The sequence below is a fragment of the Carettochelys insculpta genome, chromosome 3, assembly GCF_033958435.1.
Source record: "Carettochelys insculpta isolate YL-2023 chromosome 3, ASM3395843v1, whole genome shotgun sequence".
Classification (NCBI taxonomy): Eukaryota; Metazoa; Chordata; order Testudines; family Carettochelyidae; genus Carettochelys; species Carettochelys insculpta.
In genome coordinates, this window is record NC_134139.1 from 149612413 (window position 1) to 149748192 (window position 135780).

The following is a 135780-nucleotide window of genomic DNA, read 5'->3' on the forward strand; positions in this document are numbered from 1 at the left end:
GGTATATAGGATTCTAATGAAAGCAGCGATGCCAGTCCGCTCAATGTGCTACCTTGCCAGGGATACTCATAGCAGCCTGGTGGGTCTGACAGACTGTGCCTTCTCATGCTCCAGCCGTGACCAAGGTCAGTTGCCCAGCTGGCAGGACATCCATGCATATTTCTGCTTTTCATGCTACTGGTAGGAGGTGTTCCCTGAGATGCCTTTCTGAAGCAAATGCAAATACGGTCTGAGATGCATTTTCAGTCTCTTACCTCATACACTGACAGGATGAGTTAAAAGGTGCTAGTTGAGGTTATAAATTGTATTTGTCTCCTCTGACCCGTTTCAGTGTTTTCCACTCTCCATTCCCTTTTTCTTGCAGATCTTTTTACATTGTCATTCATGAAAACATGATCAATAAATTAGAGAGGAGCTCAGCTGAAAAAAACCTCCTCCACTGTTTGATGCTCACTACAGCACAGGAGCACAGAACAAGTGATGCAGAATGAAAGGGTTGTTTTGAGAGACTTGTACGGTCTGTAAGCAGCTCATTAAGCTATTCAGTCTTGGTTACTGCACAGTATAGTGAATATTTTCTTGCATCCCCTAGCAGCATTGTTTCCTTTGGCTAACATAATACTGCATGATTGTAAAGTCTTATTGCTAGGTCTCAGTTGTGAACTTGTGTTCTTTCAAACTATGTAAATGATTTAAATAATTAGAAACATCAGCTGTCACTTTCATATAAGGCTAGGCACACCCTGATCTTCACAAATTTGAATGATATGATATATTTAAAAGATTTTTTTTTGAAAAAAGAGCATGTTTGAAGTTAAACTAATATCACAATGCTGCAGGAAAGTGTTTACAAAATACAAGCTAAAAATTATAACCCTTTTACAATCCAGATATTTCATACTGCTTCTAACTCATAATAATGTGAGTGTAAGTGTGACCACAAAAAGTCATTGGCTATGTCTATACTAGAAGTATCTGTCTACAGAAGCTACTGTCAGAAGAGGTGTTCTGACAAAACTTCTGTCTACAGATCTCGTCTACATATAAAAGTGAATTGATCATTTGATCTGCTCTTTTGACAAAACCCCTCTCCCTCCTATCCCGCTGGAGCCTCTACATAGCTTTTTTGTTGACAATTTCTGTCGATGAAACACGTTTTGTGTGTGGACACTGCACAAGTTTCATCTACAAACCCCCAGTTTTGTCTACAAAACTCTCTAGTGTAGTCTTAGCCATCTAGCCCAGCCTCCCACTCTGAGGCAGGACCGAGTATATCTCAATCCGTCTATGATAAGTGTTTGTCTAACTTGTTCTTACAAATCTCCAATTATGATAATTACTCAACTTCCTTTGGAAGCCTTTTCCAGTGCTAAACTATATGTATAGTTAGAATGTTTTTCTATTATTTCATGTCAATAAACTTTGCTGAAGATTAAGCCTGTTACTTCTTGTCTGCCCTTCAGAGGACATGGAGAACAATTGAGAACTGTCTTACTTACAACTTTCCTTCACATTTTTGAAGACTGTTTTAAGGCCCCTCCTTCAGTCTTTCTTTATTCACAGCTGAACATACCCTATATTTTAAGCTGTCGCCTCATATCAGGTTCTAAAATTTTTATCTTCCTCCCCCCCTCCTTCTCTAGACTCTCTCCAATTGGCCCACAACTTTCTTAAAATGTGGTGATCAGAACTGGGCACAGTAGTCCCAGCTGAGGCCTCAGAAGTACTGAGTAGAGTGGGTTAATTACTTCCTGTGTTTTACATACAACACTCTTGTTAATACCCCAGAATTATATTAGTCTTCTTCACAATGGCATAACATCGCTGGTTCAGATTCAGCTTGTGATCCATTATAACCCCCAGAGCCCTTTTAGTAGTTCTACTACCTAGCCAGTTAGTCTCAATTTGTATTTGTCCTTATTGAATTTTATTCTGTTGCTTGCAGACCACTTCCCAATTTATCAAGGTAATTTTGAATTCAAAATGAAGCCATGTAGTTCAATTGGCATGTTTCTCTTATTAATTATAATAATGCCTTTGGCAATGACAAAGGGTAAGGGGATTATGACAATATTTTAATAAATACTCATTCTCTTTTTATCTGGACTACATGGGCTAATTTTGGCACACATCTATGGCCATGGTGTGTCTAGTAAATTGAATCAAGAAGGCTAAAAATAAAGGCCCTATTTAGCCCAAAGAGTGCGAAAGACACCTGATAAAGATGAAATGTAACTGAGGGCTAAGCTAAGTATTTCAATGAGCCTGTGGTGTTTTAAATGGAAACTCAACATTCAGGACCATGGAGAGCAGTCTGTGTTAATCTGATTTTAAAAAGGAAAGGTCTTAGGATGAATGGGAGCACAAGGAAGTGTATATAAACATTTTAGCTGGCAGTTCTGTTGTCTGACAAAACTTCCTCCTGTATTCTATAGTGAAACACCCCATCCAGATTCTTGTAGGAACAGATAAAAGAATAGGTTCTGATGGTCTGTGCAATGGTCTGATCCTGAAGTAATGCAAATGTCTGAATCTCCGCCATCTTGTTTGAATGAAAATTTCTAAGTGAGCTACCCCCTTTACCTCCATGGTGTGTGTGACATCATCTGATTAAAATACAACCATACAGAGTATTATTGCTACCATTGCTACATAATGTCCTAAGCAAGTCATGTAGGGTGTCTATGGAAAAGTTAAAGTTTACTAAATGTGATTATCCTATTTGTATTCATGTGTGTATTAGGATGCATGGCCCCCCCCTCAGTGGTGGATGCAGAAGGAATGCTGCATGACCTCTGTGGGTGGAGCCAAGAGGACCCAAGACACTCGAGAAGCAAAAGGATGGGAGAGGAAGAGGGAATATCAAAGGCCAGGCAGCACCTTAGTTGAGAAGGATCTGCCAAGTGAGACAGACACATAGTCCCTGCTGTTGAAGCAGGATGTGGAGGAAAAAACCATTATTTCCCCAAGGGTCTGCATGAGCTTCCCAAGACCCCTGCCATTCCCAAAACTGAGACGTTGTTGCTGCTACCACTAATCTTGGTGATATATCCTAGGAGGATTCAGGATGATCCCTGGGAGCAGGCACACCTGATGGAGAAAGTAGGAAAATCCCAGAGAAATTAGAGAACAGTGTGTTTCAGAGCTGGCCTGATACAAGGACTTGAGGTTCCTTCCAGTTCTATTATTCTAAGATCAGCAAGTTGCAGGTGGATCCCCATTGATCAAGTGGCAGACCACTTCCCCACTGTTAGTACCCTGGAGTGGGATGTAGTGGAGGTGGATGGCCTGTGTCCCCCCTGCCACCCTCCTCCAGGGTGACAGTACTCCCCCTCCTTAGGCCAGGTGGCCTGTATCAGCCTACAGTCCATTGACCTAGGACTCTAGACTGTGTTCAGGTTGTTAGCCATTGCCAGAGTTCTAATGACTTGCTGTACTATCCTGACCTACAGCTTAGGCTCATGAACTGCTGATGCGCCACCCTACATGGCAGGTCAGAACACTGAATGTTTGCTGTGCACCCCATTTAAAGGCTGACTGCAAAACTGTTGCAGCTCTGCCTGAAGGCCAGAGACCTGACCGTGTACTGCCCCACTCCGTTTGTGGGCTGGGCTTCCACTTGCTACAGCTCTCCCTGACTGCAGAAGAGAACCCCAACTTTTTGCTGCCCTGCCCTACATGAGCATCTGTTTGCTGGGGAAAGGAATGGGATGCAATGGGCTTCTTATTTCATCAATTCATGTTCTGTCCTGACTACTAGCGTCAGCTCAACTCAATCCTTTGGTTGAGGAAACTGGCTGTAAATAACTGCTCATCATTACATCTAGTGTCTGGCTGTTCAATCCAGTAGCAGAATACAAAAGGAGGTTGTATTACTGACTTCTATTCAGCCAGTGTGGTGAGAAAGAAGTTTACTTTTTATTGCTGGTTTAGCGTATCTGTTGGGAGAATAACTGTCAGTTTTGGGATGTGTCTTCCCTATTTCCGTCCGTGATCCTCTGAGGTACATTGACAGGATGTTCTAACTACTGCTCAGCCTGGAAAAGCAGGACAGCCTGCCCCAGTAGAGACCATGGATAGCAAAAAAGGAAAAGTGGAGTTGCACTGGTCCACCAATCCAGGCAGATAACTCCCAGATACTGGGGTAAGTAATAGGAGTCCTTCTTTTATCTGATGAAGCAGGAGGTATAGGGATTAATTGCGGAAGAACTTTGAACACAAGCTTTTAAGGGTGTTTAGGCAACTCACTGCTCCATATCTGATGAACCAGGGACATGCCTTAGGAATATCCACCAGTAGAGATAAGCGTTGGCATTGTCACAGAATGTATGTAGATAAGGATAAGAGGAAGGGAACATGTGATCTAGTGTAATCAGATGTAACAATCACACGTAGGCAAACAAGGGAATACCTTAAATGGTAATGAGTGACCTAACAGAACTGCATAGCAAGGCAGGAAAAAAACTGTGTATAAGCAGCACAGAAATCAATGCAATATGCACTCCACCGATGGACCTGCTACTAGTGCCTTAGAACTGTGAGAAGAACTCCCACTTATCCACAGTTGCCCTGGGTCCCCAGCTGCTGAAGGGTCATAAAAAGCTGCTTTCCTGCTATGCTTGAGAAACTGTTAGTTAAGGAGGTTGTTTAAACTTGTCAGGAAATAAACTGCCTGTGTTAACAAATATTTGGTCAGCTTTTTTGTACTCAGAGAACCCAGCGTTGAACCTAGATTACACTTGCCTATAATCGGAGAGCAGCAAGGAAGAGGGGGCTCTGATTTTGCTTTGCTGAAGGGGGAAAAGGAGGGGTTCTCCTGCTCTAATTTTTGCTGCTCCCAAAAGGAGTCGGGGCTTACTGCTGCCACAGCTAAGGGACTCTAGAGACCTTTTGATGCTTCTCTTTGAGGGGTGAGCCCTTCAAGTACTGTATGGCCCCAGATTGTCATAACCCAGTCCCGAGTATTTGGAATGTGTTTCTGGTGGACCAAAAATTAGAACAAAGCCAGGACTGGAAGGCTCTTTTCAATTTTCTAATGGGATAAAAGAGTTCAGCAACAGTCAAAAAATCAGCTGCTGCAGCTGACCACTTAGTAATGCCTCTGAATCTTCAGTCCTCTCTGACCAAGGACAGGTACTATGAGCAGGACATGGTGAGGGAATGGAGCCGGGCTCAGAAATGGAACTTTTGGTTGTAGAACTCGGAAAATGAGGCAGATGGCACTGGCCCATGCATGCTGGGATATTTATCCTGCTTGCTGTTCTATGACCATGAACCCTACTTGTGACATTTTCATTAATGTCAGGTGATGGCCCTCCTTTCATTAAAAGTTTTTCTCCTACCCTCAGACTCTGTGCTTACGAGTGGGGAAGCATTGCCTCTCCGAGGTGCCCAGAGTGGAGCATAAATTTCCCAAGATACTGGGTGGGGGCTCGAGTCCGTTCTGTTTTGTCAATGGGAATGAACCCCTCGATGTTGAAGATGGTCCTGGTGGCACATGACTCCACCTGGCAGAGGGGTTACATTTGTCTTTATTGTATTCCATTAACTTCCATAAAAGTTACTGTAAAGCATTTCTTCCCCTCCAGCAGGAGAGAATGAGAGAAAATCAGTGAAGGCAGCTTTGCATCCATTCATTTGCAAAAGCAAAATTCAAAGCTAAGATTGGTCTTGAGAAATGCGCCTTAGGGAGCAGCAAATAAACGGACTGCAGCCCTGCTTCTCTCATAGAGCGAACACAATAGGGCCATTCACAGGCTGCTCCCTGCTGAGCTGGGCTCTCTCTTTTAGGCCCTAGCTCCAGAACTGACACTGATTGCAGGCTTAGCCAGAGTGGGGACAACTCAGCCCACAGTCGTTCACTAACCCTCTCCTGGCCAGCATCAGGAGTTGGAGGTTTGAGATCCCATCACATGAAGACAAAACTTTTATAATCCCATGCTGAACACGTGTGTATGTAGCAGCTCTCTGTTATTTAACAGAAATAGATTTTGTGATAGCCTCTTGAAGCTGAGTTCTCCTACTAAAAAATAACCAATCTAATAATGATCTTTTCTACTATATGGAACCTGAGCTTCCATGATTCAGAGCCAAAACCATCAGTTCTTATTTCAGTCAGAGTTTTATCTTGGGGAAAGGCTCATACACATTGAGTTTGGAAGGTTTATGTGGTGGTGGTGGTGGTGGGCAGGGGGCGGAGATTATTATTTTTTCTGGCCCAACTTCAATTCATGCAAAAATGGAGTATTTCAGAACTTTGAGACTCAAGGTATTCAGTGTTTACAATGTTTTAAATGAACACAAGCTAATCAAATATTAATTTTTTTTTTCCATTGAGTTCCCTTGGTGATGTTAGTTGGTGTGAGGGTAGCTAACAAGTTTGATTTCACATTCATTTTACACACTGTAGTTAAACTTGTTTGAACATTCACTAACCAGAGACATTGTTCCCTCAGACCTGTTCGTCTATAGTGATTCATAGTTCAGCAGAGACTAGTGTTTTGCTGGTTTTACATCATGGCTTTAAGTCCTTATTTGTCAGTCTTTGCAGAGCACATAGATTTTCAGTGCCACAGAGATAGGCAAATGCTGCTTAAAATAACCCACAGCCTGCAGCTTGTCTCTCCGGAGTTTATACACGAACATCTTCTGTGTGAAGACTAATTAGGCTGGGCTCTTCCTGCCTATTCATCTGACTGAAATATTTAAGAGGTACTAGAAAACAGTGAGTAAAACGTCTCTTCTCTCAGTCTATTATTAGTCATGAAAGAAAAAATTTATAGAAAAGTTCAATATATCAGAAGTCAGGCAGTGCCTCAATAAGAAATTCTTTTCTCTAGTAAAAGAAAAATTTCATTGTACAATATAAAAGAGTCAGCATCTTCACTAGAAGAAAATATTACTAACAAATGTGCAAAACAGGCAGCAAAGTAATTTCTTGTGGTAATTTAAGGCAGCATCTGGTATAATCATCTTATTTTCCATAATTTTTGTATGTGCATCTACCAAAATACTTATACTTGAATATTACCATTCTTCCGGCATTCAGAAAAGTCAAGCAATTTGTCCGTCTGTCAATGTAGATTTCTTTTTGATGTCCTTCCAGTTCAGCCCCTGTCCCTCCCACAGCAAAGACTCAGTCAACTTAATCCTAAAATTAGGATAAAATCCATATTTGCAAGTAATGAGCTAGACCCAAAATCACCTTCTCTAGGCTAATATTTAACAGAGAAAAATGTTTGCTGTACTGTGTTCATTTAAGAAACTTTAGTTTCCTATTTGTGGTTTTGAGCAATGACAGTAATTGCGGATGCTGGGGCTCAATGGGAATACTTGAGCACCAAAGCACTACTAAGCACAAGTATGAGGCACGCCTAGTGAATTGGTAGCAGACTCAGCTTCTGTGTGTCCAAGTCATGAGTATGGAATGTAAGTTTAAGTATTAGAAGTAGCAGGATTTTTGTCATAGGCTCTGCTCCCCCAAATATGTGTGCAGGTGCTTTAAGTTAGCTTTAACCATGTGTATCATCTGTCTGTATCTGAGCATCTCACAACCTTTCATGTGTTTATCCTCACAGCACCTCTGTGAGGCAGGGAAGAACTGCTATCTCCATTTTACAGAGGGGCAATGGAGGCACAGCACGGCTAAGTGACCCACTGAAGGTCATGTAGGAGGTCTGTGGCAGAGCAAGGAACTGAACCCAGACCTACTGAGGCACAGTTCATTGAAGATTTGGGGCAGGTCTCAAGGAAGTTTTCCCCTGAGGACATAAACATTAATAATGCAGAGAGGATCTCTGGAATCCCCAGCTAGACCACCAGCTTTCCACCCCTTTCTCTTTCCTGCTTGCCAGGAGGTGATGTTCTCCATGCCCTGGAGCCAGGAACCAGGTCACTCACCTGACAGGCTCAGCAGCTTGCTCTGCCTCCAATGCCCGAAGTGAGCAACTGACCAAATGTAACAGTGACTCCCTCCCTCCTTCTCACTGTGGGTCAAGTCTCAAATCAGGGCCTCTTGTGGATACAAGATGTGCCACCTGCCAGGACCAGACCTGGACTTAGCTTTAGACTGTCCCTTCATAACAGAGCTGAAGTGTACTGGTGAAGCATTATGGGTAACCTGACACTGCTGCTAGATATAGTGTTAGACAGAACTGCTATCTCCAAAGCTTGCTATCTGCACAGCTGTTAATCTGGCAACTTTAAGGAAACACTACATTCACTTAAAGGGACAGAGGCAGGGCACACAACCCTCAGTTTAGGTTATATAAAGGGAAAAGCTACATGTTTTAGATAGGTATGAATATTATTTTCATTACAATGGGAAAAGTTTTGTAAACAGCCCTGTGCAGTGTTTGCATACCAAACTTTGCAGCATTATACTAGTGCATGAAAGCTTTTGAGAGAAATTGAGTGGGCAGTATTAGCTTAGTTTTGGGTCAATTTTCCTTGACCAAGTTAAAAGAAATACAGCATGTAAAAGAAGCAGTACAAATAATGCAATATGAACTACATTTAAAAAAATATAGCAATAGGTATTGCTAGTAAATGAAGCACGAAAATTTGAGAAGGAAGATTTTTAACCTGAGAGTCTTCCTCTGAATTATTTAGAGAGAGAGAGCGAGAGAGAGAGAGAGGGAGAATCTGATAAGGGTGAGGTGTTTCAGAGCAGTTGTTCTGCTGGCAGCAAGAAGTAGGATACAGTTACTCAATCAGAGCCCAGTCACTTAATTTCTCTATGAAGAGAAAAGCAGTGATTAGACTATTGATTTAGTAGGGGAAAGGTTGAATCCCTAGCAGAATAACCTGAGTAAACATGAGGCAAACAATGTTTCCCAGGAAAAAGGAATCCCAGCGGACCACCTTATGTCAGACAGCAACACACACCATCCTGGGCTTTACATGCTCACCTGTGATTTGGGTTAAATAGTGTCCTGCATCCTACTGAGATTTTCTCACCAGACAGGAGACCACAGGTTTTTAAGGACTCTACAGGGCTGGAAAGGGCAATTAGTGGTCTTACCTGCCCAGTCAAACTCCCACTTCTGCATATGTCAGAAGATTCCTAAACCAACTCAGAGCCGTCTGCTCTTTCTAAGAACGGGGACGAGGCTTCAGTGTGGGATGAACGCCCCTCTGCAACCTGACCTGGCAGGCACCATGTAACCTATTGAATTCAGTGGGATTATGCAGGTGACTAAGGCTGCTCATTCATGAGCGCTTTGCGGGGATTTGCTTTTAGACTGTAAGCTAGTGTGGGCACTTGTTGAGCACAGTCAGTGCTTCCCAAACAATAGTAGTGTAGAAGGTATTTGGGGCATACGTGAAACAAGCCGAAAACGGTGTTATGTAAAATCTTTCTTTCGCTAGAAGCAAATATTTTACTACAGAGCAAAATGATAGTTCTGGCTCAATCCGGGAGGGGAAAGCTAACGTCAGATGATGCCTTACTGTGCTGCAGGCCACTTTGCAGAAGCAGGGCAATAACAGTCTGAGCTACAGAATTTGCAACCTCCTTGGGGGGGCAGTCGCACCATCAGCTTGGAACAGTGCAATGGGTCCAGGTTATGTATCCTGTTTCACAGGCACGCAGCAAGTTGTATCCACACAGCACACCCTATAACCATGGATCAATTTGCAGACTGGGATACTGCTGCAAACAGCGCGCTATGGAAAAGGGAGTGGGGATGGGGATGGTGTGAGAACAGGACTGCCGATGCAGCAGGGGGATGAAGGGGGCCATAGTCTGGGGCTGCTGCTACACTACAATTGTCCTGTCGGAGGGGGCCTGGTAATGGGGCGGTTTGAATCAGGCTAATGAGGCATTGACATGCATATTCAGCACCTTATTAGCATAATGGCGGCCGCAAGAAAAAACTTGGCATTTCAGATTGCCAGTGAAGATGGGGGCAGCTTTGAAAGAAGCGCCCCACGTCGACATTCCCTTACTCCGATCTAGTTCTGTGGAAGTAAGGGAATGTCGAAGCAGGGCGCTTATTTCGAAGCTGTCCCCATCTTCCCTGGCAATCTGCAATTCGAAGTTTGTGCACATGACCACCATTATGCTAATGAGGCACTGAATAAGCATGTCAGCGCCTCATTAGCCTGCTTCAAATTGCCTCTTTACCCTGGCACCTCCGACAGGACAATGGTAGCGTAGCAGCAGCCTGGAGGCCCAGCATTTCAAAGGGACCCAGAGCTCTAGTTGCTGCTGCTACTTTGGCAGATGTGGTGGCTGGAGCTCCAGGCCCCTTTGAAGAGCCACAGCTGAGCTGCTCTATGGCTGGTGGGGGGGCAGCACTGCATTCCAGGGCGGTGCTGAGGGCTGACTGCCCTGGGCCCTGCTGCTTCTGCCCTTGGCCATGCTCCTTCCAAGGCATGGAGTGGAGGCCCGCCTCCATTGCCTTAGGGCCCACAGCAGCTGTTGGGTACAAGGCTAAAAGGGAAGGGGAGATGGAAGACAGAGAAAAGAAACATCAGAAAAGACTTGAGGTGGGAACAGAAGGCAGGGTTGGGTGAGAGTAAGGGCATGGCTGGCAAGAGTAAGGAATCAGCTTACTGAAGAGTGAGTGAGTGGAACAATCAGTGAAACTAAACAGACAAGGGCCATCAGTCTGTACTTGTGAAATACCCCCGACATGGGGTTCCAACACATCATTATTAATTGGCCCTCCAGGTTCAGAAAAGACAGCTCTGATTAACGGCTCTACCAGCACGAAGTACGCGCAAAAGAAATTTCTCCTTCATTTGTTAGTAAGACAAACAATTTCTGACAACAAATAATAGTAAAGTCTTTGATTTTTACAGAAAAATACCACTCATTAATCAAAGAAATGGGATTCTCAGCATGTCTTGCTGTGCCAGGGACCAAAATGGTGTTCGCAAGCAAAGCAGAAATTGATTGCTGGGGTTCTCTATTCCCTTTACATCTCGTTCAACCGTTCACAACAGACATACAGTAATACTGAGCTTTATTATTCTTTGGCCATTTAAATTAGTATTGAAATGCAATTAAATAATATTTGATAGGGCCATGCATTTTAATTAACCATTCACATTTCTGAGATGTTGAAAAACAAAAGGAGTGCTGCCCATTTGTAATGAGTAAATCCAGACCTGTGTGTTCCCAGAGTTAATTTGTCAGTACAATGACATAATCTGGCAAACTAAGAAAAACAGGGCCAGAATTGTTCCTTCAGAAATGCCCTGGAAGTCATCCATTTGCCTTGTTATACTTAACCCTAGAGGTGAATTAAATCATTTGAATCACGGGGGACAGTGGTGCAGTCTTCAAATGTTAAAAATGGAACCAAAATGTATCAGAAAGGACACCCAATGCTCCTGTCATGTTCCACGGCCACAACTCTGTCCTCACTGTTGAGAGATGGGGGGAATCTATCTCAAGTAATAGCACTAGTCCACCAAATCCATTCTCTTCATGCTACTACTTCCTCCCTTGATTTAATTCTGACAGTAACATTGCCCTAGTGCTCTCCCCTAAAACACTGCTGTTAGAGCTGTCCAAAACGTGTGTGATGAGGCCCCCAAACAATGCCAAGCTCACTTTAAAAAAATAACCCAACTCTGCCCAGCTCCACTGATGCGTTTGCTAAGGTTTAGCATCCCAGGCCCAGCTTTGGTTCAAACTGGAGAGACATCTGTATTTGCAAGAAGATTTCATTATGTTCTAATCTGAGTTTGTTTAAACTTGAAATATATGTACATGAACCCTGCAAAGTGCAACCAGTGCATCTCCCATGTCTTGCTAGTTGCATGTTCCAAAATGCAACCGCACTGGCCTTTTTTGTTCATTCATCTGTACTACATTTAAACCATGTTAGCACTACAAAGCCTACCTAGTTCTGGGAGAGGACTGGATATTTTCCTGGATCATCGTGTGCATGCTCATCCCTTCCCTTAGCCTTCTCTTTAACTTCTCATGCTCTTCTGGCTCTTTCCCCTCACAATGCAAACACACCGTAGGCACTCCCATCGTAGTAAATAATACACTTGTCTTTACTTGCCTCTTCAGTTATCACTTCATTTCCTTTTTACCCCTCCTCTCTAAACTCACTGAATGTGCTCTTAACAAGCACTGGCTGTAGTTCTTCTCTTCCAGTTCCATCCTAGTCCCTCTCCAGTCCAGTTTCTGTCGCTTGTACTCAACCAAAGTCTCTAATGACCTCGTCTTAGCTAGAACTTAGACTCAGTATTCCATCCTCAGAGCCCTTGGCTGGTCAGCTGCCTTTGATGTCATTGACCATACTGTTTTTGAAATCTTGTCTTCCCTGGGCTTTTGTGACATTGTTCCCTCACAAACAACAAGAAGTCTTGTGGCACCTTATAGACTAACAGATATTTTGGAGCATAAGCTTTTGTGGGCAAAGACCCACTTCATCAGATGCATGACCGGGTGATGCATGCATCTGATGAAGTGGGTCTTTGCCCACAAAAGCTTATGCTCCAAAATATCTGTTAGTCTATAAGGTGCCACGAGACTTCTTGTTGTTCTTGAAGCTACAGACTAACACAGCTACCTCTCTGATACTTGTTCCCTCATGGTTCTCCTTGTACTTCATAGTCCTGTCTTTATCATGTCCTTTAGAAGATCCTCCTCATCTACCCTCCAACTTTCTGTGGGGATTTCAGGGAACTCTGTCCTTGGTCTTTTCTTCTTCTCCTTCACCCTGTCTTTGGGTGATCCCATCTGCAAACACAAATTCAGCTTTAGTCTCTATGCCAATGACTCACAGATCTGTCACCTTCTGCCCAAATGAAAATCTCAGCTTGTTTTTCTGACATCCCAGCTCAAGGTCAACATAGCTAAAACAGAATTCCCAATCTTCTCTGCCAAACCCTACTCACTACATCCCTTCCTGAGCACTGTGGACAACACTATGTTTCTAACTGTCACTCAGACCTGTAAGGTATCATCTTTGACTTGGACTCTCTCCAGGTCCTTACCTCCAGGCTGGGTCTAAATCTCACTGATGCTTTCTGCATAACATCTCTAAGATACGGCTTTACTTAACCATGCAGATAACTAAAACTCTCATCATCTTACTTCTTGATTACTGCAACATCATTCTTTCTTTCTGGCCCTGACAAATGCTCCCCTCACATCCATTCAAAAGGCAGCTACAAAGATCATTTTCCTAACTCATTACTTTGATCATGTCACCTGCTGTCCTGCGTCTCTCCACTAGCACTCTCTTGGCTATCACAAGTTATTTCTCCTCGCTTTCAGGGCCCTTGGTGGCCTATTGAGCTCTCATTCATTGTTGAGGTGTTGATTCTCTCCATCGCCCACCCATTAAGTTTTCAAACAGGCACCTCCATGCTTTCTTTGATGCTGCCCTGTATGATTGTGAGGCACTCCCCATAAATAGCCACAAAACCTACTTATTATCTGCCTTCAAAATGCACGATCCCATGTTTTTACTTGACATTTAAGCTGCTGGGGTTTGGCAATAACTGCCATTATGCTGACTAGTATTGTCTCCTTGTTTCCTTCCACTTCTCCATTTGTCTGCCTGTAACCATCTGTCATCTCTTGTATTGTAGTTAGATTTTGTTCTACTTTCGTACATCTCCTAGCACAATAGACTCCTGGTCCATGGTTGGGCCTCCTACATATTATTGCAATACAAATAATAATAATAATAAATCCCATCGGCAGAATCTTTATTATGGATGGTGCCTTAGTCCTGTATTTGCTTAATAGTTCTACCAGAGCAGTTTTCAACCTTTTTTTTGTTTGAGGGCCCTTAACATTTTCAAATAGATGCGTGCACCCCTTTAGAAATCTTAGCTATACACTGTGTACCCTGAGTTAAAAAACACTGTTCTACTGCTGCCATTTAGAGCACCTCCCTTCTCTATCAGGACAACTAGTATGGCCTCCCAAACCAAAAATTCTTTGTCTGCTCAGCTCTGTAACTGTATACAGCAGAGCAAAAAGATAGGGCCAGATTATAACAATTTGTGGTGTAAGATTCCCAGTTCATAAATGTATCTCTTGTACGTGTTTAACTTTAAGACCAGATGGGGCAATTCTACCCTGTAAGTTAGGCATGTGCATAAGTGCACACATTCTAATTCTTGAAAAGGAAACGCTCACACACAGGGCTAGACAAGAAAATGCACCTATTAATTTCCCCAGACTTCTTTCCTCCCCTCCATAGATCATAGAACACTAGAACTGGAAGGGACCTTGAGAGGTCATCAAGTCCAGCCCCCTGCCCTCATGGCAAGATGAAGCACCGTCTAGACCATCCCTGATAGATGTCTATCTAACCTGCTCTTAAATAGCTCCACTGATGGAGATTCCACTAACTCCCTAGGCAATTTATCCCAGTGTTTAACCACTCTGACAGCTAGCAACCGATTCCTTCCTCGCTGTTTGATAGTCCCTTGAGTATGTAACATAATTAGCTATTAATGAACATTAACTAGCACTTGCTAAAGAAATAACAGGAAAAGGAAGGAAGTAAAACAACTTCGCTCAGAAAAGGAGTAGGCCACAGATGATTTGAGGCCCAACCATAGGCCCTGGTGGATGTGGTAAATGGGAGGCCCTGCTCTAGTTTGCACGGCATATGATTTTGACCATCTAGTGAGTGAAAACTCTGCTGATGTCTTGGACAAAAGTAAATGCTTCATTCGTGCCAGCCCTGTTTGCAGCAGGATCAGAACCACCATTTGTAAAATGCAGTCCATTGCTCTTATGGCCCAACTGATATCTGCAGTTGTCAGAGGAGGACAACTAGATTTGTTGAATGTTTTCAAAAATCCATCAGATATTTTCCTCTGGACAAAGTTTACTAATGTATACAGTCAAAGTGGGAATGCTAGATCACTTTATAGAACGTCATGTGGCTTTTTCCAATGTGCTCTCAGAAACTCTGCTTTATTATCACCACAAGCGAAGCAAATCATAAAATCACAGATTAGGGTTGGAAGAAACTTCAGAAGGCCATCTCGTCCAAGCCCCTTCTCCAAGCTCATAGTTTTAAGATAGCTGTCAATATCATAGTTCCATTGTGAATGGGATCCAAGGGAGCACTGTGGCTTCACAATATCCCATTTACATCAGGGTTTGTCAAGCTATCCATTACTGAATAAGGATTAGCCTGAAAACACCAAGGATCATAATCTAAGAAAGCCAATGCTCACATAGTGAGTCAGCCTACAGATCTGCTATCTGATTGGTTCATACAAGAAAAAATATCCAGGGTTTTTTGACACTTTTTGCTGATCTAGCAGAGTGTGTGTAGGAGGGTGGAGTAGAGAAGGGATTATACATTACACGGTTAGAAAGAGAAACAATGACACATTGCTACGTGCATTTCCCTGCCTCAGCATTCCCATAGTTCTAAGACACAACATATCCCTGGTTATTTCAGCTGCCTTAGTGGGCCCAGGTAGGAGAATTGGCCTGAGAGATCACAGGATACGGTACTAGTCAGGGCTTTTTAACTAGTACCAGCACCATAAAGCATGTCTGGTAAATAAAGAGGGAGCTAGTGCAGATTGTGTGATACAAAATATTTTGAGCTGCATTATTGTTTCCAAGCAAAGCACTAATAAACACTGTTTTGCCACCATTACCTGAAATGAGGGGAAAAACTGAAATAAAATTAATTTAATTAAAAATTAATAAAATGGGGGGCATGGGTAGACCATACTATTGAGGTGCATAAGTTAACAATTAAGCCTATATTAAAGAAATAAGGTGGGTTTTTATGGTTTAAAAGTCTGGTAATTGAAGTATACAATTCATGTTGACACACAGCCAAGGATAATCAGTTTTTCAAGCAGTTCAGCTGATGACTGGTGAGTAGTTAGCCAGGATGCGAACTAATAAGATCAGGTAAAGGTCATTCTAAAAAGGCAGAGAGGGATCAGTCAGATGTATGGAGTCCGTGTGAGGTTACTATATATTCACCAAGTTTGAGTGATTGATGGTGTAAATTGTTGTGGGATGTTGCAAAGCCACTCAGTTTGGTCTGACCATCTGATGGGGGGATCAACAGGCTACACCTGAATGGCACTGGATCAGGTTGCAACTCCCAAGACATTGGGGCTGGACAGGAAGGGAAAAGGGAATCTGCAGGCTGGACAGGAGCTACTGCTGTTGGGTAAGTGAAGAGCAGGCTCGTTCTCTTGCACCTTGTCTGCCCCCAGGGACAGGGAAATTTTTGGAAGGGTGGTGGAGACTCAGCTTTAGACTTTGCCCTCTGCCCTCAAGAGCCTCTGGGTGGGCCTGCTGAATCCCTGCCATGACCTCATGCATAAACAAGGATTTGTGATATATTGCAGTAATTATTTGCTGTATGAAAAGGTCCATTTACAATGCTGATGAATAATGACTTTAGTTTTAATTCACAAAAATGAAACAAGAATGTGAGCACTGGCTGGTGAACCAGGTGACTTGGTGCCCCAAAGCTCCTCTCTATTTTTGCTGAAACAGCCTAACACGGCTGCTCCTCTGACAGATGTGACTCGTAATCAGTATTTCCTCAGGTGAAATTAGTGCAGCAGCTAAAGCTCCTGACATCCCTTGTTCTTACTACTACTAAGGCCTTGTCACCAACATTGCCTTATAAAGATAGTGCTATTGTAGCCTTGTCTTAGATTACGTACGAATCTACAGTTACTACCTTTAGGGTTGATAGGTTCTTTACCCCAGCGTCCAGCCCAGTATTTAAGTTATTCTGTAACTGGGAACCCTGAGGTGCACAGTTGCAACAGTCACACTATAGGAACTCTTGTATATTTACAAGTATAGTTTATTAATATGTTTAGCACCAACACTCCAATTTCATAAGATAGGTAGGGAATGTGCCTCTATATTTTCATACCATATACTTACACCATTCCTTCTAGGACAAAATAGGGTTTTCGCCATCATTTCCCGCATCACCATCTCCATCATTAACCAGTGGCCATCATTCTGACACCTCCCATGGACTACATCTTCTCCGACTGTCCCTAGGCTGGGATGTCACTTTTATAATATTTTATGCTGATGTGGTTATATTTTATACATATTCTGTAGGGGATGTTTCCTTTCTCATTGTTTGTATTTCTTCACCTTATTAACGCTGAACTATTTTTCCCCTGTAAGTCAGTATGTCATTGACCTCAACTTAATATCACATATAGTACTTCATTGCTATGTTCCTTTTGTGGCTGTCTATCCATTTGTTGTTTCTGTTCTACCCGATTATTTAGTGTGGTCTTAACCAGTTGTTTTGAGTTTTTCTAAGTAATGATGCACCTGCTAAGTTTGAGGTATTCTTGGAAGCTCCTGTACCATTGAAGGTTGCTTCATCTAGGTGAAAGGTCCTGAATACATGAGCAGTGACTTTGATATCTGGGTGAAAGGTCCAAGTTCTTAGCTCAACTACAGGATGTGGCCTGTAAGTCCTTTGCGTTACAACCAGATTGGCAAACTACTTTAATACAAACCTGCAACTAATTATAAGGAACATATAATCAAAACCATAAAGAAATAATAAATCTGTGTATCTATAGGCAAGCAAATTGGGTTTGCCTTATAGGCTACAAAATAAAGAGCACAGTACTCTGTCATTCATCATCTTCATCAATAACAGTGGGCTCAGCGCCCGTTGGTGTCTGATGCCTCTCTCACTATTTCCTTCCATCTTTCCCTATCCGGTGCAGAGTGGCTTAGTTTCTGTAGACTAGCTCCGCACCAATCTACTACATCGTCTATCCATTCTCTGTGGGGTCTGCCTCTCCTATTCGAACCATCCATTATGCCAAATACTAGAGAAAGTAGCACCAAAGTTTAATTACCTGGGACACCTGTTTGGACTTCTCTCTTTCTTTTGAACCATACAACCTCTGACTGAATCTCTACTCCTAGCAACTATGTAGGGAAATATTTACTGCTACTTCTTTAGAAAGATTTTGATAGCTTGTTTTTTATCCTTTTAAAAGATATTCATTTATCTGACATTCACAGGGAGCTCTTTAATATCCAGTTTCTTCAGTTCAGTGTGCACAAAAGGAGTACTGGACAATTCCTGAGGTTTTTTTTTTCTTCCTTAATCCCAAATGCTGAAAGTAATAGGACCAGAATCCTGCTGTGTTGTCCATTTCCATGATTCTTTGGATTAGGCCTCATTTTAGCAATGCATAAGTATCAGCTATGGTCCTTCATTAATAAAGTAGGGGCTTTTTCTCCATAGCTGACACAAAATTGCTGTCAAAGAGGAAATTTCTGGTTTTGTTGATTTTTTTCTTCTGTTTTTTTGACAACAACAAACAGAGAGTTTTCTGAAAAATTTTGGAAAACGTTTTCAAGAAATACGAATACCTTTTTCATATTTGTCCAAAAGGTCAATTGAAGGAAATCGTTTCCCATTCAATTGTACTTATTCACACTTGCACACAGATGAACTACAAATGTTCAGAAAGTGTGAGGCCTCTGAACATGAAGTTGGCTGGGACCTGTGAAAACACTTTTCCAAAATCTGTGCATACGGCAGGAGGGGAGCCTGGGATTCCGTTCTTATTTGATACTCTGACATGAAACAACATCTTTCTCCAGAATGGCACTTCTGCTTTTACTAGTTACTCACTTTCAGCTGAGGAAGGTTTGGACTAATCTACCAGAGGAGATTAGTCACATTCAGACCACCTTTAGGAAACACTGAAAAAAATCTTCCACATCAAAAATTCTTTCCACCGTAAGAATGACTTTCAGCACTGAGTTCCCTCTTTTACCCAACAAACCCTTACCAATAACAGTAAAAACTAAACAAAACTTTAAAACCTAACGATCCTACTCCAAGCAGCATTTTCACTCCCAAAACGGCAAAATGCCAGGGTCTGCAGGAAGTCCACTTATGAACTTCATTATTGACATTGATTCTAAATGTAAGACATGTAGATAATATGGGGATGGGTGGCAGCATAAAACAGACAGATACCTGCAGTTTATTCAATGTGGCTGTGTCTACTCGTGAATTCCTCTTTCGAAAGAGGAATGCAAATGAGGGAAATCAAAATGCAAATTGGGCACTGATTTACAAGTTGTGTGCTTCATTTGAATATTCTCCTTTGAAAGAGCTTCTTTCGAAAGAAAAAAAAGCAGTGTAGAATGGGCTGTTTCGAAAATAAGCCCCATCTTCAAAAGAACACTTCTTCCTGTTTTATTTCAGGAAGAAGGGTTCTTTCAAAGATGGGGTTACTTTCGAAAGAGCCCCACCTACACATTTTTTTTTCCTTTTGAAAGAAGCTCTTTTGAAAGATGAATAACCAAATGAGGCACCAGATATGTAAATCAGTGCCCTATTTGCATTTACAATTCTCTTCATTTGCATGCCTTTTTCAAAAGAGGAATGCAAGTGTAGACATAGCTTGTGAGTTAAGATGACAGAATGGGACCCTTTGAAAACCAACATATCACTTCCTTCTTCTTCATGTAAAGACTAGCCATTTTCTCAAGGAGCAAAATGAATCAGGCAATCGTTAATGAGATACAAGCTCTTTCACCCCGAGGTTACTGGATCTAATCCAGCACAGGCTGGTCATAACTGAAACTCAGCACCAGTCTCCCACCTAATTTTTTCCATCAATGGGCAGAATAAATTTTGTTACATGCACCAAGGCATGTGCAGAGGTGCACCACCAATAGAAACAGATGCTGCCTGCTGTGGGCATGCTGCTAAGCAGCTGGGTGGCACCTGAAGCTCTCCAGGCAGTCAGCCTGCAGAAAACAGAGCTCAGCACCATGAGCTGTCCTGTGGCTTGAGACTAAAGCGTGCCAGCCCACTTTCTGATGGTTATTATATATATCACTACCGCAGCCCACCAGGCTGGTAGCAGTCCTAAGGGAAGGCCATAACCTCCCACTGACAAAGACAGAAAGGCAATCGTGCTCTCTCTTACACCATTGTCAATTTGGACTAGTTTGTTCAGCCTCCGTGAAGTTACACCAGGTTAACAGCACTAGTGAATGCCAACAAACTCAACTTTAATCCCTGCTGGTCCTTGAGGAACCACTGTGGTGACAGCAGGGATCCTGGATTTTCTCCCTCAGGGCCAGTTAGGGGGAGGCAGTCTCAACCCAAAAGGATCATTCTCCTGACTCTCAAATGTCATAGAGGAAACAAACAGAGCACCTCAAACCCTGTGATATTTCAAAGAAATTGTGCCCCCTGCTGACTTCATTAGAGTTTTGTCTTCATTTCTGCATCTGCTGAGAACGTTCTAACATACTGATCAGTGTTCAAGGTTAATAACTCAGATGCCCTGCTGGATAGTAAAATCTTCTCTTTCTGCTCTGAAATGAGATGCTTAATATTGATTTTTAGAGAAAGGAAACAAAAGATGAATGGTGTATCTCTGTAGGGGCATTCATTGTGAGAATATTCACAGCATTTTATATGCTCTTCGTGAATTTATGGGGACATAAAAGTCAGGAATAATTATGAATAGAGTTTCTACTAGGGGTGTATATGGGTTTACAACACATTTATGAAGACTCTGGATTTATCTGAATGCAAAACCAATCTGATTTCCCAACCTGTCTACAAAGACACTGATTTGCTTCCCATCTAGACTGATTGCAGCTATTCAGTATAATAAAATAAGGTCGTCATTGAACAGCAATCGCTGTTGTTTTATAGGCTGGTCATTTATACACTAACATTCCAGCAGCAACATAACCTGACTGAATGGTCAAAGTTTGAAACACTGTTGGGTATGCCACACTATGTAACTACCATGTCATGCAGCCAGGTTGCCCTCTTTATACCTGTAGTGCATGTCCAGGAAAAAAGGTCATGGTACAGTGCTTGACATTCGCAGTTTACAATCTACCTATTTCAACTTCAAGGTGGTAATTCCAAGGATGTCCAAACATGGCAGTTTTAGCTTTTGAGAGCGCCTGGTGGTTAGCAAGCTCCATCACCTACCTAAAGGCCTCCACCATAGATACTTCCCTTTTTGTTCAGGATTTGCCATTGTTCATAGAAAAAAGACAAAAAGTCATGTAAAAAACAGAAAAGTCCAATATTCTTCGTTAGCCTCTGTATCTGCAAGGACACCAAATCACAGGATGACCTGGAAAAAGTTATGATTAATTAAGAAACAATAGACACTGCCATGTTGCTAACCTCTCTTCTAATATTGTAGCATTCACCTTGAAGAACATGGAACATGAGCTAATCCAGGCATGGAAACTGACTGACCACTTCCCCCACAATTCTTTGTTTGCACTAGCCAACCTGAATGACCAGAGAGCCTCCAAAACCATAATTAATACACTGCAGCGTTCATTGAATCTGCAAACCCTGCAGGGTAGAATCTCAGTGACAGGCTGCCGACCTGAGGTGCCCACCAGGCTCTAAAGAGGAGATTAGTGTTTCACCATTCAGTTCTGTGCCATACCTGTTTTACATCTTGCTTGTGCAGCACCCTGCCAGAGAGCTTCTGGCCATGGCCAGAGGTGCTGGGAAAGAGGGTAAGAAAGTTGTCCTGCTAAGCGCGTGACATGTCCATGGTCGTCTGAGTCCTGAGGCTTGGTGTGTGGTTCTCTACTGGTTCCTGCACAAGGCACTCACATCTGCATCATTTGTGCCATCTCTAGATATTTCATCATAGAATCCTACAGCTGGAAGGGACCTGAGGAGGTCATCTAGTCCAGCCCCCTGCCTAAAGCAGGATCAACCCCAAGTAGATGATCTCAGCCAGGACTATGTCGAGCAGGGACTTAAGAAACCTCTAGGGATGGAGAATCCACCAGCTCTTTAGGTAACACATTCCAGTGTTTCACCACCCTTTTGGTGAAATGGTTTTTCCTGGTATCCAACCTACACTTCTGCCTCTGTAACTTCTGACCATTGCCCCTTGTTCTGCCATCTGGCACCACTGAGAACAGTCTCTCTTCTTCCTCTTCAGAGCCCCCTTTCGGTAAGTTGAAGGCTGATATTAAATCACCCCTCAGTCTTCTCTTCTGCAAAGTAAGCATCTAACCAGGCATTTAATTGGAAAGTGGAATTTTCCACTTTGAGCATGTCATTACCACAGACTCTCCAGGTATCTTCTGAAATCAGGAAACTGCAGTTTATCCAAGTAACTAGTTAAGCCTGAGTGTGTGGCCTATACGTCTCTTCAATGTGCTCATCCTCATATCCCGTGTTCCACTTCTCATGTCCTTCCCTTCTAGTACAGGGTGCCTTATCTTGTGAGATTTTGTTTTTAATGCCTTTAATTTGTCTGCTAGTTCTCACTCACATTCAAAATATAAACCAATACTAAACCTTCCACTGTGTGTATCTCATCTCATACTACAGAGGGGCTATTTTTAAATAAGCTATTCGTAGTATTTCAGATTAGAGCCCCTGGAAGCAGTTATATTTTGGAATAAGTTTTGCTTATTTTGGGAATTCCCTGCAGTTTGGCCACGTTATTCCAGAATAAACTATTCTGGAATAACTCTGTGGTGTAGACATATCCTTAGAGGGGTAGCAGGTGTATAAATTCTTTTCTCATGATTCATTGCTACTTAAAACTGCTGCAGAGAGGACTGAAGGGCAGCAGGCTGGTGTTGCATTTGTTTGTGCTCATTCTATTTCAGAAAAATTTCAGACTGAATGCCTCCTGCCAGACCCTGGGAGATACTGTCTGATTGCATGTGAATATGTGTGTCTTCATTTTTCAGGAAGATTTTATATAAATTACACCTGATTGTTGTTTAGAATGCTTTTGCTAAAATACATTCTCCTGTGGGATTTTATACTGCTGCCTTGCACACATTTTAAAGGGACCTTTAGGGAAGGGCTTGTTTAATATGGCATGCTCTGCGCTTCATTCTCAGCCCTGGCTCCACATTCTTTGAATTCCCCTACCAGAAGGGACTCATCACCTGGCACAGGGCTTAGATAGGTAAGTTGTTACTATTGCCATATAGAGAGAATGATGGGGCATGTCATAGGGGTGGGATGGAAGTAGGTAGAATATCTGAACTCGACCTGATTCCTGCTCAGTTCATGTGGCCTAATTGAAAGAGGTCTCCAGAGTGGCTGTAAGTGAGCACAGGATCTGAAAAGGAGAAAAGATAGTGCAGCATCATAGTCCACACTCTCATACTCTCCGTCCTCAATCCATCCTGAGAGTGTGTCTTCTGGGGTTCCGTTTCATGCACCTAGTAGGTACCTGCAAAATCAAACTAGCAGGGGTCAATGATCAATCCCTGTACTCCTCAGTACGGCAAGGACGAAGGGAGGCTGACAGGAGAAACTCCCACTGTGAGGTAAGTGGACAGTAGATAAGTCTATTCTAGCTCTGCAGTTGCTGTAGCTAGAATTGCATGTCTACAATGGATTTTAAGGCCTAGTGTAGACACGGCCTGAGTGTTTCCCCTTGTGCGCATTTTTGTTGTCTAAAGAGTAAACACACCTTGGCAATAGCAATATCCATTTATATCCCTGCGAACTGTTATCACAGGTTTGTCCTAGCCAGAGCATGTTGTGATTCAAATTTCAGGCCAATTAATTGGTCAAATGTTGATGCTTACACTTCAACACCTAAGTGAAAGCAGCCCAGGATGCAGTGCTACTGAACATCTGCAGCTCTGGGAGACATCAGTTGGTGATAAGGGTGTTCAGTACTACTAAAAGTATGGCCATTTTTATGAAGGCATCTCTATATATATTTAAGGGCCGAAATTCAAAACTTTCAAAAACATGATGCCTGTTTCACCTTTTTCTTTTGTAAAGGGGCTTAAACAGTCCAACATTACGGCCTGTTTTTCTCTACAAAATCAACGAAGGAGGTTTTCACCACCATTAGCCTGCATCCTGCAAACACTTACTCGTGTGCCTACTTTTACTGGTTTGAGTAGTCCTATTGCAATGAAAGGTGATGCTTGATGGTTCAGGACCACAGACTTTGGCACGACTGAAATTGCAATAAGCAGATGTTTAAATTGGATTCAAGACAATTTAATGTTTCTTTCTAGAAAAATCCATTTTACTCTATTTTCTTTTCCTGGTTTATTGCACAAAAGCTAAACCAAACCTTAATGATTGGTGACAGTTTCTTGTTTCCTCTTATTTTTAACCATTAATCTCTGTGCTGTAGGCCTCTTCACCTAGAGGTCGACTAGTTATCATTGTTCATTCAGCCACTGATCACCCTCTAGTGGCTATTCTGGGAATATAATTATCAGCCTATTACCGGCCTCCAGAGAGCGAGCCCTAAAAAGTCTGATATTTACATTCAAGATAGAATCATAGAACACTGAGAACTGGAAGGGACCTTGAGATGTCATTGATTCCAGTCCCCTGACCTTATGGCAGGACCAAGCAACAGATACAGAAAGACTGGAACAAGGTAAATACCCACACTTAAAATTTCACCCTTTCACTTTGTAAAAGCAAGAATGAAGTAAACAAATTGAAAAACATCATCACCATTAAAAATCATTATTTCTTTGAATGAGTAAAACACAGCTGTGTCACACATGACAATCGTAAGAAGCAGAAATACTCGCAATCACAAAAACGCCACATAACAATAATGCTCATCTGTGCTTTGTGGGGAAAGCAAGGTTCTCTCCCAGGTCTCTGCACGTAAGCCATATCAGCATTTTAAAATCGTAATAAGGAGTCCATCTGGGGCTGTAGAGAAGAGGTCCAGAGATGTGGGTGGGAAGAGGGGATAATTTTACTGGTGCCTGAAGCTCAGCAGTGTACAAAACTGCCTATCTGTAGGAATGTGCATTAGGCGATCATGATCTATCCTTCTTTCAAATTTATCCCAAACAAAAAAGACATGCAGAAAAAGCAGAGATTTAAATGTAACAATTTAAATAATGCATATTGCTTGCATGTATTGTAAGCGCAAACATTCACTTTTGCTTCTTCAGCAATTAGCTTTGACTTCTTAAAGGCTGCACTGCAATGCAGTAGAATGAGCTGCCTGCTAAAGCAGAATGAGCTTAACCACATAGAGTTCGTAAGATGGACAAATCTTTACTATTCTTTATTGATAGAACACCAATTTTGTGCCTGTCACAGTAAGCTGTCGATATCTTACAGATGACCAACACTTTCTACCAATTCTGATAACAAAGATTGGCATATGGGACTTTTTGTAGACGGAGCAGAAACAAAACCTTGATGAGTTAATACTCATCACTAAGTGAAGTATCAAGTAAAGCAGCAATGCAATCACTACTCCAGAATAGAATATGCCTTCTTGTTGCTGAGCACTGACAATTGCAAGTGCTATAATGATTCAGATGGCTTAGGGCTCATTGTGAGATAGCCAACTGTCCAGAGGAAGAAGCAAGCATGCTGGTGCAAGCAGGATGGAAAGTGTGACTCAGCCTCCTCATGCTCCAGACAGGGAGTATATTGCATCATTTAACAAAATACGCTGCTTACTCATGGGAATAGCTATGCCATTGGATGCATTGTGAAGGGAAGCTAGCAGGAGAAGAGACCCGCTGCACTGTTTATTTCCTGCTGTCCCCTCCTGCTCACCTACATTAGGCGGAAGCAGTGACTCTTTGGAGTCTGTTTTCATTCTCTTCTTGCCTCCTGTGATGCAGGTAGCTGGAGCAGGAGAGTGATGAGTTACAAAGAGTCCCCGCCTCCGCTGTACTGGCAGGCTAGCCCTACCGCAATTTGGACCTAAGTGTGAAACTTTCATGTGTCCGCTTTTTTCTTAGGAGGCACAAAAACATTAAATGAAGAGTACATTCGTCATCAGTCAAGTTCTTGTAAACAATTTCTTTAATGTAGGATTTGTGCAGTATTTCAGACACCTCATAAACTCTCTTTTATTATGAGCAACATTTGTGCAGCAATGGCGAGAACAGGCTACATCACTTTTCATTGCGTTGACAATGTACCTCTAATGTAATACTGCACAGAAAAGCACTATTACACTCCTGGGATTTCAGAAAATTTGCAGGTTCTTTCCATTTGACATATTTTACAATTCCTTCCTAACAATTACATTGTTTAAGTCTTAAAGTGGTCTCACAATACTCATAAGTTGCTATGAGCACCAGTGAAGTATTAGTTTTCAGGGATCTTGTGGGACATGAAAAATCTATTTCCACGTATTATCCACTGGTGGAAACTTTTGACACAAAGACGAGATTGGCGAAGCAGGCCACTTACCGTTGCCAGCATGTTACCCAACTAGCCTTATCAGAATTTTAGGATTCAAGTAAGCCTGGAGTCTGTCTTGAAAACACGTCAGAGCCAGAAGTGCCTTCACTACTAATAACATGTACCCTTTAATAAAGTATTTAATTGAATGGAAGAAAGCTAATGGTGTGCCAATACTACAGAATGACTAAGCAGAATGACCTGGGTAATTATAGGCCTTTCTGTCTGATCCTGAGCAAGTTAATGGAGCAGTAAACGCAGGACTTGATTATCGGAGAGTTATAAGAGGGTTATATAATTAATGCAAATAAATGTAGCATGACATTATTGGATTGTAAAGTGAACATGCAGATTTCTGTTGCAACCACTCTTACATATGTATCACATCTTGCACAAAGTGGGCCAAGTGAGGTCTCTATAGCAAGCTTATGATTCACAGATTCTATTTTTAATATTCATATGTATGTATCATGTTTGTATTTGATGTTACGAGTATTGGCTATGTACTGATATTTGTATTGCAAATGTTTGCTTCTAGGAGACATCAACAGTAGGCTTGGCCATGCTGCTGTGGAAGGACGATTAGTCAAGCGAATAGACGTGCTCATTTAACGATGGGTGTTGGCCAGTGTCAGTCCAGAGCTGATGAGCTCCTCTGTGAACATTCACACCACCATGTAAGCCATGGCTGCTGCCTAAAAAGGACGGAGTCATGCACAAACAGGTGACTTGCTCATTTGACAAACTCCATTTTGTAGTTGTATTTTTCCACAGGAGAACAATGGGAGTCACTCCACCTGGCTGAGTATACGAAAAGTTTATTCCATCTCTCCTACAATCCTGCACTAAGAAACTTTGCAACTGGTGTATGGATTTGATGCCTTCCTTGATTTTAAATGATGAAATGATTCTCTCTCTTTTTCTCTTTTTTCTAAATGAATAAACCTTTAGATTTCAGATGCTAAAGGATTGGCTAACAGTGTGCTTCTTGTGTAAGGTCTACGTTATAAATTGACCTGAGAAGGTGGTTGGTCTGTTGGCATCAGAAAAATCTTTCTTCTTTAAATTTGATGAAATTGGCTTTCATAACCTCTCATCTATACGAGGAATGGTATTGGTGGTGGCACAAGAGAAAAGGAATGTCTAAGGAAATTGCATTTGACTTTTCGTTAGCCAGTGTGATACACAAAAGTTCTCTTTAGCCGTTTCTACACAGGCCACTTCCTTCAGAAGTGACATGCTAATACATGGAACGAAAGATGCTAATGAGGCATGGATGCAAATTCCCCGCACCTCATTAGCATAACGTCATGTGATTTGGAGTCCAGAAGACCGTTCTTCCGGACTCCAAAATGCCGTGTAGAAGCGCGGCCCCTGGGGGCGCTTCCAGAAGGAAGTCTGGAGGCCCCGTCTTCCTAAATAATTTTGGGAAGTAGGGGCCTCCAGAAGGAGGACTTCCTTCGGAAGCTCCCCTGGGGCCACGTTGCTACACGTTGTTTTAGAGTCCAGAAGAACGGTCTTCTGGAGTCCAAATCACATGACATTATGCTAATGAGGTGTGGGGAATTTGCATCTGTGCCTCATTAACATCTTTCGCTCCGTGTATTAGCTTGCCACTTCTGAAGGAAGTGGCCTTTGTAGAAACGGCCTTTTTGACTGGTTTTGGGTGACTTAAGGTATGCCTTGGTGTCTAAGCAATTTGCTCTGAATAGATACTCTCAGCTAAGTCTCCAGAAACTTTCTGCACTACACAGGGGTTTACAGAAAATAGATATCAAACTAACAGGTTTTGTTTGTTTGTTTGCTTGTTTTGACTCAGAGGGGTAGCTGTTAGCCTGTAGCGTCACAGCCAACAAGCAGTCTTGTAGTACTTCAAAGGCTAACAAATTTGTTAGGTAAGACCCACTTCTCAAGAAAACTCATTACCTAATAAATTTGTTCGGGTATGTATACACAGCAGCCTTTTTTTCAAAATAAGCTATTCCAGAATACCTTATTTCATAATAATGCTGCTACACAAAAAAATGCATTTCAAAATAGCGCTTAGCTATTTTGAAACCCAGCATCTACGCACACAGAGCCTATTTCAAAATAGAGCCACTGAATGCGCTGTGGCTTACTTCGAAATAGGCTCTATTGCCTGTTTTAACAGCATCAGTTTTGAAATAGGCGTTATTCCTCGTGCAATGAGGTCTATCAATTTCAAAATAAGGCAACTGCTATTTGGAAATTATTCTGAAATAGTGGTTGCATAGTGTAGATGCTAGGATAGTTATTGCAAAATAATGGTTGGTATTTCGAAATAACTTTGCTGTATAGACCTACTCTTAGTCTTTAAAAAGCTACAGGACTACAAGTTTTTTGAGTTTACAGATTTGGTTGATAAAGATAACAATGCGTATATAAATTTATCTAGATTTTTCTAAGGTGCTTGATTTGGTACCACGTAACATTTTCATTTAAAAAAAGAATAGAATAGAATAAAGTTAACATGGCATATATTAAAAGGATGAAAAACTGGCTAACTGATAGGTCCAACCAATAGGTTTCAAAATATAACTATAGACAGGGAATCATCATCAAATAAGTACGTTCCTAGTACGTGCCACAGAGGCTGGTTCTTGGTCAATGCTATATAACATTTTTATCAATGACTGGGAAGAAAACAAAATCATCACGGTAATAGTTTGAAGATAACACAAAAATTGGGGGGTTGTACATAATGAAAGTGACAGATAACTGATACTGAGCAATCTGGACCAGTTTATGGAACTGGCACTTGCAAACCATTATACCAAGGCTAAATATAAATGTAAATATCTAGGAAAAAAGAGTGTAGGTCATACTTACAGGATGGTGGGATCTCTCCTAGGTAGCAGTGATGCTGAAAAGAGATGTAGGGGAGCCGCTGGCTAATCATGTGAGCATGAACTCCCAGGGCAATGCTATGAACAAAGGTTAATGCAATCCTTGAATGCACAGAGAACTTTCAAGCCACAGGAGTGACTGCTGCAGTGTCCAGTTCCACATCCAGGAAGTATAATGAACTCACACAGTTGAGGCTTCTGACGAATGTTAAATGCTACAGTTCTGAGATGCAAACCTGGGGGGCCTGCAGAAATTGGCTGGAGTGTCCCTATTTATGGTTCATGAGTGATTGGGAGATCATTCATATAACACAGTTGGGTGTGTCTCTGTGGATGTCTATGTAAGTGCAATACCTGCAAGAGATTTGTAACTTGACATGAGCATCACACGGGGAGGGCCAGCCTGAATGGAGGATACAAGGGTGGGGGGGGGGCTCAACCATCTCACAGTCCATATTGCACTCCTAGAACCCCATTACACATGAGCTTATAGTTATGTTAACTGAAGGGAGACTCCACACCTATCAACGTCAATAGGGCTTTAACCCAACTTACCATGATTTTATCTGGGTCATGAGAGGTTTGTGTTACATGGAAGACTGCAGAGTTGCAGTTGTGTTGGGCTGAAGCTATTAGACAGACAAGCTGGGTGAAATTATATCTTCTTTTGGACGAACTTCTATTGGTGAATGAAACAAGCTTTGTAGCAACGTGATCACCTGAAGAGCTCTGTATAGCTCAAAAGCCTGGATCATTAAAAGATACTACCTCATCCACATTGTCTCTCATATATACAGGAGGTCAGGCTAAATAATCAGAAAGGTCCCTTCTGACCTTGGAATCTATTAATTTTGATTGTTTTACATAGCATGTCTAATACCTCAAACAATTTCATAAATGTTGCTTGACAGTAGATGCATTTAATCATTATTTTCCAGAATGATGTTTCCACTCACCACTATATTTCCTTGGACTCTTACCACTGGGTCAAGAACAAAAGTCAGTAATAAACTGTCAGAAGAAACAAGACATGGGTAAATGGGAGTGACCAGTGATTGGAGTTGCAGGCTGCTTGTATAAAATGGCGCTGGTCAATTACTAATTCTTTCAATCCATGTTTTTAAACAAGTATTTTTATTTCCGTGCATACCTTTCCACTTTCTGAGGGCCTACTGATTTCTTCTATGCTTCAAATGCAGCTTGAAATAGTCTTGCATTCCCTCCCATTCCACTGGCACAGTCAGTGCTGTCAGCACACACTGAAAATATGGCTGCCAGATTTAGACTCAGCAGAAGCAGCAGCAACTCTGTTGTAACTGTGGTTCTAGATGCAAGTCGCACCTTGATTACAGAAGGCTGATTCTGGTTCGGTATTGCCAATCCTGAGTCAGGCCCCAGAAACCCTAACATCACGTTAAACATCATGAGAGATTTTTTAAAATAACAATTTTTAAGTTTTTATTTGCCTTTTTGTTTTTGGATCCTTTAAAATTCTTCTCCACAACCAGGAGGGCTAAAAACTTACGTTAACAAAAGATAAGATTCCCACATGACTCCAGGAGTTGGCGCTTTGAAATAAAACATATCTCGAGACGCCTGGTAAGATTGTGAGAATTAGCTGTCCTGCCTGTGTTCCTTAACTATGGTTACTTTTGCTACTAGGATAGCAGAGAGATAAAAAAGACTGGGAAATGGACTGTGTAAACACCATCTATTCATTTTAATTCATATTTTTCTTTGTGTAGGTCCCTTGTTACAATAAAAATAGGACTCTGTTGTAGGAAATAGAACTATGATTCTTTGTGGAAGATATAGTTAAAAACAGGTGCCTGTATCACTTTCCGGAACAGTAACTCCCGGATTGAACAAAGCCTATCCTACTTTTATATCATTAGAAAGGGTCTCCCTTTGTCCTGTTCTGGACTTTGCAGACATTGGAAAAGGCAGCAGAGTATGTCAAATTTTCCAGCTGATGGGCTATTGAAAAAATATTTAAATTTCAAAGCACTGCCTGCCAAATTATAACATTGTTAAGGTAAGCAATGTTTGTGCCAAAATGGTGTCACAATATTCCTGTAATGCAAATGTAGACAGAGGAAGAACCAACCATGGCACACAACACAAGACTTACTTTGACTTAAACCCTTGTACTCTGGGTGGCACATAGGTCATCTGCAAGTCTCCTCCACATCACTCTATCTCAGGAGAAAACTTCTAGTTGATCCCAGGAGTACCCCAGTTGTTGTCTTTCAGTCTCAGTAGATCTTCTCCACATTATCTAAGGTCTTTCTCTTCTGAGTTTTCCTTGTGGGTTCCATTTGAGAGTTTGACAGCCTATGCTGGATGATGGTTTTCTGAAGCTACAGCTACACTTCTAGGAAGATCACCCCAGTCAGGGTCGATTTTCCAGAGTTCAATTTCACACATCTGGTGGAGATGTGCAAAATCAATCTGTCTGGGGTCGGCAGTCAACCCCTGTACTCCTCACTATTGAGAGGGGTAAGGGGAGGTTGACAGGAGAAACACTCCTGTCGATATCCTCAATGAGCATAATCAGGTAAGTCAATTTCAGATACGTCAGCTCTGGCTACGCAATTGCCAGAGTTAGAACTGAGTATCTGAAATCAACTTACCAGCTTAGTGTAGACTAAACATGAGAGTGTGGCCTACCCATCCCCACTTTTATCTCTTGATTTGAATGTCGAGGGGTTCTTATCCTGCTCTGTTTCTAAAGCTCCTCATTTGTGACCAAGTCTTGCCATTTGATGTGAAGGATGTACCTCAGCATCTGTTTATGAATATCTGTAGCTTGTGATTTGAAGATGTTTTAGCATGCCAGGTCTCACATGCATAGAAGAGCTAATCTCTCCTTCCCACTGAACAGCTTGACTGACTTTTGTGCTTTCTTTCTCCATTCTCTGATAAGAAATTTCTTCATCAGCTTTGCCCAAAAATGTGTGTTCTGGGTCAGTCTGCGCTCCACATTGATGTTTCCTTCTCTCTGTCCAACACAAATGGATAGGGCTGCCAAGGAAAATGAAGGAGCACATTGTTGTCAGTGAAAATAGAAGAAGTTTCCATGGATTTCTTAGGGCTGTCTCATCTCAAGGTCAAAAGAAGATTTTTTTTTAATATTTTGGATTTATTTTATTCACTGAAAATTGATTGGCCTGGAAAGAAGTTCCTGAAAATCATGTTTCAAGCCAACACATACATCATGGTAACATAATGCCAACAGACCCAGGCCACCAGCACTAGGGAGTGAACTTGCAATTAGAGGGGCTAAGGCCCTGTGCTCTACCACATGAGCTAAAGGCTAGCTAGCTCTCAACCAAGCCTGTAGAGCAGAGATTTCACTCATCCCAGTATGAGGTCTCAGTGCCTCTGGGTACTACAGTAAGATACAAATGCCAAAAATAAATTGAAATCATTTATAAATCCTCCCTTTTTTTCTTGGGAATTGTGGGAATCATTTCCATCAAACTGAATCTAAAGTACCCTGTTACTAGCTATAGTTTCATAACTCTTCCAGGCAGGAGAAGCTCTGGAGGACACTATGGTGTTTGAGGTGTCTGAATACAAACACGAGTTTTAATTTGAGGCTAGTTTTGCAGAGCCATCTATCTACGCTTGTATTGTTCAACTTCTTTATCAATGACTTGGAGGAGGGGATGGATTGCACACTCAACAAATTTGCAGATGACACTAAGCTAGAGGGCTAGCTAGCTACGTTGGATGGTAGAGATAGGGTCCAGAGTGACCTAGATAAACTGGAGGATTGGGCCAAAAGTAATCTGGTGAGGTTCAGCAAGGATAAGTGCAGAGTCCTGCACTTGGGATGGAAGAAACCCAAGCATCGTTACAGGCTGGGGACTGAATGGCTAAGTAGCAGTGCAGAAGAAAAGGATGCGTGGATTACAGTGGATGAGAGGCTGGATGTGAACCAACTGTGTGCCAAGAAGGCTAATGGCATATTGGGGTGGATTAGGAGGAACATTTCCAGCAGATCTAGAGAAGTTATTATTCCCCTCTATTCAGCACTGTTCAGGCCACATCTGGAGTACTTCGTCCAGTTCTGGGTCCCCCAGTGCAGAAGGAATGTGGCTGCATTGGAGTGGGTTCAGTGGAGAGCGATGAAAATGATTAGGAGGCTGGAGCACATGACCTATGAGGGATTTGGGCTTATATAGAAGAGAAGAGTGAGGGGCGATTTGATAGCAGCTTTCAACTTCTTGAAGAGGGATTCTAAAGAAGATGGAGAGAGACTGTTCTCAGTAGCGATGGATGGCAGAACAAGAAGCAATGGTCTCAAGTTACAGAGGAGGAGGTGTAGGTTGGATATCAGGGAAAGCTATTTCACCAGGAGGGTGGTGAAGCACTGGAATGTGTTACCTAGAGAACTGATGGAATCACTATCCATTGAGGTTTTTAAGTCCTGGCTGGGATGATTTAGCTTTGGTCAGTCCTGCTTTAGGCAGGGGGCTGGAGTCTATGACCTCCTGAGGTCCCTTCCAGCCCTAGGAGTCTATGATTCATGGAGATATACATATCTCAGAGAGCTGGAAGAGACCTTGATGGGTCATTGAATCCAGTTCCCTGCACTCACACCAGGACCAATCACCATCCCTCACAGATTTTTTCTTTTTAAATCTAACCTGCCCCAGAACCTTGAAAGGCCCTCTCAAGGACTGAGCTCACAAACCTAGGTTTACAAGGCAAATGGTCTAGCCACTGAATGATCCCTCTACCCCCAAATGCTCACATTTTTTTTGGTATGTAGTGACTGACCAGTATATCTATGACTGAACCGGGCTCATAAGCTAGAACAGGCAGCCCTAGAGCCCAGGGATGTAACTGACCGTTCGGAAGTTTCACTTTGAGAGAAGTTTGCGTGCTTCACTCTGAATACCGTACAGACTCAATGAGCAGCCTAAGACTAAATATATCCTCCGCTACCATGTAGACCAGGGCATCCCAAACTTTTGGCATCACACGCCTCTTTTGACTTTTGAGAAACCCTCATGCCCCCCCACACCTCTTCTTTACCATCATCCAACCCCCATTTTAACCAAAAATTCAATTTGTAATTTAAAATGAACACAAAAACTTGATATAAAAGTTATTTAAAATTAAAAATAAGCACAAACAGTTTTCTTGGCCCTTGTGGGTGCCTGGTGCAGCCCCAGCTAGCCAGCTGCCTGAGCCCCGTGTTAGCCACCAGAGATGCCTGTGCTAGCCGCCTGCCTGCCTGAGACCTGTACTGCCAGAGCCACCTCCCCGAGCTCCGCATCGCCAGGGCCAGCCACTCATGTGCCTTCCAGCTGCTGGGGCCAGCCACCCAAGCCCCATGATGCCGGAACCAGCCACCCACCTACCAACCCACCCATCCCAGGCACAGGCCAGCTGCCCGAGCTGCCTGTCCAAGCTCCATGCTGCCAGGGCCAGCTGCCTCCTTGCCAGCCCAAGTCACACGCTGCCGGGGCCAACTGCCTGAGCCCTGCACTGCTGCGGCCAGCCACCCACCCACCAGCCTGAGCCACCTGAGACCCACGATTCTGGAGCCAGATGCTTGCCTGAGCTACCTGAGCCCTGCAATGCGAGGCCCACCTGCCCAAGCCCTGCAAGCTGGCCGACCACCCAAGCCCCACGAGCCCCTCCCCTCCCACAAAGCCAGGCAGCACCAGCCCCCCACTCTTACATCCCCCTCTCCAAACCCGGCACCCTCAGCCCCTCATCTAACCCCATCCTCCTCCTCCCCAACCCACACTCACTCACCTTTGCATGAGGGTCTTCACTGGCTGCCTGCTTTTTATAGTGGCTGCGCCAGGTCACCCATGTAAAATGGCAGGGGCTGAGAGCGATAAGCAAACGCTGGCTCTTTCTTCAGGTGGGGGGAATGATGTGGGGGAACTGGGTCACCTCATGCCCCCCTGGAACTTGGCATGCCCCCTGGTTTGGGAAACCACGATGTAGACTCACAATACAGGCACTGTGGGCTAAAACCCATTTGGACTCATAATACTAAATGCATACCCTGTAACCATTTGCGCTGGCAATACAGGGATTTCTGGAACACTTCAGCTATGCTGGGAGGATGGTCCAGCACAGCCAATTTCTAAGCTGCACTGTACTCACTGGAAAGGGGAGGTAAGTTGCCTATGTCCAATAACCCAAACCCACATTTCTTGCTATAAATTTGCACCGAATAGAATTTCATGCGACCTTCTTGTTGAACTCCCTCTCCCCTTTCCCAGTCTCCATTTTGAATCCCACATAGTGCTTGTGGGGAGGCCGGGGTTCACCAGAGAAATAGTATAGCTTCTGCCCTCTATGGGAGCACATTACAACCCACAGACTGTATTGATATTTTAATTCCACATCAGCCAGAAATCCCTCCCATTGTTAGTTTTCATAACAAAATATAGGGCAGCCAACACACACTGGGATCCAGATTCAGTGCAGTTTCTTCTGCTGCTTCTGCAGGCTACTTTCCCCAGGCCATCTCCAAACAGATTCTCTGAACATGGACCCAGGATGTGCTGTAGCAGCTCTGGCTAATTGCCTGGCTATTGATTAGCATGAGGACCAGGTTACTTCAGCTTCTTGATTCTGAGACTGCAGACTCTCCTTTGCCAGTGCTTCTGACTGAGGGCTTGTGTGTTTCCTCTGCTCAGTAGATTGTCATGCAGCACCATTGGCTCTGTGCTTGCTGCAGTTCCAACCCTCAGTCAAATTCCTCATAGAAGAGACACAGAGAGAGTTGTCTTAGGCACAGTTGTCATCTCTCGCTTCACAGTACTTGCTCTTCAGCAGCTTGAGACACTTCCAGCATTGACAGGTGGTCCACTGGATCCCTAATGCTGCCAGTCTTGTCAAAATAGCTGTATACATGTTTTTTTCTAGTGCTCTTGCCGAAGCTCTTCTCTAAGCATGCCACATTTTCACCAGAATTTGGCTGTGTTCCTCTGACCAACTAGTAAGGTCTTAGGTGTTGGACTTCTTGCTAGTGCTCGCCATAGCTAGCATACAATAGGATTAACAGTGTTTCCAACTGAGCATTCCAGCTGGAAATGAAGGGTTAAATGTGAGCAGCTGCATAGGAATCAGGCGGTTGCTTCCTGTCCTGGGAATCAAGTGAGAACTAGGGGGCTGGAAAGGCTGGGGCACACAGGCCTAAGGGTTTGTAGGATAGCATTGGCAGAATATTGATGGGAGTCTAGTGATCTGAGCTTCAGCTACCTTCACCCAGCAAACTGAATGGATTTGGACTCATGCCCTGATGGGACTTAAGCTTGGATGCATAACCCTGTGTAAATCCTCAGCCCTGAGCCATGAGAAGTTTCTGGCGTAAGTCAGAAGACCGTGTGTGACTGGAAAAGGTGCTGGGCTTAAACTCAGGCTTACTTAACACAGACGTACCTTTAGGATTTTGCCTACATTCCATTTGGGAGTAAGCCTCCTGCCCTGGGTCCACACACTTGTGTAGGTGGCGCTCATCTGCTCAGATCTGAGCTTAGTATATGATTTGTGGGAATTTCTAAGGGGAAAGAATGTGTCTGTAAAAAAGTGCTAACAAATTACATTGGAACAAATGGAGTGATACAATCAGAGTTGCTAAGTTTCACAAAGCCAAGTGGGATACGGGAAAAACTGTCTCTGTGTAAATCATAACCAGTGAACTCCTGGGCAGCATGAAAAATAAATTTTATTTTAATGTTTACAAAGCAAAGCATCCTATGCACAAGAAACCTCCCATTACCTCTATTTACATGCATTAATAGCAAATAAAAGAAACACACAGAAAGCAAGAATTTTTTCATTCTTTGGAAACGGAAGTAATTGGACCAAATTCTCTGCTGATATAAATGGGCACAACTGATTTTAGTGGAATTTCAATGGCTTATGCTATCAGAAAATTTGTCCCATTAATTCTGACACTACACTGAAGGGTGATTAAAGTCGCAGGTGACTTGCTACATGTCACCCCGTCTAGATTTTCATTGCCTGTGTTCGCAACTGATTCAATTTAATGTATCATCTAGACATCAAGTAATAAATTTCCCTTCCATCCAAACTGCAATATGCCAAATCACAAGCATTTATTTACAAATTATGCTCTCAATATTGCACCAGATCAATGCCCTTTACACAACTTGGGCAGTCCCACTGAAGTCAAATTTGTGAAGAGGCATAAAGCTCATCATGTCCATGCATTTTTATGGAATCGGAGCTTGTAAATATGTATCCATTCTCATCCTTGAGAACATGGCTGCTGAACATACTAGAAGCTCACTCTGAGGAAGAGACTTTTCCCTTATTCCATTAACTGCAGTTTTCCTAAAATAAGCTTTCTCTCCCACTGAATAGAGTAATTGGTCACCTACCAGTAGGGTGACCAACCATACCACATTTGGAGGGATGGTCCTGTATTTGGGACACCAAAAAAGGTGTCCCTATGTATTTTTTAAAACAGACAAATTGTCCCATATTTAGGCCGTGGGGGGCTGGAGTGCCTGAGGCTGCCACTTTCCCAGGGCTCCGGGCAGGGAGCACCCACGGTCGCCACTTCCCCAGGGATGTGGAGGAGGGGGGCTCCCTGGGGCTTGGTGCAGCCAAGAGGAACCGCCCCTTCCCCCACATACCTCCCTGTCCTGTATTTGGGACAGAGAGGCTGTGTCTACACGACCTCCCTACATCGAAGGGAGGATGGTAAGTGGGGTGTCAGGAGATTATTAAAGAAGTGCTGTGCTGCATATGCAGCTCTTCATTAAGTGAATTCTCCCCTGCAGCAACTATGAAGTGTTAAAATTTTGATGAGTAAAGGGCCTTCGAAGTTACCCGGGTACTTCGAAGCACTGGTGGATGAGCTGTGGCTACACAAGAGCCGGCACTTCAAAGTTTAACACTTCAGAGTTGCCGCAGGGGAGAATTAGCTTAATGAAGTGCTGCATACGCAGCGCAGCATTTCATGAATCATCTCCTGACACCCTACTTACCAGCCACCCTTCGAAGTAGGGACGTAGTGTAGACAAGCCCAGAGATATGGTTGCCTTAGCTATCAGAGAATGCATGATGTGTTATGCTTATAGATCTGGATGACAGCGATTCCCCAATTACTGTGCCGTGGGGACATTTTACATTGCAACAAGTGGAATTGTGAGGTTCCCAAAATGTTATGCTTAAAATGACCAACAAATGCCATTTATGTTTGAAACTCCTGAGCAGTAATCAGTGGAAGCACTTGGTTTTGGTGGTTAATCCCTAGGAGCCAGAAGCATCCAAACTTCACATTTAAAACTTGTAAATTACTTCTCGAACTGAGAGTACCCGTTAAGAACATACATAAGTCCTACTTTGCTTTTAGAAAAAAATGAAGTAAGTTGTCAAAGAGACGAAATTTCACTGTTGGAAATGGGGTTGAGGGACTGAGGGACAAGTAAATGGTGCAGAAGGTGATTGGTCCAAAGGTTTCAAAAAAATTTAGGAAAGACATCCCTTTCAACGGAAAAGTCCTAGGAGCCAAATGGCTAAATAAAGGTAGGATTATATTAACAGTGCATAGCAAAAAGAAAAAAAAAACACTATACAAATCTTCAGCACTTTTGTTTTAATTTTGTGTATTTGTACACATATTTACACATGCACTCTATTTTGTCTACATCTCAAGCCAAATTCTGAGGTGCCATGGATAATCAGGCAAGGCACAGAACAGGCAAGACAGTGCATTTCTAGTAGTGCATAAATGTGCATCGTCGCCTCAACCTGAGGAAAGGAGGACCTGCAAGCTGTCAACTTTGGCTGTGTTCTGCAATTCTGGCTTCTCAGACACAGCAGGAAACAGAGAGAAAGCAGCCATCCTATGCCATTCCTCAAACTGCAGTATGCTCTGCCAGTAAGAGACAATATACAGTAAACCCCCAACTTACGCATAGATTGTATTCCCCGCCAACTACGTGTAAGTTGAATTTCATGCATGATGGGGGAAGCTGGAAAACTGACCAGTGCTACTGCGCTGTTCAGTTTCCTGCCTCCTGAGATTGGCAAGGAGCAGCAAACCAGGCAGCAGTCTGGCTCCCGGCTCCCCTCCTGGGTCAGTTTCCCAGTTCCCTCAAGCGGAGGGGAGCCGGGAGCTGCCTGGTTTCCAGCTCGCCGCCACTCATGATTTTGACTCACATTAATCCAAGTAACGTGCAAGCTGAAATCACGAAAATAGGAGTTTAACTGTACAGTAAACTCTTTCATATCTGGCAGCCCTGGGACTGGGAGGTTCCCAAATATTCAGACATTCTGGATAACAGAGAGGTATACCTAGCAATGCATAACACCAAAGAAAAATAAGATTAGATATTAAGAAACAAACAAAAATGTATATAGACTACTTCATTTACCAACAACAGTAGTATTGTTCACTGTAAACTTGTTCTGTATTTCCTGTATTTATTTGTATTTTCTTTTACCACACTGTGTTTACGGAAAACGCAACTGAAATTTACTTACAGTTAAAATGCTTGTTATTTGAGAGTTCTAGGTGACAGAATGCTGGATATGAAAGAGTCTACTGTATTCAGGTTAAAGCAAGACTGAATCACACAGACATTGAGAGAGAAGAATTGGATCAAAGAAAGCCCCTGTAGAAGAGGATGGATGTTGTGAGTACAATGCCACCTCAGTGATACCGATGACTTCTTCATGTAGCAGCGTGCCAGGAAAGATCTCTGTAACTGGTTCTGCCTGTGAGGTGATGTATGGGCTCTGCCAGCACCTGGATTCACAATGAATGTAGTTCTACCATCAGCAAACTGACCCAAAATTCCAACGTAAGAGTCTCCTAACTTCCTGCTATAGGCTTTGGCTGTTTTCATCTTTATGTGCATTTTTGATGCATTCAGTAAGCAGGAATTTGGCTCCCATTAAATACTCGTCAGCATGCAAGATGATCTTTTTATTTCAAAGGTGTGATAGAGGGATCACTGAACACTTCTCAAGAGGCTCTTTTGGAGCCAGAAGATATTAATGTATGTGCCCCTTATCTCATTTGGCTTAAAAAGAAAGGAAAAAAAACCCCACCAAGCCAAAAAGCTAGTTTACTAGAAATAAGGAGGATATATGCAAATTGGTTTGAGAGACACCTTGACACTTGCTCCTTCCACATGCATTATGATAATCGTTACACAGGAATACGTATTTGTACAAATTCAGAGAGGGTTTCTGGAAAGCATATAAACTAAGCCAATAGGATAATTAAGTGTCATAGACCAGTTCCAGGGCATTAGAGCCTCTACTTGCTAGCAATTCAGTACCTTGTCATGTATTCTGCTTATGGGCAGGTAGAGGGCTTACTATGGAAGAACTGACTTCCAATTTAACCTCTATTTCCAGTACTACAGACAACATTGTATACCTGTCTTAGATACAAAGTTCAGTCAAATGGGGAAGGACAGAAACATAGTAACAGAGCAGCTGTTGGTTTTGTTTGCCTATCATTTATTATAAGGAAGATGAATAACAGTTAAGATTTTTAAATTGTGCTGAATATTTTAACTTCTACATACAGAGTTTCTTATCAATTCTATACTTTAGCAATTGTGACATTTCCCCAATGTAAGAGAGCTGACTACTGATAAACCTGTTTTTAACCACACACATCAGAAATTTACCTGGGAACCAGCAGGCGAGCTCTCATGGGCTCAGCAGGGAAACAGGAGTTCAGAGACATACGCTGTAGGCCCAGCTCTGCCTCATGTTCATTGTGAGCTGGCATAAGAGACAATTCTCTATGCTTCAGTATCCACAGCTTAACAGAAAAGGAATAATAATTACTGCCATGATTTCCTCATGGAAGGAGAGCATAATCTTTGTGAAGCTTTCTTTGCCTTCTTATAACTGTTTTGACTAAAGAATGATGGGAAGAGCAACCCTGTAACCTAGATCGGCATGAGCCAGCAATATAGAAGGAATTCCAACAACCTACCTCTATCATTTACATTAGACAGTGGCCTGCAAACAGTACCATTTGTGTACATACAGTGTATGCTTGAACGATATGTAGTCTACAACCATTACAGTACTAAGATGCAAGACCAACTTATTGGTAGACATTTCCAGAATATACCTACAGTGTATTTAGTGTAACGAAGTACTTTAACTGCAAATTCTCTCTCCTGAAGTAGAGCACCTGTTTTCTATTTAACATGACTGGCATTGAATACACGTAGCTTTTTCAAAAGAAGGATTAAGTTCTACAGTATGTTCCTCTTCACCATAACAACATACAATCATTTTGAGTGTTACAAGAGTTAGCACCATGGACATAATGGAGGTTGGGGAAAAGCTAGAATAGCCTTACTTCTGATGGAAAAAATTAAGCCATCATTGTTTCATATAAATATATTTAAAAAAATTTTTTTTCCTGCTTAATCAGATCCGGAATACCATTCTGAGTTTGCATTAAAAGAGGCATGATAATTGTACAAAAAAGGTGAAAATATATTTTTTCAAGAAAATGATATTTTTCCAATTAGCATTAACTGACATTGATATTACAAGAATCCATATCTTAGAAATTAAAGTTATTTAATGTTAAATGTTCCTTTCAGCAGATGAAGAGGTAGGTATATTTCCATAATATAAGAAAAATTGTAGCAGACACTAAATCAAAACAAGGAGAGTCTGGTAACTCAATAAACTGTTCCAACAGCATATAAACATAATTGTGTCTTGAGATATTCTAGATTAATAATAAGAGAAGTTGTATTTTCTGATCAGAACACACAACATCATAATTCAGATAATATATTTCTGTCAAAAACAGAAATACTCTAAAGCTACCTATTTCCACAAATAAATGTGGTCTTCAACAAATCAGTGGCATCAATGTTGATACTAACCTTTGGACTGCTAATACATGTTATTTACTGCAATTCTTCATTGCATTTACCAACGCCAGTGGTCTAAAAGTTCACACAGAGATAATCAAATGCTTGATTATTACATAATTATAATAGAAATTTAACTTGAAGGGTTTTTTTGTTAAAACAATCTTCATAAATAATGAAAATATCTGTGCTCTAGCTCTTCGTTAACCTATGGATTAATTAGTACAGAATGGTTTTTTTTTTCCTTTTTCTTTTTAAACCAAATTGGAGGTTTCCCACTGCCAGCAATGGTTAAGGCCTGGATAAGTTATTCTCCTTTTGCTTTTTCCTTTTTCTGCTTTCTTCCATTTTCCACCACTAGATCATTTTCTGGTTTGGTTGCACCGTTTGCAACAGCACCATTTGCTATTTTGCCATTCTTAATTGGTTGCTTGGGTATTTTATATGTCCGATAGTAGAAGTTACCAAACAAGATAATAAAGGTGATAGCATAGATTATTACACCCCAGTGCATCCATTTAGGGAAGGGACAGTCGATATAAATAGACATGGTTGTGTGGCCCAGAGTCACGTGGAACTGAATCTGAAAAAAGAAAGTAGTGCATAATAAAATATTAGATGTTATATTAGGTTTGACTGTACCAACTTTTACTGAAAGTACAATAAAGTGTTTATTATAAAGAAAAACACACAATTTGTGTTTTACATAAGTGCAAGACTTGCACTGAATTAACCAAAGGTGCACATTAAAACTGATTTACTGAGTACCATGCAAGTTTGTACAAAGATAAGGTCTACAAAATCTGCAAGAAAAAGCCTTTTCAATTTTACCTCTGCCAGTTAACTTACGTGTACATATTGAAGCTTAATAGAACAACAACAATTACAAATAATTAACGCTTGGCTGCTCTCTGGTATCTTATGTGGGAAAATAAATAGACTCAGTTTAAACTGGGGTCAGGGGTGTACAAAGTGGGGGCGTGCCCCCAGAGGGGGGCAAAACATTTTGTAAGGGGGCACAATGCAATTGGCTTCTTCGTCTCCATGGCTTTGCCGCCTCCCCAGCCTTCTACTTTTGCCCCTGCAGTCTCCACCTATGCTATCACCAAGGAAATGCCCCCCACTCTTAATGCAGGGCCAATCAGAATATTCAGAGGCCCTGAATCAAGCGGCAGGGCCAAGTCAGTAAGTCCCATGCTTGGTAAAGTGGCCGCCTTTGTCCCCGCAGCCCGTGTCACGCTGGCCCTCAGGAGTTCCCCAAGATGCCAGCGTGGAGTGAGTGCTGCCTGTGGGGGTGCAGGGCTGCCTTCAGCCTGGTGCCACCACTACTCATCCATACAATGCAGCTGTAAGTCCACTTGGTCCCCCACATACCCTCCCAGGGTCCTCCCCCTAAGTTCCCCGCCTCCTTCTGGGCATCCCCTGGAGCTCCCCAGCAACCCCTTCCAGAGCGCCTCCCGCCGCATCCCTTCTTGTAGTCCTCCCACAGGTCAGGGGGGCACCCGGACAACTGCAGGGCCGAAAAGTGAGACTCGACATAAAACGTTTGCTCATCCCTGATCTAGAACATTATGGATTTTTGTTCACACATCACAAAACCCAAAATTTAAAGCTGGAACCAAATGACTTTCCTGATGATCATCTTAGAAACCAGGTAATGAATAGATCGGGAGGCTTCTTCCCCATAGAGGGGATTATTGGTAGTTCAGAGTTGAAACAGATCAGCAGGGTAGCATTAGAAAACTCAGTACCACTTTCTGTGTTGCACCTGGTCTGAAGATTGAAATAATGCTGTTTAACTAACACTAAAATTCATTTAAAAATGTAAAAGGAATTAATGGAAATAACTTCAGACCCTTAAATAAAGTCTGCACTAGCATTTGCTGCTAAGTAAATAATAACATTAAATAACAAACTTATTGCCTTTTCCTTTGAAACAGAGACTACGTTAAGGGCACAGAAAAGTTTCATACTGTAATTGCCTTCTGGTAATCAGGTCTTCATTATTTTTGTTATGCCACTATAATCAAATTGATACAGGGTTGATTATTTTGCAAAAGCAAAATAACAGTTTAAATTACTATTACTGGCTAATTGCAAGTTTTAACTATTCTAAAAGGAGTATTCAAACGGCAATTTTTATGTATAATTATTTCAAAAGTCCATGGTACTTCTAGTAATACATTAGTTTCTGACTTGATCTGTGACTAAGTGACAGCCATCTGGCCTCATGGTTGGTTGGAACACATTCTACTTAGCAAACAAGCAACAAAGCAACTTTTGAGAAAGATTTTACTTACAATTTGTAATATGGTCAAGTATCGCTTCCACCACAGATATTTCTGAAATTTAGGGCCACAGGCAGCTAATCCATAGTACATGTACATAACAACATGAATGAAAGCATTCATTTGGGCTCCAAAAAAGGCTGTTAAAAAAAATCTATTTAGTGTTCTTTTTAAACACAAAAACTAAAAAAGTTCTCTCTATTTACATTACACAGTAAAATAAAACTGTCAAATTTTATCTTAACAATCTTGTCAACACTAAAGAGCAATGTGCATAACAATTGAACCTATGCTGAAATCCTTATCTTTTGGCCTTTAGACAGGTTTGAATGTGGATGCTTGTCTGCACACATGTATTCATCTGAATAACTAGGTCATGTGAGCAGCCTCACTTACTTCAATGGGACTACTTACATGACCTCAGTTATATGGGAGTTGGCAGCATGCAGTACATCATTTTTAACAATCCACTCTGAAAAAAGAGAACTATAAAACACTAGTACTGGTATTGCAGGACTTTCCTTTAAATGTAACAATTCTTTACATCAATGTTAATATTGCCATCTACCGGCAGTCAAAATAGGCACCCAAATACACAGAATGAATTGTGGTCTTAAATAAACCAGAACCACTTACATAGATGCCTAAGGACTTGTCTACCCATGGAGTTGTTCCTAATTAATTCTTATTTCAGAATAAAAGTTTCTCATTTCTGTGGGTTAACTTAACCAGAGGCAGCATTGCATATGGAATTCCTCAGGGACAATTTCCATTTGTAGACAAGCCCTTAAAATATGGACTTGAATGTCAAACCCCACTCTTGAAAATTATTGTGAATTGAGACTCCACCAGAAAATGCAGACCCGCTTGCATGCAGGCAATGGTGTCATCTATTAGAAAACAGTGGTATACATAGACACACAAAGAAATCTGTAACATCTTGATACCAATCCTAGTTGATATTGGGTGAAACTCTGACTTAATACCAGGCTTCTGTTGCTGCAGAAGGACCACAACACTGACCTGCTGCATTTCTTCAGCCAGTGCCAGGAACTGTAGAGGCTAAACAACATGACGACAGAATGGAACTGAACTTTGAAATGGGCCCATGCACAGGCTTAGGGGAGTTCAGGGCACATATTCAATGGCCACACAACACCCCTCATGTAACAAATGCAACGAACATCAGTGACTATGAACAGAGAGGGAAGCCAGGAATACTCTCATGCTTTGGCTGGACTTGGGAGAATTGTGTCCTCCAACCCCTGTACACAAAGCTGTGGATATGAAGCTTACACTATGGGTTGAAATATTTATAAAACCATACCTTTTTATTCTAACATATAGGCTATATCTACGCTACAGAGATCTTTCGAAAGAAGCTCTTCTGGAAGATCTCTTCTGAAAGAACTTCTTTTGAAAGACTGCATCCACACACAAAAAAGCGGATCAAAAGAGTGATCTGCTCTTTTGAAAGAGAGCGTCCACACAGCCCCCATTCTTTCGAAAGAATAGGCCAGGGATCGAAAACAAAGACTGTTCGCAAGAAAGGACCTGTGGAGCCTCCACACAGGTTTACTTTCAAAAGAAACTTTCAAAAGGGACGGAGGGGTAGCCGTGTTAGTCTGGATCTGTAACAGCAACGAAGGGTCCTGTGGCACCTTATAGACTAACATGAAAGTGTTGAGCATGAGCTTTTGTGAGCAGACTCACTTCATCAGATGCAGCATATGATGAAGTGAGTCTGTGCTCATAAAAGCTCATGCTCAAAACTTTTCTGTTAGTCTATAAGGTGCCACAGGACCCTTCGTTGCTGTTTCAAAAGGGAGCGCTCTTCCTGAAACAGGAAAGGAAGAGTGATTTTGAAAGGAGCACCACATTCTTTCGATTTACTTTTGAAAGAATGCTTTTTGTGTGTAGATGCTCCATGGACTCTTTCAAAAGAGCCCCCTTCTTTCGAAAAATCTTTTGAAAGAACTTGCTAGTGTAGACACAGCCATAGTGTGTGAATGTGTAAAAAAATCCAAAATACACCATTTAGTATATGAATATTTTAATAAAGGTTTAATTTAACCTGGACTCCATGGATCATTATTGTAAAGTATGCTGTAGTTACTTTTACAACCCTTTACAAATAGAATGGGATATTTTCTTCTGACCACTTCTACAGGAGAATTTATAAGTTGAGCTAGACAAGCACAGCAAGACATGACGCAGGGGAACAATGTAATTACGGAAGGGTGTGGAGAAAACAATGGACATTAGATTTCATTGTTGTGACTTTTACAGGAACAGAAAGAATGTTAATTACAGGTTTGTATTATTATTAACACCTTCTACAACCTGCTGACACAGGTTTATTGATAAGCTTCAAATTAGTAATTAAGATTTTGATATTTGCTTTGTTAAAAAAAAAAAAAAAATTCACACATAGCGCCGAATTCTGTGCTAATAAAAATTCAGGATAGTGCCATTAATTTCAGTGGATTTAGTTTGAAGTAATATGGCAAAAACTGGCCCACAGTTCTAATTCCTAGTTCTCTGTAGCTGAAAAATTCTAGGTTAGACAGGGTTATTCTAGTTGTGTCAGTCCCAGCATATTAGAGATATGGGTAAGGTAGGTGGGTAAGGTCATATCTTTTACTGGACCAGCTTCTGTTGGTCAGAGAGACAAATCTTCCTGCTCCATATAGCAAGATGACAAGTTTTCTAAAGATACAATTGGAAAAGATGGAATCTCAATCTTGTGGTCAATGCCTATGAGTAGTGTTTTGCAATTCATAAAACTATAGTCTGTCACCTCTTTCTCCCCCTCATTTCATACAGGAGGAAGTTACGCTAGTGTAATGATCCAATGATGTTTGAACAGACTTATGCAATGGAAGAGTCTCTGAGGAACTATATATGCAATGCTGCCTCTGGTTAGGATAACCCACAGGAATGAGGTACTTTTATTCTGAAATAAGTTCTCTCCATTAATAGTGGTTTCTTTATTAATTTCAAATAGGTTGATTCTCACATTTATTTCTATACTGACTTCAGCGAAAAGACTCACCTTGTCCTCCTGGAACCCACTTGATGCCAATCCACCACAAGGTGAACATAGTGAAATGGTGATAGACGTGAAGGAAACTGATTTGATTAAATTTCTTCCTCAGGATGAAAAATATTGTGTCCAGGTACTCAATTCCTTTTGACACAAAGTACCACCATAAAGCGCCAGCTATCTGCAATATAAGAAAAAGATCCTAATGATTCTCAAAGAAATAATGAAATGAAATTAAATGAAAGTGAACTACATTTATGTTCTGTGAGGAAAACAGGGAAGATATGATTAACTTATCTGGCAGTTTCTAATTCATTTCTGAAGACAGCCCTGAATTCTGGGTTATTTACAGAAGCAGTGGAACCATAAGTTAGAAGACGTTAATTATGATTTAATTATTACACATCTGGCAACTTCAGCACATTAGGATTTTTTAGATTTTAGTCTGGCCAAAGATGTAGTTTTTCTGTAATTTAACAAAGTGGGTTCAATATACTATTTCATGAGTGCTATTGTATTTGCTACGAGCTAGCCATTTCTGAAGAGAAACCAGGCCCACTGACGGGAGGGGGCAAAAAAGTTAGTTGCCTCATTGCCCTGCATTTCAAAGGGGCCTAGACTGATGCCATTCCACATGGGTGGAAGGGGGAGAGGTCCAGAGTTAAGGTCTGGGTGGCACTAAAGTCTAATTGCCCTAGGCCCATCCCCCTTCCACCCTAGGCACTGCCCCTCTGGGGGCACAGAGCCAGACCCCCCACCCACCTTGCCTGGGGGCCCATAAAGGTGGTTGGCACTGCTGAGAGAAACAGTTCACTACTGTGTACTTCTTTATTTTAGACTCTTCTCTCCCAGGGATCTCTACTGAAGGCCTTGTAGGCAATAAGACCACAATCAGACATGGACACAGAAATTATGAGGCACATATACCTTATTGTAGGATAGGTGGTAGAACTAGGGGGGCTGGGAGTGCTGCCACACGCCCTGGCTTGAAGTGGTGTCTGTCCATCACACACAGGGTTTACAGTTGGGTTCAAGGGCTCTCAGCACCCCTACTCTACAAATTGTTCTAGCACCCATGCATTATGGTTAAATAGGCCTCAGCCTTAGTAAAATACATATTCAATAGGTGGGAAGTACCAGAGAGGATTTCAACAGGGTACCAATTGAGCCTGGTTCTACAAACTTGAGAGATACAAATCAGGGAAATATGCTGTTTATGTGCTCAGGCTTGCCCTGGAAGTCAGAGCTTGTTCCCCTCCTCCATCAAGAAGGCAGGAGAAAGGAGACAAGGAGAGTCATACACAGAATGAGATACACACCATCATCATGCAAGAAATTGCTCTGAGCTCATACCAGGAAACCCACTGAGTTACGGGGGATTTACATTTGACCCATTTTAACCCACAAACCAAAATCGAGCTGGCCAGAGGTGACCAGAGCAGGGATTGCGGGGAGGAGGGGAGGGCATCAGCTAAGTATTGTGCTTCTTCTGGTGGGGGTTCAGGGGCAGTTATTCCACCCACCATCATCCCCCCTACAGCAGAACAGCCTAGGAGTGGTGCTTTTGGGCCATGATGCTGCAGGGAAGGTGTGTTCCATTGGAAGGAACACAGCACTCATGGTGAGTGTGAGGGTGGGCTGACAGAGGGATGCACATGGCCCCCCGTGTGTCCCCTCCATGTCACTTATGAAGGTGGCTAAAACTGTGATTGTAATTTACACCACACTTTTGTTTTGGCCAATGGGTGCTATTGAAGAGGCATGTGTGTTTGGGTAAGGGCTATTCTGCCAGTGGTGGTGTGTGTGTAGGTGTGTGTGTGTCTATTTTCAGCATATTTATTTACTTCTGTCATATTCTAGCTATTGAAAGTGTCTCTCGTTGGTATCTATTTATTGTAATGATTCAATTGTTATGAGCTACATAATTACAATATCATTAATTACGGTGTATTAAAATCATTGCAATCACCAACAAACTTTCTTCACTAACATCCCAGTTTAAAGATATTGGTGTCTTGCCACAGCTTTCTGGATGAAACTGTCAGCAAATCTTATTTACATCTAGCTCCCCTGGGATTATTTTGAGCCATGTTAAGGACAGCTACATTATTCAGTTGTGTCTGTCCCATTGATGAGTGGAGATAATTTTTAAGTCCTCTGAAGCTGGAGAATGAGAATTCTACAGTTCAGGATGATACAGGCACAGTGAGATAGATTCTGATGAATTTGTAGTCCTCTGGAAACAACTCCAAGATTTCTTTCTTGGTGAGTAACAACTAATTCAAATACCATTATTTTGTATGTATTGTTGGGTTATATTTTGCCATTTATATTAGCTTGCATTTAACTTTTAATTTCATCTGCCATTTTGCTCCCAAATCACTCAGTTTTGTGAAATCCATTTGTAACTCTTTGTAGTCTGTTTTAGACTTGACTATCATGAATAAAGTGGTATTATCTGCAAATTTTTATACTTCACTATTTACCCCTTCTAGCAGACCATTTTTTAATATATTGAACAGTACTGATACCAGACCATTATAAGCTCCTAGGGGGATATCTTTATTTACTGCTCTCCATTCTGAAAATAGACCATTTATTTCAATCCTTTGTTTCCTTATCTTTTAACTGGCATGCCTGGGAATACTTTCAGGATAATCTAACACAAAGATGAGTAAACTTTTTACTTTGGACCCCATTTTTCATTCCTGCAAATGGCAAGGCCTTTTCCCATCTAAGGTAATCCAAACTGATGGAATTTTCAGATGTGTTCATATGACAAAAACCCTCTTGGTCCGTGTGAGAAAATATGTGTGCAGAATGTAAAAACTTTATTAATCAGTATATAAACATGAATAGGCATACATTAAAAATAGTAACATAATTAAACATTTTTAATGAGCTTAAGACCCAGAAGCTGATCATGCTGCGCCCCCCCCACCTTATGACATTTCATGCCCCGCTGAAGGGGCCTGCCTCCCACTTTGCACAACCCTGATCTAACAATCCTTAATTTAATTTAATTACAAGGTTTTTGTTACACCTTATAGACTAACATATTTTGGAGCATAAGCCTTATGGGCAAAGACCAGCTTCATCAGATGCACGGTCTTTGCCCACGAACGCTTATGCTCCAAAATATCTGTTAGTTTATAAGGTGCCACAGGACTTCCTGTTGTTCTCGAAGATACAGACTAACACGGCTACCTCTCTGAAGCTTTTTGTTACTTTATCACCCTGCCTCTGTTTATGAACACACTCCCTGCCACAAGCGCAGAAGCTCGTAGTAGCACATTCCACACTTAAGCTCTGACTCTGAGATGCTGAGCAAATATTTTTTCCTGTGAATGCCTAAGCCCCACAACACCCATGGAGTCAGCACCTATATAACACACCCAAATCCAGATATACTGGATAGATGATGGGAAAACCAGGCAGCAGTTTGCTAAGTTTATCCTATGAGAAAAATCCTTTCCAGTCCCCAAACAAAAGCTTTGAGAATTAGCCTAGCTCCTGGCATCACAACAGATCTAGCTCATTAGATAAGTGTGTGTAAGGGTAGGGCTGGATTAAGAACTCTCATGACACAAATTCTAAGCTGCTCCTGAAAAAACAAAAGATCTGAACTTTGCTGATGCAATAAAAACCAGATTGTTTAAAGAATTAACAGACTACAAGGAACAAAACTCACACCATAGTCAACAAGAAACAGAGAGTAAGCTGTGCTAGTCTATACACTATCAGTTACCCACCAGGAGAAGTAAAAAAACAAATCGACAGGGCCAGACGCATACCCAGAGACCAGCTACTCCAAGATCAGCCCAAAAAAGCCAAGAACAGAACACCACTGATCATCACCTACAGCCCCCAACTCAGACCACTGCAACGAATTATTAAAGACCTACAACCTATTCTTAATCAGGATGCTACACTCCAGAAGGCCCTAGGTGACATGCCTGTTCTCTCCTACAGACAACCTCCCAACCTCATGAGGATCCTTACTAACAGCCACAGTCTATACCCCAGGAACACCAGTCCTGGAACCTTTCCCTGCAACAAAGCCCGCTGCCAGCTTTGTCCACATATCTTCTCTGGAAATACCATCACTGGACCTAACCAGGTTACTCACAGAATCACGGGCACTTTCTCATGCTCCTCTACTAACATCATATATGCCATCATGTGCCAACAATGCCCAGATGCTTTGTATATTGGACAGACTTCTAACTCCCTTAGACAAAGGGTCAACGGGCACAAAACAGACATCAAAATGCTCCAGATCCACAAACCAGTTAGTCAATATTTTAATGGAATGGGGCATTCTGTCAATGACCTCAAGGTATGTGTGTTACTGAAGAGAAATTATCGCACCGTTTTAGAAAGAGAAGTGGACAAGCTGACATTTATATTCCAATTCGGCACATTAACACATGGTTTAAATCGTGATGGGAACTTTCTGAGTCACTATAGGGGCTCGTCTGCATACTTGGCTCAATCTAATTCTTGATCTTCCCCCCCACCCCTCCACTCCCTGATTTGCTCACCTTGATTATCTTTTTCTGATTTGTCCTCCTTGCTTATTGTTTTTGGTTCTCTGTGTCTTAAATATTGAGTCTGGTCTGGTCTGGCTATGGTCTGAAGAAGTGGGTCTGTCCCACGAAAGCTCACCTAATAAACTATTTTGCTAGTCTTTAAAGTGCTACTTGACTGCTTTTTGTTTTCATAGTCAACAACAGGAATTAGGTATAGTTAGCAATTAAAGAGTTAATAGGTTTCCACAGAAGTACTACCTGACCAGTACTGACCATCAGCTTGACACTAGACACCTTATCAACTCCATGCTAGGACTGACAGATAAGACAGATAACTAGTTCACTACAATGAAAGCAGAAACAAAGCAATTTGTCTTTATGTATCAACTACTGCTGAAGCCAAATATAGTGGAATTCAGATATAACAATATTGACTAAAAATCACTTAGAATTACTACTTAACTTTACACAGACTTATCAATTCTTCTACAAAATATAAAAACAAAAATAGGTGTTCACATTAAAACAACTATCTCTAGAGACCTGATATACACTAATCTACTTGTCTGATATTTCACACAAATGTAATATATCATACTCACACTTCATTCAACAAACAGCCCTAATTGTAATTAGGCTTATTTTACAAACCTTTTAAGATAAATTTCTAGTACAGCAACTTTTGCTTTTGATGAAGGTGTAACAGCAAAACATAGTCACAAATAACTTATATACAGTAACACATATATAACATAACTAACGTAACATAGCAAATGGTGTGTCTGATACATAAAAAAAAAACAAATCACCTTGGTTATGGGCATTTCTATTAATTTAAAAGCAATATAACACAATTCATACTGTCATGCCCCCATGCTTTATAGATACGAATAGGTATAACTCTAAGACATCACGTCACGAGATGCCTATTGCCTATCATTTTTACAGATACAATCTGATGAATATGTACATTCTATTTCTGTGCATGTGGCAGTTTTGTATTTGGAGTTAGAAATACGAAGTGTGAATTTGTTTGTAATTCTAAATATGCTAATGGGGGCCAATAATGATATTCCAGAAACGTAATGGCTCGGTACTCACACCAACAATCTGTGAATGGCTTTCTTGTCCTCTAAGTCCAAGCTGTATTTAGCCCTTAACAGACATGCGGTCATGCCAACTGACACTGGGACCCATTTTGGATTTTATACTTTTCCACCCAAGGTAATACAAAGTTTGTACTGAATACAAAGAATTCCCACCTTCACAGAAGGGGCTAGAAAGTTTGGAAACCAAGTAACAGGGTTGCCTGATACCAGGAGATTTACCATGCAAGGTGCCTACTCGAAATATTGAACAGGGAGAAGGACTGGGCCCAAGCTAGGAAGCTGCTTTGCTTGTGAAAAAAAATTTATTAGAATGACTGTTAGGGTCATAATTTGCATGTACCCAGTTTCTTAGCATATTAGGCTTAATTGACTTATTTTGTTTATTTGGGCTTTGATCCATTTTCATTTGCATTAACTTAAATCCTATTTTTTATCCTGAATACAATCACTTTCATTATCAAGTCCTGTGTAAATAATTAGCTGTGCATCCCTCACTTTCATTGATAAAAAGAGCTAATCACATAAGCTATTGCTGTGTAAAACTTTTATAGAATAAGATGGCTTTAGTTGAAGGGTTTTAGTCCCTTTTGAGGCCCTGTAGCTGAGCCCTCCTACAGCTGATGAAGCATGTGTGTTGCTCTTCTGGGGGGGGGCGCTATTACGCCAACTCTGGGGAAGATCAGAGCTTCTGGTCCACCAGGACAGGGTGGTGGTGAACCCCAGAAGGCAGGCAGGTGGCCTCAGTGGCATGACCAGCCTAAAGAAGACCTCTGTGATTGAACCTATCACACATATCTTTTGTATGAATCTGTTTTCTACTGAGCTTTAAACAAACTGAAGTCAGGGATTAGCCTGGCAAAGTTCATTTCTTGGACCAACCCTGGCCCCAAGGCAATCAAACTGGCTTGCTGCACTGTGGATCTCAGTTCTTTATTTATCTTAACCATCTTTGAAAACAACTGACCTCCTTTGCATATAGTTAAGGCTAGACTGGAAAAAATTAATGAGAGAACGTCAACATTAGAAAAGGTAGACTGAAGAGAACTGTTCTGTAGTATCTGATGCAGTGCATGTGGTAGCTTGTTTCATCCAGTGCAAACAGAAATGACACTGAAAGAGTTTGTTTGAAAAGTTTTGGTCCAAATTTTCACGGTAAACTGCAGCATGTCTGTGAACTTCATTACACTTAACCCATTTTAAACAGGACTTCAAAGTGCTTGTGCACCACTCTGAAAGCATCCAGGGTATGATGTAGACAAGCTGCAAATTTATCCATTCTGACAAAAGAGGTTTCAATGCAAAACTGATGGCCTCATTCAAGTGATGGCTCTACTGCCTCTTCAGAACCATTTGCGAATCAGTTCTTTTTAATAAGGACGACAAACACTTGTCGCCAGTACAGTAGATTCCACTTCCTAGCAACCCAGATATTAATAACTAGTAACATTTTGTCAGGAATGAGTCCCAACCCAATGACTTTGCTATTAATGAAATCTGCATATTGGCAATTAACAATATTATTTGGAAGAAAGGCCACAGGTTCATGTAGATTTATGATGTTTCAGCCAAAGAAGAAAGTGCTGGGATACACTGGCTACCCACCACACTAAAGTTTGCAGGGCTGCAGCCACGGAAGGCACACCCCAGCAATACCTACCTTAGCTGCAGCCTCACAAACCTCCCTCTTGCTTATTAGCAATTAACAGATAATGACCACTTTTTTCTGCAACTGAGGGATTGCTCCCACATAGAATAGACTGTATTCACAAGTAGCATACACATTTTCTTTTCACTGAATTAAAAATACTCAAGTTGATCACATAGCATCACAACAAATATTTCCAGGGAGCACAGTATGTTAACAACAGCACTTTTCTATCTTCTTGTCTATGTCTATCTTCTGCAGCTGGATGCTGTTTAGTATGAACTGCTGAAGCTCTGTGTCCAAAAGTGTGCCATGACAGCTGTCTCTAATTGTTCCATTTTTTGTCTAAAGATAAGATGCATTGAAACAAATTGTAGGAACTGATTTGTATTTTTTGAAAGATCTTCCAAAGCTTGTGGAATACTGACATATTTTGAGCACAGTGGCTTGGCAGAATTGGCACAATTGTACAGTAAAACTCTGTTTCAACTGACATTCTATTACCTGGAATTCCCAAATAACCGGCATATCATATACAATGTTGTTTAAGTTAAACACCAAGCAAATTTTACTTATGTTTTCCATAAGTACAATACAGTGAAAGTAAATACAAATAAATACAGTAAACACAGTATAAGTTTATGGTGTACAATATTACTGTTGTTGGTAAATAAAATACTCTGCCTACTTTTTTTTCTTGAAATCTAATCTTGTTTTTCTTTAGTGTTATACGTTGCTAGGTATGCCTCTCTATTATCCAGACTATCTGAACATTTGGCAGCCTCCTGGTCCCAGCGCTGGTGGACGTGAAAGAGTTTACCGTACCACTCAGTATTGGACAGACGTGAGAGTCAACAGTCTCTGGCTAGTGTCAGTATATATAATGTGGAAAGTCGATTTCCATCTATATTGAGGCAGAGTAGAACAAGTAGAGTGACCGACCGCACATCCCCCCCACCGGCCCATCAAAGACTGCATATCAGAGCAATTGTTAACAGTCAAATCTAACTAAATGTAGCTTTATCATACAGTTGTCCACAGTCTGTCCCACGAAAGCTCACCTAATAAACTATTTTGCTAGTCTTTAAAGTGCTACTTGACTGCTTTTTGTTTTGATTTTGTCCACAGCAGTTAGACATATCCAAAGCTATCTGTCATAGCCAGCAGAGACCTGCAGGTTTGCACATGTTCTCAGGTGGCTGAAACTCAGTGTACTTCGTAAGTATATGACCCTCTGAATTGAGAAATCAGAAGGTGATTGCAAGCTGGTCTACATGCACTGCATCAGGGTTGTAACAACAGTTAGAAATACTTGGCTTGCTGTAATTCTCCCGTTGCGGTATTTTTAATGATCATTCATATATATTCAATGAATGTCAGAGATAGTTGGCAACAGACAAGAAGGCTTGTTTTCAGTCTGGTTTGCAGCTGAGATAAACTAGCAGCAGGCCAGCAGAAAGCAAGAGCTCAAAATGGCTACTCCCTGCAGTAAAAAAGCAGAAGCCACCTTTTCTCCACATTCCCAGCAAGATGGCTCCACCTATGGCACTGGGAGCACTGGGGTCCACTACATGGAAGCCACATAGGATAACCCTGTGCTTGGGAAGTGGAAGGAAAGACAGTGGAGCGGCACCTCACGCCCCGCCGCCCCCCACATAAATGCACTAGGGAGAAGGGGGCAAACGGGAGGGCACATAGTATTGCCCCATTTGTTTCTGCTTGGGGATGTCTCCTTCCCCAACCTGTACAGAAACAAGAGAGATTTTCCAATTCCCTATGGATGCATAAAAGCACACCCTGCACAATAGTATGAGCATTTTAGGTTAGGTAGAAGTTGGAAGGAGAACGCATCATAGGAACACCGTGGCTCTGCATTGCAGATTCAGTGCATTCCTGGAAAAGTAACAACAGAGTTATTGTTGACAATTTTCATGCTTTGCACATTAGTTGCTGAATGCCCACGTCATCATCTCTGCATATATTTTGGAACCAATGCAGATGCAAGAGAGATGAGGCAAACTCATTAGCTTATAGGAACAGGGACAAAACTGAGTAATACCTGTCATAATATGATATGAAAGAAATAAAGAAGAGTGCCAGAGCTGGGAGTTCCCAGATATATAGGCAAGCCAAAAGAATTACTGTACATGTTGCTCAACATGTAGCATGTATATCTGCCTCTGAGCCAGGCAGTATTTATTTAACTCCTACAGAAAGGCTTGGACTCAAACACACTGGTAACTCTGTAGTACAGTACTTGATCTTAAAGATGATGCACTTTTAAAAGATGTTTAAAAAACCCATCTCATCTCTCATACATGTTCAGTTAAAAACAATCACTTAGACTTCCAGTTGTACTACGGAAGTCAAATATACTGACATTTACAGTGAGTGCTACTTTAATACAGATGCGCTTCTGTTATTAAAGAAACACTGGAACAAGAAACAACATTAGAAGACTTATGCACACAGCATAGTTTGAACAATCAGTTGTCCAGTTTCAGACTGGAACACCCAGTTAAACAGGCACAGCTGACTTGGCTGTTGAGGGTCTTATTGGTGGCACCCTGGCATTGCTGCACTGCACAGAGCTTGCTAGCCATCACAGTGCTCAAGTCCTGGTGTTTTCTGGCCTGTGGGGCTGCCCCTGTGGTGCTTGGTGCTCTGCCTCCAAGTCCTTGCAGCAGGGCTGAGAGAAGAGAAAGTTCCAACCTTGTGCATTGTGTGCCAGCCCTGGCTCCCTCCTCCGCCTCTTCCCTCTCCCTGGCACTGTGAAGTGTACACAAGGGTAATGGCAGGAGGTCTGGTTGTAACAATATGCACCTCAGGCTGACTCTGACCTGAGAAAGGGAGTAGCTGATAGGGTGTGCAAGGGGGGGCACAGAAGGTGTAGCCAGACAAAGTCTCCCCCTTACAAGCCAGCTTGCTCGCTGCCCCCCGCCCCCTACTGAGAAGCACACAGGGCACGGAAATGGCTGCTGACAGCACAGTCTTTGATGCCCCTCATTGAAGCCCAGATGTGCTAGCTCACCGTGACCCTGAGAAGCAGAAAGTACAGATAAAAGGCTAACAGGCCAAACTGTCAACAAGAGGGCGGGGGGACCCTCAGGAAATCGCCCCAGCTGGCATTGATGAATTTCATGACCACACAACCATCCCAGAAGGGGAAATCTCTGCCCCCGCAAAAAGAATGTCCTGTACTCTCAAATTGCTTATCTCCTGTCTTACTAGTGCAAATTAAGTAAGAAATGCCCTTGTAACAAACTGGCGTCACAAAGACAGACCAGTACAATCTGGCACCTTAGATAAGAAAGAGAATACGTAACCCAAAAGGGGTATAAAAGATGGGTCCAGCAGAACTCTAACTTTGAGTGCATTCCACCAACTACCTGTTGGTCGGGTCAGGTGATTGCCTCCCGAGGTCCACAACTGGGGACGCCCAACCTCGTATTCGTCTTTCCGCGGAATTGAGTGACCGATCCGGCTTGGCTACGTTGGTATCGAGAGACTCAGAGAGGGTAAGATATACCCATGCTAGGTCTCCGTTCTTTTTTGTGCACAGCTAAAGAATTAGAGCTCTGTAACTAGATGTCATTGTGTCAAGATATCATTGTGTTAGATGGTAACAGATATCTTTGTATTGGATTGTAACGTAACTTGTTAACACCTGTACTTTGCTAGCATATAAGAAGTAGACAATAGCCTTTTGTAACCGCACGCTTATAACTGTAGCTTAATAAACCTGTAACTAGTTAAGATCTGAGCCTGACTGCTGATAACCCTTTTGTCACTGCAACACAGCCGGCACAACAAAAAGAACTTTAACCGTTTGGTTACCACAGCCTAGCCGTAAGTGAGAGTGCTAGGAGGTCCCTGCTCCAACGGTAAAAAAAAACTGGGTTGTTTAGGACCCAGGGGAGTACCTCACTGCACATTACCCGGCCACCGGCTAACAGAATGGGACCGTCGCTGAGTGGTGTTGTGTGGGGTAGGAAAAGTGTTTGGAAGGCTGAAAGGGTGCAGACGGGGCAGATGGAGTGAGGCACTGGAAAGGGGTGTGATTGGAGGGGAAATGGAGAGGGGAACACAATGTGCTAAAGTAGCAGCAGGCCCGCAGAAACAGGAGCTCAAAATGGCTACAAAAGAGAGAGTGTTTACAGAATAGAGAGCAGGCAGCAGCTGGGTGTTAGAGGGTATGCAGGTTGGGGGTGCTAGGATAAGTGGAGTCTAGCACTGCTGGCCTGGCCTCGCAAACAGCCTGACCGCTGTGGCCAGAATACCTGACTAATTTGGGAGTTTCCATGCAGCCCCAGGTGTGTGCATGGAGCCACCGTATGGGTGTAAACAACTGCATATCTTTGGGTCGGAGACGCGTGCATTGCCACACGTGAGTATCTGTGTGAATAAAGTTTGCAGCCTAACTTTTTGAATTTTTTTTTTGCTGGCTTGTGTACAAAAAGTATGACATAAAATATCTGTGTATTCATTTCATAATAAGTTTTTAAAGTGAGGGGAATTCTAAAATAAATGTATTATTTCTTAAAAGGTGAATATTGACCAGTATTTGTAGAAAAGCCAGGCTGGGTCCACATGGCGCAGCTCTCCCAGCAGGTCCATGCTAACGAGCAGCCTCAGAATTGCAAATGCCTGCTCATTAGCACGGTCCCACAGGTCATTAGCATAACCGCACGAGAAATCGCTCTCAGCAGAGCTGGGTGCTGGCAGTAAAGAGGCCGTTTGGACGTGCCCCTGCCGGCAAAAAGCCCTTCTGTCACCAGCCCCTTACACCAAGCTGGCGACAGAGGGGCTTTTTGTCGGCAGGGGCACATCCCCATGGCCTCTTTACTGCCGGCATGCCCCTCTGCCAAGAATGAGCTCTTGCGCGACTATGCTAATGAGCTGCGGGACCACGCTAATGAGCAGCCATTTGCAATTTCGAGGCTGCTCGTTAGCTTGGACCTGCCAGGAGAGCTGCGCCATGTAGACCCAGCCCCAATGTATAATACATTGCTCCCCACCTTTGACTTTTTGTTGCAGATGCTCTCTTTTTTATGTGCATGTCTAGCACCAGCTATCCTGGAGTCTTGATCTAGTTGGGGTTTCCAGGCCCTAAATAACAATTGTCATAATAAATAATATGAAAGTATATGTGTTAGTGCAGAGGTCAGCAACCCCTGGCAGGGGTGCCAGGAGTGGCGTGCAAGCAGATTTCATCGGCGCGCAAGACAGGAGCACAGCTCTGCCCCTCCTCCCCCATGCAGCCATGCCACCTGTGGGTTAACAAAAGACCAGCTAGTGCTACTAACCACCACCCAAACAGTAAGTTGATTTATTTATTAGTAAAGCTGTTGTAAGTAGCACTATTAGTGACTTTAAAAAGCATTGCCAGCACTCAGACCATACATAGAGGTCAAAAGGTCAAATTTTGGCATTCCGCCTCAGAAAGGTTGCAGACCCGTGTTAGTGCATGCTAGATGTGCACTTATGAATAAATGTGAGTATCTACATGTAGGCGTGGGACGAAAGGGACTTTGGAGTGGCGCAGGCACTTCAAATTACCTGCGGCTACACTCAAGCCGGCACTTCGAAGTTGTTGCTGGGGAGATTTAGCCTAATGAAGTGCTGCATGTGTACCGCAGAACTTCATTAGTAATCTCCTGACACCCTAATTACTGTGCCCCCTTCAAAGTTTGGGGCTAGTCTAGACACAGCTATAGAATATTAGAAGTGGAAGAAGCCAGGAAAGATCATCAAGTCCAGACCCCTGCACTCATGGCAAGACCAAGCACCATCTAGACCACCCCTGACAGCTGTCTGTCTAAAATGCTCTTAGTAATATGACCTTGAGCATATTTATAGTCTAGGAACCTTAGAGTTCTACCTGCCCCACAGATTGACATCCTGTTAAGTGAATTAAATTGAATAGCACTAAATCCATTTAAAAGACATTCCCCCTATTCTTCTAAGGCATGCAGAATTTTAAAGGTCTCAGGTGATATTTGCCTCCTTTTCTCCAGTTCTCTGTAAGATTGTGCCTATTTTTCACAAAGCTTCAAAACCCTCACCTGAAAGGTGCTACGTAAGTAGAAAATATCAGTTGCACGCCTTGCATGCCCTGCCCTATAAATAATTCAGTTTGGTTACTGCTTATCACTTACAAAATAAGTTGACAGGTTTCAAATGATGAACAGTCTTTAAGGATCCCAATATCCCTAACGAGTGAGGTTTCATCACTATTTTATAGATGAAAATATAAAACAGAGAAATGCTAAACTGCTTATCCAAAATCAAGCAGCCACTGTGTGACAGAGATGTGGATAGGAGCGCATGCATGGCCATGCTCTATTGAGTACATCAAAAACATCTAACTCGCTTTATGAAGCACCAAAAATGTAGAACCTAGTTTACAGCTGTATTTTTAATAAGACGATATTAAGAAGCAACTTAACAGAAAGAGTAACAATGAAATAAATCATTAAAATTCAAAAATAATATACAGTATCTAAATGTTCTTTATACCAATAATGTAATTCTTATTATGAAATTTCTTTCCTAGGAGCTTTCATACAAGTCAAATCTAAGTCTGTTAAGACACCAGATGGCTCAGAAAGATTACTTTACTATCTAAGATTAAAGGGTCAGCAACAGATCCAATTCTGCACACTGCAAGCTTTTTTAAAGATTATTTCATGCTCACATTAATAATTTTAACCTACAGCCTTGCCATTACTGTTTTTTTACTAGACCCAAAACAAGGTAAGCTGCACTGGTATAAGGCCTCTTCTATACAAGCTGAAACAAGGAGAAGTCCTGTGGCACTTATAGACTAACAGATTTTTTGGAGCATAAACTTTCACAGGCAAAGACCGCTTCAACAGATGCATGAAAGCTTATGCTCCAAAAAATCTGTTAATCTGTAAAGTGCCACAGGACCTGTTTTTGCAGATACAGACTAACACAGCTACCCCTCTTGAGCAGTTTTGTATCACATACTAAGTTTACCATTCCATTATTCCATTTGAAAAGACACTTATTTAATATAAGGGCTGAAACAAAAAACCAACAACAATAACAAAAAACGTAATACAGTGAACTCTTTGATATCCAAAACCCCCAGGACTGGGAGGCTGCCAGATATTCAAACATGTCAGATATGTGGGAAGTTTCAGTACACTCTGGGCAGATCAGCGCATGGCCATGGCAAACCACTGTGGGCAGCTTGGCTTGAGGAGCTGCTTGGCTGTGGCAAAAGGAGCTGCTGTGGGTGGCTCAGCATGAGGAGCTGCTCGGCCACAGAGCAAGGAGCTGTGCTGCACAGGGCGCTGCTCTGGGCAGGCCGCTGTGCCGCACATGGTGCCATTCTTGGCAGGGCACCACGCTGCACTGCACAGGGAGCCGCCCTAGGAGGGAAAGGGGAGGAGCCACCGGCTGCAACGGAATGCTGGTTAATAGAGAAGTCCATTCACTTGAATGCTGGTTAAAAGAGAGTTTACTGTATATCACGGGATTCTAGAGAGGAATCCCTCTTTTCCTTGGTTTAACTTCAGGGCTGGGTCTACACGTGCCCCTTCCTTTCAAAAGGAGCATGTTAATGAGCAGGTTTGAAACATGCTAATGATGTGCTGCAATGAATATGCCGCGCCTCATTAGCATAATGGCGGTCGCAGCGATTCGAAAGTGCGGCTTTTCAAATCATGTGCCGCCCATGGAGACAGGACCTTCCAAAAGGACCCCCCCAGTTTTCAAAAGCCCTTCTTCCTATCTGGTGACTGGAAGAAGGGCTTTCGAAAACTGGGGGTGGGTACCTTCGGTAGGTCCCGTCTCCATGGGCGTCGCACGATTCAAAAAGCCGCACTTTCGAATCGACGCAGCTGCCATTATGCTAATGAGGTGCTGCATATTCATTAAAGTGCCTCATTAACATCTTTTGAACCCGCTCATTAACCTGCCCCTTTCGAAAGGAAGGGGCACATGTACACACAGGGAATAAGTATATTTTTGTTAAATCAGTAATGTGTTTTTTTAAGGTAATGCAATCATGAAAGAGAATGTTTACATTGCCCATGACTCAAGCATTAGCACTTTGACACAGAAGTGTGCAAGCCGATTCAGTTACATTCACCACAATATCTCTCTGTATCTTCACATTGTTCCTCTAACCATTTATCTTTATCTTTTCTGGCTGCTTTCCTTACCTCATTGCATTTCACCCTATATTGCTGTTCTGTCCTCTCGGAAATATTCCTCTCTTCTCTTGGACCAACTTCAGTGTCTCCTGCATAATCCACTTTTTATTGATCTTCTCTTCTTCTGGAACAGTCTGCTCAATTCTCTCTTCTATCACCTTGTTTATCCCTTTGATTCCCTTATTTGGGTCTTTCTCTGTGGCCACATTCCTCATCTTCTCTTCGAGCGCTGCTCTGAACACGTTCCCTATTTCTTCCTCACCTAGCCTCGCCACGTCTCTTCTCTTTTTAAAATGTGTCTTACACTTTTTCTCTTGAGTTTTAGCTTGATGCTTGTGAACACTAGACTGAGGTCTGAGTCTATATCCATGCTTTGGAAAGTTTGGCACTACTGTACTAATGTTACCCATCTTCTTCTTATCAAAAATCGTATCTATCATGTTCTTGGACTTCCTGTCATTCAATTGCCATGACCACTTCTTGCAGTTCTTTCATTGGAATCTTGTGTTACAGATTACCAAGAGCTTCTCACCTCATTTGTTTCTTTCTCTGTATCCAAACCTTCCCATAACTCTCTCCCAACCTTCATTATCTGTTCTGATATTCACATTCCAGTCTCCTCTGATGATCAACACATCTCTCTTCAGTATCTCCTCCAGCATCTTTGTCAAGTCTTTATAGAATAGCTCAATCTCTTTCTCCCTACTGTCTGACATGGGTGCATACACTTGAATGACCGAGATGTTGATTGGTTTTACTTCGAATCTCACTACCATCATTCTTGCACTCACTGGTTTGTATCCTGACAATGCTTCTCTAGATCTTTTGCGAAGAAGGAATCCAACTCCTGTCTCATGCTTTGTTTCTTTCCCTGACCAAAGGACTTCACAACCACACAACTCTCCCGATGCCGTCCAACACACCTCTGACAGTCCAAGTATATCACATCATATCTCTCCATCTCCTTCCGAAGCAGCTCTAATTTTCCAGTCATCCACAGCGTTCAGACCTTCCATGTTCCAATTGAGGAAGTGGCAGATGAAGCAGATGATGATCAAAGACGAGAATGAAGAGGTGATCATGAACAAAAAGATTGTACAGAGATGGACGAGATATTGCACAGGTCTATACAAAGCACAGTTAGACCTGAGTGTCTCAGAGAGACTGATCAAAGAACTGAAAGAGATAGCTCCACTGAACATTGAGCATGAGATTGATATTTCAAAGGAGGAAGTAGAAAGAACAGTGAAATAAGAACAAGAGCCCTGGAAACGATAAGATCATGGGAGAGATTATTAAATATGGCAGAGAAAGAATGATTCAGGAAATACACTGACTATGTAATATATCATGGAAGGAATAGAAGGCACCTAAGGAATGGACAAGATCCATGCTAGTGACAATACATAAGAAAGGAAGTACACTGGAGTGCAAGAAATACAGAATGATTGCCCTAATGAGTCATCTACGCAAGGTGCTGATGATGATACTGACCAAGAGACTAAGATCGCAGATAGAAGAACATCTAACAGACAAGCAAGCTGGGTTCAGGAAAGATAGAAGTACCATACAGCAGATATTGGCACTAAGAGTGATAGCAGAGTAAGTGCGACGAAAGAACAAGAACATCTACACTTGCTTTGTTGATCTTCAGAAGACATTTGACAGTACAGATCAGAAAGTGACTTGGGCGGTACTGGAGTCCGACAGAGTGCGTAGCAGACTGATATGGTTGTTGAAGAATATCAATGGCAATGCAGAGGCAGCAGTGAGAATGTGAGGGGAGTTGGGAAGTTGGTGTAGAATGAGTAGAGGTACGAGACAAGGAGATCCGATATCCATGAGTATCTTCATCACACATCTACAGAGAACGATGGACAAGATCAAGGAAGAGGTAGAAGGGATATCTGTGCACAGGATAAGAATTAAACAATTTCAGGTTCACAGATGATATAGTTATCATTTAGGAAGACATGGAGAAGCTAGTGAAAATGGTGCAGGTGCTAAATGAGGAAGGGAAGCAGTATGGACTGACTGTGAACATCGATCAAACAAAAACAATGGCATTTGTAGATAAGAAAATAGGAAAGAAGATAAATGTAGATGGTATTAAACTAGAGAATATAGAGAAGTTCATGTATCTGGGGATCAACATAACGTATGATCCAGATTGCAAAATGGAAATAGCAACTAGAATAGCGAAAGCAAGACCGAGTTTGAAAGCAATGGCTAAGATCTGGAAAAGTAAAGCAATTAGCTTAGGAATGAAGCTGAATGTCTTGAAAACGTGTGTTCAGCAGCATGCTGTATGGACGTGAGACATGGGTGATAAAGAAAGATTCAAAGAGAAGAACATTGGCATTTGAGAGGAGTTGTTATAGAAAGATTCTGAGCATAGGAGGGATGCAGAAGGTCACCAACGAGGCATTATATAGGAAGATACAGCTGAAAGAGAACCTACTGCAGAAGGTTATGCAACAGAAGTTACAGCTATTCAGGCATATTTGCAGAATGAATGACAAACGAAAAGGTAAGAACCTGGTATTTGGCATAATGGATGGTTCGAATAGGAGAGGCAGACCCCACAGAGAATGGGTAGATGATATAACAGATTGGTGTGGAGCTAGTTTACAGAAAATAAGCCACTCCACACTGGATAGGGAAGGATGGAAGGAAATAGTGAAAGGGACATCAGACACCAATGGGCACTGAGCCCATGGTTGTTGTTGATGATGATGATGGTGGTGATGATGATGATGATTCAATTATCAGAAACATACCACTTACTCTGAAAACACCTGTTTTTAAAAACAACTAAAATATTTCCTTGACTAAACATTAAGTTAACATGTTAATGTGCACAATTTAAGCACACATTAATGTACTCTTTAAGAAAATTTTGGAGTACTGTAGCAGATTGAATCAACATCTTATTGGGTCACTTATGGCATCTACTTATTTGATAATACTCTCTGCAACACTTAAGGTCATGTATATTGACCCAACTTTGTTCCAGTTCTCTGCATTTGCATGCATCTATACAAATGAGTTGTGCTGTCCTGTTCTTGCAATACTGCCTTCTGCACTCTGTGGTGATGAACTGAAATGAATTGGTGATGAAGTGACATGAACTCACCATAAGAATGTGACAGTTTAGGTTTGAGGGCGTCCTCTTCAAAGTCTTGATCATGTGCTACTATAAAGTCCAAGAGTCGTGGAAGAAATAGGCAACACAATGCTTAAACCATTCAGCTTGTCTCAATTTGGTGGAGCCATAGAATATTGCCTCCATGCAGTCTGCTGGCATTGGTGGCAATGACCTGAGCTGTGGCACCAGACCTCTAGCCTCCTGTTTTCATATGAGGAAAAATTAGATGTGGGCAGTAGGCCTGTTTCTAGACTAGTACTTGGTAATGAGCTCTGCATGTGTGGGCAAAAAGAGCATCACCTGTAGCAGGGATTACCTTCTGTTAACTGAAAGCATGTGAACAAAATGTCACACATTTTATCAGGATTGCGGATTTCTGACAAGTGTTATCTCTGACAAAAAAAACTGTTGTCCACTTTTGACCTTCTCCAAGTACACGTCACATTGTCCAAGATGTGTTAGAAGCTGACAGTGTTGATGAAAAACGTGTCCAGCAGCAAATGAGGTACCATCATAACCAGTCACGGCATGAAATGGGAACAGATTTTCCAGAACATGTTGTAGTGTCTCGCAAGTGATGTGAACAGGAAAATATTTTGGTTTTTGAAGCGCCAGCTCTCATCCTAAGTTGCCTACATGCCATTTTGCAATAATGGGCCAGCAAAAGACTGAGCACATCGGTGTCCCTGGTTGCAGTAACCACACTGTGGGCGTCAGCATCACTGTGGACATAGTGTAATATCATTTTTGTGTGTCCTTCCTCATGAGTACACAGTTGATTGGTATCTACTGCTGCTGACAAGCTCTGTGCTTCAGCCTCATCCTGAAAGTTACCAGCCAGAATGAATTAGTGTGTCATTAGTTGCTCAAATAATTATATTTTCAGGAAAGCACAGTGAAATTCTTCCAGTTACTTGGAAAAAGCCCTTGTGAAGAGTGAGGGAAGGCACACATGATCTTGTATCTCTTGAGCATTTTTGTTTTGTACCCCCCTTAAGAGAGTCCTAGTAGTACCTGCCCAACACAGTGGCTATGTCTACACTAGCACACTACATCGAAGTAGCCTATTTCGACGTAAGAACATCGAAATAAGCTACTTCGACGGGCATCGTCTACACATCCTCCAGGGCTGGTGCCATCAACGTTCAACGTCGAAGTAGCGACAGGGAACGTCGAAAGGAACTGCCCCAGAAGGAAATGTTGAATGTCCACACACACAAGCACTCTCCGTCGAAATAAGGGGCCAGCAAAGACTGCAGATGGGGTCACAGGCTGGACTAGCCCTTCTGAGGCATGAGCAACCCCAGTGTACCCCTTAAAGGGCCCCTCCCAGAAACACTCAGCCTGCACAGCACAAGGTCAACAGAGCTGACGTACTGTTGCAGATCCTGTGCATACAGCATGGATCCCCAGCTGCAGCAACAGCAGCAGCCAGAAGCCCTGGGCTAAGGGCTGCTGCATGCGGTGACCATAGAGCCCTGCAGGGGCTGGACAGAGCATTTCTCAACCCCTCAGCTAATGGCCGCCATGGAGGACCTCGCTATTTCGATGTAGCGGGATGCAGAGCGTCTACACATACCCTACTTCGATGTGGAACGTCGAAGTAGAGTGCTATTTCCATCTTCAGATAGGAATAGCGATTTCGAATTCTCACCGCCTAACGTCAATTTCAACGTCGAAATAGCGCACGGCGCATGTAGACGCAATGTGTGCTATTTCGACATTGTGCCAGCTACTTCGAAGTAGCTGGCTAGTGTAGATGCACCCAATGTCTTTTTCACTCTGAAATACTGTTTTTACAAATAGGTCTATAAAGTTTCCAAATGTTTTGGTTCCAAATAGTTTTTCTATGGCTTTTACCAAAGTTTGTACATCAACCACACAACAGTTTCTCTGTGAAGCTTCTTGGGGCATCTAGGGCTGTAAGTCACCTTGTTACCACAGACCTTGGGCACTAGGGACCCTTGTCTGTGCTAGTTGGGTTTTAGCTCTCAAACATAAGTCAGACACTCAAGCATCCTCCTTTGGGCTGTACAAATTTTCTGAAGACTGACAACAGATATACCTCAGACAACCAGGCCTTCAAAGTGTCCCTTTGTAGCACCTGTACCTTGATCAAATCCCACACCTTCTGTCCCCCAGTGTACCCCAGTTCACCAGTCTTACCTAACACAATTGCTCCAGTATCATGCACACAACATTTAAGTTCAATTACAGTAAGCAAAAGGAAATGTTTTTAGGAAAGAACAGAAATTTGAACAAACAATTGTGAGTGATGGAACCAAATGGTTACACACAAAATGATGACTTAAAACAAGAACTAGGGTCTGTGGTTATTAATAGTTAACTTCCCATCTAATGCAGTAGACTCTCAACACGCATTTAAGTCTTTTGCAGTGCTTGCAACCCTCCAGAAGTTAGGACTTCATCCAGGTACTTCCTCAGTGAACGGTTCCAGAGTGTCTTTCTCCACCCTATGATGTTGAATTTATCTTTTATTCATACAATGGGTGATTCCCTTTCTGTCATACTGTTCTGTGCAAGTGGTTTTGATGGAAAACTTTGATAGTCTTACATTGACTTCTGTTGCTTGGGGCAAAGAATCAAGCAGTATGCTGCACAATTAGCCAACTAGAAAGTAGTGAGAATTCTCTCATTCTTGAATGGGCTGGCACTGAGACATAATGTTCCCTGGCAACTCAATTTCATTCCTAGACCATAAGACCTAATTTTCAATATAGTTATATTATTCCCAACAACAAGTGGAACCTCTCTAGTCTGGCACTCTCTCATCTGGCATCATCCATAATCCAGCATGATTTTAGTTAGCCAGATGACCACTTATCATAGATGTGGCCAAGTTTCCCGTGGTCACTTAAAAAGTGTTTACAGCCACCAGTCCTGGCTCTCAGTATTCTGTGCTGTTATTTAGCTGTACTTTACCCTAAATGTTTTTTAAGAGCCCAGTAAGCAGTGGAAGTATTGTAATGCTGCTAGACAATATTCCTGTGGTATGGCAAATTCTCTCATTCAGCACTGGTCAGGTCCTAAATGCGCCAGACTGGAGAGATTCAACTTGTACTACCTTTAAACATATCTCACAGTGATTATGAATATTGATAAGTTACAAGCTTTCACTAGAAACCTTGCATGTTCACTGGTGACCTTGCATGTGCACTGGAGACCTTGCACAATATTCTTTATGGATACATACCATGGAAGTGGTGTATTTGATATAGTGGAATTTGTCAGAACTCAAACAGTGCTTGTAAAGAGCAGTGAATCCTTTGTCAAATGCCAGCATGTAGCCTCAGGGTAACTGTTGGTGGGCAGTGGCCATTAGCTGTGAATATACTGCCCATTATTACTTTTGTGCCTATTCATGTCACCACTCTACCTGTGCCAATACTAAAGGGACAGGCATTAACTCGTGTTTCAAATTTTAATTGCAAATTCACAGTGCTGCTGACTTCGTGGGCTGTGATTTATCACTGAAGAGTATTTTGTCCACCTTCATAACTAAATCTCTTCCTTTCACTTCTTTTCTCACCCCATATTGCATGGAAACAAGCTGGAGTATGTCTTTTTTTAATCTATGGATCATGAATGTGTACATGTTCAGGCATCTCCTCTTACATCATGGATTTTCTCTGAAAATCTGTTCAAACATACTTGTCTCATCATCTTTGCATTTAAGCATGCACCTTGCATGTCTTTAGGAGCCAGATCTTTTGTTCATGTATTTTGCAATGAAGTGTGTGGTTCCTCCCTAGAGTAAACTTTGAGCTTCTGAAGTGTTAGTCAGAGTGCATCCTCATTTTCACTGTCATGTTGCTTCCTCACCTTCCTTGACTCATTGTGAATAAACTGATCATCCAAGCCAATGTGGAGCACGGGGGTGGTATCTACAGCAATATGGGTGCTCATTTAAGACATGACTCATTTTCTGGAGGCTGTGCAAATCTTGATGATGTCTAAAATTCCACCTTTTTTTCCTTATGCCATAAAGCCAGTTATGGGTCTGAACACAGTCCATTCAGTTGGACTTCTGATATGATTTCTTGACGACAAAGTTCCCTTGCTGGAATTCCTGGAGCCCCTCAGGTGGTAGTGGATGCATTTCTACAGTGAAGATGGCACCCTATGGTGCATAGTTTTTGGGACTGTATCTCATGAACAATGACACCACAAATTTGAAGGTGAAAAGATGCAACTCCCAGTTTCCTTCTCTCTGGTTACAACTGTGCATGAGTAGGAGGCCTACCGTTTCCATGTACCACCACCACCACCACCACCTAACATTCTCACTACCTTCACTTCTGCTGCTCACCAATTGTAGGTGGGGTTTCAAAATCTTTGTGAAATACACAGATAAAGTGACAGGAACTCACCATAAGAATGTGAGTTAACTTTGAGGGTGTCCTCTTCCAGCTCTTGATCATATCCTACTACAGAGCTGTGGAATAGGCAACACAATGCTTAAACCATTCAGTTTGCAGTGTTGCTTCACCCTTGCATATGACTTAACACCACAGCTTGCTCTACTGATTTGTTCCAAGAACTCGACTTTCAGTAGTCATCTGCTAGTTCTAAACCCTGTATGTGCTGGCCTATATTTCTTTGAAAATTTATTGAGATATGGAGGCCCCCTAATCTTAGAATAAGCCATTCTCTTTAACCTTGTGTGCCCCCTTTTAGTTCCATCAGTTCACAGTACAGAGCTTCTGCAACATTTCTAACTACGTACTTCTGGCCAAATACATGACACATGTTTACAGCTCTGTACAGCAAGAGGATGTCTAGCTCATGTTCAGGGGGGCTTGAATGACTGGCACATAGTGAGTGCTAGCTGTCATATGCAACTGGCTGAAACTGGTATCTTGGGGTTTCACTTTGATGTTTAACAATAAAGGCCAAATCAGAAGCTCTTTCCTACATCATAGCTTTGCAGTTTTCTTCAGAATATCACTCTTTGCAAACATGGTCTAAGGATATTGGTTTAGCTTTACCATTTCTTACACTGGCTGACAGGATTCTGTCAATTGCATCAGAAACATTAAATGTGCTGTTGGTTGATGGCTCTAAATGAGCCAACATCAGATAAGAGAAATAACTTGGGTTGCATGGAATTTGTTTCTGACATCTGGAGGAGAACTGATATTAGTACTGGCAGCTGCATAAAGGAAAAATATCCTGAGAAGCAGGTAGGAGGAATATCATCGTTCTCAGCTGTCATACCTTGTAGGGTTTCCTCTGCTAAGGCTGTGTGTGCGCTTCCCCTCTCCCACTTTTTAAAAACTGGATTATGAATATGAATACAGTAAACCCTTGAGATGTGCGCAATCAAGTTGTGCGTGCCTCAGGTTTATCTGACTGCCACCACTGACAGGAGCATGAAACTGCTCCTGTCAGGGGCAGCAGCCACTCCTGTCAAAGGCAGCAGCCTCAAGTCAGGCTGCAGTCCCTGAGAGGAATGGGGAAAAACTGCTCCTGTCAGGAACAGCAGCCTGACTCTTGGCTGCCATCCCTCACAGGAGCGGTTTCCTGTTAGGGGCAGCAGCTGCAAGAAATGGCGCTGCAAGCAGCTTTCTGTGCCCTGGGCTCAGCCACACAGATGCTTGTGGCAGGGTTTCTCAGAAACCACTGGGCAAGCAGCTGTGTGCCCCCCCTCCCCTCTGGGAGAAGTTGGGGGCCATGTGGCTGCCCCCTCCACTTCCTACAGCTGCCTGCTCCCCCAAACCCCTCCCAATTTATGTGAAATTCAGTTTATGTGGAGTTTGTCTAGAACGCAACCTCCACGTAAATCAAGGGATTACTGGATGTATAACTCAAAGATGCTTTAAGCAAAACGTATCATGCAACATATAATTTTTAAAGTTATGATCTGCTGAATGTGTGCATTCTATTTCTGTGCATATATCATTCTTGTATGTGAAGTCAGAAATATGAAGTGTGAATATGTTTATAAATATATAATTTATAGTGAGAGCCATTACTGATACTTAAGAACTTAATACCCTGGTGCTCAAGGTAATCATCTGTCAATGGGGTCATTTTTCCTGTAAGGCCTGGACTGTGGTTGCTCCTGCCAGCCCACATGACAGGCTACCTGCTGCTGGAACCCATTTTGGATCTTGTACTTTTCCACTCATGTTAAGAAAAGTCTGAACTGAGCACAAAGAAATGCAGTATTGGACAAAGGGGATATAAAAGACAGGAAACCAAATATTAGGGTGGTGGCTAGATGCACGCAGACTCCCCTCTAGCCACCCAATATGCCTACTTTTTATACTTAACAAAAACACTTTTGTCTATTAAGCCCAGTGTAAATAATTATTACCTGAGGGTAACTACAGCTGTGCATACCTCTCTTTCATCGATAAAGGTGGCTGATCTTATGAGCTTTCTCTGTGTAAACCTTTGATAACAGAGTAAGGCAGATTTCTTTGGGGTTTCGGTCCTCTTTGGAGCTGTGTGCCTGGGTTGTGCTTGTAGTTGAGCTCTCCTAGAGCTGAGCTAGTTCAGCATCTGTGTTGCTCTGCGTGGGGGCTTCTATCCCAAATCTGTGCCTTTGCTGGGTGACACATGAGCTTCTGGCCCAGCAGGACAAGGTAGTGGACTGCCTCACAGGGCAAGTAGGAGGGGTCAGTAGCGTAATCAACACACCAAGTGACAGCTCCATGTGGACCCCTGTGATCAAACCAATCACAGTGTGACCACTGTTAGGTTTCCTTCATAATAAACGCAGCATCTCACATTATGAATATGGCTCTACCAAATTCATGGTCTAGTTTGGTCAAAATTTCACAGCCATAGGATTTGTAAAATGGAAAATTCCCCGACTCAGAAAGGAGTTATGTGGGGTCCACAGGTTATTGCGGGGTTGCAGTACTACTGTCCTTACTTATGTGCAGCTTCTGGCAGAAGCACTGCCTTCAGAGCTGGTCAGCTAGAGAGTTGTGGTTACTGGCCAGGAATCAAGCTCTGGAGGCAGAGCTACCAGAAGCAGCACAGAAGTAAGGATAACACAGTAAGGTATTGCCACACTTCTGTGTGCTGCTGCTTGCAGAGCTGGGGCCTCAGTCAGCAATAGCCAGTCTCTGGCCACACAACTCTGAAAGCAGCAGTACAGAAGTAAGTATGACATTGGTATAGTATTGCCAGCCTTACTTCTGGATTGCTGTTCATGACGTGGTACCTCCAGAGCTGGGCACCTGGCCAACGTAACAACCATTGCTCTCCAATTGCCCAGCTCTGAAGGCAGTGCTGAAGTAACGGTGACACTACCATGACCCTCCTAAAATAACCTTGTGATTTCACTACAACTCCCTTTTTGGTCAAGAACTGCAATTTGAGAAACGCTGGTCTCCTCCATCAAATCTGTATGATACAGTAAAAGCACACAAAAGGCCAGATTTCATGGGAGGACATGGTGTGCAGCATGGCTGTGAACTTAGCAGGGCCCTACTTATGAAAAAAAACCTGTACCTTCTTGTCTGATGGAGGGTTCAACCAAAACTAATAATTTATTGTTCATTTTTTCCCCAACATTCACATCATATACAAAATCTTGAGCTACACTAAGCACCTTGAATTTCACTGACTCTTGTTTCTCAGAGTTCTCTTTATTAACATTGTCTTCATACAGCACTGGAGGAACATGTGCAGGCTATTAACCTCATTGACCCTCAAACCTTTGAGGACAGGGTGTGACAAAGCATCTTCTGGAATTTTTAATGACAAAGACAGAAATACATCTTCCTGGGGATGGTGAATGGGAATGGCCATCTCATCATCTTGGCAAGATTCATTTGTGAGATGGATATATATATTTATACTTCTAGCAGGAGACCAATCAGACAAGGAAAGGAACTGAAGTAAGTCTCCGCTATGAGTTTGGAATCTGTCCTTAAATTATGATCTGTGATTTATGTAGAAGTGTGGAAATTCAGTGCCAGTTTCCTTTGCATGATAGCCATAGGAGGTATAGTATCATTATATATATAGTATCATTATACTATACCTCCTATGGCTGAATGCTGCAGTTCGCTCTGAAGCCAAAGCCAAAGCAGTGCTCTATCAGTAATTTCACTGGCTTTACTCTTCTTCATCACAGACCTCTTAAAAGGGATGTAGCAAGTCAGCTGGTACTTTCCTTCTGTATTGATGAGGTCATTTACTCCAGCGAAATGAACACTCTTTTCGAGGTTAACTACATGTGCTCTCATTATCTGTTCACTGACCGTGAATGTATTTACAGAGGTGAGTCTCTATTTATGGAGTATGTCTTGTCAAAACATGCAACATCTCCACTTCATGGGTTTCACAAAACTGGATTGTCTTGTATTATGGACATTGGTGTTTTTACTACAGCCTGCTGTATGTGATACATTGGTTGTAGAGGCTCTTGTATTTTGTACCCTCTGGATTTTGCCTTTGTCAGTTTACTGAGAATAGCAGTTTCTGTGCCTCACAATCGATAGTCTGTTCTGAATGAAAAGTCCTTAAGAACATAAGAATGGCCATACTGGGTCAGACCAAAGGTCCATCCAGCCCAGTATCCCATCTGCCGACAGTAGCCAATGCCAGGTGCCCCAGAGAAGGAGAACAGAAGACAATGATCAAGTGATTTATCTCCTGCCATCCATCTCCTGCCCTTGTACTGAAGGCTAGGGCACCATACTTTACCCCTGGCTAATAGCCATTTATGGACCTAACCTACAAAAATTTATCAAGCTCTTTTTAAAACCCTAATAGAGTCCTGGCCTTCACAGCCTCCTCCGGCAAGGAGTTCCACAGGTTGACTGTGTGCTGTGTGAAGAAAAATTTCCTTTTATTAGTTTTGAACCTACTACCCATCAATTTCATTTGGTGTCCCCTAGTTCTTGTATTATGGGAAAAGGTAAATAATTTTTCTATGTTCACTTTCTCCACACCATTCATGATTTTATATACCTCTATCATATCACCCCTCAATTGCCTCTTTTCCAGACTGAAAAGTCCCAGTCTCTCTAGCCTCTCCCCATATGGGACCCGTTCCAAACCCCTAATCATCTCAGTCGCCCTTTTCTGTACCTTTTCTAATGCCAATATATCTTTTTTGAGGTGAGGAGACCACATCTGCACGCAGTACTCAAGATGTGGGCGTACCATAGTTTTATATAGGGGAAGTATGATATCTTTTGTCTTATTATCTATCCCTTTTTTAATAATTCCTAACATCCTATTTGCTTTACTAACTGCCGCTGCACACTGCGTGGATGTCTTCAGAGAACTATCCACTATAACTCCAAGATCCCTTTCCTGATCTGTCGTAGCTAAATTTGACCCCATCATGTTGTACATGTAATTTGGGTTATTTTTTCCAATGTGCATTACCTTACACTTACCCACATTAAATTTCATTTGCCATTTTGCTGCCCAATCACTCAGTTTGCTGAGATCTTTTTGTAGTTCTTCACAATCCCTTTTGGTTTTGACTGCCCTGAACAACTTGGTGTCATCTGCAAACTTTGCCACCTCACTGCTTACCTCATTTTCTAGATCATTGATGAACAAGTTGAACAGGATCGGTCCCAGGACTGATCCCTGGGGAACACCACTAGTTACCCCCACTCCATTGTGAAAATTTACCATTTATTCCAACCCTTTGTTTTCTGTCTTTCAACCAATTCCCGATCCATGAAAGGATCTTTCCTCCTATCCCATGACCGCCTAATTTACATAAAAGCCTTTGGTGTGGGACCGTGTCAAAGGCTTTCTGGAAATCTAGGTATATTATGTCCACTGGGTGCCCCTTGTCCACATGTTTATTAACCCCTTCAAAGAATTCTAATAGATTAGTTAGACACGACTTCCCTCTGCAGAAACCATGCTGACTTTTGCCCAACAATTTGTGCTCTTCTACATGCCTTGCAATTTTATTCTTTACTATTGTTTCTACTAATTTGCCTGGTACTGATGTTAGACTTATTGGTCTATAATTGCCAGGGTCTCCTCTGGAGCCTTTTTTAAATATTGGTGTTATATTGGCCGTCTTCCAGTCATTGGGTACCGAAGCGGATTTAAAGGATAGGTTACAAACCACTGTTAATAACTCCGCAATTTCACATTTGAGTTCTTTCAGAACCCTTGGGTGAATACCGTCTGGTCCTGGAGACTTGTTACTATTCAGCTTATCAATTAACTCCAAAACCTCCTCTAATGTCACTTCAATCTGGGAGAGTTCCTCAGATTTGTCACCTAAAAAGGCTGGCTCAGATTTAGGAACCTCTGTAACATCCTCAGCTGTGAAGACTGAAGCAAAGAAATCATTTAATCGCTCCGCAATGGCACTGTCTTCCTTGATCGCTCCTTTTATATCTTTATCGTCCAAGGGCCCCACTGCTTCTTTAGCGGGCTTCCTGCTTCTAATGTATTTAAAAACATTTTACTATCATTTTTTGAATTTTTGGCTAGCTGTTCCTCAAAATCTTTTTTGGCTTTTCTTACTACGTTATGACACTTAATTTGGGAGCGTTTATGTTCCTTCCTATTTTCCTCACTAGGATTTGACTTCCACTTTTTAAAAGCTGCCCTTTTCTCTCTCACTGCCTTTTTAACATGGCTGTTAAGCCATGGTGGTTCTTTGTTAGGTCTCTTACTGTGGTTTTTTATTTGGGGTATACATTTAAGTTGGGCCTCTAGTATGGTGTCTTTAAACAGTTTCCATGCAGCTTCCAGGGATTTTAGTTTAGTTACTCTACCTTTTAGTTTCTGTTTAACTAGCTTCCTCATTTTAGTGTAATTCCCCTTTTTGAAATTAAATGCCAGAGTGTTTGACCGTTGCGGTGTTCTTCCCAACACAGGAATATTAAAAGTTGTTATATTGTGGTCACTATTTCCAAGCGGTCCAGTAACAGTTACCTCGTGGACCAGATCCTACGTTCCAGTCAGGACTAGATCGAGAATCGACTCTCCCCTTGTGGGTTCCTGCACTAGCTGCTCCAAGAAGCAGTCATTTAAGGCATCAAGAAATTTAATCTCTGAATCCCGTCCTGAGGTGACATGTACCCAATCAATATGGGGATAATTGAAATCTCCTATTATTACTGTGTTTTTTATTGTGATAGCCTCTTTAATCTCCCTTAACATTTCAGCATCACTATCACTGTCCTGGTTAGGTGGTCGGTAATATATTCCTAATGCCATATTCATATTAGAGGAATGAATTGTTATCCATAATGATTCTACGGAACATTTTGATTCCTTTAGGATTTTTGTTTCATTTGATTCTATATTATCCTTCACATATAGTACCACTCCGCCACCCGCACGACCTGTTCTGTCTTTCCGATATAATTTATATCCCGGTATGATAGTGTCCCACTGATTGTCCTCATTCCACCATGTTTCTGTGATGCCTATTATGTCAACTTCCTCCTTTGATATGAGGTACTCCAGTTCACCCATCTTATTAGACAGACTCCTAGCATTTGTGTAAAAACACTTTAAAAAACTACCACTATTTATATGTCCGCCTTTCATAGACGCCTTGGATTTTTTTATATGCGATTGTTTCACATCTGATCTTGCCCATATATTATTTCCCACGTTCCCTATCTGACTAACTTCTAGGGCATCCCTATCTATGGAGTCTCGTGTAAGAGAAGTCTCCGTCCAATCCACGTGCTCCCCCGCACCAATCGGCTTTCCCTTACCTCTTAGTTTAAAAACTGCTCTACGACTTTTTTAATGTTTAATGCCAGCAGTCTGGATCCACCTTGATTTAGGTGGAGCCCATCATTCCTGTATAGGCTCCCCCTACCCCAAAAGTGTCCCCAGTTCCTAATAAATCTAAACCCCTCTTCCCTACACCATCGTCTCATCTGCGCATTGAGACTCTGAAGTTCTGCCTGTCTATCTGGCCCTGCGCGTGGAACTGGAAGCATTTCAGAGAATGCCACCATAGATGTTCTGGATTTCAGTCTCTTTCCTAGTAACCTAAATTTGGCCTCCAGAACATCTCTTCTACCCTTCCCTATGTCATTGGTACTGACATGTACCACGACCACCGGCTCCTCCCCAGCACTGCCCATAAGTCTGTCTAGATGCCTCGAGAGATCCGCAACCGTCGCACCAGGCAGGCAAGTCACCATACGGTTCTCCCGGTCATCACAAACACAACTATCTATATTTCTAATGATCGAACCCCCACTACTAAAACTTGCTTCTTCCTAACAGCTGGTGCTCCCTCCCCCGGAGAAGTATCCTCGGCGCGAGAGGATACCATAGCACCCTCTGGAAGGAGGGTCCCAACTATGGGATGGTTCCCCTCTGCTCCCATTGACTGCTCTCCTTCCCTGAGCCTTTCTTCCTCCGTAACAGCATCAGGACCGTCAGATTGGAGGTGGGACAGCCCTACTATGTCCCGGAAAGTCTCATCAACAAACACCTCTGCCTTCCTTAGCTCCTCCAGTTCAGCCACCCTGGCTTATTAATGTAAGTTTATGCAATACACACCTACACTATTATAAGAGGGGAGCTGTCTGTCTGTCTTTCCAACTGCACATGATAGACTTCGCTGGAATAGTCTAGAACAGGAGCAGCAACCCCCAGCATGTGGGCAGGAGCTCAGCCCTGCCCCTCCTCCCCCCTCATGCAGCACAGGAGGGCCGGTTTGGGACCAGAGCCCCTGCTGCAGAGGTGCCTGTGGCAGCACAGGGTGAGGGCCAGAGCCCCACCATGGTGCAGGGTTGGGGCCAAAGGACCTCTGGAGCCCTCCTCCATGGCACAGGGCTGGGACCAGAGCCGGAGCCACCCCATAATGCCTTCTGCAGCACAGGACTGAAGCCAGAGCCCCCATGGAGCCTCTGCTGTGGCATGGGGCTGAGGCCAGAGCCCTACCATGATGGTCCCTAACGCACAAACCCCCCACTATGGGGCTGGAGCCAGGGGCAAGCCTCCACCGTGGCACTGGGCTGGGGCTAGAAGCCCCCTAGAGTCCCCTCTGTGGAACAGGGCTAGGGCCAGAGCCCCCATCACAGAGCCCTGCAGAACCTGCTGCAGATTTGTTTCTCTCCCCGCCCCCCATGGGCTGGGGGTGGGTGCATGGGTTCTGGCCAAGAGGGAGGGTGCAGGAGCAAGCTGGGGATGGGTGTTTGGGGTCTGGGTGTGACGGACAGTAGAGGAGCAGGCTAACAGTGGGCGGTCTGGAGGTGAGTGAAGGTGCAGGAATGGGCTGGGGTTTGGAGATTTGTGTGAGAGGTAAGGTGCAGCAGTGGGCAGGGGGTTCAGGAGCAGGCTGGAGGTGAGAGATATTGGTGGGAGGGAATGGGCTGAGGGTGGGGTTCTGGGCAGGAGCAGGGTGGGCGAGGAAGGGTCTGGGCAGGAGGGGATGGAGGAGCAGAGTTGGGTGGTCTGGGCAGGAGCAGGCTGGGTGAAGTGGGGGTGCTTACGTCCCTGCAGTGTTTTTGCTGCCCCCTCCCCCAGCCAGTGGTGCCCCCTGCCTACGGCCTGCAGCAGCTTTGCGCTCCTGGCTGGCAGGGCTCCCCGACAGTGGCCAGCAGGGGCTCCCTGCCCAGGGATGGCAGCAGCTCTGCTCCCCTAGCAACCAAGGCTCCCTGCCCAGGGCCATCAGCAGCTCCTCTCCCAGCCTGTGAGACTGCCTGTCAGACCGGCTGAGACCTCGGAAGTTGCCAGACCAAGGAATCTGGGATAAGAGACTTTCAACCTGTATTAAAATCATGGACAATTTTAGATATTTAAAAAACCTGGCTGGCTGGAGATTTCAAAACCAAAACGAGGAAGCTCTGCATCTTAATTTATTAGAAACAACCAGTTCTACCTGTGCAATAAATATTTTGGCTGTAGCTGTCACAAAGGCCCAGGCCCTGCTAGTTATATGATAATAGTGAGTCTTTCAGATATGAGCGAAGGATGACATGAAGCTAATTATGGAAGAGGCAGAAGATTGTGGAAGAACTTGTGGTAGGAAAAGGGAAGATTATTAATCAATACATTTTCACTTCTAAACATTGTTTTCAGACTTGATGAATTAAAGCTTAAAATAATAGCACATAAAAGGATACTCACCCTGACTTCATAAACATTATCTGAATAATCCACAGTCTGGCAGATATAGCTGTATCCTTGAGCTCTACTTGCCAAAAATAGCTGAAAATATTAAAATTATGTATGAGGGGAAGAGTCCATAAAGAGAGAATTTTATTATAATAATACTAAAATCACTTATTAATAAATTTACAATACAAAGGTGCTATTTAACAAATTGGTCAACATTTAGTTTTAACAATGTAAATTAAACATAAAACAATCAGGAAACAAATAAACCAAACAGTCTATAAGATATTTAAAGAACTCAATAAATTCCTATGATTTTAATTGACTTAAACCCATTCGAACATGGATACTGCTGCCAGAAGGACACACAGTGAGATACATAATGTTTTCATGAAACCAACAAGAATAACTTCACCACGGCTGTGGCTACACTAGCCCAAAACTTCGAAATGGCCATACAAATGGCCATTTCGAAGTTTACTAATGAAGTGCTGAAATACATATTCAGCGCCTCATTAGAATGCCGGCAGCTGCAGCACTTCGAAATTGACGCTGCTGGCTGCCGCGCGGCTCGTCCAGACAGGGCTCCTTTTCGAAAGGACCCCGGCAACTTAGAAATCCCCTTATTCCTATCTGCTGTTAGGAATAAGGGGATTTCGAAGTTGCCGGGGTCCTTTAGAAAAGGAGCCTTGTCTGGACGAGCCGCACGGCTGTGAGCCACGTCAATTTCGAAGTGCCGTGGCTGCTGGCATTCTAATGAGGCACTGAATATGTATTTCAGTGCTTCATTAGTAAACTTTGAAATGGCCCTTTGTATGGACATTTCAAAGTTTTGGGCTAGTGAAGACACAGCCAATAGGATGTAGGGAGAGAAAATTATCTCTCAGGCTAGGTCTACATGGTAAGAAATATTTCGGGATACAAAGGTATCCCAAAATAGCTGTTCATGTCCATGCAATGCACCCATTGTCTTGAAACAGTTTTTGCCTCGAAATAGGGCTTTATTTGGCATGTGGCACTGTTCAGACAGCACCACATGCCGAAATAGCCTATTTCAAAATCTACTCAAAATAAGCTACGCATAGCACAAAGTGCATAGCTTATTTTGAAGTTAGGGTGCTGTGTAGACGTAGCCTGAGAGAGCTAGGACCTAGATCATTCCAGGCAACAATACAGTAACCGTGCCCAGAGGCAAATACAAAACCAGTGAAAAGAACCATTGTAATGTGCTCATAAACACTCTTCTTTGAGGCTAATTGATGCATTCTGTATCAGTAGAAGCTGCCAAGTGCTCTAGAAGAGTCATCCCAAATAAAGCACTTTGCAGTAATTTAGCCTGATGGAGATAAAGGTTACAGTCACTGTGATGATTTCTCATCAGAAGAGAGGGGCCACAACTTCTCATGGTACACCTACACTCATGAGAAGATCAATATGTTTGCAGTGGGGACACACTAAATCAAAATGTCATGGTGCCCCATCAACTCTGGTACTCCTGACACTTGAAAGGAGAAAGGGAAATCGACAGGAGAGTTTCTCCCATCGATGTCCCTCTGTGTGGACAGTGGCAAGAAAAAAAACCAAACAAACAAACAAAAAAATCAATTTCAGATAAGTCAAATCCAGCTATGCAATTCTCGTTGCTTGATTGCATATCTTAAAAAACACAAAACTGATTTTACCTCCTTGTGTAGGCCTGGCTTTGGTCAACTTTTAAAAGATGTGTCACACCTCCAAATCCAAAGACAGCAATGAATCAGGTCCAACTTTTATGACACCAGCCATAATGGCAAAGAGTGGGTATGCAGATGATCTCCAGAGAGAATGAAGCCCTACTCCAGCCTCTGCAGAGCAGTCACCTCTGTCTCATTCAGCTCAATCTCCAGTGAATTTATTCCTTTGTGTCCCCATCTCTATCAGACATTAGGGCTATGTCTACACTAGCACCTCCCCTTTCGAAAGGGGGATGCTAATTAGACACTTTGGGATATGCCAATGGGGTCTGCAATGAATATGCAGCGCTGTATTAGCATAATGGCAGCTGCAGCACTTCGAAAGTGCCACTTTCGATCATGCGTGGCTCTTCTATACAGGGTCCTTTTCGAAAGGACCCCGCACACTTTGAAATCCCCTTATTCCAAGTCATGCCATAGGATTTCTTGTTGTTTTTGAAGATACAGATGAACACGGCTACCTCTCTGATACTTGAAATTCCCAGAAGCACGCAAATCTTCAGTAGTCACCCTATGCAACTGCATCTGTCATGCCAGGAGTGACCTGGTTTTAAAACTAATAGACCAATATGAAATAGTATGAGACCCCCCTCCACCCCAAAACCTATATGAGCAGAATAGCACTTTGCTTACTTGTCACACAGTACAAAAACAAAACATAAATGCTCAGACACAAATGTAAAAATAAAAATGCCACTAACATGGAGAAATCAAGTTCATTTTTAGAGGTTACCAGGCTCTTTGCTACACCTAGAATTAATCAGAGTTAGGGTGCTAAATTCTACTTCATCTGCCAGTGTTTCCTCATTGCTCTCTAAGCTTGTAGCAGTTACGGGAGATAACTTCAACATTAGATACACTCAGGGACATTTCATTATTAGCAATAGGAAGTGGAGAGCTATTGAGGAGTAACTTGGTCTGCTTTAACCATGCCGGTCAATTTACCCATGCAGACAAAGCCTAACAAAGGAGAAGTGTAGCAGGCATGTTTTTCAATAGACAACTGTAGAACTGAATAGGAACAATATTTTAAGATTTTTGCCCTACTGCCCTTATCTAGAGGAAAATATTATTTACTTCTTTTGTTCTTATACATATACAAAACAAAAATCTTTATCATTTTGTGCAAGTTTGCATTTCAATTACCTCATTAGTATTTTGCAGATAGACACTGAAAATAACAGCTTCAGTTTCTAATGCAATAGCTTGTCTGAGACGTTGAAGGAAAACCTAAAGTTAGTGTGCCAAATTGTGATCTCACTTATACAACTATAAATCTAGAATAACACCACTGACTTCAGTTGAGCTTCTCTGGAACTGGGTAACTCTGAGAAAAATCTAGTGCATACCTTCCACTCAAACAACGATTTTTACCATTAGTACTAAAGCAAAATATTAATAATTGAAGTTATTGTACAGGCTCCCCTGCACATATGCTGTTACATATGTTGATTTACAGGCTCATGACCTACACCGACTCCAATGACACCATCACCAACAGAGCTCTACAACTCCAAACATCAGTGTGTTCAGCTTCCAGAAGAGCTAACAAAATTATCCACAGAATGTAAAAATTATAAAATTTATGTAAACTTTGTCAAAAGTTGTGAATTCTAGCACAATTTAAAAGTATAAAAATACAAGACCAACCTCCTTGAAAATATAGAAGTTAAGTAGAACCATTCCAAAGTTGTAGCTAACCAGCAAGAAGCGTAATTGGAAAGGTTCTCTTGTCCTCATCCACTTGGGGCCCAGCCAGACAGTGATGAGGTAAAGAGTGCTTATTGTCAGTGTTGGAAATGGAGATTGCATCAAGAACCAGTCATCAACACGTTTGTCTGAGGGAAATAAAACATATCAAATTAACTAAAATAAAATGTTACATGCTTTTTGATTACATTTAAATAAAATATATTCTCTGTAATTTTAGGCATCACATTTCTCATCACGTCTAGGCTACAATATAGTACTGGTCCTTTCACCGATATTTCAGTTTTTTTAAACCAAAGAAAGTATTCTACTAACATTACATTTTTCAAAGTTTGAAAGAGTAAAAATTAGATTATACAGTTAAAGCCAGGAAATTATTGTACGAGGCAAACTAGTTGGTCAAATCCACAAAAAACTTTGCCATCCATCCATCACAAATTACAGTCACATTACCACAACAAAATTCATTGGCACTAAGGTAATTCAGGTTCAAGTACAGATACGCACAAATGCAGTAAGCCAGAACCCTCAAAATTTGATTGCTGATATACAGTAATCTCTTTCATATCTGGCAGCACCGGGTCCAGGAGGTTGCTGGATATTCAAATATTCTGGATAGTAGAGAGTTATACCTAACAGTGCATAACACTAAAGAAAAACAAGATTAGATACTAAGAAAGAATCAAAAATGTATGCAGAAATCTTTGTTTACCAACAACAGTAGTACTGTACACGCTAAACATACTGCATTTGCAGTATTTGTATTTACTTTCACTATACTGTACTTATGGAAAACGTAACTAAAATATACTTATGGTTAAAATGCTGGTTATTTGAGAGTTCCAGATGATAGAATGCTGGATATGACAAACTTTACTGAACTAGTTTAAAATAGGCATTAATTAACTTAACCACAGAAATTGTCGAATGGTATCAGAGAGGGAGCCGTGCTAGTCTATATATTATCAAAATTGTCATACTTGATATGTAAGTCAGCATCCTATGCCTCAAATCCAGAGGTAACGATAAGAGTACTGGAAAATTACTACATAAAACAGCTTAGAGGGCTGGCATAAAGAGAATATGCCGTGCAGCTGTGTGGAAGACCACGATGTTATTTACATACTCAGTGAGTCATTCAAGACAGGGTTGCCAAGTGCCTAATCACACAAACCCAAACATCCTTGCCCTGCTCCTGCCCCTTTCTTGAGGCTCTGCCACTGCCATGCTCTTCTTGCAGGCCCCTACCCCTGCTCAGTCCATCCTTCCTCCCTCTGCTGTTTACTCTCCCCAACTCTCACTCATTTTCAGCAGGATGAGAGAGCAGTGTGGAAGGGCCTGTGGGTGTGAAGGTTCTGGGCTGTGGCCAAGAGGTTTCGAGGGTAGGAGGAGGCTCTGGGCTGAGCCTGAGGCAGTGGGTTAGGGTGAAGGACGACATGCAGGCTCTGAGAGGGATTTTGGATGGGGGCTCAGGACTGCGGAAAGGGGTTGGGGTGCAGGAGGAGGTCAGAATGCAGGAGCGAATTCAGGTTGTGTGCTCTGGGAGGTGTCTCAGAGCTGGAGCAGGAGGTGGGGAGCAGGAGATGATCAGGTTGCAGGCTCCAGCCAGATGGTGCTTACCTCAAGCAGCTCTGAGTCAGGATTAGTAGAACAGCAGGGCTAAGGCTCCCTGCCCGCCCTGGCCCTGTGCTGCTCCTGGGAGTAGTCAGAACACCTCGGCGTTGAGCAGGCAGCGGGTCCCCATGCTGCCCCTGCAGTTTCCATTGGCCACAGTTCCCACATATGGGCCAAGGGAGAGATGTGCTGGCTGCATTCAGGAGCGGCACGGAGCCAGGGCAGGAAGGAGGCTTGCATTGCAGCATCCAACTTTTAGTGGCTGAGCTCCTAGTTTGGCTTCCAGAGCCTCCGGGAGATCAGATGGATTCCTGGAGTCTACCAATGAAACCAGGAGAGTTGGCAACCCTAACTTAAGAGGACCATTCCAGAGATCCAAAGTTATACTTAAGCTCCCAGAATTTGCTGTACTGAGTCCTGGTTAGGTTCAAAAAAGCACTGATGCCTGAGGATCTAGTGACATCTTTAAGTTACACTAATTGAAGCATAACTTCACTTTTAAAAAATACCTGAAAAAGCTGAATTAGGCTATGTCTTCACTACCCTGGAAGACTGACCTGCTCAGGATCAATATTCTGGAGTTTCCATTTTGTGCATCGAGTATGGAGGTGCAAAATTGACCTCTCAGGGGTCACAGTTGATTCCTGTACTCCTCACAAGACATGAAGAGTAAGGAAGGTTGATGGGACCTTCCCCAGCATGGACAGTTAGCTGAGTGCAGATATGTTGATTTTAGCTATGCAACTGCAGTATCTAGAATTGTGTATCTGTGGTAGACTTACTTCATCAACTTACTTACTGAGACATAACCTTAGTTTAATCAGCACATTTAATTTTTATCTGCACTAAAGGTTTTACTTAATTATCTTACATACAAAGAGTAACTTTTCCACTACCATCAGTGCAGCTGTAGGCAAGTGAATGTGATTATTTCCTGCCTCATATACAATTAGTAGTATTATTAACCGAATTCTGATTACAGGGTAAGTTGTGCAATATCCATGGTCTTAAAAATTTGTCCTGGGTTATATTTGTGCAACCTCACTGAAAGTTATACCTATGTAACTAAGGGCTAAATCTTTATTCTTGGGCATGTTGCATAATGCTGAACTAATAAATAATATATTAGTTCTTGTAACTTCTTGATCATGGGCTAAGTTGCAGGCTGCAGGAAAATTCCTCTTTTTTGTTTGTAAATTGTGCACCTCTGACAGAATTAATGAAAGAAATATAAAACATGACATTTCCATTTTTCTAAAGTGGAACAACATTTTAGGGTCTGGTATGTCAAAACCATCTGGATGTTTAGCAAGTTCTGCATCGTAGAATTTCCTGGTTTGTGGCCTGCAGAAAGAACAAATCACATGGTGCTATCACTTCCTCCCTGCTTCCACCCACTTTTACAAATGTACAAGCTCATCTTTGCAATAAAGAGCATGGAGGCCTGGAAAAGAAACTAGACAGAAGGAAAAGAAACCAAGCTAATTACTCTCACTGCTGGGGGGGGGGGGGGCGGGAGTGGTGAGGGGGATGGGGGGAGAACTGTTCCTATTTCATAGAAAGAGGACAGGGAACAGAAGTTTGCCTCAAAACTGGAACCACTAGCAGGATTGGTGCTGTTAGAATAAGAGCCAGCCAATAGGTAAGGGAACCAGGCCCCTAAGCAAGTTGTGCAGGTGAGAGAAGAACCAAGCATCAGGGAAGTGTGTAGGAAAAAAGAAGCGGATCACATGGAAGAGAAACATTTATGGTGAACCAGAGAGATATAGTGGAACAGACCAGGTGAGACTGAGAGAAAAAACATGAAGGGCAAGAGGTGACTGTAATTAACTTTGTATCAAGAACTACATCTCTATTAATATGATCCAACTTTTGAAGAGCATGAGAACCATAACACTACAATACTTAATGTCAGGATACTCAGTGCGGCAGCATTTGTTTCCAGCCCTAGCAAGATCCTACATAATTACCCAAAATTTACATTGTGATGATTACCATTTTACCATCTCACCCACACTTCTATTACCATTAGACGTTAGCAACTGCTTTCCATCTAGCAAACTGAGATAAACAAGGGCAAAGCTTATACCATCAGAAAGAACAGAAAATCTTGGCTTCCCAAAGCAATTCAATGATTGGTGCAAATTCTAAACTTTCCTGTGCTCAGCTTCTGCCAAGCAAAGACAAGACGGAGCCTGCAGAGGAAGACGTTATGGCTTATAGATTTTGGGTCAGTTCTGGGCCATCTGAGACCTGGGAGTAGCCAAGATATAGTATGCTCTGGCCACATCACCTTCCGTTCTCACATATGGAGATCTGCCAGGATATGGCACTACAGAAATGAAGCAATCCAGCTGATTTGAAGCCTCTTTGCACTGTCTGACAGTGCAAAGGGGCAAAACTGCAGCAGAGAATCTGGCCTTGAATGTCCAATCTGGTTCAAGAGGTAACATATATCTAATAGGGTAGCACTGAAATGGGAGTAGCGAGAGACTAGCTGAGTTCTCAGCAACTGCCAACATGATAAGTGATTCCCTCTTCTGCAGCAAGGATAGCTACAAACCCAGTGGAAATAACTGGAGAAAATGTCTGTCACAGAAAACCTCTGAATCTCTCAAATACTGCATGTGCAAAGAAACCAGAGTGCAGATGGACAATGCGGACCCCAGGAGAGGCACAGCCCACAACTCAAAAAGGTGATCAGGCTTGGGTGAGAGTTCTCATTATCACCCTCTTCCCTGGCAAGAGAAAGTAAAACAAAGCAATCTGCTTTGTTGCATCCATTCTCCAGTTGTAAATTGGACATTTTTGTTACCATCACGGAAGAATCCAGTTCTTCTCTCTTTTGGCAGTGTTTAACCTCTGAGGGGTAGAATTCAGGTTATCCCTAGCTATCGACTGGGTTAATCAGTAAAAACACTTTGAGATAAAAATAAACCTGACCCTGAAATCTCTGGATTTCCAAAGTGGTCCAGGATTGCATTCTCTAGTGCTGCCATGATACAAATTCACCTTAACCTGAGGGGGACTTCAGTACTAATACTTGTAACAATATTATTCACATCCATAGCTAAATGTGAAAGGATGCTGTACTTCTGTTTATGTTGGGTCTATCAGAACTGAGTCGGCTTGCTCCCTTCCCAGAGAGAAACAGAGATTATAGGCCTGCTTGTCTAGGGTCTCTTTAAAATCCCTGTACTGTACAAACACCCAAACCCTTGGGCGCACTCTTGTCAGGTGTAAGGCAGTGAAGTGAAACTGGGGGGTGCTGGGGGCTAGCACACCTGCAGAGAAAATATTGTGGGGTAGGGGGCTGATCTATATCACATGTCCATTGCATATCACACCCTGTAAACCAGAGCCTTTGTCAGGGAGAAGATAGGACCCAGGGTGATTGGCCTGGGAGCAGCTATCCCCGCAAAAGATACAGCTCAATCTGTCCCCCGCAGCTGCTGATGCTCTCCACATCCCCTCTAGCCCATGAAAATAGGTATATGACTGGACGTTATAAGACTGCCCCTGTACTCTTCATGTCCCATCAAACTCTTGCATGCCATCACTGTGAGTCTGGACAATTGACATATTTCACCCAGAGAGGGGAAGCCCTCAATAACGTTCAATGAGAACCTGACAATAGATGCATTTCACAAGAAAGAGAAGTGGTTCTTCAGCGTAGTTTGCGTGTCAGTATAGCTATGTTTGTAAAGTGTTTGGGATTAAAAAGTTCCTGGTTTACACAATTATAATCACAAAGTTACTAGGCAAGCTCCTCAGTAGTATGATTATGGCATGCATGTGCACAAACATGTTTACATGGGCAGAGCTGGGTTATAATTAACAATATATTCTGACTAATTTAATTGAGAAATATAGGACAGAAAAATTAATAATAAATACAAAGTATGGCACTCCAACAGGGCCTTTCCCCTGAAAAGAATTTTATTAAAAAGGAAGTTAAACCTCTATATAAATGTCATATATCCTGGGATAAAGGAAGCACTGAGGTCAAATGAGTCATCCTAACTAAAACTAAAAAAGCGTCAGTCCGGTGTTCATGGTATGTGTACATACTGTGCAGCTGCCATGGAATTTAGTACATACATTAGAGATGCCATACTGGGTCAGACCTTGGTCCATCTTGTCTCACATCCTGTGTCTGACTGGCCCAGGCCAGAGGGTTAGGAGGAGGCCACTGAACACTGCAATTATGGAAACAAAAAGCAGTCAAGTAGCACTTTAAAGACTAGCAAAATAGTTTATTAGGTGAGCTTTCGTGGGACAGACCCACAAAGCTCACCTAATAAACTATTTTGCTAGTCTTTAAAGTGCTACTTGACTGCTTTTTGTTTTGATAGTGCATAGACTAGCACGGCTTCCTCTCTGTTACTATTCAACATGCAATTATGGAGTGACCCACTGCTTTTTTTTGTGCCATTAGCTGCCGTTACTGAGTACTGGCATCTCGGCAGCCCCACCAGCGGGATTGGCTGGGGGTGTGCGGGTGGATGCAGAGAGCTGTCTGAGTACCGGCACCTCTTTTGTTAAAAAAAAAAAAAAGAAAAAAAAAAAGTCTCACCCACACCCACTGACTAGCTTCCTTGTGATGTGTGCAAGGAAAAGTTCCAAAATGTGTGGTGCCTCCCAGGGAGTGAATGTCTGGGGGGGACACAACAGGTAAATGGAGGAAGTTTCTCGTCCTATCAGACAAGAATGACCCCCCCACACAGCCTAGCTGCCCCGTGGTGTGTGGGGGTGGGGGTGAGGTGGGGTTGGGGCAGCGACTGGAGCCAGGCAGCACAGAAGAAAAAAGGCAGCTAGCAGGGGTATACACAGAACTACAGACCCCCACAGGCACACTACTAGCAAACAAAAATGAAGATTTTTCAGCCTCTCGTGACCCTACAGCCACAGGCTTCCAGGTGCTGAACTGAAACGGTCTGCCTGTTGCCTAACTCCTGCACCCCTGAGAGCAGTGGAGATGGAAGAGGTCAGAGGGGAGACCTGTGGGGGCACTGTGGGGCACAGATGGGGCATGTCTGGAGGCTAATGAATGCGATTTAAAGATATGGTACTTCCTCACTATCCTTCGTTTGGAGTTTTAAATTCCAACTGAATATTACACCTGTCAGGTTACGACGATACTATAATATCGATATAATATCAATATCATGTTGATTTAGTATACCATAAATTGAGATAATGGAATTTACAGAGAAGACAGGCACTTGGAAAAATTGGACTAAATGACTTAAAATCGATATTATCTCATTGTGTAGACATAGCCCCTGTCTGTCACCCCGGCTTCTGGTAATCAGATGTTTCCCTCCTACGGGGTTGCATACCTGACCATCCTGGCTAATAGCCATTGACCAACCTATCCTCTGTGCACTTCTTCAGGTCTTTTTTGAACCCACTTATGCTTTTGGCCATCACAGCATTCCAATGACAATGAGTTCCACAGGTTAATCGTGCATTATGCGAGAAAGTACTTCTGTTTATACGAAACTTGTTACCTCTTAATTTCATCACGTAACTCCTGCTTTTTTATTGTGTGAAAGGGTCTCTCTGTTCACTTACTCATTTTTGATTTTATAGATCTCTAGCATGTGCCCCCCACGTAATCATCTCTCAAAATTATATAGACTAGTCCTGTGAAATGCACAATTTCAAGTTGCACTTAGCTCGCATTAACTCAAGCTAAGTGTGACTCAAAATCCCGCTCTGCCCAGCCCCAGTTCAACCTCCCGTGCTTCAGTTCAACCCTCCCAACGCAGCCCTGGTTCAAAATCCCCCACCCCAGTTCAGTCCCCAGCGGCCCCGGTTCAACCCCCCGTGCAGCTCTGGCTCACTCGCCCTCCCCCATGCAGCCCCAGTTCATCTGCCACCCCAGTTAAATTCCCCTCCCTGCCCCCCAGCAGCCCTGGTTCAACACCCGCCCCCCCCTGCAATCCCAGTCCACCCCCGCACACACACTCTGGTTCAAACCCCAACATGAGGCTCCAGCACACTCCCTGGCCCTGGTTCAACCCCCACTGCTTGGCTCTGCGTCAGCCCCCTCCCCACCCCCCCAGGGCCATGCAGCCCTGGCTGAACTCCACCCTCTGCTCCCCCTGCAGCCCTAACATGCTGGGCTTAACCCCCGTCCCATGGCCCCAACCCACTGCCAGGCTTAGCCCTTCCCAACTGCCCCCCAGCCCCAGGATTTACTTTCCAAAAGGAGCTGTAGGTGCTCCTGCTGCAGAACACGCATTCTGCTGGGAAGAAAAGCCACCCCCTGACATATGTGAGGGTGCATGGGAATGCAACCCTTGCATACCTTGAGGGACTACTGCATGGAGATATACCTAGCTCATAGAGCCAGAAGGGGCCTTCAAAGGTCATCAAGTCCAGTCCCCTGCAAGTTTTTTTTTTTCCTTTTTTAAATCTATTTGCTCCATATCCCTGGATGGCTCCCTAAGGGGCTGAGCTCACAACCCTGGATTTAGCAGGCCCATGCTCAAACCACTGAGCTATCCCTGTCCTAATTGTCAGGATTCTTTAACACCTTTGGACATAATCGTTCCCGTGGGCCAGGGATTACATGCCTTTGGCTGTGTAAAAACAGTGCAGACACATGAAATCCTAAAGTGTCACAGGCTGCCATTTAGCAGCATTATCAACGGTCACCAACGGTCACTTTTTGACAGTTAGCTCCCCCGGCAACCTGAACTCATGAATATTCTATAAGCAGGTGTTTAAAATCATGGTCCCTGATTGGGCGAACACCTGACTTTCTAGAACCTTCTAAGCCCAAGAGGACCTGACTGAGAACTGTGAAAGTATGGTAATTGGACTATGAATTATTCATGAGATCATGCTATATAAGGAGAGTTTGCCCACCATTCTGGGGGCCAAGGACAGGGAGGTGTGGCTGCACAGCAGCGTCCACCAGTCCCTGAGGCCAGCTCTTAGGAGCGAAGACACTGAAATCACTGACTGAAACCACTGAGCTAAATCACTGATCACTGAGCTAAATCACTGAAAGCACCGCCCTGTTACCGTGGTGACGACTCCTCAGAGCCACCACCCAGCGCCACAAAGGAGCGGCAAGCGGCCTCAGAGGGGAAGTGACTGGGTGGCGAACTGGCCCACCTCACAGTGGGTACTGCGTACCCGGTCACCGATCCCTGAGGTCACCATCACACCTGCAATACCGCCATTTTGTCTACTCTCCTAAACTTCAACAGCCTAACGGACTTGACCTGCAACCTTTTCTACTGGACTTGACAACTACTGGACACGTAATTCTATTCACCAGCCCACGTTTTCACGTGGTCCTCACACATTTTGCTTCATAGCTAGCTTGGGACACTGGGACCCTCTGTGAGGGAGCAGGGGTAGCTCCCCTGCTATTTACCCTCCCCGATGGGGGAGGGGCAGTTCCTGGGGGCCTGACCCCTGAGGCCGGGCCTACAAGTCCGGGCTGGGTTTACACATATATATAGATATATACTGAGGCACATTTAATTAATAAGTTAATATTGCTAATATTCTTTAACTAATAGTCATTATTGTAAATATTTAAGTATAGTAATTTTAATAGGGTTTTATTTATTATAATTATTGTTATAAGGAGAAGGTTTAACCTCCCTTACCCATATTACCTTCTTACCCGTCCTCTAAAATACTGCAGGTGCAGGCACAGCCTCCCTGCCTCCCATTGTTGTTCACCTATAAGTGGCCTGAGGAAGAGTAAATTGCCTCCCACGTCCCTATTTAAGTGGGTCTATAGAGAGTAGCGGGGGGCCTCCCAGAAGAGGAACAGCCCCGACCGCCTCCTAGGCACCACCCTCTCTGGGGCAGGCTAGCACCCTGCCCCCAGTAGGAGGTGAGGCTAGCAACCTCACCCCTCCTTTTAAAAGGGAGCAACAGGGATTTAAATATCCATTCCCAAACAAACTTACTTTTATTTATTATCCTCATCCATTTTTACCTTCCGGATAAATAAAACCTTCCATTCAAGAAACTACAAGGAAAAAATGTTAATTGTAAGTTTTTAGTTACTGATAAACGTTTAGTGTTGATACTTTTTAATTCTAATTTGTGTTATTCAATAAAGATAATAGCTACTTTGTTTTAAATTTAACCCTTGTCCTGGTCTCGTTGTCTTTGCCAGCCACTTCTCTCTCAGAGGCTTTTGCAGGGTCCAGTGTGTACCGGGGTGGCACTCGCCCATCTTGGGGTTGTAGCAGGGTTTGAACTTGGGTTCTGGGATCTCTGCTAAGGAGGGTTAACTCTCCTTTGAGGTTTCCATTTAATTAATAAATATCATTACCCCCCCAAGAGGAAACCGACACTAATGACAAGCAAAACAAAAACAAACAAAAAAAAACCCTAATCTTTTTAGTCTCTCTTTGTAAGGAAGACATTCCATACCCCTGATTATCTTTAATGTCCTCCTCTGAACCTCTTCCACTTCCACTATATCCTTTTCGAGATGGCGTACTGTATTTGAAGTTTGGGAACACCATGTATTTATATAGTGGCATTATGATACTTTCTTCCATTTTCTGTCCCTTTTCTAATAGTTCCTAACATTCTCAGACTTTCTAATTGCCACTACACATTGTGCTGAAGTTTTCAGAAAACTGTCCACTGTGATTCCCAGAATTTTTTTGAATAGTAACAGTTAAAGTAAGAATGCATCATTAAGTTTTGTGAGATCCCTTTGTAACTCTTTGCGGTCAGCTATAGACATGTATCTTGAATACTTTTGCATCATCAGCAGACTTTTCATTTCACTTGTCATTTCCTTTCCCAGATCATTAATGATATATTGAATAGCACAGTTCATTAGAACTGTGTCTACACTAGCAAGTTCTTTCAACAGATTTTTCAAAAGAAGAGGGCTCTTTCAAAAGAGCCCATGGAGCGTCTACACACAAAAAGTGTTCTTTTAAAAGTAAATAGAAAGAATGTGGCACTTGTTCGAAATCCCTCTTCCTTTCCTGTTTCAGGAAGAGAGCCTTTATTTGAACGCTTCTTTCAAAAGAAAAAGTGCGTACGCTCTGTGGGGTCCTTCTTTCTAAAGAGCAGTCCTCATAGGGCCTGATTTTTCAATCCCTGACCCATTCTTTTGAAAGAGCAGAGGCTGTGTGGACACTCTCTTTTGAAAGAGCAGATAATTCTTTTGATCTGCTTTTGTGTGTGTGCATGCACTCTTTCGAAAGAAGTTCTTTCAGAAGAGATCTTATGGAAGGGCTTCTTTCAAAAGATCTCTGAAGTCTAGACATAGCCTTGGAAATTCCATTGTTCACCATTCTCCATTATGAAAACTAACTTCTTGTTCATATCCTTTGTTTACTATTGATTAATTAAGTAGCGACTAACCTGTAAGAGGACCTCCTCTCTTTTCCCATGACTACCCACTATGCTTAAGTGCCTTTGGTGAAGAATCTTGTCAAAGGCTTTCTGAAAATCCAAGTACGCTATATTGACTGGATCATCCCGATTCACATATTCAGTGACTCTCTCAAAAGAATGTCAATAGATTAGTGAGACGTCATTTAGTTTTATAAAAGCTGTGTTGAGTCTTTCCACAACATACTACGTTTATGTGTCTGATAATTCCATTCTTCACTATAGTTTCTATCAATTTGCTCAATATTGAAGTTAAGCTCACTGAGTTGTAATTGCAGGATTGTCTCTGGAGCACTTTTTAAAAAATCAGTATTATGTTATCTGCCTTTCAGTCACCTTATGCAGAGGCTTGTTTCAACAGTAAGTTACGTCCCACAGTTCGTTGTTCTATAATTTCTTATCTGAGTTCCTTCAGAACTCAAATGAATACCAAATATTTGATGACTTATAAATGTCCATTAATTTGTTTTCAAACCTCTTGTATTGACACATTAATTTGGGACAGTACTTCAGGTGTGTCGCATGAAAAGGATAGCTCTGATGTGGCCATTTTCATCACATCCTCTGAAGTGAAGACCAATGCAAATCATTCATTTTGCTTCTTTGCAGTGGTCTTGTCTTCCTTGAGTGCTTCTTTAACACTGTTGTCATCTAGTGACTACACTGCTTCTCTGGCAGCCTTCTTGCTTGTAGTGTACTTTAAAAATTACTCTTTGCTTTTGTGCTGTCATTAAGTTGCTCCTCAAATTCTTTGTTGGCCTGCCTTATTACAGCTATATGTTCTACTTGCCAGAGTATTTCCTATCAAGATTTGACTTCAAAATTTTAAACGGTGCCTTTTTGTTTGTAATGGCCTCCACTATCCTTTTGTTTAGCCATGGTGGCATTCTTTTGGTCCATCTAGGGTCTCTTTTGATTTGGGGTATACATTTAGTCTGAGTCTCTATTATGGAGCCACTATTATATCTAAGTAGTCACCATGCTACTTACTAGCACTTTACCCTTGATTGCTCTTTTTAACTTCTGCCTACCTAGTGTTCTCATTTTGGTTAATTCCCCTTTCAAAGTTAAACATGACTGTGGATTTTTTAAACTACATTTCCCCTACAAGGATGTTACATTTAGTTATATTACAGTCACTATTACAGAGCAATTCAACTATATCACCCAATCCTGTTCTACTTATTACTGTATCAAAAATTGCTGCTTTTCTTGTGGATTCCAGGACTAGCTGCTCCAAGAAGTAGTCATTTATCATGTCTAGAAATTGTATCTGTGAATCATGCGCTGACAGTTGGATAGTTGAAATCCCCATGTGTTATTGCATTTTCTGGTTTTGTAGCTTTTCTAACATCTCTTAGCATTTCGTAGTCACTGATATCATCCTGGTTAGGTGATCAGTATGTTCCTAATGCTATATTCTTATTTTCAAGCATGTAATTTCTATCCATAGAGATTCTAACGTACAGTTAGGTCCTCCCAAGGGATGTCTTTGTCTCAATCATGTGTTCCTCCATGCTGCTGGCTTTTCAGAGAACACTGGCAGTGAGGCCCTGGACTTTAATCTCTTATCTAGCAGCCTTTACTCTGTTACCTTTCCCTATGTCACTGGTCATACCAAAAGACACTGTGACCAGCAGCTCCTCCCAAGTGCTAATAAATAGCTATCTAGACCCACAACCGCCTTCATGAGTGAAAAACCCAACAATCATTTTTCTCTTTATTTTTAATGAAAGAATCCCCCACTACTATTACCTGTCTCTTCCTAAAAACTGGGCCACCATCCCTCGAAGGGCATCCTCAATATGAAGGGCATCCTCAATACAATGACAAGAGGAGCATCTCCCTCAGCTCCAGATGGCTGAGACAGAAAAGCATCACTTTCATCCTTTTTAACATTACATGGACTGCCAGGAATGATGTGGAAACATTCTACAATATCCCCAGAAGTCTCCTCTATGTGCCTCCAGTTCACCCACTCTGATTTTAAGAACCCCTACTCTGTCTCAGAGCTATGAGCTGCTAGCACTGTATGAATGCACATGGCATGAGGCAAGTAATCACACACATTGCACTCAGTTCAATAAACTGGGCAGGCTGTCTCTCCCCTCATTGCTGGTCTTCTACCTGTATTTTTTTTCAACTCTTTTGGCTTTAGACTATGGCTGTGTCTAGACTAGCCCCCAGCTTCGAAGGGGGCCTGGTAATTAGGATGTTGGGAGATTACTAACAAAGTGCTGAGGAATAAAGGGACTTTGAAGTAGCACAGGCACTTCGAAGTACTCACGGCTGACCCGCAGCTACACACAAGCCGGCAATTCAAAGTTTCACACTTCAAAGTTGCCTTGGGGAAGATTTAGCCTAATGAAGTGTTGGATATGCACTGCAGCACTTCATTAGTAATCTCCCAACACCGTAATTACCACACCCCTTCGAAGTTGGGGGCTACTCTAGATACAGCCTATGTCTGGTGGACTGGGGCATTAGGTTTTTTCTGTTATTTCTTATGAACAGAAAATATTAAATGATTCAAGACCTTCTGTACAAGTAGAGTTCCATAGCATAAATTTCTTTTGCTACCTAGGAACAGTTATCCAAATGTGCTTTATCATGCATGAGCAGAACGGAATAAAAAAGGGGATCCTATTAGATTGTGAACTCCCTGGTGCAGAGAATGAGCACTGTACTGTCAGAAGTTATCATCCCAAATAAACTTCAAAAAAGAAGAGAAAAGCAAAGAGAGACAAGCCAGTTTTTACCTATTAGTCCAATGCACATTACACCTCTGAAAACTGGCATTCTCCGGTCTGGCAACATCCCTTATGTGGAAGGATGAGGGATGCTCCTGGACCTGGGCCCAGGGAAGAAGGGTGAGCCAAGCTGGTCTCCCGGCAGCCCCGCAGGGGGTAGTGAGGCTAGGGCTGAACGCAGCATCCTCCTGCAGCCCTGTGGGAGGGCCAGAGTTGGGGTGCCAGCATCCCCCAGCAGCCATGCAGAGCTGGGGCACTGGAGTCCTCAGCTGCCCCACACATAACCAGAGCTGAGGCAGGGGCAAGGGTGTCAGTGTTCCATGGCAGTCTATGTCCCCCAGATGCCCTGCACAGAGACAGACCTGGGGCTGCAGAGTCAGGGCCGGAGAGCTGGCATCTCCCGGATGCTCCATGCAGAGCCGGGGCAGGGAAGAAGAGCCCGATGCAGCAGCGAGCTGTGGCAGGCCAGTGGGGGTGAACTAACCTCCTCTGGTAAGGCAATATCCTCTTTCAGGACCACTGAGGTCCTGAGAGTGCTGGACCAGGGAGGTGAACCCTGTAGCTTATTGAACAAATGCTCCCCTATCTTACATAGCTAGACATAAAATTTCCTCCTATATTTTCATTTCCTTCCATAAGAAAAAATGTGCAACATTTCACCACCCCCGAACTGTAACTGTGCTTGCAACTTGCCACATTCCCCCTGCACAAGAATATCTGAACAATGGACCAGCATAACTCTGAATAATGTTTTCAGCTGCTCCTTCAGTCCATCCAATGCATTCTCAAAGAGTGCACCATATAGTATTGCTGTTCATTCTGCACTGAGGTGGCCTGTCTCTCCCTAAAATACTTTTACCAGGCATACTGAGACAATTTTATAGAAAAGGAGCTAAAAGCCATACAGGCAAACTGCAACTCCTGTATATAATGGAAAACTCTCCATACCAGAGGTGCAGCAGCTCCCCAGCATCTATGAGTTCTACAAAGTTTTAGGTGTAATGTGCTGCACAAGATGTGGCAAGGTGGCATGCTCTTTCCCTTGAGTGAAAGCAATCTGAGTTATGCTTTAGCTAATCAGTTCCACTACTAATGAATTAATTGTTGGTAACTGCTATCACACCTACTACCCCATGGTCCCTCATATTTATTTTTGAGACTCAATACTAAATGCAAAAATATATTTTTACATTAGAGCTACTGGAATGTATTTAATACATTGGGAAATACAGAAGTCCTTTGGAGGCGTGTACCATGTCTCAGTGTGTTTAAGCTACTTTGCATGGCCATGCAAAACCCAATTATAATAGCTTTAAATTAACTCACAGAGCTATACTCAAATCAAGTGATACATAATAAGTACCTTCAGTAAAACTATAGTTTACTGATTTAAGCTTACTTGACTAAGGCAAAAAATAAATCGGAAACATCCTAACACCAGCAAAATCAGTATTATTCCACACCCTATTCATTAGGCAGTGTGATGACTAGGGTCCTGCTAAATTCATGGTTCATTTTGGTCAATTTCATGATTTCAGTTATTTAAATCTGAAATTTCATCGTGTTGTAAGTATAGAGATTCTGGCCCAAAAAAGAGTTGGGGGTTGGGAGCTGCAAGGGTATTTTAAGGGGGCTCTGCAGTACTCTTACTCTCACTTTTGTGCTGCAGGTGCTCCCTTCAGAGCTGGGTAGTTTGAGAGTGGTGACTGCTGGCTGGAGTCCAGCTTTTTGACAGCAGAGCTGATGCCAGCAGCAGTGCAAAAGTAAGGACGGCATGGATAGTATTGCCTTCTTCATTGCTTCCAGCAGAGCTGGGCACTTAATCATCAGCTGCCTCTCTCTGGCCACCCAGCTCTGAAGGCTGGGCAGAAGTAAGGGTAGGGACAATGTGCACCCCCTTTAAATAATCTTAGGGCCACCATGAGACTCCCATTGGAGTCAGGACCCCCAATTTCAGAAACACTTGTCTCCCCATGAAATCTGTATAATATAGGGTAAAACCCCACAAATGATCAGATTTCCTGGGGGCAGACCTGATTTCAAGGTCTGTAATGGGTTTTTTTATGGCCATCAATGTGGTAGGGCCCTAGTGATGACCATAGAGAACATCTACTGGATACAGAAAACTGAGATATTTAAAGTGATTGACAGACTTATTCAATCCTGCCAATTCAAATGCAAGAAGTTGAGAAATGTCTCCCCATGAAAATGAAATATACAAGAAAGACAGACAATCCCTGAATGAAAACACCCTCCAGCGGCTTCAGTTCAAAATTACCAATGCCTTTACCTGATTAGAATTGACAGAGAGTGACTGAATGTTTCAGTGGATTAATGCATTTATCTTTCAAATCCTTAGACCCAGATTCTAATTTAATCACAAATAAAATGACTCATTACAGCATAGCCCACAGCAGTACCACAATTCTTTTTGTAGAAAAAAAAAAGTATATTCCAAAAAGATAAGAATTTTAATTTACGCTTAGCCAAAAGAATGAACTCAAAATAAACAAGGCAGTCTTTCAGCCACAAATATTAAATGTTTTTACCAGATGAAAAATGTAGTTATACAAAAAAATCAGACCTTCATAGGGAGTAAGTTTTACAGTAATTGTAAGGGTAGAGCTGAGTGTAAACATTCTTCAAAATCCCACATTAGAAATCTGAAGCAAGAACCAAGAACATATATTTTAATCTTTTTAGGTACCGATCCTTCTAGTATTCAATTCTCATTAGACAAATGCTGCTTCAGCATTAATGGAAGTTGCAAACATGCACTGGGAGAGAATCTCAGTGAAGAACTTTTTGAAAAAGCCCACCTAAATGTTCATGAAACAAAGGACACAAAATTAACCTACATTCCAAAGCTTTGGGGGAGGAGGGGGAGCTAAAACAGAAATTATGTTACAGTAAACTCTTTTATATCCAGCATTCTATCTTCCACAACTCTCGAATAACCGGTATTTTAACCGTAGGTAAATTTTAGTTATGTTTTCTATAAGGATAGTATAGTGAAAGTAAATACAAATACTGCAAATACAGTACAAGTTTACGGTGTACAATACTACTGTTGTTGGTAAATTAAGTACTCTGCATATATTTTTGCTAGTTTCTTAATATCTAATCTTGTTTTTCCTTTAATGTTATGCATTGCTACGCCTATCTTTCTATTATAAAGAATATTTGAATATCCAGCAACCTCCTGGCCATGGGGCTTTCGGATATGAAAGAGTTTACTGTACATAGTCACAGACAGGTAGCTGTGTTAATCTGTATTTTCACAAAACAAAAAAGCCATCATGTAGCACTTTAAAGACTGACAATATAATTTATTAGGTGATGAAAGCTCATCACCTAATAAATTATTTTGTTAAAGTGCTGCATGATGGCTTTTTTGTTTACCGTACCCAGCGTTCAATTTTTGTGTGTGAAATTTGCTTCTATCAAATCTCATGGCTATTTTCTTTTATCTGTAATTTATAGCACTTCAAAAATTAAATCTTTTCCAACTATTTTGACCAATAAGTATAAATTGTGTAAAGAGGAAGAATAATATTCCTACCAATATGCATTATAAGGGAAAAATTCCTGCATTGGCAGGAAGTTGACTGCGCAGTCTAATGTGTCTTTTCCATTTAATTCCTATATTAGCTTTGGAAAGCATTACACATCTAGAAATACGCAATGCAGATTTAAAACATCGCTGCATTCATATTTCATGGAATAGCAACACACAGTAGTCCAGGTTTTTAGATTAACAGCATATTCATTCCTTAGTAAGATGATTGTTATTCACTAAATTTATCTGGGGAGCCTTTGAAAGTATTAATAGTTAGGCTACTATTCTCAGCACAAAGACACTTACAATGCCAATCCAGCATATCCATCTATCCAATTACCATCACTTCTGCAAATGTCTTTAGACAGTTAAATTTCTAAAGGTGTTCTTCAGAAAACAAGCTTTTTAGCTCATTCACTGTGTTTTGACAAAAAAATTAAACTGATATTTTCATAATGTCAGATGTAACAATAATATCCCAGATATTACTAACCAGGGGATCACCTTCTGTATTGTATTATTTTATTTGACTCTTCCCATACCTTCAGTCAGCTCTCCTATTGTTTTGGTTCTGGTGGGGTTTTTAAGAATTTTAACTGCCAGAAGAAACATGATGCTTCAGAAATAACGGCCCAAATGTTTAATTAAGGAATGGTCCTACAAATGTTTATTAACAAGTAAAGTATCTACTACTGCACATAATCTAATTGACAAGAAGGGAATGACTCACAGTACAAAGCATGACACTTGCTAGTAAGTATCTGCAACACTCTGCCCTAAGCTTGTATATTGAAGAATCAGCGTACAAAGATTTCAAATACTGCATTTACTGCAAATACAACCTATCACATTTTTACCTTGTCAAGAGAGTTTGTCAGGAAGCCAAAAGACTCCTCACCTAAAGCAGCTGAGACAGCTAGAAAGGGGCTAATTCACCTAGCAGGCTGCACCCAGGGGAGAATTAGACTGTTTAGCCAAGCCCAAGATGAAGCTCAGTTGAGCAGGGGTAGGCCGGACCATACAAAGCCGGAAGACTGACCAGAAAGTGTCTATAGTGTAAGTAGTCTGCAGTCATTCCCTGGGAGGAGGAGGAGGAGAAAAAGTTAAAAAAAAAAAAAAAAAGAGTATCAAATCCAGCTGCTGGCAGGCACCTGAGGGGAGTGAAATAGCTATAGGGGAGTGAGAGGCCAGTGCTAAAGGACAAAATAAGGAATGAGTACAGGTAAGTAGCAACAGGGTCTGGAAGTAAGCAGACTCTGGTTACTGAACAGAGGCTCCCTGCACTGCGGTGGTGCGCAACCCATGGGTCTTCCTGGGGGTTGCGGCTCTTTAAAGAGCCACTTGCAGTTCCGAGTGCTGCTGCCGCTTACAAATAATTTAGTCTTTTTTGTTCAAGTGGTGACAGCCTCTGGAGCTGCTGAGCAGTCAGCTCCAGCAGGGAGCCCTGGAGGAGAAAGTCAGCAGGGCCAGGCCCCGCAGAAGTCAACCCCCAGGACAGGGGATGCTGGAGGAGAAAGCCGGCAGAGCAGGGAGCCACCCACCCTGCACATGGGTGAAGCACAAGGTGTCTGGGGGAGGAGGGGCAGCTGACCTTGCCAGAGAGACACAGAGGAGGAGGAGGGAGGGGAAGTAGCGTGAGGGAGGTGGTGGCCATGAAGGAGAGCTATGCTCCTGCTTTCAGGCAGGTTAAATCTGGAGATGGAGATGGGTTGGGGCTGATGGGGTTAAGCTGGGGATGGGGTGGAGGGTTTGGAGCATATGGAGCTCAACTTAGAGGTCATGACACAAGTGCAATAAAATATGGCCAGCAGGGTTGAAAAAAAAAGGTTGCGCACCACTGCTGTACTGGAACCTGGATTACTGATTGGCCTTGGGCTTCCTAGACCACCACTGAAGAAAGTGCCCTAGTCTTTAATTAACATATAGCCTGGAAAAACAAACAGCTAATCATCTGGAATGCTGTTGATATGGAGACACCTTGCACCTGAAGGAAGAACACATACAGCAATCCTCCTAGAGGATCATGTCAGGAAGAGGAAGTGTGCTGACTCCCAGTGAGTGAGAGGGAACACTCTAAGAGCTTAGAGAAGAGGCTGTTGCCCTGGGATTTGGTGAGTCAAAGGGGCTTTGGGTTGCTGCCACTGCAAGAGCAGCAGTAACCAGAGCACCGGATCTTTTAAATGGCCACAGGAGTGCCATACAGCGTGCTTTGGGTGGCTCCACAGACTGGGGATGAGGGGCTGTTCTGGTGCACTCCAGGCAGCTGAGAGCTGGCTGTGCCAGCCCTGCCCCTTCCACCCAAGGCCCTTCCCCTTCTGGGATTGTGGAGCCAGTCCCTGACCTCCTCACTTTGTACAGGAGCCCAGCAAGTCTGTTTGGCTCTCGCACCCTCAGGTGAATGGCTAACCACACTGTCCAGTTTGAGACTGAAGGTGAGAACTGACCCTGTACCTTTGTTTCCTTAAAACACCATCAAACGGGGAAAAAAGCAATCCATTTTCCCACTCATGCCTCTCTTAAACTTCATTTCTGACACTGTTCAGTCATTTGGGCCACAGCACTTTGAGTAACATTATTGCATCTACAGGTTGAACCACTCAAGTCTGGCAATATCTGTGGTCTGGCATGATTTTAGTTAACCGGATGTCCACTTATCATGAATGTTGCCAAGTTTCTCATGGTCCCGTAAAGTTTGCTTACAGCCACCAGCCCTGGCTCTCAGTGTTTTCTTCTGTTATTTACCCCTAAATGTCTACTGAGAGTGAAAAGTGACAATACTGCTGCTAGACAATATTGACCTCCTGTCCTCCAGCAAATTCTCTCATTCGGCACCAGTTAGGTCCCGAGGGTGCTGGACTAGAGCAGTTTGTTTCAAATTTCTGTTGGCTTTGCAAAAATCTAATGTCAAGGTTTTTAAAATTTCTGAAGAACCAAGTTGCAAAACTAAACTTTCCCCTTCAGCATTTGCGATCCAAACATTGCAGTATTTTGTCAGCATATGAAAAATGCTACTGAACTAGGGTAACACATTTCTGTAAACAGAAGTAAAGCTGACTAATTCAAGTTAAAAAAAAAAGCAATAAGATATTTCAGTTCTAATAAACTGAGATATCACCAACATGCACAGTGTAGTTTGAGGAATGGTAGGAGGGGCAGGGTAAACATTTTAACACGACTGTCTACTTAGAAATTGCTGCTCCCCTATTACTGTACTATGTGTCCAACAGAAGCAGCTAGCATTCTGTGACCCGTAAATATAAAAAACTAAGGCACCGATTCGTCACTGAGCTGAAGGTACGTAACAGGCAACAGGATTTCACTGAATTAATATCTGAAGTGGAACATGTTTTTCTGAGAAGCACCCAGTTCTGACTTCACAGTGCCCGGTGATGGCAAATCTGCCACAACCCTTTATAGGGTGTTCCAATAGTTAACTTTCATTATTACAAATATGCACTTTATTAACGTGAATTTATCTAGCTTCAAATTCCAGCAATGGACCTTGTTACACCTTTGTTAGCTTGAAGAGACCTTTCATCAAAGTTTTGTTTCCTACGTAAGCACTTATGTACTGTGAACAAGTCACTCCTTAATCTTGTCTTTGATAAAATAAACAGATTCAACTCCTTGTGGTGTTTGTTATAAGGGTCATTTTCAAAATCCGTTGATCAATCTTATGGCTCTCCTCTGAAACTATTCCAACCTTAACTGAATACCTTCATCCAGCAGCATTTCAGCAATACTACTAGGGAAAACAGCATAGACCCCATGTACGAGAATTCTACCTTCACCATTGTTGAGACACTGTGATCAATGTTAGTAAGTGTACTGAGGAGTGAGTACGTCAACAGTGGTGCATTATATGACAGCGGCCCAAAAGTGAGTATAAGAGTCAACCAACTGGCCTTGTAAATTACTTGTCATTTTTAAAAATGGGAAGACAAAGCTAATTAAAAAAATTTCCCTTCTCCTCTCACTCAGTAATTCTTAAAATAATAATAACCCTCCTCCTTTCAGATAAAAACAAACAACATTAAAAATTTCCGGACAAAAATCAGTTTTATTAAAATCATTATAAGCCACCAAGAAAAGTCTGAAAGAAGCGCAGTTTCAATCTTATTTGAAACATAACGGCCGTGTCTACACTAGCCCCAAACTTTGAAATGGCCATGTAAGTACATAAGTTTACTAATGAAGCGCTGAAATACATATTCAGTGCCTCATTAGCATGCGCGTGGCCGTGGCACTTCGAAATTGACACGGCTCGCCGCCACGCGGCTCATCCCAACGGGGCTCCTTTTCGAAAGGACCCCGCCTACTTCGAAGTCCCCTTTTCCCATCTGCTCACAGGAATAAGGGGACTTCGAAGTAGGCGGGGTCCTTTCGAAAAGGAGCCCCATTGGGATGAGCTGCACGGCGGCGAGCCACGTCAATTTCGAAGTGCCACGGCCGCCCGCATGCTAATGAGGTGCTGAATATGTATTTCAGCGCTTCATTAGTAAACTTCGAAATGGCCATTTGCGTGGCCATTTCAAAGTTTGGGACTAGTGTAGATGTAGCCAACTAGCAAATGTATATCTTCTAAAAGGAATAAGTTTAACAGACTGCACAGATACAACTAAGGACTCCGTTCCAGTAAGAAATGACATGGGTAACTTTGTACCTAAAACAAGTAGAGCTACCTAGAAAAGTAAATATGACCATCTTTCTCAGTAGCAATCCTGTTTTAGAGCTCAAGAACTGGAGAACAAACAAGGGAGGAAGAGATATGTCTTTAGTGTGGTTGCAAAGGTGGTGTTGCAGAGAAGGATTTGGTTTCTTTGACCATAGGATTCTGATTCAGGAACAAGGATTTCAAGGAAGAGATAGGATCCACCTAACAAAGGGAGGAAAGAGCATCTTTGCGGGCAGGCTTGCAAACCTAGTGACAAAGGTTTTAAACTAGGTTTGTTGGGGGACGGTGACACAAGACCTGAGGTAAGTGGGGAAGGAGCAGGACAAAATAAAGTACGATTCCTAGGTGAAGAAGAGAAAGTGGGCCAATCCGCCACTTCTCAAAGGTGCTTGTACACAAATGCAAGAAGCCTGGGAAATAAACAAGAGGAACTAGAGGCCCTGACACAGTCCAAGAAGAATGAAGTTGTTGGCATAATGGAGACTTGGTCGGATGATTCGCGTAACAGGAGCACGGTCATGGAAGGGTATGAACTGTTTAGGAAGGACAGGCAGGGGAGAAAAGGGGGAGGAGTTGCACTCTATGGCCGTTTCTACACATGCCACAAAGCGGCCTGAAATATGCTAATGAGGAGCAGATGCAAATTCCCTGTGCCTCATTAGCATAAGGTCACGTGATCTGGAGTCTGGAAGATGTTCTTCCGGACTCCAAAACGCCATTAGGAGTGCGGCCCCCGGAGGGTCTTCTGGAAGGAAGTCCTTCTTTTGGAGGCCCCTTCTTCCAAAAACTTTTCAGAAGACCTCCCCCGCCCGGGTGCTGTGCTTCTAAATGGCGTTTTGGAGTCTGGAAGAACGCCTTCCGGACTCCAAATCATATGACCTTATGCTAATGAGGCATGGGGAATTTGCACCCATGCCTCATTAGCATATTTCAGGCCATTTATTAGCATGCCACTTTCAAAGAAAGTGGCGTATGTAGAAATGGCCTATGTGAGGTAGCAGTATGATTGCTCCGAAACCAGGAACAGAAAGCTTCCAACAAAACAAAACAAAACAGACAAAAAAAAAAAAACCAAACAACCCACCTAGGTTTTTTGAGAATTGTAAGCAACCAAAATGAGAACTTTAGAATGGAGCTACCATGTCATCATCAATTAGAGTATCACTTTCGTAACTGGTACACCTACTGGGCGTAGTGCACTGTCCCACAAAGTAGCATTTAAATCACTTACAGAGAAAAAGAATGAGTCTCCTCTACAGCCTCAGCTGAGCGGCAGCTGGCTTTTAGCCCGCGGGACAAAGGCTCATGCACTAAGCTCCCAAGGTCCCCGGTTTGGTTCTGCCTGTCATTGTTATACTTCAGCTAATTTCTTGGTTGAGATTAGCAAACCAAATTTGAGCAGGAAGCTTTATAGACAAGATATATAAACTGCCCATTTGTTTCAGACCATGAGTTATGAAAGCATTAGAGTGCACCTGTATAAAATGCATGTATCCCACACACATGGAATGAATTGCAGTACAGGTCAGAACATCTCGGCCGTGTCTACACTAGCACCAAACTTCAAAATGGCTATGAAAATAGCCATTTCGAAGATTAGTAATGAGGTGCTGAAATGTATATTCAGTGCCTCACTAGCATGCTGCCGACCGCGGCTATTTTTGCTAGTAATTCTTTATCACACTGAAAATATATAAGCAGAAGTGGGGAGGTCAGAGGTCCACCAAAGACATGATTCATGCTGTGAAAAAGTGTGTGAACCCATTGGCTACGTCTACACTAGCCCAAAACTTCGAAATGGCCATTTACTAATGAAGCACTGACATACATATTCAGCACCTCATTAGCATGCGGGTAGCCGCGGCACTTCGAAATTGACGCAGCTTTCTGTCGCGCGGCTCATCCAGACAGGGCTCCTTTTCAAAAGGACCCCGGCTACTTCGAAGTCTCTTTATTCCTATGAGCAGATGGGAATAAGGGGACTTCGAAGTAGGTGGGGTCCTTTTGAAAAGGAGCCCTGTCTGGACGAGCCGTGTGGTGGAGGGCTGCGTCAATTTCGAAGTGCCGCAGCCGCCTGCTTGCTAATGAGGCACTGAACATGTATTTCAGAGCTTCATTAGTAAACTTCGAAATGGCCATTTGCATGGCCATTTCGAAGTTTCTGGCTAGTGCAGACACGGCCATTGTGTTATGTATTTTAATGACATAAGTGTATTAAACCAGATACTTACCAGAACTGAACAGGAATAGGAATACCTCATGTATACAATTCATCTTAGGTTAATGTAACCACTGGAACCTATTTTCCAGTTTTTGACTTCTGGGTTTTGGTAATAGCTTTTCACGTTAAATTTCCTTTTAAACCAAAGTAAGATGCAATATTGTCTTCCTGTGCTGTTGTAGGTATTCTAAAACAATTCTTAAGCAGACTTATGTGTATTCATTCATCTCAAAGGAGTACTAATTCGGAAAACTAAAGATAAATATGAGTGCTTGACTTGTTAACCATGTTGTTGTTGATCATTTCAGTACCATCAACCCTCTACTGCTGTAGCTGGTACGACTGCACAGTCTGATTATCCAAGTGGCCTCTGTCACCTCTTGAGCTACCAAAAGCCCCAAGTGTCCCCTATGCAGAGGTACAGAGCTGAGGGGCTAGGGAAAGATTGTGTGAGAGAGGGTAACAGACAATGAAAATAGCAAGAAAAGAAAACCGTAGACAGAATGTGGGGGGAGGACAGATGAAAGAGTGGAATAAATACGGGAGATGGGAAGTAGACTAATGAAATCAATAGGGCCCCTAATGTGTTAGGTTTTGCACATGCACATTCAAGCAGTCATCTCTGCCTTGAAGAGTTTAAAACGGGGAAGTGGAGAAGGAAGAATTTATTTGAAAAAATATGATTTTTATTTAAACTGGATTTTATTTTTAAATCTGAATGAAATATGTATAATTTTTAAAAAAGGACCATTTAGTTAATTTTGAAATTATAACTACTCATTTTAAGGCATAAACTTAATACAATATAGTAATTTAAATCAAACCAATATTCAAGCAGCATGGGTCACTTGCCGGTTTAAATGTGAGTAAATAAAGCATTCCCTGTACTCTGAAGTTCTTTAAATCATGACTTAAGGATGTCAGCAACTGCACCAGAGGTTCTGGGTTTATTACAGGGAAGGGTAGGTGTAGTTCTGTGACCTGCCATGTGCAAGATGTCAGACCAGATTATAACTATGGTCCATTCTGCCCTGAAGTCCAAGTCTGTTTGATTCTTTAAGGAGCTGGTCGAAGTCACTCTCTCACCATCTGGCACCAGAGTCTGAAGTGCTAAACCAGCTTTTGAAAAGAGAGAACGCTCCCATGGGTGCAAAACATCTATTTTCTTCTTTTCTGTGTATTCAGTTGATTTATTTCCATGATTAACTCATTCAAATTGAGAAACTGATTGGGAATTAAAAAGTAGGAAAGCGTGTTTTCCTCTTCCCCTCAAGGAATAAAAACAGAATGTGAGAGGCTGAGAGATATTAATTATAAAAATCTTGAAGGACATGGTGACAATCAGTTCAATTTATTAACTACTACTTCTTTTTCCAAAAGAGCAGCTTTTAAAATTTATCAAAACGTGCGGGACACATAAGAAAATAGATGCAAAACATTTAAATTATACTTAACTAGTAACACAATTTTAAAATGCTGATTGTGTCACTTTCATTCCTACTTTCATCCAACACACTGAGACACATTATGAATGTGACCCAAGAACCAATGAATACCAGTTGTCAAGGAACATGGAGGGGTTCCAGAGAATTCCTGGGCCAGGTAGGTACATTCTAGTTCAAAGGATGTTATGTGAGGTTCCAGATCAAAGTTGGTGTCACATCGGTCATTGATAGTATTGCAAAAGGAATATACGCCCATGCACCCCACCCTACTCTTGCACTCCCTCCTGGCCAGACCCCCCACCTCCATTCTGCTCCTGAATCTCCCACCACCCCAGCCCACTCATGCACCTTACCTCGCACCTAGATCCCTAACCACAGCCTGCTCCTGCACCCTCCCTCCCACTCAGCCCCCACACTTGCTCCCCCTCACCACTGAACCCCCCCCATTTTTGGTCTCATCCAAGGCCCCCAGAAGAGTTCATCTGGCTTGGGGGAAGCACAGAACTTCAGTCCCCGCTTCTCCACCCTGCTGCCCATGGTGCTGGAGTATGAAGAGAGTGAAGTCTTTCAGTTAGGGGGCCACATCAGCTAGAGTTTTGTGTGGGGAGAATTGTTTGTTTTGCTTCTCATTTTTATGTGCCCCGCCCCACCCTCGATGACTAATTTTTCTGTGGGTCAGTAGCCCCTGACCCAGTAAAGATTCCCTACACTTAGGGACCTACCAGCAAAGGTGAAAAAAGATTTTGTGTCAGACAAGAAGGGTTTACTTGTGCTTTTCACCAAGTATTATGGTTCACAATAGATCTCTTCTCCCCAGGCTAAACTAATTCAAAATGGGTTATTTACAGAAATTCTTCAAAGAAATAAAAGTAACAGAGAGGCAAACAATAAGGAGGGAGGGGAAAACTGACTCTGTTTTGAGGTGCACGTCAAAGGTTTGCTACAGGTTGAACCTAGCTTGTCCAGCACCCTTGGGACCTGACCAGTGCTGGATAAAAGAATTTGCCAGACGATGGGAGGTCAATATTTACTAGCACATTACCAACACAGCCACTGCTTACTGGGCTCTTAGAAGACATTTAGGGGTAAATTACAGCTAAGTAACAGCACAGAACACTGAGAGCCAGGAGCGGTGGCTATAAATGAAATATTTGGGACCACAGGAAACTTAGCCACACCCATGACAAATGGTCATCTGGCTAACTAAAATCATGATGGATTATGGAGTTTGCCTGATGAGGGAGTTCCAGATTAGAGAGATTCATCTTGTACTATATTTCGGAGGAACAAAGAAGACTACCCAGTCATCCTTCACCAAGGAAGTAAATCACCAGTAAATCTGCTTCATGAAAGAGTGGTCAAAGCCTGGCTTGCCTGAAAATACTGGAGAGAACTTCTAGTGAGGTATTCTGTATAAAGAAGGTTAACTTTTTATTTACATTTACTCTATAGAAAGCATGCAATGTTCTGTACATAATTGTTTCCAATATTCTTACATTCTTAAAGAAGATTCAAGTAATGTTATTTTCACTGTAAAGATATCTAAGTGCTGTGGTATTAAGCAAAGGGATGATCCTGAGCTGACTTACAAGTTAGTATATATTGTTCCTTTCAGAATAGAAGGTCTGGTGATTCTGTTAGAGTCCAATGACTAAGAGATGGGATTCTACAAGGAATGCTGCATGGACTTGAAGGGTGGTGTGTGCCTATCGCTACATGTATAGAAAGTAAGACCTTCAAAGTGGTGCTTGTGTTGCCAGAGGCTAGTAAGTCTCATGAAGGTCCACAGGAAACACAAAAAAGACTTCCTCATGCTGAGGACAGGATTAGGAGCCTCACAACTCGATACTCGTAGTCCACATCATGAGTAAAACTTATTCAGTAAATAAGAACATATCTCCAACATAAAAATGCAAAGTTAAGAATCTGATTAAACTGTAATTGCTTACACATATGGGGTCACCCCAGCTAGCAAAATCTAGTACTATATTATACTAACTAATGAGGTTTTTTTTTAGAAAAATAAATACAAATGCCAAATAAAAGCTGAAAGGTGATTTAGATCAAGGTTTCCTGCTTACTGACTTAAATCAACCCACAGGCGTTTCAACTTTAAGACTCCACTTCAATACCTGGAATCTCATGAAATTTGCTGCTTACCAGGAGCTAGAATCCAGGATGTGACAGAGAGTCTTCCAAAAATCATCAAACCAGCAGATTATTACCCCTTCCTACTTGGCCATGTAGGAACTAATGACACAGCAAAGAATGACCTTGAGCAGATCACTAAAGATTATGTAACTCTGGGAAGTAAGATCAAGGAATATGGAGCACAAGTGGTGTTCCTGCTCATCCTCCCTGTTGAAGGAAGTGGTCCAGGTAGAGATTGTCAAATCATGGAAGTAAATGCATGGTTGTGCAGGTGGTGTTGAAGAGAGGGCTTCGGTTTCTTCAACCACGGGATTCTGGTTCGGGAACACGGATTGCTAGGAAGAGACAGGATCCACCTAACAAAGAGAAAAAAGAGCATCTTTGCAGGTAGGTTTGCAAACCTAGTGAGGAGGGCTTTAAATTAGGTTCATTGGGGAACAGTGACAAGCCCTGAAATAAGTGGGGAAGGAGGAAGGAAAAACAAAAGGACCCCTGATTCAAAAGGAGAAATTAGGCCAATCAGCTAACTATCTATGGTGTTTGGGCACAAATGCAAGAAGACTGGGAAACAAACAAGAATGAAAGGCCCTAACACAGTCAAAGAAGTATGATGTGATTGGAATAATGGAGAGTTGGTGGGATGACTCGCACAACTGGAGCACAGTCATGGAAGGGTATAAACTGTTCAGGAAGGACAGGCAGGGGAGAAAAGAAGAAGAGTTGTGATGTATGTGAGAGAACAGTATGATTGCTCAGAGCTCCGGTATATGGAGAGAAAAAAGCCAGTTGAGAGTCTTTGGGTTAAGCTCAGAGGTGGAAGCAACAGAGGTGATGTTGTGGTTGATGTCTACTACAGACCACCAAATGCGGTGGATGAGGTAGACAAGGATTTCTTCAGAGAAGTAAGAGATGCTTCCAAATCACAGGCTCTTGTTCTCATGGGAGACTTTAATAACCCTGACATTGGCTGGGAGACCAACAGAGCAGCACACAGACAATCCAGGAAGTTTTTGGAGAATGTTGGGCATAACTTCCTGGTACAAGTGCTGAAGGAACTGATCAGGGGCCACGCGCAGCTCGACCTGACACTGACAAACAGGGAAGACCTAGTAGGAAAAATAGAAGTGGGTGGTAGCCTAGGCTGCAGTGATCATGAGATGGTGGATTTCAGAATCCTGACAAAAGGAAGAAAGGTTAACAGTAAAATATAGACCCTTGATTTCAGAAGAGCAGACTATGACTTCCTCAGAGAGCTGATGGGCAGGATCCCCTGGGAAGCTAATATGAAGGAGTTCAGGAGAACTGGCAGTATCTTAAAGAAGCCTTGTTGAGAACACAGGAACAAATCATCCCAATGCACAGTAAGAAAAGCAAGTATGTTAGGCAACCAGCTTGTCTTACCAGGGAAATCCTTGGTGAGCTTAAATTCAAAAGAGATGCATGTAATCAGATGAAACTTGGACAGATGACTAAGGAGGAGTATAACTATATTGCTGGAGAATGCAGGGGACTAATCAGGAAGACAAAAGCACAGCTGGAACTGCAGCTAGCAAAGAATGTGAAGGGTAACAAGAAGAGTTCCTACAGGCATGTCAATAATAATAGGGTGATCAGGGAGGGTGTGGGGCCATTACTGGATGAGGCAAGTAACCTGGTGACAGATGATGAGGGAAGAGCTGAAATACTCAATGCTTTTTTTGCCTCTGTCTTCATGGACAAGGTTGGCTCCAAGACTACTGCACTAGGCAATGCAGTATGGGAAGCCCTTGATGGGGAAAGAACAGGTTAAGGACCATTCAGAAAAGCTAGACATACACAAATCCTTGGGTCCAGATTTAATGCATCCAACAGTACTGGGGGAATTGGCAAATGTCATTGCAGAACCTTTGGTCATTGTCTTTGAAAACCTGTGGAGATTGGGAGTGGTCCCCAATGACTGGAAAAAGGCAAATATAGCACCCATCTTTAGAAAAAGCAAAGAAGAGCAATTCAGGGAACTATAGACTGGTCAGCCTTAACTCAGTCCCCGGGAGTATCATGAAGAGGATCCTCAAGGAATCCATTCTGAAGCACTTGGAAAAGAGGAAAGTGATCAAGAGTAGTCAACATGGATTCACCAAGGGCAAGTCATGCCTGACCAATCTGATTAGCTTCTGTGAGGAGGTAACTGGCTCTGTGGACATGGGGAAGTCAATGGATGTGATATACCTTGACTTTAGCAAAGCTTTTGGTACAGTCTCCCACAATATTCTTGCCCATAAGTTAAGGAAGTATGGATTGGATAAATAAACTCTAAGATGGACAGATAGCTTGCTAGACAGTCAGGCCCAGTGGGTAGTGATGAACAGCTCAATGTCTGGTTGGCGGTCGGTTTCAAGTGGAGTGCCGCAAGGATCAGTTCTAGGGTCAGTATTATTCAACATCTTTATTAAAGACCTGGATGTGTGGATGGATTGCACCCTCAGCAAATTTGTAAATGACACAAAGCTAGGGGGACTGGTAGGGGTAGGGTCCAGAGTGACCTAAATAAATTGGAGGATTGGGCCAAAAGTAATCTGATGAGGTTCAACAAGGACAAGTGCAGAGTCCTGCACTTGGATGGAAGAATCCCAAGCACTGTTACAAGATGAGGACTGAATGGCTAAGTAGCAGTGAAGCAGAAAAGGACTTGGGTATTACAGTGGATGAGAGGAAGGATATGGGTCAACAGTGCGCCCTTGTAGCCAAAAAGGCTAATGGCATATTCGTGCGCATTAGGAGAAGCATTTCCAGCAGATCTAGAGAAATCATTATTCCCTTCTATTCAGTACCGGTTAGGCCACAACTGTAGTATTACATCCAATTCTGGGCCCCCCAGTATAGAAAGGATGTGGATGCATTGGAGTGGGTCCAGCAGAATGCAATGAAAATGCTTAGGGGACTAGAGCACATGACCTATGAGGAGAGGCTAAGAGATCTGGGGTTATTTAATTTGCAGAGAAGAGTGAGGGGCAATTTGACAAACCTCCCTCCCTAGAGGTTTTTGAGTCCCAGCTTGACAAAAGTCCTAACTGGGATAATTTAGTTAGGGTGATCCTGCTCTAGGGAGGAGGCTGGACTTGATGACCTCCTGAGCTCCTCTACAGCCCTAGGATTCTATGATTCTATAACTCCAATCTTAATTATTAAAGTTTTACATGTTTCTAATGGAAATAGTCCCATGTACCTCCATTTAGACAACCCATGTGAGTCGTTACACATGTGAGTCCTTAAGTATTTGCAGGACTGAGGCCTAAATAGACAAAGAAGAGTAGAAATATATCCTAAGACCAAAAAGCTGCATCAGAGGTTGGGAAAGCTGAATGAACATGAATTCAAAGAGGACAAGGTTACAGGGATATAATTATCTCAAAACCAAGCCTTTTAAATCCAGAAATTCAGAGATAAGGTTAAACTTTAAAAATCCAAACATGTTAAAAAATAGAAATGTACTTTTAGGGCATCCAAATAGCCTTAATTCTGCTTGGAGAAATTCACTGCTATTGTTTGGCAATTCCATGATGACATATTTACTTGCGTTATGTATGATGACAAGTCATCTCAATCATTCCCAGTCATTAAGGATGTAAAGCACGGCTATAAACTGTTGACTCCAACTCTCTTCTGCCATCCTTCAGGTGCCTTTCATGACTAACACTGGGACTGGCATCAGATACCAGTCTGTTGGCAAACTTCAATCTAAAGAAATTTCAGGCAAACATGAAGTCTGAGAAGTGACTCTAATCTGTTTGCTGATGACTATTTCCTGAATGCCAAACATCAGTCTGACATGGAGCGGAGTACAGACTATTTTTCTTCAGCTTATGAAAACTTCTGTCTCATTCAACATCAAGAAGATGGAAGTGATGTATCAGCCTGCACAAGAAAAGCCTTATGTAGAGCCCACTATTTTAGCAAATTTTCATGCCCTCTAGGCAGTGGACAATTTCACATATGTTGGTAGTACATCGTCACCTGGAGTTCACATTGTTGATTAAACCAATGCCAGTAATGTGAGAGCACGTGTGGTCTTTGGCAGACTACATGCAGATGTGTGGGCGTGCAGAGGCATTTATCAGTCAGCAAGTTTAAAGGCAAAAATGGGTGGTGTATAGATACCATGTTATGAAGATGATTCAAATGAGCTGAGGAAACTGATAAGGAAAAGATGGTAAAACAAGGCTCCAGATACTGAGGTTCTCACATAGGCAGGCATTCCAATCACCCATACTCTGCTGATCAAATCAGAGAGGAGATGGGCAGGGTATGTCACCAGAATGTCAGATGAATGATTACCAAAGAAGATCTATTTACAGTGAGCTAAGGGAGGGAACACACTCTCAAGAAGGCCAGAAGAAACATTTCAAAGCCTCCCTCAAGTTATTTTTCATGCATTTCAACACTGGTCCAGAGTTCTGGGAAGATCTTGCTCATGATCATTCTACCTGGCAAAGATTTATCCATACCAGAGCAGTAAAGCAAACTACAAAAGCACACACAAGCACCAACAATAAAGTAAATCTCACAACAACAGCATGTCTGCTATTAATCAAGTAACTCAGCAGCATTGTTTATTCACTGTGCTATAGGCCAGCATTCCTCAGCCAGCATGCCGTCAAATTTTGAGGAAAAAAATATTTAAATTAGTTGAATAAAGCAGGGGTGGCCAACCCGCAGCTCTTTGAGCCATTAAATGTGGCTCCTCCTCACAGCCACTTGCTGGGAGCGCTGTCCTCCAGTCTGCACACATGCCCACCCACTTGGTGGGACAAGCACGTGGTGGCTCTGGGGCGGCAGCAGCAGCGCTGGTGAATCACTGGAAATAGAATATGTAAAACGTTTGTCAGTGTCCTGCAGTAAGCAAGTATCACATTACAAAGCATTGTGTGTGCACTGTTCTTAAAATATGGGGTTACAAAAATATGGTTTGACATGACAGTAAGCCATTGAGTTATGCAGGGGTTGCGTTCCTACAACCCCCACATAACTCAAATTTTCATGCTAGTCGCAGGGGGAGATGGGAAACCAGGCTGCTGCTTGGTTCTCAGCTCTCCTCTGCTTGCAGACCCAGGAAACCGACTAGCCCACTGACATAGTGAGCTGGTCAGTTTCCTGGCTTCTTCTCCCTGCCTTCCTCCAGCAGTGCCGCTGTCCACCACTGGGGGAAGGCAGGGAGAAGGGGCTGCAGAGCAGTGTCAAGTTGTGCTTAACTTGCGTTAAAGCAAGTTATGTGCAACTTGAAGCCGTGTATGTTGAGGGTTTACTGTATTTATTAAGGACCGTCTTGCATTCACATGCAATGCAGCTCTTGAATTATTGAATTTTTACCAAACTGGAAAAAATGTTTCTTTTTGCTATTTTGGTTGCCAACTCCTGCTCTAGGTCAACCACCTCCATGAGGGGAGAAGCTAATAATGCTAGAAGCCTGTTTACACTGGCACTTGAAAGCACTGTAACTTCATATGTTTGTGGGGGTGTTTTTTTCACACCCCTGAGTGCAGTAAAGTCGCAATGTAGACAATATCTCAGAGTTATCAATGCTTTGGAAAGGGAGTTTGCTCATAACTCTGAAATGTTTAACTCTGAAGTTGAACAAAACAATGTGGTTATTTCTAAAGTTTACAATTGAACATTGACTTAATACAGCTTTGAAACTTTGATATAGAGAAGAAGAATGCTGTTTTTTTAAAGTGTTTAACAGTACTGTACTTTCTTCTGTCACCCCTGCTGTCTGACTGCATATATCCAGTTCCAAATGAGGTATGTGGTTTACTGGTGATTTTGAAACTGTGAAGTTCTACTATACGAGGAGAGTTTAGAGAGACTGGGGTGCCTTATTACAAATGGGAAATAAGAGAAAAGGGAATAGGGAAGGCTGGAATAAACAAGGAAACATTACAGTTTAGGAGTTGTAATGGGAATACCATTTCTTCATTGGTGTATTGTGTAATACTTTTATAGTGATGTTTCAATATGGCTTATTCAGTAATACTGATCACTACAGGGCATAATATAATGTGTGCTAAGAAATGTGGATGCATGACAGTTTCTTTTGTGATGATTCTCAAACAGCATCATTGCTATGTTTCTTCAGGACATGATGATGATGATAAATGTATGATTTTATAATGGAAAAGTTTAGAGAGAGGCCCATCTGGATGATCCATGCCCTCTTTCCCCAAGTAAAAGCATATACATAAGAGCAGTGAACTGAGCAAGTCTACTACAAATCCATAAATGGAAGTTGAGGCATTGTCATGTTTTATCTGAGGATACAGCATTGTCATGTGATGATGCTACAGCTGTCAAGAATTGAAACATCACATACAGACAGGCCCACTGATAGCAATTCTGGGCCACTGGGCATAAAAGTTAATGGATCCCCACACACAATTTGAGAAGCACCTGGGCGGGCACCGTCCACCTGATACCTGGGTGGTACTGTGTTCAGCGAGCTGCCAGCTGCATGGCTGGTGTTTCCACGTGCCAGTGTGGTAAGTCTGTCTGTCTGTCTAAATGTGCAAACCCAAAGACCCTTGCCTTCCCTCCCACCCTTTGTTCACTCCATCTGTTCATTCCGCCCTCTGTTGCTTGTTCTCCCCCACACTCGTGCACTTTCACCAGGCTGGGGCAGACGGTTGTGCTACAGGAGGCGGGATGAGTGTAAGAAGGGACTGCGTATCAGTATGTATCTTGGGTGGTTCTCAAAAGTGATCGGGACACCCATCACATAGTGGCCCCCAGGCAGGGGGCACAAGGGGTCTCCTCACACCGTTGCCTTCAGGCAGTGCCCCTGCAGCTTCCACTGGCTGCAGTTCCCGGCCTATGGGAGCAGTGGAGTTACTGCCTAGGGTAGGGGCAGCATGCAAAGACCTCCTCCATCCCAGTGGCCACAAGGACATGTTGGCTGCTTCCAGGAGCAGCATGAAGCCAGGGTGGGCAAGAAGCCTACCTCAGTCCCCTTCACTGCTGGCAGCAATCGAGGGGGCCCTAGCCCTTCTAAATCATCCGGCCCCCACAGGCCTGCACAGAGACAATGTAAGAACATAACCTTTTTTTTCCTTTCTTTTAACATTACTTGATTGTGACTAGGGCACCGTCTAGTGCCCCTTACACATATTGCCACTGTATAAATAAGAAATACTAAAATGATCATGGCCTGGTTTAGGCCGCTTCTAAAACTGTCTTCCCAGGGAGCCTCTAAAACTAAGACCCTGATGTTCATTACAAGAAACCACTTCCTCCTTCTAATGTAACTGATATTTAACTTGTTTGACATCCTAAGTTCACTGCCAGCAATTAACAAAATAATGAAAAATTGTCGAAGATCTAATTAGAAAAAAGTGCAGCGTAGTTTTAGAAATATCAAAAGGACATCTATTACTGCCTGTGCTATTTCTGTGTGTCATCGTCTCAGAAAGTTTTCTGTAACGTGGAATTTTACTAAAAAACAACAATCTTTTTACTGTTGTTTTTGCAATCATCCATTCCTCGGGTTTCCTTTCTTCCATCCATCTTTTGATTTCTATTGTTATTATACTGTACCATACTGTACAGTAGTCAGTAAAAACACACTCAGTAGCCAAGACAATAAACAAAATCCTTCTCCCTAAAAGGCTGTGAATAGACCCCCAATCCCATTTTTCTTTCATTCTGACTCTGCCAGTGATGAGTAAAAGGAATGTTTGTTCCAAGTATTACATGGATAAAGTATATGCAAATGGATTCAATTGAGCACACATTGACTGATTGCAATGTATGTCTGTTGCAGTTTTCCATTTGATCTTATCTTCAGGAAGATTTGAAACAGATATGAATGCATAGGATTATTGTAATATTTAAAATGCCTCAGGGTAAAACCAGAAGTTAGGGTGGGAAGGCAAACCATGAAACAGCAAGAGTGTGTATCTACAACATAAGTTTAATTTATTATCTGACAGATGGCTGAGGGTGGTGGGCTGCAGAGCAGGAAGGGAAAAGGCAGCTGATGAGGCAGTGAGCTATCAGGATCTGTAACCATCTCCTGTTATAGACAACAAAAAACAATCACAAACAAAGAATAAATAGCTGCATTATGCTTTTCCTGAACCTGAAGCCCACCTGCAAAAATAACTCTGACAAATGTAAACCTATCCCATGTCACATCAGTAGGATAATTCTGCAACCTACTGATAATCATTTGAACAAATACTATTGACCATTTGAACAATTACTATTGACCGTTTCAAATTTAGCAGAAAAATCCAACAACCATGTCTGTTCCAAAACTGCAAACTGCTTCCTGCCTTCCCGCCTTCATAACTTCTGTAGTATAACTATGGTTTATCAATATATAAAAAAGCATCAAAAGAAGATGTGGGAACACCATCAAAAGGGAAGTGATTTTTAGTTTTAAAATAAACAGAAAACCTCCTGTATTGATTATACTAATTGTTTCCCTATTTATTTTGAAAAAAAAAAATCTGTAAAATTTAAGTGATGCTGCTGTATAATTTCTGCTCTGTCAGAGAAATCAGGTGCTAATTGGTGAACTAAGATATATTATGCCCTGGACTATATGGGCCCTGTTTATTGCTATCATAAAAATGTAGGCAACATCAACATATTACCAAGAAAATAAATGGAGGGCGGAGGTAATGAATCAGAAGTTCACTTAGCAACAAAATCCTACAGTACCAATAATATGACAGCTTCTTATTATGAGTTATAGCACAGCATTTAATACAGTCATGAAGTTGAGCTAAGGGGGAGGAGAGAAGTCTCATGTTCCCACTATCTTGACCCCAGCATATAATTCAGTAACACCTAGATAGAGATACAGGGTTGGAGGGCATGCTCCAGTATTTATAACTGAACAGAAAGGCCTCAAGGAGTTGATGCAGAAGAGACTAACGTTTCATAATTTACCTGCAGGGATGGAGAGCTCCTGCCTCTTTTCCTCACCCCCACTGACTGGCTAAAACCAGAACTGTTCAATGCGCTATTAATGGACTAAGAGTCCATGTCTGCCCTGCAGACAGAGACGGTGTCTAGAGGAATGGAGCCATTTTGACCGCTGTATGACAGTCAGTGCCAGCCAGTACAGAAGGGAGACTGGGAGGGACAGCCTCTCTCCAGGGTGGGCTGGGAGAGCAGAGGGGAAGAGAGGCAGGAGGCAGCAGCCATGGCAGGAGCAGGAGGGGGCCAGAAGAAACCAGTACCGGGGATCACGGGGGAGGAGGTGGCCGGCAGGGTTGGCACAGGGGCACGAAGTGGCGAGCGAGGGCTAGCGGGACCGGAGCGCCGGGGAATAGGACACCACTAGCGGCCGGGGCTCAGACACCCAGCGGAAGGCGCTAGGTACAGGCAGGTCCCCCGGGGCAGAGAATGGAAGGCTCTCCACAGGGGACGGCAAGCGGGGCTGGAGGGCTATCAAGGCGCGGAGCGGGGGCCCGGCTGGGGCAGAGGCGGGGGAGGCGGCACGAAGGCGGCTGACTGGCAGTCGGGGAGGCCGGGCTGTGGCACTGGCTGGCGCTCGGCAGGTGCAAGCGGCGGGTACCTCGGATGCTCCAGCTCCAGCGGTAGAACTCCAGCGTGTCATTCAGCAGGCTGGACACGAGGCCCGGGGCCCGGCCCGGCTGCTCGGCGGCGGCTCCCATGGCGAGCGGCGGCAGGGGAGGGTGCGCTGCGCTGCCTCAGTGCCGGGGCTGCGGTGGCTCCCTGCTGGCACCGGGCACGTAATTTAAGCGCGTGCCGCCGCCGGGCCCCCGCCGCGGACTCCGCCTCGCGCCGGCCGGCCTGTGCCCGCGGGCAGGGCAGGGCGCGCGCAGCGGAGCAGGCGTCGGGCTCCGAGTCCGCCGGCTGAGGATGGTCCGCAGCGCTCGGCTCGCGTCACGTGACAACCCCCCCCGCCCCCCACCGCCGCAGCACCCCGCAGACACCGCTCCATCAGCGGCCGCGCAGGCGCACACGGCGGGCTGCAGCCGACGCTCCGGTGGGACCGATGCGGCGGCAGATGCCGCGGGCGGCCGTGCCCAGCGCTCCCCTGCCACGGTCCCCTCCCCGCCAGCGTGGGACCGGCGGGGCGCGGCCTGCTGAGGAGGGGCCTGGTCCAGCCCCCGCCTGCTCCGGGACGGAGCATCAGCAGATGCGTCCCGCAGTGAGCGCTGCGTTCCTCGCCTGCCCCTGAACGCGTCCAGCGCGGGCCCGCCCTTTCCTAAGGGGCCCTAAGTCCCCGTCTGCATTGCCCCCCTCCCCACCGGCCGCCTTCTCTGCTCCAGGCCACACCCCCCGCCCCCGCCCCGCTTTCCAGGCGTGCTGCACCGGTCACGTTCCCGAGCCCTCTCAGCAGCGCGGCCTTGGCGTGTTTGTCCGCAGCCTCGCCCGGGCGGGGGCAGGTGCCAGAGCGCCCCGCCACTGTGGCCCGCGGCGGCTGTACGAGGCGCGCTGAGTGGAAGGGAAGTCCTGCTCCCAGCTGGCGTACCCCCTTCCGGCCAATCCGTGCCCCGCTGAGGGTCCCCTTTCCTGAAAGTGTTACACAGTGTCACAGGTCTGAAGAAGGGGGTCTCCCCCACAGGGGCTCACCACCTACTAAATCACTGGGTTAGTCTTTCAACTGCTCCAAAACTGTTTTTTGTTTTGTTTGTTTGTTTGTTTTACTGCGTTATGTCTCTCTAGAGTCGGGGTCTGCAACCAAAACAGCCAGAAGAGCCATTTTTTCAAATTCAATTACAAAATCAGTACTCCAAGAGCTGCAACGCGTGTCAGTACCAGACAGTCCTTAATACATAATGTCAAACTGTACTTTTTGTCACCCGTGTTTTAAGAACAGCGTACACACAGAAAGTTGTTAACCCCATCTCCAAGCTTTACTCACCTCAGCCCCCAGGCTTAACCTTTCTGATTCCCCACATCCCCAGGATTAACTCACCTTAGCACGTGCAGCTCCTCCACAGCTGCTGCCTCTTCCTTCTCAGCACTGGTGGGAGGGATAGCTCATTGGTTTGAGCCTTTCCCTGTTAAACACAGGACAGTGAGCTCCATCCTTGAGGGGGCTATTTAGGGATCTGGAGCAAATAAAAAAATAAAATTGTAAGGGGTGGTGCTTGCTCCTGCTGTGAGTGAAGAGTACAGGATTTGATGACCTGGCAAGGTCCCTTCCAGGTCTGTGAGACAGGTATATCTCCATACATATAGGCACAAGTGGCTTTTTAAAGAGTAAGTCTAACATTACCAAGCAAGCTAGTTGAAACCACAATAAGAAATGAAATTGTCAGGCACATGAAGAATGTAATTGATTGAGCAAAAGTCAATGTGGTTTCTGTAAAGGGGGATCATGTCTTCCTAATCCGTTAGGCCATTTCTACACAGAACTCTAAGTAAACTAGATCTACTGGGTCCCCACATTTTTGGGAAGAAGGGGCCTCTGGAAGAAGGACACCCCCCCACCCCCCGGAGGCTGCGCTTCTACATGGCGTTTTGGAGTCCGGAAGAACGGTCTTCTAGACTCCAAATCACATGACGTTACGCTAATGAGGTGCAGGGAATTTGCATCTGTGCCTCATTAGCATATTTCGCTCCCTTTATTAGCATGTAGAAACCGCCTTAGAGTTCTTTGAAGGGGTCAACAAATGTACACAAGGGGGATCCACTAGATCTAGTTTACTTAGATTTCTAGAAAGCCTTTGGCAAGTTCCCTCACCAAAGGCTCTTATGTACATTAAGTTGTCATGGGATAAGAGGGAAGAGACTTTCCTGGACAGAGAATTGGTTAAAAGACAGGAAACAAAGGGTAGGAATAGATGGTAAATTTTCAGAATGGAGAGGGGTAACTACTGGCGTTTCCTAAGGGTCAGTCTTAGGACCAATCCTATTCAATATGCATACATGATCTGGAGAAAGGGGTAGAGTGTGAGGTGGCAAAGTTTGCAGACAACACTAAACTGCCTAAGATAGTTAAGACCAAAGCAGACTGTGAAGAATTTCAGAAGGCTCTTAGAAAACTGAGTCATCAGGCAATAAAATAGCAAATGAAATTTAAAGTGGATAAATGTAAAGTAATGCACATTGGAAAAAATAACCCCAACTATACATACAAAATGATGGGGGATACTTTAACTACAACTAATCAGGAAAGAGATGTTGGAATCATCATGGATAGTTCTCTGAAAACATCCACACAGAGAATATCTTATTGCCCTTATATAAAACCATGGTATGCCCACATCTTGAATACTTCCTACAGTTGTGGTCACATCATCTCAAAAAAGATATATTGGCATTAGAAAAGGTTCAGAAAAGGGCAACTAAAGTGAGTAGGGGTTTGGAACAGATCCCATATGATGAGAGATTAAACAGACTAGGAATTTTCAGTTTAGAAAAGAAGAGATGAAGGGGGGGATATGATAGAGGTATATAAAATTATGGCTGGTGTGCAGAAAGTGAACAAAGAGAAATCATTTACTTGTTCCCATAATATAAGAACTAGAGGACAGCACATGAAATTAATGGGCAGCAGGTTTAAAACAAATAAAAGGAAGTTCTTCAAACAGTGCATGGTTAAAATGTGGAACTCTGTGCCACAGGAGGCTGTGAAGGCTAGGACTATAACAGGGTTTAAAAAAGAGCTAGATAAATTCATGGAGGTTAGATCCATTAATGGCTGTTAGCCAGGATGGGCAAGGAATGGTGTCCCTTGCCTCTGTCACAAGCTGGAGATGGATGACAGAACAGAGAATACTACCTGTTTGTTTCACTCACTCTGGGACACCTGCTGTTGGTCTCTGTCAGCAGACAGGATACTGGGCTAGACAGATCTTTGGTTTGACCCAGTATGGCTGTTCTTATGTTCACAGGTTGCCAACCCCCGGTTCTAGAGTGCTTGCAAATTGATTGGTTGTATATTTGTTCTGTTATCTTTCTAATACTGAAGTTAAGCTGATTGGTGTAATATAGAAGGTTTCTGGGAGCACTGCTGAGAGGGTCAAATGAGGGTCAAAGTGCTTAGCGACAGGGCTACTTACAGCCCAAGACTGGGGGTTCTCCCCTATAAGGCACACCAAATCTGTTATAGAGAACACTTCTGTTTGCCACACTGGCTAGCAAGAAGTCATACAAGCAATCCACTTAGACACTCCAGCTTTCCTGTGCAATCACAGGTACCACCCTTTCTACAGATGAGAGTTTATGAAAACCAAATCCATCAATTTTGAACAGGTTCTTCCCATCCCAGAGGGGCATCCACATTCCCGGGTCAGTTTATATCTCAGATCTTACTCAAAAAAGCACACTATGCCAGTCCTTCAGAATCTAAAAGATAAAAGGCTTACAGAAAGAAAGAAAAAGAAAGAAAGTTGAGAGTAAAAGTGTCAAAGGAATCAATTTACATAAACCAGTTGCAAAGTTCTTGGTGCAAGCATGTAGCAGACATGGGATAATCTGCTGTCTGAGATACAGCCTTTGTTAGGATGGGTCTTCAGTTGTTTTTGGCTCAGTTCATAGTAAAGATGCTCAAGAAGTTTGTCACATGAGCAAGTCACCTGTCCATGCATGACACACTCTTTTTTAGGCAGCAGCCATTCTTTACATGCTGGCCTGAATGTTCACAGCAAAGATCCTCAGGCTACATCTGCATTACTGTGGAAGATCAACCCACTTAGAATCAATCTTCTGGGCGCGCTTCGTGCTTGTGTGAAAGGGCACTTTCTGGGGTCAACATCGACCCTGTAACTCCTTGCAAGCTGTGAGAATTAAGGAAAGTTGATGGGAAGAGTGGTCCCATCAACCTTCTTCCGTGAAGATCGCCATGGAAGTCGATGTCTGAAAAGTCGAGTTTAGCGATGCATGTCAGCCGTTGACTGCTATGTCTAATGTAGACATAGCCTAAGATGTGAATTGGCACCCATTAAGGCCTACTGTCACGGAAGTCCTGCTATTCACTTGACTAGCAGCCCTTTCACAATAGGTTGACCAAGCCTGTTGATATCTCCCAGAAGCAAACATTTGAAATACAAGTATATAGCCAATATTCATAACTTCATATATAAAAGTCATACATCCAAATGAAGAGTCTAAACAGAATCAGTACTTCATAAGCCCTTGATAGACACCTCACTTGGCCCACTTTGTACAAAAGTTGGTCCAGACATACAACCATGGTTGTAATAATGTTTGCATGTTCACATCAGATTCCCATAATATCAACTGGTCTACAATTGCCTGGGTTGTCTTATTCCCCTCTTTATCAATGGATAGTATATTAGCCCTTTTCCAGTCCTCTAGGATTTCACTCTTTCTCCACAAATTCTCAAAATATGAGTTATGATGAAACTTTTGATCCAAATCAATATTTAATGGAAGGATACTGAACTAGATGGACCACTCAGGTAAAGGGGATAAAATTTAAACTGGGGCTTTCCCACATCCCAGGTGAGTACCCTAACTGCTGAGTTAGAAGTTAAAAGGGAGGTCCTCCCCTTTCTCTGCTCTGTGATTCAGCCACAGGGACTCAACTGATGAGTGTGCCTCTACCTAACTCACTTATAGGGCCCAATCTACTAAGTATGATAAATGCTCGCCTATCTATGCTCCTGGTTTATGCAGCACTCTGGGCCTTGGACATAGGGCTGCTGTGAATGTGCCCAAAAGCAGAAGAATAGGCACTGAAGAACTTATACTGAAAATTGCATTTTCTAGGCAGGCAAGTTTAGATACCTATAGACTCAATTGGTGACTGGATGATCCCAGATGTATCAGAGGAACAAACAAGAAATACTTCTGGCAAAAGTTATGGGAAAACCTCTTGCAAAGAAACGTTATGCCATTCAAACATCTCCATGTTTCCTGAAGCACACATGTACACGCTGAAGCACACTTATACAGCAGACTCTTTCATATCTGCAAGCCCTGGGACCTGGAGGTAGCCAGATATTCAAATATTCTGGATAATAGAAAGTTATACCTAGCAATGTCTAACAGTAAAGAAAACAAGATTAAATATTAAGAAACAAGCAAAATGTATGCAGAGTTCTTTACTAATAACAGTAGTATTATACACTGTAAACTTATACTACATTTGCTGTATTTATGTGTATTTATTTTCACTATACTGTACCTATGGAAAACCTAACTAAAATTGCTTATGATTAAAATGCCAGATATTTGAGAGTTCCATAAAATAGAATGCTGTATATGAGAGAGTTTACTGTGTCTGTGAAGTAGTGTACTACCCCTTTGAAGGCAAACCTGGACTGTAATCAAGGAGGGCCTGCCCTGGGGCTGGGCTATTTAAAGAGGAAAAGGCAACAAGGTGGAGAATATAAGTTGAGCAGGGATGGTTGTGCATTTCCTTGGGTTCTAGGTTAGCTTGGGGCTTTGTTTTGGATAAGTGTGGGAGTTCTGAATCAAGATCATGAGATTAGGTCATTTGAACTATTATTCCAAGAGTTCCTTTCCTAGGCTACATGAAAGGAAATATACTTATTCTGATTACACTCATCCCTTGCTATACGAGCACAATTGGTTCTCAAACTTCTGCTCGTAGGCAAAAACTTGAGTGACATTTAATTCACATTAAAATACATGTAAGAGGCTCCAATTCATTCCAAGTGCTTGTAACCTGACATAAACCAGTTGAGTTTAGATACTTTTCTGATGTATTTGTATAGTTTGGCACCAGAAATAGTATGTAGTTTATGTATGTAGATCAGGGATTCTCAGCCTATGGGTCAGGACCCAAAACGGGTCCCATTAGATTTGTTAAAGGTCACCAGCTGGGTAGTTTCCAGCTGCATGTGGCTGTTAAAGAAGCCATTTGCAGTTTCTTAACACTGCAGCCTCAGGCAGATATCAATAGAGATAGCTGCTGGAGAGGACAGCTATCTCTGTCATTAGAGATAGCAATGACCTTATGCCTAGGTGCTGAAACCTTAACATTTGTGTTAACTGGTTTTAATGACCATTACCTGCTGGGAGCAGAATGGCTGGGGGAGCCACCCAGCCTAGCAGCCCCAGTGAAGAGGCTGTGGGGGGAAGAGGAGGAGTGTCTAAGGCTGGGGCCATTTAAGGATGCAGGGGGGATCTAAGACTGGGGGAAGTTTGGGGCTGCTCTAAGGGTGGGGGTGGTTTGGGACCTTGTGGGGGTGTTAAAACCTGGCAGAGGGTGAGGTCTGTGGGGTGGGTGGGCTGGGGGGTACTAATACAGTAAACCCCATGGCCAGGGACCCTGCAGCTTGCTCATATAAGCAGAGGAAGTTCACTCATTTAGCAAACAAAGGTAGTCGTGTGTGTCCTTCATCTTAGCAAGTACTCATAAGTAAAGTACTCATTAAACGAGGGATGAGTGTAGCTTCTTTTGGCTTCTCATTGACTCAGTCTGTGCAAGATGATGTATTAATGCTGCATTGGGAGGGGAAACTAAGATGAGGTGTACGTACAGTGTCACTGCTGGCCATCAGAGGCCCACTCCTTTGCAATGGCTGCATCTATACTGCAAGATAAAATTAAATTTATTAAAACCAATTTTGTAACTCTGGCATTTATAAATTCAGTTTTGACTATCCTCACCTCCCCACATGCTTCTTACAAAGTCACACTTAACTGACAAACATTGACTGTTGCAGTAGTGCATTGTGGGAACCTACCCCACTGTTCCCTCATCCGCCATAGCATTTTGGCTATGCTCGCTGATCTTTCACATCTTCCCATATTGAATTTTCCTCATCCCCCTCTGGTGCTAAGCAAATGTCCATTTTTCCCATCAGAAGGAAGGAAAAACAGGACATCCACAGAGATGGCAAAAAAGTTAACAGAAATCTCTTTCTTCTGTAACTGAAGTCTCAACTAGCCATCCACTGACTGTCTCCACTCCTGTGATTGCATCCAATCCCTGACAATAATACAGGGACCTCGAAAAGCTTGAAGGAACGATGATAGGAAAGCTTTTGGAAAAACAGAGTTGCTGAGAGGAGGGTCTTCAGCTTTCTAGTACGCTACAATTCTTCTGTGCACAGGCTGTGTTCTCAACTGGCCAGCCACTGACTGTCCCCCCGCCTGTGATTGCATCTGATCCCTAAAAATAACAAAAGCACAGACTACAGTCTCAAAGTGAGAAGGAAGAGGATAGAAAAGTCTAGAAAAAAAATCTTTGTCTTCCCTCTTCACTACACAGACATTATCAACATGGGGAATTGCAGTGAAATCTCGTACATTGAACTTCTAACGGAAACAGGCATCTCAACTGGCCCTCCACCCTGTGTTTTTTTGTGGGGGGCAAAGCACGACAACAGATAGGAAATGTAAGGAAAAAGATTTTATAACAGAAATATTAAAGCAGCAGGTGTCTACAATGGACAGCAAGCCCCCCGAAAATATTTCACAGAATCACAGAATCACAGGGCTGGAAGGGACCTCAGGAGGTCACCAAATCCAGCCCCCTGCTTCAAGCAGGATCAACCCCCACTAAGTCATCCCAGCCAGGACCTTGTCCAGCCAGGACTTAAAAACCTCAAGGGATGGAGAATCCACCACCTCTCTAGGCAACGCATTCCAAGGCATCACCGCCTGCCTGGTGAAGTAGTTTTTCCTAATATCTAACCTACACCTCTCCCTCTTCAACTTCAGACCATTACTCCTTGCTCTGCCACCTGACACCACTGAGAACGGTTTCTCACCCTCCTTTGTAGAGCTGCCCTTCAGGAAGTTGAAGGCTGCTATTAAATCACCCCTAAGTCTTCTCTTCTGTAAACTAAACAAGCCCAAATCCCTCAGCCTATCCTCATAGGTCTTGTGCTCCAGACCCTTAATCATTTTTGTTGCCCTTCGCTGAACCTGCTCCAGCAAATCCACATCCTTTTTATACTGGGGGGCCCAAAACTGGACACGATATTCCAGATGTGGCCTCACCAGTGCTGAATAAAGAGGAATAATTACTTCTCTAGATCTGCTCGAAATGCTCCTCCTAATGCACCCTAGTATGTTGTTAGCCTTCTTGGCTACAAGGGCACACTGTTTACTCATATCCAGCCTTTCATCCACCATAACCCATCGTACTGCTGCTTAGCCAGTCGGTCCCCAGCTTGTAACAATGCTTGGGATTCTTCTGCCCCAGGTGCAGGACTCTACACTTCTCCTTATTGAACTGCATCAGATTTCTTTTGGCCTAGTCCTCCACTTTATCCAGGTCCCTCTGGATTCTCACTCTACCCTCCAACGAATCTACCTCTTCCCCTAGTTTTGTGTCATCCGCAAACTTGCTGAGGGTGCAATCCAGTCCCTTATCCAGGTCATTAATAAAGATGTTGAATAACACAGGCCCCAGAACCGAGCCTTGCGGCATTCCGCTTGAAACAGACTGCCATCCAGATATTGAGCCATTGACCACTACCTGTTGGGCCCAACCATTAAGCCAGCTTTCTATCCATCTTATAGTCCAAGGGTCCAATCCATATTTCCTTAATTTATGGACAAGAATGTTGTGGGAGACCGTATCAAAAGCCTTGCTGAAGTCAAGGTATATCACATCCACTGACTTCCCTATGTCCACAGACTTTGTTACCTCATCATAGAAGCTAATCAGATTAGTCAGGCAGGACTTGCCCCTGGTGAATCCATGTTGGCTACTTTTGATCACTTTCCCCTCTTCCAAGTGCTCCAAAATGGATTCCTTGAGGATTCCCTCCATTATTTTCCCAGGGATTGAGGTAAGGCTGATGGGTCTATAGTTCCCTGGATTGTCCTTCTTTCTTTTTTTAAAGATGGGCACTACGTTTGCCTTCTTCCAGTCATCTGGTATCTCCCCTGATCTCCAAGAGTCTTCAAGGATAATGGCCAAAGGTTCAGCAACGACCACTGCCAATTCCCTCAGTACCCTGGGCTGCATTAAATCCAGACCCATGGACCTGTGCACGTCTAGTTTTTCTAGATAGCTCAGAACTTGTTGCTTTCCCACAGATGGCTGCCCTCCACCTTCCCATACTGCATCGTCTAGGACTGTCATGGGGAAGCTGACTTTGTCCATGAAGACTGAGGCAAAAAAAGCATTGAGTACTTCAGCTTTTCCTGCATTATCTGTCACTAGGTTACCTCCCTCATCCAGTAATGGCCCCACACCTTCTCTGATAACCCGTTTATTGTTCACATGCCTGTAGAAACCCTTCTTGTTACTCATCACATCCCTTGCCAGCTGCAGTTCCAATTGTGCTTTTGCTTTCCTGATTACTGCCTGGCATTCTCCAGCCATATGTTTATATTCCTCCTGAGTCAACTGTCCACGTTTCCATTTCGTGTATGCATCCTTTTTGAATTTAAGGTGACTAAGGATTTCCCTGTTAAGCCAAGCTGGTTGCCTACCACATTTGCATTTCTTACTACACAGCGGGATTGTTTGTTCCTGTGCCTTCAGTAAGACTTCTTTAAAATACTGCCAGTTCTCTTCAACTCTTTCCCCCTTCATCTTCGTTTCCCAAGGGATCCTGCTCATCCGGTCTCTCAGGGAGTCAAAGTCTGCTCTTCTGAAATCAAGGGTCTGTATGTTACTGCTCACCTTTCTTACTTTTGTCCGGATCCTGAAATCTACGATCTCATGGTCACTGCAGCCCAGGTTCCCTCCCACTTCTATTTCTTCTACTAGTTCTTCCCTGTTTGTGAGCAGCAGGTCAAGTTGCGCACGGTCCCTGGTCGGTTCCTTCACCACTTGTACCAAGAAGTTATCCTAAACATTCTCCAAAAACTTCCTGGATTGTCTGTGTGCTGATGTGTTGGTCTCCCAACAAACGTCTGGATGATTAAAGTCTCCCATGAAAACCAGGGCCTGTTATTTGGAAGCTTCACTTAGCTGCCTGAAGAAAGCCTCATCTATCTCCTCTCCCTGATCTGGCGGTCTATAACAGACACCAACTACAACATCACCTCTGTTACTTCCACTTCTAAGCTTAACCCAAAGACACTCAACTGGATTTTCTCCTTCCCCATACTGGAGCTCTGAGCAATCATGCTGCTCCCTCACATAGAGCGCAACTCCTCCTCCTTTTCTCCCCGTCTGTCCTTCCTAAACAATTTATAACCTTCCATGACTGTGCTCCAGTTATGCGAATCGTCCCACCAAGTCTCTGTTATTCCAACCACCTCATACTTGTGTGACTGTGCCAGGGCCTCTAATTCTTCCTGTTTGTTCCCCAGGCTTCTGGCATTAGTGTACAAGCATCTTAGAGATGGGGCCAATTGGTCCACTTTCTCCTCTTCACTTAGGAAACCCACTTGATTGTTCCCTCCTCCTTCCCCACTTACCTCTGGGCTTGCGTCACCTTCCCCCGACAAACCTAGTTTAAAGCCCTCCTCACTAGCTTTGCAAGCCAGCCCACAAAGATGCTCTTTCCTCTTTTAGTGAGGTGGATCCTGTCTTTTCTCAGCAATCCCTGTTCACGAAACAGAATCCTATGGTCAAAGAAACCAAATCCTTCCCTGCTACACCACCTACACAACCACGCATTTACCTCTGTGATTCGATGATCCCTATGCGGACCCCTTGCATATTTCTGGCGAGGGGGGCTGTGGTCTTCAGCTGCAGAGCCAGTTGAAATGTTGAAGTAGTTGAAGTAGTCCCACTGTTTATCTCAGCCACTGGGGAAGACTTCCCCCCAGCGTCAGCAAGCTCCTCTGGTCCCTTGCTAGGGGCATGGGGGGGTTTCAGTGGGGGCCAATTGAACTAGTTCCCCTGAATATCTTAGCCACTGTGGAAGACTCCCCCGCCGGTGGCTGTAAGCCCCCAAATATCTTAGCTGCCAGGGGAGACTAAGCCCCAGTGGATGCAAGCTCCCCGAAACTCTTTCCGGCCTTTGGAGCCCTAAGCGCATGCCAGCTAAGACATGGTGCTGCCTGGCAGCATGGTCAGCACTAAATGGCAGGCACATCTTTTTATAGGGTTGGGGGCTACCCACATGATGTGTCAGAGCACGGAGAAGATCCTGACTGCGTGGCACCTGTGGGGGAGGGAAAGGGGTTCATGCACAAGTGTAAATCTCTGAGAAGAAGTTTTTCGGCCTCTTATGCAAGCATAACGCCCACAACAGCCTTGTTGCTATGTGGTGTGATGGGGCAGCAGCTGGCACCAGGCAGTGTGGAAAAAAATACCAAGTGCAGAGACAGAACCATGAACTCCGTGCTGGGGCAATTTGTAATGGGTAGGTGCACTCACAGTGCTAACAGCAAAGAAAGAGAGACATTTCTCAGGCTCTCATACAAACATGACCCCACAGCCACAGGCTTCCTGCTTCTGACTCGAAATTCACAGTCTTCCTGTTACCTAATTCCTGAACACCTGGAGACCAGTTGCCAGAGCACAGCACTGAGAGGCATTTTGGGTTACATACAAGACACCTCTCAAGGCTAATAAATTTGATTTTAGCACATGATGTTTCCACACTGGCCTTTAATCAAACTTTTGAATTTGAGCTTGACTCTATCCCCATCAGGTAATGGCAATACTGTAATATCAATATTAGTGCTCCTAAATCAAGCTAATGGTATTTATGGTGAAGACAACCACGTGGTAATATCGCGCTAACTGCCTTATATTCTAATTTATCTCATAGTGTAGATGCAGCCAATATCCCTTTCAATCCCCCATACCCTTTTTTAATAAGAAATTGTTACTGAACTTAACATGTCTCATTCCACACATTCTTCAGCTTGCTTTTGGGTTGATTTTATAACTCTCTATAGGATGAAAAATATTGGAATTTGCAAATCACCATTAGTGTGTGATTAGAAAAATTAACATCTAACAGCATAGATTGCTGCAGAATTTAACATCTTATTTGCACAGACAGGGAAAAAATGTCATTGGCTTTCTGTTGGCAGTAGGGATGAGAAAATCACCTAGGTGAAGTCATAAGCAACAAGTGTAGCTAACCTATTGTAAACTGTATAGAACATCTTGCAAGGAAACATCCTGCGCTCTCAGGTTTTCTTCATTATTGACCACTCCAGGCTGCTCAAGCACTGTTGCAAAGTAGTTATGGAGCCTTCCTCAGCTATTGAGAAACTCTACGATCCAGGACCTTTCTAAAGTAAGGAAAGAGTTTTCAGGAAAAAAAAAGAAATTAATGGATCTGAGCGGATCTCATAAGTGTATATGAATAACAAGTAATAAGCTTCTGCTTCAGAGGGGAACAAAGAATATTCTACACATGTATGTGAAATTAGGCTAAATTAATGTTGCCTCAGTGACTAACTTTTGGAATGCAACTTTTCATTGCTTAATGTTTCTGTACGATTAGTTTTTTACACATTTTTTAAACCTTTACTTACACATTCCCCTTGCCCCACATTTAAGGAATCAATTTGCAGTTTGAGGACTTTGGACTTAACCAATGGCATTTGTACTGCTTCTGTAAGTGTGAGTATCTCACCAACAGCTTGTAACTACAGTTTTACATTGAATTTACAATCTAACAGCCAAAACTGTTTTTAATCTATTTATGTTGTGCCTAGCTCAATGGGACTGCCAGTGCTTAATTTGTAATGAAAGAGGTGCCCAGGCACAAGCAATTCTTTTATTTTCATACTTGATGTGGTGTACCCAGAGGTGTTGGGGCTATGACCAGCCACACTTAGAGGTGCCCTGACACAATTTAAGCCTTAAGAGCACTGTTCCAGACTGGGTCCAATTGAAACTGATGAACCAATGGAAAGAAAGAAGAATGAAATTATCCATGTTGAAATTTGGCTAGGACAGGAGGGCAGACATCTCTATTTTTAAGGAAAATGTTATGAGATCTTTAAAGGAGTGCTATCTGATGTAAGAACATATTTAGTAAACACTTTTTAAAACCTGAATTTACAAATAAGAGCTCAAATTAGATGTTTCAATAAGTCATGTATGAATTGTCATGTTTACCTTTTGCATTTTTCTCAAGCAGTGTCTACACTTGCATTCCTCTTTCGAAAGAGACATGCAAATGAAGGAAATTGGACATGCAAATGAGGCACTGATTTACATATCTAGTGCCTCATTTGCATGTTCTTCTTTCAAAAGAAAAAAAGCAGTGTAGATGGGGCTCTTTTGAAAGCAAATCCCATCTTCGAAAAAACCCTTCTTCCTTTTTTCATTCAAAAGAGAATATGCAAATGAGGTGACAGATATTTAAATCAGTGCCTCATTTGCATTTTCAGTTTCCTTCATTTCCATGTCTCTTTTGAAAGAGGAATGCAAGTGTTAGACACTGCTTCATTGCCAACATCCACACTACAGTGATTTGTTGACAGAAGTTACTGTCGGAAGAGATCTTACAGCTGAACTTTTGTTGACAGATCACGTCCAAACACAAAATCAGATCCAAAGAGCAATCCGCTCTGTCAACAGAGAACAGCCAGTCTGCCCACCCACTCTCTTGACAGAACGGCCAACCAGAAGCTCAGCAAACAGGGCTGCCCTGTGAATCAGCAACCTGCCTGTCAGTAGAGGGCCTTAGGGAGCGTCTACATGGCTATTTTGTTGACAAAAACTGTCAACAAAGGTGTTATTCTTCATTGTGGAGAAGCTGGAAGTGCTGCGATTTGTTGACAGACTGTTGACAAAATGCATTTTGTGTGTAGACACTCCACGAGTTTTGTCAACAAAACTCCGATTTTATCAACAAAACTTTCTAGTATAGACACAGCCATTATGAACAATGAAAACAAACTACTGTAGAAAACTTTTGTTTCTAGCTAGTTGCTTACCTTCACTTAAGAACACTGCTGAAATCTTTAGTTGCAAGCAGCACAACTGATTGTTTAAATGTTTTTAAAAGTTTTTATTATAATTTAAATATGTAAACATTGCTATGGAATTTAGATTTTGTAGTGACCTTTTTTGTGGCAAATGTGACATGATGGTAGCCTTTCAACAATCACAAGACAGAAGGATCTTTGTTCTGGACTGATCCAAAAGATAAACTGTCCTTTTCAGCATATTCCCTTATCTCAGCCTGACATTGCTTTTTAGGTAATTACTGGAGGTTTTATCCTAAGATACAGCCATTTAGTCCGTGTGTTATCTACAGTGAATTTGTGTGTATTCATATGTGCAAATGCACATTCATAGCCTTATTTGTGTTTCAGTGCAGCTTCTTTTGAAATTTAGACGTACACACATGAGAAGAGAGCAAAAGAAAAAACACTGGTAACTATGAAAGTGTATATGCTTTTACTTGCTCATCTTGTGACTCTCCCAAACACTGAAAATTTCTCCTGTAGAGCCAAATGCCAGGTATATCTGTCACAGTATCTACCCAGGTGTGGTGAGCTTACTTTTGCAATGAAAGATGAATAGGTATGAATGTATAGCAAATTACCTGGTATATTGAGGGCATTATGATGAAACTGCAGAAACCTGTATGGTCACATCTACAGCATTTTGCTAGCCAGTAGACACACCTGTGGTGTGAGAGCAAGGAAAACATTTTACGTTCCCCATCCCCACTAACAGGTGGGTCAGAAACCTACAGGTGTGTGGTTTTTTTAAGGATGATTTGTTGGACTGAGATATAGAGAAGTGGGCTGAGAAATAGATATATTTAGGTGATGATGTTGAGGCTTTGTCTGCACTAGAGGGTTTTGTCAATAAAAC

The 135780-nt window shown here is 42.9% G+C and overlaps 1 protein-coding gene across 1 annotated transcript; it reads right to left on the reverse strand.

Moving 5' to 3' along the window:
- Positions 1-38721: 38721 nt before the first annotated feature.
- ELOVL4 (ELOVL fatty acid elongase 4) lies at positions 38722-121000 on the reverse strand. Its single transcript, XM_074988870.1, has 8 exons — positions 120733-121000; positions 83303-83490; positions 79932-80012; positions 47248-47419; positions 44205-44332; positions 41917-42487; positions 40687-40823; positions 38722-39791 (listed from the first exon to the last, which is right to left on the reverse strand). Exons 1-6 carry the CDS (start codon positions 120830-120832, stop codon positions 42212-42214), a joined length of 945 nt encoding a protein of 314 aa, XP_074844971.1. The 5' UTR covers positions 120833-121000; the 3' UTR covers positions 38722-39791; positions 40687-40823; positions 41917-42211.
- Positions 121001-135780: the final 14780 nt, after the last annotated feature.

What these genes read in the sequence shown, in the direction of transcription:
- ELOVL4 (XM_074988870.1), bottom strand. Translation starts at nt 120,832, where the DNA reads ATGGGAGCCGCCGCCGAGCAGCCGGGCCGGGCCCCGGGCCTCGTGTCC. An exon ending in ATAATGTTTATGAAGTCAGG is followed by an intron (nt 47,420 to 79,931) that starts GTGAGTATCCTT and finishes CTTATATTGCAG; the next exon opens with ATAGCTGGCGCTTTATGGTG. An exon ending in ACTTGACCATATTACAAATT is followed by an intron (nt 42,488 to 44,204) that starts GTAAGTAAAATC and finishes TTCTTTTTTCAG; the next exon opens with ATTCAGTTCCACGTGACTCT.